Source organism: Artemia sp. Qi Xiang Cuo, chromosome 16 (assembly GCF_049724085.1).
Source record: "Artemia sp. Qi Xiang Cuo chromosome 16, ASM4972408v1, whole genome shotgun sequence".
NCBI classification, from domain to species: Eukaryota; Metazoa; Arthropoda; class Branchiopoda; order Anostraca; family Artemiidae; genus Artemia; species Artemia sp. Qi Xiang Cuo.
Genome location: NC_142809.1, coordinates 54,310,401 through 54,445,409, shown reverse-complemented (window position 1 = coordinate 54,445,409; position 135,009 = coordinate 54,310,401). Strand labels below are relative to the sequence as shown.

At 35.5% G+C, this 135,009-nt stretch overlaps 4 protein-coding genes across 5 annotated transcripts; 2 read left to right on the top strand and 2 right to left on the bottom strand.

Annotated features, from left to right (window-relative positions):
* Nucleotides 1-2,277: 2,277 nt before the first annotated feature.
* LOC148943104 (zinc finger MYM-type protein 1-like) lies at nt 2,278-3,731 on the bottom strand. Its single transcript, XM_089102437.1, has 3 exons — nt 3,464-3,731; nt 2,628-2,965; nt 2,278-2,580 (listed from the first exon to the last, which is right to left on the bottom strand). Exons 1-3 carry the CDS (start codon nt 3,729-3,731, stop codon nt 2,278-2,280), a joined length of 909 nt encoding a protein of 302 aa, XP_088958563.1.
* An 18,234-nt stretch (nt 3,732-21,965) lies between these two features.
* Pex13 (peroxisomal biogenesis factor 13) lies at nt 21,966-58,144 on the top strand. Of its 2 annotated transcripts, none has more exons than XM_089102107.1 (4): nt 21,966-22,035; nt 44,675-45,201; nt 52,087-52,287; nt 53,800-58,144. In XM_089102107.1, exons 1-4 carry the CDS (start codon nt 22,004-22,006, stop codon nt 54,201-54,203), a joined length of 1,164 nt encoding a protein of 387 aa, XP_088958233.1. In that variant the 5' UTR covers nt 21,966-22,003; the 3' UTR covers nt 54,204-58,144. The 2 variants fall into 2 exon arrangements, with proteins under 2 accessions (XP_088958233.1, XP_088958234.1); XM_089102108.1 differs by lacking the exon at nt 21,966-22,035 and adding an exon at nt 22,051-22,148.
* Nucleotides 58,145-63,916: 5,772 nt separating this feature from the next.
* Nucleotides 63,917-110,964, bottom strand: RpS7 (ribosomal protein S7). The gene is made up of 5 exons (XM_089102549.1): nt 110,894-110,964; nt 82,563-82,738; nt 74,882-75,060; nt 68,637-68,787; nt 63,917-64,025 (listed from the first exon to the last, which is right to left on the bottom strand). Exons 2-5 carry the CDS (start codon nt 82,731-82,733, stop codon nt 63,948-63,950), a joined length of 579 nt encoding a protein of 192 aa, XP_088958675.1. The 5' UTR covers nt 82,734-82,738; nt 110,894-110,964; the 3' UTR covers nt 63,917-63,947.
* On the top strand, nt 91,832-92,254 carry LOC148943102 (uncharacterized). The gene has a single exon (XM_089102436.1). The coding sequence runs from the start codon at nt 91,832-91,834 to the stop codon at nt 92,252-92,254; it is 423 nt and encodes a 140-aa protein (XP_088958562.1).
* Nucleotides 110,965-135,009: the final 24,045 nt, after the last annotated feature.

Sequence of the window (135,009 nt, the reverse complement as noted above, 5' to 3'; positions counted from 1 at the left end):
CAACCCCTGAGGGGGCACTAAAACCAGTGGCGTAAATTCAGAAAAATTCTGGGGGGGGGGCAAACTTCAAAGATTTTTGCCACCTTACGGAAGAAAATTTGCAAATTTTCACTTTTACTTTGTTAGGAAAGTACAAAACTATGCAGATTATATTATGTTAAAAACAAAGTAAAAAAAAGAAAAAAAAGTTTGAATTGGTGAAAGTTTCTAATTCAGAGCGAGTGGATGGCTTGGAAAGAGCATTTCCTGCCGCGAAGTAGCGGATATTTTTGAAATATTATTAAAAACTGTATTATCCCTTATATTGGACTTCTTAGACTCCTTTTTAGGGAAGCTACTACTACTACTAATAACTCACCGCAGCACCAAGCCGCCTGAGGCCAACACAGCTACACACTATTCTCCTCCACCCCAATCTATTCAAAGCCTCCCTTTTTACACCCACCCACGAAGTTCCCATTTCCTTTAAATCTTTCTTTATGACATCCTCCCACCTCAAACGGGGACGACCTGCTTTCCGTTTAGCCCTAGATGGTTGTTCGAAAAGAACAATCTTCGGCAATCTGTCATCCTTCACCCGCACAACGTGCCCTAACCACCTCAACCTTTCTTTCATTATATCCCTAGAGAGCGGTATTGAACCTCACCTTTCGTACGGCCTATTGTTTGAAATACGGTCAGTCAGCCGGGTACCCAGAACAATCCTTAAGCAATTTCTCTGGAAAACATCTAGTAAATCTTCATCCGCTTTTCGGAGTGCCCATCCTTCAGAGCCATATTTGACCACTGTCATAACTGTAGCTTCTAATATTCTAATCATGGTTCGCAGACTATCTTCCTATTCTTTCAAACTTTTTTCAACTGTGAAAAAACACCCTGAGCCTTGGCTATTCTACTCTTAACGTCTTCACTGCTCCCGCCATCTTTACTAATTATACTACCAAGGTAAGTGAAGCTGCCCACCTGATCAATCTTTTCGTTACGCAACGTCACCTTTTCATCTTTACTTATTCCTAGCCTTAGTGACTTAGTCTTCTTAACATTAAATTTCAAACCGATTCTAGCACCCTGAACTCGCAAAACCTCTAAAACTTTATTCATTTTTTTCACACCTACCATCTAGGATGCTTAAATCATCAGCATAATCCAAGTCCAAGAGACTTTTTCCTCCCCATTTGTTTTGTTAAGAATTGAATTGAGTGAAGGCCTAGAACAGGGTTTTCTGGCGCGAAGCGCAGTAGCTTGAAATGAAAAAAACCTGGGGAGGGGCAAATTCCATGTCTCAATAGACAGCCTCAAGTGGGTTGAATTAGCAAAAATCCAAGGGAGGGGGAAATCAAGCCAAATTAAGCGGTAGCCAACTTAAGATTCTTTGGATAACAAAGTCTAGAACACAATTACATATACAAAAATTCAAGTACATAAACACAATTAAGCAAACAAATCATAAATTTGTTTGCATCACGACTGAAGTATTCAGAGAGAGCTACTATTCTAATGGGAAACGTCGTTGCTTCAGGGAAGCAAACTTGTTGACGGCAATGTTATAATCTATCTTTTTCGCTTTTTCCGGCTGGGTTGCTATAACTAACAAATCCCTAAGTCTCTCAGCAGTCATGGTTGTTCTAAGATATGTCTTAACCCTCTTAGGCGTTGAAAAAAATCTCTCGTTAGAGGCAGTTGAAACGGGGAGCGTCAAAGCAATTTCAAAAGCTTCCGAGATGACAGCAAAGGCGTCTTTGTTCATGTAGAGGTAGGCAAGAGCTTTTGATGGGCATTCTGGTTTCATCCTTTGTAAATAAGATTTTGCCAAGGCTATCTCCGACTCAAACTTCAACTCGTTACTAATAATGTAGGAAAGTCACGTACAAAGTCTTGTATTAGACGTGCATCCAGGAGCTTCGGTGAACTTGGCTAAAACTCTTCTAAGCCTTGGATTACTGAGGAGTTTTCACCAAACCTTTGTCTCAGCTCCGAAGTTACTCGGTCGACTATGAAGTATAAAATGTCCGACCTATAAGTTTGAAAAATGTCACGATCCTCTTCTGTTCGATTTCTTGCTCTGGCACCGACAGTAGTTTCGACGTGAAAATCGAGAAGGCGTCTGCCTATAGCAACCGAGCGTCTAGGCTTTTCTATTTGGATTAAGTGCTGCTTGCATAAGATTTTCGTTGCTTCGACCATCTGAAACCAACGCTCTTCAGATCGGAGCTCTAGAGCCTGTTGTTGAACTGCTTGAAGCAGAGAATTTACGCCTGAAAGAACGAGGCTTTTGGACTAGAGTTGTCTGGATGCAATATCTATCGGACCAAGGATACGGCTCATTATTTCAAGAATGAGCAAGAATTTGGCATCAATTCTTGCCAGAAACCCAGAAGCTTCAGAACGGTCCTCTCTTGAATTGGCTTCATCCGAAATAACCCTTAGTGTTTCGAGAATAGCACCTAAACGTATCCGGATCCTCTGAATTGAGGAAAACCAATAGCACCATTGAGTGTCGGCTAGCCGCTCGAGCTCAGTCTTCTTTTCTCGCGTTCTTGTTGGATTCGAAGGAAAAGTTCGTGACGTGGCGCACTTCGGCTGAGAAAGACATATAATGCCTGAATGCAAGATAAGAAGCTTCTAACCTCCGGACAAGAGGCTATTGACTGCACAAGCACAAGATTTAGGCGATGGGCGTGACAATGAATATACCTAGCTTGTGGTGCAAATCCTTTAAGAATAGCCTGAACACCATTACATGCGCCACTCATGACGCTCGCACCATCATAGAATTGAGCCACAGAGGGGCTCCAATCCAGTCCGTGCTTTTCAACAAGATCCTTGATTGCATTAGCAAGAGATGCTGCATCTAATTGTTCAAGATGTGTACTTCCGAATGTCTCCTCGCGGATGATAGCATTACTATCAATAAACCGAATAATTAAATCAAGCTGCTCTTTTTTCGACAGATCTTTCGTTTCATCTGCGCATATTGCCTAATATTTCTTAATAGAGCATCTTGTTTGTTCTCGCAAGAGGTCAGCCAGTATGCTTATAAGACTATTTTGGTAGTTGGGACTCAAAAAGCTTCCATACCGATGTTTTAGTTTTTGCCACACTGGTGCTCCAATCCAGTTTGTGCTTTTCAACAAGATCCTTGATTGCATTAGCAAGGGATGCAACATCTAACTGTTCGATACGTGCACTTCCGAATGTCTCCTCTCCGATGATAGCATTACTATCACTAAACCAAATAATTAAACCAAGCTGCTCTTTTTCGACAGATCTTTCGTTTCATCTGCGCATATTGCCTAATATTTCTTAATAGAGCATCTTGTTTGTTCTCGCAAGAGGTCAGCCAGTATGCTTATAAGACTATTTTGGTAGTTGGGACTCAAAAAGCTTCCATACCGATGTTTTAGTTTTTGCTGAAGATCTGGGTTTCCCTCTGTCATCATTTCTAGTATTTCTATAAAATTACCTCGATTGTGTGAGTCGTCGTGCTCATCATGACTTCGAAATGGGAGCCCTTGGCGTGCTAGGGCACATTCCAGTTTCGCAAGTGTGACTATATGCAGGCTATTTTTCGCTATGGCTTCCTTCCGATTTGAATAGAGAGTTGTAGCTATTGACTCAGATGTACCACACTCAATTGCTTTATATTTGGTCCAGCTACGATTTGCTTCGATATGATCGTCTGAAGAATCGTGTTTTCCAATCATTTCAAATAGCTGTTTCCAGTTATTCATTCTTGTGTCAACAAACAGTGCGTTATCAGAAGTATTTCAATAATTTCTTGTTCAGTAAAAGTGCCGACAGCAAAAGAAGTAAATGTCGTTTTCTTTAAGAGATTATTCTACCCATGGTTTTTTCTCATAGGCTATATCAGAAAAACGGCGACCGTTTGTTTTGGGGTATTGGGCTGACTTTGGCTGGTTGGGTGCCTTCCCTTTTATGGTGGGAGATGTCAAGATTGCCCTTCAATATCGTATCCGATGCATCGGTTACACTTCCACCGTAGAAAAATATCCAGTGCTTTTGCTTTTAAACGTTTTAACTTTATTCAGAGGCCGATAGCTCTGAAAGAGTTGTTCCCTTAAATAGGTGTCTAGGAGACATAAGGAATAATAGACTTTCTTAGTATATATATATATATATATATATATATATATATATATATATATATATATATATATATATATATATATATATATATATATATATATATATATATATATATATATATATATATATATATATATATATATATATATATATATATATATATATATATATATATATATATATATATATATATATATATATATATATATATATATATATATATATATATATATATATATATATATATATATATATATATATATATATATATATATATATATAATATATATATATATATATATATATATAGAAGTGAAAATGACGAATTTAACGCTGATTATTGGGTAGTGACTGAATTTTTTCCAGCCTGTGAATTTTATTAAAGATATTATCATCAAAATCGAGTTAATAAGCCACTTTAGTATTTACCAATACATGCGCAGTGCGTTTTTGAGTTTTTCAGTTGACAATATTGCTGGATAAGGAATCGTCGGGTAAATCGGCATTTATTATTATTATGGTCCTTTTTTAGTCGAAGCTTGGGTTTTTCATACTACTAGTACTTCAACAATCAACTAGTTATTCTAACAAGTATGATTTAAAGGAGAGTACCTATTAAACAGTTAAATGTTTGTTTTTTTAGCACATAGCCTTATATAGCTGAAGAAATAAAATTAAGGACGTGGAAAAAGGATCAGCAACTGAGAGGAAGCCAAAGTCTTTCATAAAGGACATATCCGAGGAAAATATGTCATCCAAAAAGTACTGCATACCCAGTGAAAATAAAAAAAGAGAAAGAAGATTAGAGTACGGGTATGGACCGTATGGACGTTACTTTTCCCAGGGCTGATGATGAGAAAATAATATAACAATTAGTTTGTACCTTTATGTACTAAAATCTGTACTATTTCTTAAAAATAAAGAAACATTTTATTTTTAAACCAAAATACAAGAATTTTTTTTGAAAGGGTAAGTACTTTGCCGTATTTTTATTTTTGACAATTAGCTAGTTTTAGGAAAGAACTTCAATGCTGTTTCAGAACCCTCTCTAGTGCTTCCAACACACTATTTTGGTGTTACGTTAAAAATGTTTAAATGAAAAATGGGATATACTACAAGCTATGTAGTATCCATTCTACTTCGAATGATTTAGTTATGACATTCGTTCTTTGTGACTATCAGATTTCAGAACTCCTACGCATTAGAATGAAGGGATTGCGCATACCCGAATAATCCCTGGGAATATTGGTAATAAAACCAATTAATATGCAATGTACCTGCCTAATCATAGGCAGCACAATATCGCTGACAAAGTAAAGAGTGATGTGGGCACAATGTGTTGTTTATTTGTTTATTTTATTAATTTTTTTTAGACAAGGGTACTTTGTATAAAAGAAGTTGTCATAGAAACTTCTAAAAGGGCTCATTAAATTGGAAACTGAAAGGGCTGGTATCCTTTTAATTGTTAAAGGTGATTGGAGGCTAGGCAGACCCCCTTCCCCCCACACCCATCATTTCCCCAGAAACATCCAATCAAAGTTTGAAATTGGATGCATAGTAGGAAGGTCTGAAAATTATGTCTCTGAGGGTGACGACCCCTCCCCACAGCCCTCATGGCACGGGTTGTAAGCTATATCCTGGGGGCATATAAGGTTTTTAAATAAAAGGTGATCAAGTAAACTTCGGAGAGGGCTCAATACACTGGTAATCAGAAGTTCAAGTGCTCTTTCTAAGAGCCAAATTGATCGGAGGAAATTAACCTCCGGCCCCCTTCCTCACGGCGCATTATACCGAAATGTATCTGATAGAAATTTTGAGATAGATATTTGTTCAAAAAATAGTCGAAAAATCAGATAAAAAGACCTTTGGGGGTGAAAAAAACCCTAATGTCTGGGAACAGGGGTTTTAAGTTATGCCCCGGGGCATATAAAGGTATTTATAGAAAGGATGGTCGTGTTAAATTCAAAGGTGACTCATTTGATTTAAAATGTAAAGCTATAGTTCCCTTTTAAGAGTTAAAAGTGATGGAGCGCAACTAGCCCCCCCCCCCCTTTCTGACACCTTCTTATTACAAAAGGTATAATATCGAAATAGTGAGATAACTGTTTTGTTCACAATAGTCCAAAGAGTATATAGTATTGCCTCCAAGGTGGACATAACCTCCCGGAGCCCAAGGTTATAATTTATGTTTCGGGGCATATAAGGTTCTTATGGAACGGGTGGTCGCATAAACTTCAGATTGGGTAAATTTGATTGGAAGTCAAAAGTTCTAGGGCTCTTTTTAACAATCAAAAGTGAATGAAGGCCAACTAGCACCCCACCCCAAGCCTGTCATTTCAAGAAACAAATCCGATTAAAATTTTGAGAGAGCTTTGTCCTCAGGGGAAGGGCTGTAAGTTAGGCAAATCGTTTGTTGTCTACATATAGTATATTCATTGGGAAAGGTATGCATGTTTGAACTATACTTTCCAAAAAGACGAAGGAAATTCAGGTGAGTCTTTCAGTGAATATTGAGGGGAGTGTTGAACTAAATCAAAACACATTGTGTGTATACGGATTGTCAATTTACCTTAACTCAGGAATGGCTGAGTATGTTTGTTGGGAACTTTCAAGAAATGATAAGGGAGATGATCAGGAAGCAATATTTGCTTGCTACCACTACTACGACAACCACCATCACTACTGCTTCTACCATTACTTCTACTACTACCATACTACTCCATTTACAATGTTGAGGGAAAACTCGAATTAAATTAAAAGGCACTGTATGCATATATAATGTCTAAAGAGCGTAATTCAAGAATTGATTTGGGTATTAAGTTTGAACTTTCAGAGAATAGTTAAAGGGGAAGATAGTAGAGTAAAGTAAACGGTCTATAGCTCTATAACAGATTTCCCTATAAAGTAGTTGCAATTACTTTTTGGTGTACCTATATAGACTTTGTTTGGGGCGTAGATGGCACTGTTTTGAAGGTCCTTCTCGTAAGATGGTATACTTATTTTAGGAGCGCTACAACAGCTTTTCAGGGTGGTTACTCCCGTATTATGCAGCTAAAGCTTGTTTTATGGGACCCAAATAGAATTTTCAATCCTTAGTCGTGTGTTTTAACGGCAAATGCATTACATTGAGAATATAAGCAGATCATTATTTTATCCAATACACACATTTTGAAATACCTTTTTAGACAATCTTAAAGGGTGATATTTTACCCCTAATCCTTTTTTTCCAAGATATCATGTCAACAATCAATGATGTGCACGTGGATATTCCGTAACCTTGCAGTGTATGATATCAAAGGCGGCAAACTTGGCATGATTTAAAATTAAGGGGGTCGGAACCACCGGCCTATCTCATTACAAAATACACTTCAGAACCGAACTGTTTACACAATCTGTTGCTTCGGAATTGTAAGTTTGGTCTAGTCAAATTGGCTTATGATTATGTAGCCAGGGTGACATGCATTAGACATTCGGAGTGGGGGCATGGATAAACCTGGAGTAGGGTTTTAAATGTGAACTACGATTATTCTAAACATTCCAAGTTATCAATTTACACCAGACCTCCCTATTATTAGATTTTATGAGAATTTTTTACATTATGGCTGTACGTAAGCTCAAACACCAACCAATACTATTCAAAAGACTTTCTTTATTAAATCTAAACAAGTCCTTTTTATATATATTCCTCCTAAACTCGTATTTTTACATTGGCATACACTCCTCCACTTCCGGAGTGGAGTATACGCCTCCACTTCTAACCTTACTTTTTCCCCTTTAGGTATACCCCAAAACCAGCCAATACCATTCACAAGGCTTTCTGTTGTTAATTCCAAACAAGATCTATTTCCTTATATTCCTAGTAAACCCATTTTCTTACATTAGCGTGCGCTCCTTTTCCACTTTTAACCTTACGGTTTTGGCTTTACGTATACTCCAACACCAACAAATACTATTCAAAAGCCTTTCGTGTGTTAATGCCAAACAAGTTCTTTCTTTGTTAATTAAAAAAACTTTTTCCACAAAATAAGTTTTCAAAGAAAAGTAAAGAACTCCATTAAACCAAAAATAAGCAAAAATAAATATAATAATCTACTAAGCGTGAAACTACCACAAATCAGCATCTATAAATAAATGAAACCAAAAACGAACAGAAATTACAAAAAATAACCGAGTCAAATTCAAAACGAGCAGAAATTAACATGAAAAGGGCTCAAAACCCCTATGCCTTCCCAAGGCCAGAACATAATTTGTACTTCACTGAAAACATATAAATGTTTTTTACTGTTATAACTTTAATACATCAAATAACACTAACATTTTGATTACTAAATATCACTATATATATATTAAACTGACAATGCACACTCATTTATATTTTTCTAGTAAAGTGCAAATTATGCTCTGCCCTTGGGAAGGCAGGGGGGTTTTGAGCCCTACTCATGTTAATTTCTGCTCGCTTTGAATTTGACTCGGTTAGTTGTTTTAATTTTTGTTCGTTTTGGGTTTCATTAATTTATCGATGCTGATTTGAAGTAGTTTCACGCTTAGTAGATGATTTGATTTTATTTTTGCTAATTTTTGGTTTAATGGAGTTCTTTACTTTTCTTTGAAAAACTTATTTTGTGGAAAAAGTTTTTTAATTAATTTCTGTTCGTTTTGTATTGACAGTGTTTTAAGGGAAAAAGAAAATAATACTTTAAATCTTTTTGTTTTTTTAAGACTTTATACTTTGGCCTGCTATTTGTATGCTGGAGAAATAATTTCAGCAATTTTTAACAACATACACCCTTTAAAAATTTGGACACAAATAGTAGTGTTTAATTTAGTTTCATACCTCCTCTAGTTAACCTGAAATAGAAAACTTGATACCATTCGCAAAAAAAATCTGTTTTTCTTTCTTTGATAGTTTGGATGCACTTACGCTATTTTGTTTGGTTAAATTTTAAGAGCAGAAGTAGCCCCGAAAGTTTGAACATATTACGCTCAGTCTTTCTTGGGATACTGCTGAGATGCCTTATTGGGAATTAGCATTAACACAGTGCATTTTGATTTAATCTTAAGGCGACATTTAGTTTCTAAACATAATGGGCAAATAGGAGGGTGGGTGACGGAGGGGGACTAATTTCCCTCCAATCACTTTCGACTATTAAATAGGACACTAGCCCTTTCTATTTTCAATCGAATGAGCCCTTTCCGAAGTTCCTACGACAACTCCTTCGATACGAAGTGCCCTGGTCTAAACAAGAAAAAAAGTAAAAAATACATAATACCCACATCAATCTTTACTATAAAAATGTCAAGCCTTCCAATCACTTTTGACTATTAAAAAGGACACTAGCCCTTTCAATTTCCAATCAAATGAGCCCTTTTTGAGTTTCTACGACAACACTTTCTATAAAAACCTTATATACCCTCAGGGCATAACTTACAACCCTTGCTCTGAGGGTTTGAGGGCGTTGCCATCCTCAAAGACCTAATTTCGAGAACTTTCAACTACGTTAAACAAAAAGGATATCTCAAAATTTTGGTTGGATGTCTTTGGGGAAATGGTGGGCGTGAGAGGGGTGTTAATTCCTCTCCAATCACTTTCAACTATTGAAAAGGTACTAACCCTTTCAATTTCCAATCGAATGAGCCCTTTTAAAGTTTCTACGATAACGCTTTCAGTAAAAACCTTATATACTCCCAGGGCATAACTTAAAAACTTTGCCCTGAGGGCTGGAGCCCTGAAGAAAATTGTTATCTCAAAATTTTGATTGGATGTTTTTAGGGAAATGGTGGGCGTGAGAAGGGGGTTAGTTGCCCTCCATTCACTTCCGACTATTAAAAAGGGCACTAGCCCTTTCAATTTACAGTGGAATGAGCCCTTTTTGAAGTTTCTACGACAACACTTTCTATAAAAAAAACTTATATGCCCCAGGACATAACTTACAACCCTTGCCCTGAGGGCTGTGACGGGCATCCTCAAAGGCATAATTTTCGGACCTTTCAACTGCTTTGAACAAAATAGTTCTCTCAAAATTTTTATTGGACGTGTCTGGGGAAATGGTGGGCATGAAAGTGGATTACTTGGCCTCCAATCACTTTCAACTATCAAAAAAGAAGCTAGCCATTTTAATTTCCAATCGAATGATTCCTTTTTGAAGGTTATACGACATCGTTTTCTATAAGAAAAACCTTATATGCCCCCAGGGCATGATTTCCAACCCTTGCCTTGAGGGCTGTGGGGGGAGTGTCACCCTCAAAATCATAATTTCCGGACTTTTTAACTGCTTCGAACAAAAGGGCTATCTCAAAATTTTAATTGGATGTGTTTGGGGAAATGGTGGGTGTGAGAGAGGTTTTAGTTATCCTCCAATCACTTTCGACTATTTAAAAAGACACAAGCCCTTCTATTTTCCAATCGAATGATCCCTTTTTGGAGTTTCTACGACATCACTATCTATAAAAGCCTTATATGCCTCCAGGGTATAGCTTACAACCCTTGCCCAGAGGGCTCTGAGACGGTTATCATCCTCAAACACCTAATTTCTAAAACTACGTTGAATCAAATGGCTATTTAAAATTTTTGATTGGATGTGTTTGGATAAATGGTGGGCGTGGGAGGGGTGTTAGTTGCCTTCCAGTCACTTTCGACTATTAAAAAGGGTACTAGCCATTTCAATTTCCAATCTAATAAGCCCCTTTTAAATTTTCTACGACAATGCTTTCTATAAAAACCTTATATGCACCCTGGGCATAACTTACAACCCTTGCCCTGAGGGCTTGGGGGGGGATGGCATCCTCAAAGACCTAATTTCCAGAACTTTCAACTACGTTGAACAAATGGCTATAACACAATTTTGATTGAATGTGTTTGGTGAAAAGGTGGGCGTGAGAGGGGGGTTTGTTGCCCTCCAATCACTTTCAATTATTAAAAAGGGCATAACCCTTTGAATTTCCAATCGAACGAACTCTTTTGAAGTTTCTACGACAACACTTTCTATAAAAACCTTATATGTCCACAGGGCATAATTTACAACCCTTGCCTCTGTGGGGGAGTGTCCTCCTCAAAAACATGATTTTCATCTGGAAATCAACTACTTTGTAAAAAATGTCTATCTCAAAATTTTGATTTGATGTCTTTCACGAAATGGTCAGCGTGGAAGGGGTGTTAGTCGCATTCCAGTCACTGTCGACAACTGAAATGGGCACTAGCCTCTCCAATTTTCAATCGAATGAGTCGTTTTCGAAGTTTCTACGACAACTCCTTCGATAAGAAGTGCCCTGGTCTAAAGGAAAAAAAAAAAAAAATAAATAAATAATACATTTTGCCAACATCGTTCTTTACTTAGGCAGCATTATTGTGCGCTGCAATCGCGCAACAATTAATAGTAAAATATTACTCGTAATTGGTGTACACTTCTTTTCCACTTCTAACCTTACTTTTTTGGCTTTAGGTATGCTCCAAGACCTGCCAGTACTATTCAAAAGGCTTTCTTTGATTAACTCCAAACAAGTGCTTTTTCTTTATATTCCTCCTTAGCCCTTTCTTTTTACATTGGCGTACAACCCTTTTCTACTTCAAATTTTCTTTTTGGCTTTAATTGTACTTAAATACCGACCAATACTATTCAAAAGGCTTTCTTTTATTAATTCCAAACGAGACCTATTACCCGTTTTATAACATTGGCGTACACTCATTTTCAACTTCTAGCTTTACGTTTTTGGCTTTAAGTATGCTCCTACACCAATTAATACTATTCAACAGGCTCTCTTGTATTAATTCCAACCAAGGTATTTTTCTTTATATTCGTCCAAAACTTTTTTTTAAATTGGTGGACACTCCTTTTCTACTTCTAACCTTACTTTTCGGTTTTACGTATACTCCAAAACCAACAAATACTATTCAAAAGCCTTTCTTGCATTAATTCTAAACAAGTTATTTTTCTTTACTTTCCTCCAGAACCCTTTGTTTTACATTGGTGTAAACTTACTTTTTGTCTTTACATATACTTCAAAACCAATCAATAAGAGAAAGTAAGACATATAAAAAGAATTTTCTATAGGAATTCTGGCAAATCCCCCAGTGTAAAATTTTTCCTGAAAAGTTCACACCCTGAAAACTTCCCTCCCCATGTAAAATCATCCCCATGGAAAACCCTTCAGCAGAAAATTCATCCTCCCTCCAGCCGAAAAATGTAAGCAAACTATAAATTGTATGCAATACAATATATTAATTATGCAATTAATATATATATTATTTATGTATTATAATATATTATTTATGCAATTATAAATATTATAATTTAAAGACCTTTCCCCAGGGGATGTGAGGGTTATTTTATCCCCAAAGGCATAGTGTATGGGCCTTTCAGCTATGTTGAGCAAAATGGTTATCTCAAAATTTTGATCGGACAAATTTGGAAAAAAGGGGGCGTGGGAGGGGACCTAGTTGTCCTCAAATCTTTCTGATCACTTGAAAAGGGCACTAGAACTTTCAAATTTCCGTTCAAATGAATTCTTTCCCGACATTTTAGGACCACTTGGTCGATATGACGACCCTTGGAAAAAAAAACAACAACAAAGAAACACATATCAGTGGTTTTTCTTCTGGTAAAAAATACAAAATTCCACATTTTTGCAGATAAGAGCTTTTAATCTCTATATTAGTGTACTCTAATACACTGAACCTAATGGTGTGAATTCTATTAGGATTTTTTAGTTTTAGAGGGTGTTCCCCTTTTTTTAAAGATGAGGCAAATTTTCTCAGGTTTGTAACTTTTGGTAGGTAACTCTAAGATTAACAAAGCTTAAAATATTTGGAATCAGAATAATGAGCCAATTCCTTTGATAAATCTATTGGTGTCAAAGTTCCGTTTCTTAGAATTTAGGTTACTATTGAGCCGCGTCGCGTCTTAGCTGCAGTTCGTTATCACGAACTGTTTGGTTCGGGATCAAATTATCAATAAGGGAAGCAGAATCTTTCGTTATTCTTGTTAGACGCCACAAGCTGGCAAGAGACCACCGGACAGGTAAATAGATAACAAGTCATCCCCATCAGAAGATATTCCGGAGAAGTTACCACTTTACTTATTAGAATTATATAAATCAATTTTAAAATCACCCATGATAACAATTTTTGTGCATTTATCCGAAGCAATAATCATAAAATAATCGAGAAGTTATACATATTTCGAAGCAGGGGAGCTTGGAGGCTGGCAAAATACTCAACACAATATTTTCATGCCCTTCGCATCTATATTCATCACCAGAAACTCAAACACCATTTCAATATATAGATTATCAAATTTACTCGCCAGATCTGACTGAATTGTTGATTTAATGAAAAGATCAATCACACCTTGTTTTATATTAATCTGATTCTTATGAAAAAAAAAAAGTATTTATAGAATCATTCAAAAATATTTCGCAAGAGGCGAAAAAATCTTATCATTACAAGAAATAACCAGGGATATCTAATCAAAAGTATTTATTAGCTCGTTACAGTTCAAAATGTATTCGCGAATTTGCGAAGCACATCATCCATTATCTCGATCACGGGTGTATTTATTTATAAAAAGTGACTTACCAACCATACGGAAAGTCAAAAGAGATACAAATATAACCAGAGCTTCATCTGAAAGAAACAATTATAAACAAAAAGTGAAAACCTTAGATAAGAAAAATCAGGAATCGTTTGGCACAAAGAAAGAAAACAAAATATAATAACTAGGCCTATTGATAGCAAAGAAAACGGAGTATGAAAAAAAACTCAGGAGAATACTAATCCTGGTACTTTGCGAACAGGCATCTGAAAATAAATAATCAATCAATCATAAACTATCCACTAACTTAACACCCAAACCCACTAAGCTCCAAATAAACGAAATGCTTCACAATATCATATAAATATAGACTCAGATCACTACTATGCTAATTCAGTTATTAATTAACTATCTCCCATATATCCAGGCAGTTTTTTTTTTATCTCAAGCCATACTTCGGTTCCTTTATTTTTAACCAGAGGGGCAATAATCAATTCAGACTCCTTCATCTCTTTTGCTTTAGTGAGGAATCCTGAGCGCAAAGCGTTAAGTGCAGGAGGAAGGTCCGTGTATTTTTTATTCCAGAGCTCCTAAGCTCAGATATGCTTTTCATAACTAGATATGCTTCAGATTCATTCCTGAGCCTAATTAGCACTGGATTATCTGCTGGTTTACGTGACTGACTTTGATTACGGTGTTTATTCGTAATTTTATTAGATTTTTCTCCTAAGCAGTAATATTTTTTAATTGACACAGGTGACGCAAATTTTAGGGTATTCTTAAGCAGATCTTTCACACGAGCTTCAAGGGTTTGATTCTGATTAACATCAGTGGGTAAGCCGTGGATGATCAAGTTCGAGTTTCTCTCTTTACCTTCAATAATTAGCATTTGACACTCGAGCAACGAGTTCTTCTGATTTTGCTCTTCGAGTGACCGTTCTAATTTGGCTATTTTTCTGTTTCTTCCTAAGCGTTATTAGTACAGGCAAACTAGCCAAAAATATGGGTCGACCCCAAACAAATTCCAACAGAAAATATTTTTATACCGTATTGTAGAGAAAAAAAAAATCCTAACAGCATATCCAAAGTTGCACATTCTAGGTCGACGCTAAACTAGTTTTTTTTTGCTTTTCGTGTCAATTTTTTCATTTTTTTTTCTAAAAAAAATTAACTATCGGTAAATCTTCGTTTTTCTGTATATGAAGTACCGCCCTGATGGAAAATGAGGAGCTGAGCTCGAAAATGAAAGCAAATTTGATTTACAATGCACCAACAAAAAGTTTCATAATCATCAATATATGATTTTACCCTTCTCATCGTTGTGACCTCTCTTTTACCATACTATCAGAAGGTAACTATTCTGACGTAAAATGATGAGCTGAGCCCAAAAATCAAATTAACCTGACGTAATGTCTACTAGAAAACCTGTTTCATATTTATCACCATGCGTTTTTTTATTTCCATTTGGCATGTTTCTTTTAGCACCTATTGTCCAAGTGATTCCCCAGATAAAGCCGTAAGCTGAAAAGTCACAATGGAAAATTACCCTGTGTAATCATTTATTAAGTCACGTTAATACCCGAGTTTGATATCTTGCCATCTATAGATACAAAAGTAATTAGATGTATCTGCCACCTAACAAGCTAAAAAAATTTCACTGCGAATGTTCTCCTTTCCTATTGACTTGATATTTAAAGGTAAGAGATCCTTTTTGTTTGTGTCATCATTTTAACCAAAGATCTACAGTCTGAAATGGTAAAATAATTTACCCAACCATACGTAGAAAAACTCTTGGAAATTTATATGAAAGAACTGTTTTATCTTTTTTCTTTTCACATCTACTGAGAGGATAATTGCGCCTTGAAAATCATCTTGTGCTAACAGATGACCCTTAACATTAGGCTGTCCAAACTTCGTAAGAAAGTTTGGGTATTTTTTAATTAAGTTTTTATTTGTTGTAATTTACTGTTTCACTGCTTTATTAAAATTAAAACCCGTTTTTTCTTGCTTAATTTTTCGTAGTCTTCAAATTATTCAATGTATTTAGATGCAATAATTTATATGGTTGGTCAATGTCACAAAATTTATCTAAAAAAGACTTTATATTTACAAATATATGCGACTATTCAAAAGAAAATAATTCCTTAGATTCATACCAACAATTAAAATCAGAACTGAATCAACAATTAAAATCAGAACAATCAGAACTGAATAAGGATAATGTGGGAGCAATCTATGAAGTTGATTTAGAGTACCCAATGCAATTACATGCCCCACATAGAGACTTAACTCTAACTCCTGAACATTCTCAATATAAATTAAGTACAACTTTAAATAATAAAATAAATTATGTTTTGCATTATAAGAATTTAGAATCATAGGTAGCGCAATAGCGCTGCCTATGACAATGTATTATTTTTCCTTCAGACCAGGGCACTTCGTGTCAAAAGAGTTAACGTAGAAACTTTGAAAAGGGCTCATTCGACTGGCTAGTGCCCTTTTTAATAGTCGAAAGTGATTGGAAGGCAACTAACACCCCTTCCACGCCCACCGTTTTCCCAAACACATCCAATCAAAATTTTGAGATAGCCATTTTATTCAACGTAGTTGATTTCCACATAGAAATTATGTTTTTGAGGAGGACACTCCCCCCACAGCCCTCAGGGCAAAGGTTGTAAGTTATGCCCTGGGGGCATATAAGGGTTTTATAGAAAGTTATGTCGTAGAAACTTCAAAAAGGGCTCGTTTGATTGGAAATTCAAAGGGCTAGTGCCCTTTTTAATAGTAGAAAATGATAAGAGGGCAACTAACCCCTATTTCAAGTCCACCTTTTCTCTGAACACATCCAATCAAAATTTTGAGATAGCCATTTTGTTCAACGTAGTTCAAAGTTCTGGAAATTAGGTCTTTGAAGATAACAACCCCCTACAGCCCTCAGGGCACGGATTGTAAGTTATGCCCCGGGGGCATATACGGTTTTTTATAGAAAGCGCATTCGTAGAAACTTCAAAAAGGGCTCCTTCGATTGGAAATTGAAATGGCTAATGCAGTTTTTAATAATCGAGAGTAATTGGAGGGCAGCTAACACCCCGTCCAAGCCCACCATTTATCCAAACACATCCAATCAAAATTTTGAGACAGCCATTTTGTTCAACACAGTTGAAAGTTTTGAAAATTATATCTTTGAGCAAGACACTCCCTCCACAGTCTTCAGGACAAGGGTTATAAGTTATGCCCTGAGGGCATGTAAGGTTTTTATTGAAAGCTGTGTCGTAGAAACTTGAAAAAGGGCTCATTCGATCCGAAATTAAATAGGCTAGTGTCCTTTTTAATAGTCAAAAGTGATTGACCCCTTAGCCCTCAGGACAAGGGTCGTAAGTTATGCCCTAGGGGCACATAAGGTTTTTGTAGAATGTGTTGTCGTAGAAATTTCAAATAGGGTTCATTTGATCGGAAATGGAAAGGGCTAGTGCCCTTTTTAATAGTCGAAAGTGATTGGAGGGTAACTAACCCCCCTTTCACGCCCACCATTTCCCCAAACACATCCAAACAAAATTTTCTGGTAGCCATTCAACGTAGTTGGAAGTCTTGGAAATTATACTGTTGAGGAGGACACTCCCCCCACAGCCCTCAGGGCAAAGACTGTAAGTTATGCCCTGGGGGCATATAAAGTTTTTATAGAAAGAGTTTTCGTCAAAACTTCAAAAAGGGCTCATTCGATTGAAAATTGAAAGGGCTAGTGCCCTTTTAATAGTCGACAGTGAATGGAGAGGAACTAACCTCCCTCTCACGCCCGTGATTTCCCCAAGCACATTCAATTAAAATTTTGAGATAGCCATTTTGACAACGTAGTTGAAAATTCTGGAAATTATGTATTTGAGGATGACTAACCCCCTTCTAATAAGAATTTAGAATCATAGGTAGCGCAATAGCGCTGCCTATGACAATGTATTTTTTTTCCTTCAGACCAGGGCACTTCGTGTCAAAAGAGTTAACGTAGAAACTTTGAAAAGGGCTCATTCGACTGGCTAGTGCCCTTTTTAATAGTCGAAAGTGATTGGAAGGCAACTAACACCCCTTCCACGCTCACCATTTCCCCAAACACATCCAATCAAAATTTTGAGATAGCCATTTGGTTCAACGTAGTTGATTTCCAGATGGAAGTTATGTTTTTGAGGAGAACACTCCTCCCACAGCCCTAAGGGCAAGGGTTGTAAGTTATGCCCTGGGTGCACATAAGGTTTTTATTGAAATCTTTGTCGTAGAAACTTCAAAAAGGGCTCATTTGATTGGAAATTTAAATGGCTAGTGCCCTTTTTAATAGTAGAAAATGATAAGAGGGCAACTAACCCCTATTTCAAGTCCACTTTTTCTCTGAACACATCCAATCAAAATTTTGAGATAGCCATCTTTAAATAATAGCCAACTTTAAATAATAAAATAAATTATGTTTTGCATTATAAGAATTTAGAATCATAGGTAGCGCAATAGCGCTGCCTATGACAATGTATTTTTTTTCCTTCAGACCAGGGCACTTCGTGTCAAAAGAGTTAACGTAGAAACTTTGAAAAGGGCTCATTCGACTGGCTAGTGCCCTTTTTAAAAGTCGAATGTGATTGGAATACAACTAAGACCCTTTCCACGCCCATCATTTCACCAAACACATCCAATCAACATTTTGAGATAGCCATTTTATTCAGCGTAGTTGATTTCCAGATGGAAACTAGGTTTTTGAGGAGGAAACTCCCCCACAGTCCTCAGGGCAAGGGTTGTAAGTTATGCCCTGGGGGCACATAAGGTTTTTATAGAAATCTTTGTCGTAGAAACTTCAAAAAGGGCTCGTTTGATTGGAAATTCAAATGGCTAGTGCCCTTTTTAATAGTAGAAAATGATAAGAGGGCAACTAACCCCTATTTCAAGTCCACCTTTTCTCTGAACACATCCAATCAAGATTTTGAGATAGCCATTTTGTTCAACGTAGTTCAAAGTTCTGGAAATTAGGTCTTTGAAGATAACAACCCCCTACAGCCCTCAGGGCACGGATTGTAAGTTATGCCCCGGGGGCATATAAGGTTTTTTTTTATAGAAAGCGCATTCGTAGAAACTTAAAAAAGGGCTCCTTCGATTGGAAATTGAAATGGCTAATGCCCTTTTTAATAATCGAGAGTAATTGGAGGGCAGCTAACACCCCGTCCACGCCCACCATTTATCCAAACACATCCAATCAAAATTTTGAGACAGCCATTTTGTTCAACACAGTTGAGTTTTGGAAATTATGTCTTTGAGCAAGACACTCCCTCCAGAGCCTTCAGGGCAAGGGTTGTAGGTTATGCCCTGAGGGCATGTAAGGTTTTTATTGAAAGCTTTATCGTAAAAACTTGAAAAATGGCTCATTCGATCGGAAATTCAAAGGGCTAGTGGCCTTTTGAATAGTCAAAAGTGATTGACCCCTTAGCCCTCAGGACAAGGGTCGTAAGTTATGCCCTAGGGGCACATAAGGTTTTTATAGAATGTGTTGTCGTAGAAATTTCAAATAGGGTTCATTTGATCGGAAATGGAAAGGGCTAGTGCCCTTTTTAATAGTCGAAAGTGATTGGAGGGTAACTAACCCCCCTTTCACGCCCACCATTTCCCCAAACACATCCAAACAAAATTTTCTGGTAGCCATTCAACGTAGTTGGAAGTCTTGGAAATTATACTGTTGAGGAGGACACTCCCCCCACAGCCCTCAGGGCAAAGACTGTAAGTTATGCCCTGGGGGCATATAAAGTTTTTATAGAAAGAGTTTTCGTCAAAACTTCAAAAAGGGCTCATTCGATTGAAAATTGAAAGGGCTAGTGCCCTTTTAATAGTCGACAGTGAATGGAGAGGAACTAACCTCCCTCTCACGCCCGCGATTTCCCCAAGCACATTCAATTAAAATTTTGAGATAGCCATTTTGACAACGTAGTTGAAAATTCTGGAAATTATGTATTTGAGGATGACAAACCCCCTAGAGCCCCCAGGGCAAAGGTGGTAAGTTAAGCTCTGTGGGCATATAAGGTTATTATAGATAGCGTTGTTGTAGAAACTTCAAAAGGGGATCATTCGATTGAAAAGTGAGAGGGCTAGTGCCCTTTTTATAATCGAAAGTGATTTGAACAACTAGCCCCCCTCCCCCATGCCCTTCATTCCCCCAAACACATCCAATCCAAATTTTGAGATAGCCATTTTGTGCATTGTCAGTTTAATATACATATACTGATATTTAGTAATCAAAATGTTAATAATATTTGAGTTATTAAATTTATAAAAGTAAAAACATTTATATTTTTTTTCAGTAAAGTACAAATTTTGTTCTGGCCTTAGGAAGGCATAGGGGTTTTGCGCCCAACTTATGTTAATTTCTGCTCGTTTTGAGTTTGACTCGGTTATTTATTGTAATTTCTGTTTGTTTTGGGTTTCATTTATTTATCGATGCTGATTTGTGGCAGTTTCACGCTTGGTAGATTATTTGATTTTATTTTTGCTCATTTTGTGTTTAATGGAGTTCTTTACTTTTCTTTGAAAAACTTATTTTGTGGAAAAAGTTTTTGTAATTAATGAACTATTAAAAAGAGCACTAGCCATTTCAATTTCCAAACGAATAAGCCCTTTTTTAAGTTTCTACGAAAACGCTTTCTATATAAACCTTAGATACCCTCAGGGCATAACTTACAACCTTAGCCCTGAGGACTCTGCGGGGAGTGTCATCCTCAAAGACCTAATTTCCAGAACTTTCAACTACGTTGAACAAAATTACTATCTGAAAATTGTGATTGGATGTGTCTGGGGAAATGGTGGGCATGAGAGGGGGGATAGTTACCTTACCCTCCAATCACTTTCGACTATTAAAAAGGGCACTAGCCCTTTTGTTGTAACATATTATATATGCCTTTATATATTATGACGTCATGCATCAATATAAAAGGATTCAGAGTCGAGTGATCTCAGTATGACAAAATTACAAACAGGAAAAAGCCTATGGCTTTTTCTTAATTGGAATAGTAAGAGACGATCTAGCAACATCTTTTGATTATGACATTATTGATCAATCTTTAACATGAAATATGCACTTTTTCGTAAAAAAAATTGATTCTATTTTAAATTTGCTTTAATTATAAATTTTTTTAAACCCATTAATCTCCTTTAAAATAAGCCATTGAACAACTCTCTACGATCTATGATCTTCTAATGCCAAGCTATCTGTGGAAAAAAGAAAAAAAGATGCCGTTTAGGCAGAATGCTGTAGTAGCTGCCACTTTTCTTGATTTTCAAGCCGATATATTTCCCTTGCTGTCCAAGGAAAGGGACAGAAAGCTTCCTATATAGAGGCTTCGGACCAGGCGGTTCTAATGGTACACTTTTTGTTTTGATCTGACTCTTTTTAGGAGATATGGGTTCTTACGTTTCTTAGCATTGTACGTGATCGTCTCTTACTAGGTTGCTAAAGGCTTCGTTACTAAGGCTTCTATTCCTATTCATCCAGAATATTCCGAAAGTTATTAGGCGTAAAACACTGATACAGGTTTACCAGGAAAGAGTTGAATGAGTTGTTGGAAATGTAGATTCACCCGTTAACCTGAGTTGTTGTAAAGATAATATAGAGTTTTAGCTCAATTGTATATTAAATAAAAAAAATAAACTATTTAATCTGAGTGCAAGGAGCAACATTAAGACTTAAAAAATCCAAAAATTAAAGTGTATATAAGGGGGCCTGCTCCTTCTTCTACACCTTGATCTTTATGCTATAGTTTGACTTTTTCCGTTCTCTTTGAAAAAAGGGGCCGTTGAATTGGAACAAGAAACTTATTTTAAGCACTGAAAAAATTAGAGCAACGAGCAAGGGATTAAGGAGGACGCAGGCCCCCCCCCTAATATACGGAGTAATAGCAGTTTGGTTTAAGTTTTAATGCTATCTGTGGGTTAAAATAAATTTTGCGTTGCGTAAACAGTTTACAGTTTCATTATCCGGGGTTTTGTTGAAAAACAATTTTCTTGTCTTTTTTTTTTTTTTTTTTTTTTTTTTTGTTCGGGTAGGTAGCTTTCCTTCATGTTCATAAAACGCAAAATGAAAACTGTGTTTTAAAAAAATGAATAAATTACTCCTGTTATTTTCTTTGAGTCAAGTTACAAATTGTTTTGATAGAAAATACTATCCAGAAACTTAAATTTCAAAAGGGAATTTTAAAAAAATCCTTCTTCTAAACGCACACATGATGGTTCATATAATCTAAAATTTAGCTCATTTACAATATTTTCTGGCGAGAAAATTTGTTTACTTTTTAGACTTGATCAAACTCACCTTGTTCATATAGAATTTATCAGAGTAGGCCTATAATCTCTGGGAAATGCAAACGGAAAATAGAGCCTTAAATGCTGAGTATGTGCTTTTTAAATGAGCCTCTTTCTAATTTTCTTCAAATTAATACAGGTTGAGTTATGTTAGCTGCAAGGTAAATGTACCAGCTGTTGAGTGACAATAAGGTTTTATATGTAAGTAATACAGGCCTATGTCTTGTTTGGCTTGCCTATTTGTTTTCACCCAAAATGGTAAGCAATCAGTAGTTGTTGTAACACAAAAACAATACAATAAACACAACTAAAACATACAAAACACTAAAAATAAAGAAATCATTAGGCCTAGTGCTAAAGAAAATAACACAGAGAGAAAACATGAAAAATACTTTGACTCAAATAAACAGCATCTAAGAAAATATATCAAGGGTAAATTTTTAGGTGGTGCTTTAATTTAGCTAGGATGAAAGTGAAAACATCATTTGATGTCTTTTTTATGTTCTTTCATAATTCAATAATTGCTTCTGAGGCTAATTGCATCTTGAGCCCTTAAAGGGGCCCCAGTAAAATTCTACTTTAGTTACTTTTGGCTATCTTGGAAAGGAGTTGGGTTAGGAAAATGAAACTTTCAGGGATGGATGTACATGCTAAGGTTTGTCCCGGGAAGGTACTTTGAAGTACCTACCTCCACTCATCCCCCCTCTATATAATGGTAAATTACTGCACATTACTAGTTGTTTTTAACTCATATTTCATCCTATATTACTATCATAAATATAAATCACTGCTTACCTTACACAACTTCTGCTTTTAACCTTGTTCATTAAAATATATTCCAAAATCCTATTTAAATCCTAAGCCATTTAATTTTCAAACCATGCTGACTTTCTTTATGGTATATGAAACCTGGTTAGTTGTGATATCACACTTGCCTTATCAGACACCCTTACCCTTAAGGGTAGCAGGCACATGCCAAACAACTCTGTTGATAAGACCATTTAAACTGTATTAATTAGGGAAAGGATTTCACAAGAGAGATCAGTAAAAATAACCTAATCCTTTTTAGAGGACAAATTATGTCATAGGAAGATGTTTAGGAAGCATTAATAGATAGAGTGATAGAAACATCAGAATCAACTTCAGAGGACACGTTATATCACGGGAAGAGGTTTTTAAAATCCCCCTTCCCCCCAAACTCAAAATTTCCAAATTATTACTTTAGAAGCTTTTAAATATTTCTAAAGCACTAATAGATAGAGAGCTACAAGGTTCAGAATGGACTTCAGAGGACACGTTATATCACGGGAAGAGGTTTTTAAAATCCCCCTTCCCCCCTAACACAAAATTTTCCAAAATTATATTTTACAATCTATTTAAATATTTATAAATCACTAATAGATAGAGTGCTAAAAACATCAGAATAGACTTCAGAGGACACGTTATATCACGGGAAGAGGTTTTGAAAATCTCCCTTCCCCCCAGACTCAAAATTTTCCAAAATTCTATTTTGGAATCTTTTTAAATATTTCTAAAGCTCTAAGAGATTGAGTGCTAAAAACATCAGAATCGACTTCAGAGGAAACGTTACATCACGGGAAGATGATTTTTAAAACCCCCTTAACCCCCATCAAAAAATTGTCACAAAATTAACTTAATAATATTTTTTAAATTTTAATATATAAATCAACGAGACAGCGCTACAAGTTTCAGAATCGAATTCAGAGGACACGTTATATCACGGGAAGAGGGTTTTAAAATCCCCCTTCCCCCAAACTCAAAATTTCCAAAATTTTACTTTAGAAGCTTTTAAATATTTCTAAAGCACTAATAGATAGAGCGCTACAAGTTTCAGAATTGACTTCAGAGGACACGTTATATCACGGGAAGAGGGTTTTAAAATCCCCCTTCCCCCTAACTCAAAATTTTCCAAAATTTTATTTTAAAAGCTTTTTAAATATTTCTAAAGCACTAATAGATAGAGTGCTAAAAACATCAGAATCGACTTCAGAGGACACGTTATATCACGGGAAGTGGTTTTGAAAATCCCCCTTCCACCCAAACTAAAAATTTTCCAAAATTATACTTTAGAAGCTTTTTAAATATTTATAAATCTCAAATAAATAGAGTTCTAAAAACATCATAATATACTTCTGAGGACACGTTATATCACAGGAAGAGGTTTTTAAAATCCCCCTTCCCCCCAAACTCAAAAATTTCCAAAATTTTAATTTAGAAGCTTTTTTAAATATTTATAAAGCTCTAATACATAGAGCGCTACAAGTTTCAGAATCAACTTCAGAGGACACGTTATATCACGGGAAGAGGTTTTTAAAATCCCCCTTCCCCCCAAACTCAAAATTTCCAAAATTTTACTTTAGAAGCTTTTAAATATTTCTAAAGCACTAATAGATAGAGTGCTACAAGTTTCAGAATTGACTTCAGAGGACACGTTATATCACGGGAAGAGGATTTTAAAATCCCCCTTCCCCCCTAACTCAAAATTTTCCAAAATTTTATTTTAAAAGCTTTTTAAATATTTCTAAAGCACTAATAGATAGAGTGCTAAAAACATCAGAATCGACTTCAGAGGACACGTTATATCACGGGAAGTGGTTTTGAAAATCCCCCTTCCTCCCAAACTCAAAATTCTACTTTAGAAGCTTTTTAAATATTTCTAAAGCTCTAAGACATAGAGTGCTAAAAACATCAGAATAGACTTCAGAGGACACCTTATATCACCGGAAGAGGGTTTTAAAATCCCCCTTCCCCCCAAACTCAAAATTTTCCAAAATTTTACTTTAGAAGCTTTTTTAAATATTTCTAAAGCACTAATACATATAGCACTACAAATATCAGAATTGACTTCAGAGGACAAATTATTTTACGGGACGATGTTTTTGGAATCCCCCTTCCCCCCTATCTCAAAATTTTCCAAAATTCTTCTTTAGTAGCTTTCTAAATATTTCTAAAGCTATAATAGATTGAGTGCTAAAAACATCAGACTCTACTTCAGAGGACAAATTATATGACGGGAAGAGGTTTTTGGAATCCCCCTTCCCCCCTAACTCAAAATTTTCTAAAAAGCTACTTTAGAAGCTTTTAATATATTTCTAAAGCAGTAATAGATAGAGTGCTAAAAACATCAGAATCGAATTCAGAGGACACGTTATATCACGGGAAGAGGGTTTTCAAATCCCCCTTCCCCCCAAACTCAAAATTTTCAAAAATTTTATTTTAGTAGCTTTTTAAATATTTCTAAAGCTCTAATAGATAGAGTGCTAAAAACATCAGAATCGACTTCAGAGGACACCTTATATCACGGGAAGATGTTTTTTAAATCCCCCTTCCACCCAAACTCAAAATTTTCCAAAAAGATAATTTAGAAGCTTTTAAAATATTTCTAAAGCACTAATAGATAGAGTGCTAAAAACTTCAGAATCGAATTCAGAGGACACGTTATATCACGGGAAGAGGGTTTTAAAATCCCCCTTCCCCCCAAACTCAAAATTTACAAAAATTTAATTTAGAATATTTTAAATATTTCTAAAGCACTAATAGATAGAGCGCTAAAAGTTTCAGAATTGACTTCAGAGGACACGTTATATCACGGGAAGAGGTTTTTAAAATCCCCCTTCCCCCCTAACACAAAATTTTACAAAATTTTATTTTAGAAGCTTTTTAAATATTTCTAAAGCACTAATAGATAGAGTGCTAAAAACATCAGAATCGAATTCAGAGGACACGTTATATCACGGGAAGTGGTTTTGAAAATCCCCCTTCCCCCCAAACTCAAAATTTCCAAAATTTTACTTTAGAAGCTTTTAAATATTTCTAAAGCACTAATAGATAGAGCACTACAATTTTCAGAATTGACTTCAGAGGACACGTTATATCACGGGAAGAGGGTTTTAAAATCCCCCTTCCCCCCACACTCAAAATTTTCCAAAATTTTATTTTAAAAGCTTTTTAAATATTTCTAAATCACTAATAGATAGAGTGCTAAAAACCTCAGAATCGACTTCAGAGGACACGTTATATCACGGGAAGTGGTTTTGAAAATCCCCCTTCCTCCCAAACTCAAAATTTTCAAAAATTATACTTTAGAAGCTTTTTAAATATTTCTAAAGCGCTAAGACATAGAGTGCTAAAAACATCAGAATCGACTTCAGAGGACACGTTATATCACGGGAAGAGGTTTTTAAAATCCCCCTTCCCCCCAAACTCAAAAATTTCCAAAATTTTAATTTATAAGCTTTTTTAAATATTTATAAAGCTCTAATAGATAGAGAGCTACAATTTTCAGAATCGACTTCAGAGGACACGTTATATCACGGGAAGAGGGTTTTAAAATCCCCCTTCCCCCCAAACTCAAAATTTACAAAATTTTACTTTAGTATATTTTATATTTTTCTAAAGCACTAATAGATAGAGCGCTACAAGTTTCAGAATTGACTTCAGAGGACACGTTATATCACGGGAAGAGGGTTTTAAAATCCCCCTTCCCCCCTAACTCAAAAATTTCCAAAATTATATTTTAAAAGCTTTTTAAATATTTCTAAAGCACTAATAGATAGAGTGCTAAAAACATCAGAATCGACTTCAGAGGACAAGTTATATCAAGGGAAGTGGTTTTGAAAATCCCCCTTCCTCCCAAACTCAAAATTTTCCAAAATTCTACTTTAGAAGCTTTTTAAATATTTCTAAAGCGATAAGACATAGAGTGCTAAAAACATCAGAATCGACTTCAGAGGACACGTTATATCACAGGAAGAGGTTTTTACAATCCCCCTTCCCCCCAAACACAAAAATTTCCAAAATTTTACTTTAGAATCTTTTTTAAATATTTCTAAAGCACTAATAGATAGAGGGCTAAAAGTTTCAGAATCGACTTCAGAGGACACGTTATATCACGGGAAGAGGTTTTTAAAATCCCCCTTCCCCCCAAACTCAAAATTTCCCAAAATTTAATTTAGAATCATTTAAATATTTATATAGCACTATTAGATAGAGTGCTACAAGTTTCAGAATTGACTTCAGAGGACACGTTATATCACGGGAAGAGGATTTTAAAATCCCCCTTCCCCCCAAACTCAAAATTTTACAAAATTTTATTTTAAAAGCTTTTTAAATATTTCTAAAGCACTAATAGATAGAGCGCTAAAAACTTCTGAATCGACTTCAGAGTACACGTTATATCACGGGAAGTGGTTTTGAAAATCCCCCTTCCTCCCAAACTCAAAATTCTACTTTAGAAGCTTTTTAAATATTTCTAAAGCGCTAAGACATAGAGTGCTAAAAACATCAGAATCGACTTCAGAGGACACGTTATATCACGTGAAGAGGTTTTTAAAATCCCCCTTCCCCCAAACTCAATAATTTCCAAAATTTTACTTTAGAAGCTTTTTTAAATATTTCTAAAGCACTAATAGATAGAGCACTACAAATATCAGAATTGACTTCAGAGGACAAATTATGTTACGGGAAGATGTTTTTGGAATCTCCTTCCCCCTAACTCAAAATTTTCCAAAATTCTACTTTAGAAGCTTTCTAAATATTTCTAAAGCTTTAATAGATAGAGTGCTAAAAACATCAGAGTCCACTTCAGAGGACACCTTATATCACGGGAAGATGTTTTTTAAATCCCCCTACCCCCAAACTCAAAATTTTCCAAAAAGCTACTTTAGAAGCTTTTAAAATATTTCTAAAGCACTAATAGATAGAGTGCTAAAAACATCAGAATCTAATTCAGAGGACACGTTATATCACGGGAAGAGGTTTTGAAAATCCCCCTTCCACCCAAACTCAAAATTTTCAAAAATTATATTTTAGAAGCTTTTTAAATATTTCTAAAGCACTAAGACATAGAGTGCTAAAAACATCAGAATCGACTTCAGAGGACACGTTATATCACGGGAAGAGGTTTTGAAAATCCCCCTTCCCCCCAATCTCAAAATTTTCAAAAATGCTACTTTAGAAGCTTTGTAAATATTTATAAAGCTCTAAGAGATAGAGAGCTAAAAACATCAGAATCGACTTCAGAGGACACGTTATATCACGGGAAGAGGTTTTTAAAATCCCCCTTCCCCCCAAACTCAAAATTTACAAAATTTTAATTTAGAATCTTTTAAATATTTCTAAATCACTAAAAGATAGAGAGCTACAAGTTTCAGAATTGACTTCAGAGGACACGTTATATCACGGGAAGAGGGTTTTAAAATCCCCCTTCCACCCAAACTCAAAATTTTCCAAAATTATAATTTATAAGCTTTTTAAATATTTCTAAAGCACTAATAGATAGAGTGCTAAAAACATCAGAATCGACTTCAGAGGACACGTTATATCACGGGAAGAGGTTTTGAAAATCCCCCTTCCTCCCAAACTCAAAATTTCCAAAATTTTACTTTAGAAGCTTTTAAATATTTCTAAAGCACTAATAGATAGAGCGCTACAAGTTTCAGAATTGACTTCAGAGGACACGTTATATCACGGGAAGAGGGTTTTAAAATCCCCCTTCCCCCTAACTCAAAATTTTCCAAAATTTTATTTTAAAAGCTTTTTAAATATTTCTAAAGCACTAATAGATAGAGTGCTAAAAACATCAGAATCGACTTCAGAGGACACGTTATATCACGGGAAGTGGTTTTGAAAATCCCCCTTCCACCCAAACTCAAAATTTTCCAAAATTATACTTTAGAAGCTTTTTAAATAGTTCTAAAGTGCTAAGACATAGAGAGCTAAACCCATCATAATCAACTCTAGAGGACACTCTATATCGAGGGAAGATGAATTGAAAATCCCCATTCCACACAAACTAAATAATTGCCAAAATTCTAATTTAGAAGCTTTTTTAAATATTTCTAAAGAGCTATTAGATAGATCAATACAAGTTTCAGAATAGACTTTAGAGGACACATTATATCACAGGAAGAGAGTTTTTAAATCCGTCTACCACCCAAACTCAAAATTTCCAAAAATTTACTTTAGAATCTTTTAAATATTTCTAAAGCAATAATAGATAGAGCGCTAAAATTTTCAGAAGTGACTTCAGAGGACACGTTATATCACGGGAAGAGGTTTTTAAAATCCCCCTTCCCCCCTAACTCAAAATTTTCCAAAATTTTATTTTAGTTGATTTTTATATATTTCTTAAGCAAGAATAGATAGAGTGCTAAAAACATCAGAATCGACTTCAGAGGACACGTTATATCACGGGAAGTGGTTTTGAAAATCCCCCTTCATCCCAAACTAAAAATTTTCCAAAATTCTACTTTTGTATCTTTTTAAATATTTCTAAATCGCTAACACATAGAGTGCTAAAAACATCAGAATCAACGCCAGAGGACATGTTATATCGCAGGAAGAGGTTTTTAAAATCCCCCTTCCCCCCAATCTCAAAAATTTCTCAAAATTAACTTTATAAGCTTATTTATTTATTTATAAAGAAATAATAGATAGAGTGCTAAAATTATCAGAATCGACTTCAGAGGACACGTTATATCACGGGAAGAGGTTTTTAAAATCCCCCTTCCCCCCAAACTCAAAATTTCCAAAATTTTACTTTAGAAGCTTTTAAATATTTCTAAATCACTAATAGATAGAGCGCTACAAGTTTCAGAATTGACTTCAGAGGACACGTTATATCACGGGAAGAGGGTTTTAAAATCCCCCTTCCCCCTAACTCAAAATTTTCCAAAATTTTATTTTAAAAGCTTTTTAAATATTTCTAAAGCACTAATAGATAGAGTGCTAAAAACATCAGAATCGACTTCAGAGGACACGTTATATCACGGGAAGAGGTTTTGAAAATCCCCCTTCCACCCAAACTCAAAATTTTCCAAAATTATAATTTAGAAGCTTTTTAAATATTTATAAAGCGCTAAGACATAGAGTGCTAAAAACATCAGAATCGACTTCAGAGGACACGTTATATCACGGGAAGAGGTTTTTAAAAGCCCCCTTCACCCCAAACTCAAAAATGTCCCAAATTTTACTTTAGAAGCTTTTTTAAATATTTCTAAAGCACTAATAGATAGAGAGCTACAATTTTCAGAATCGACTTCAGAGGACAAGTAATATCACGGGAAGAGGTTTTTAAAATCCCCCTTCCCCCCAAACTCAAAATTTTCCAAAATTCTACTTTAGAAGCTTTTTTAAATATTTCTAAAGCGCTAAGACATAGAGTACTAAAAACATCAGAATCGACTTCAGAGGACACGTTATATCACGGGAAGAGGTTTTTAAAACCCCTCTTCTTCCCAAACTCAAAATGTTCTAAAATTCTACTTTAGGAGCTTTTTAAATATTTCTACAGCGCTAAAACATAGAGTGCTACGGGAAGAGGTTTTGAAAATCCTCCTTCAAGGAGGATTTTCAAAGCACTCTACGGGACGAGGTTTTGAAAATCCCCCTTCCCCCTACACTCAACACTGTCCAAAATTCTACTTTAGAAGGTTTTTTAAATATTTCTAAAGCGCTAAGACATAGAGCACTACAAATATCGGAATCGACTTCAGACGAAAAATTATGTTATGGGAAGATGTTTTTGAAATCCCCCTTCCCTCAAACACAAAATTTTCCAAAACTTTACTTTCAAAGCTTTTTTCAATAGTTCTAAAGCGCTCAGACATAGAGTGCTAAAAACATCAGAATCGACTTCAGATGACACTTTATATCACGGAAAGAGGTTTTTAAAATCCCCCTTCCACCCAAACTCAAAATTTACAACATTTTACTTTAGAAGCATTTAAATATTTATAAAGCACTAAGAGATAGAGCACTACAAGTTTCAGACTGGACTTCAGAGGACACGTTATATCACTGGAAGAGGTTTTTAAAATCCCCCTTCCCCCCAAACTCAAAATTTTCCAAAATTTTATTTTATAAGCTTTTTAAATATTTCTAAAGCACTAATAGATAGAGTGCTAAAAACATCAGAATCGACGAGGATATTTACAACTGTTAAGAAGCGACTATTTCAAATGCAGGAAAAACCCATACTAAGTTGACCTATCTTTCCAATATATTCATAACCCAATTCACTGTTATCTTTGTTCAACTATTCCCGCCGTTTAACAATGAAACAATTAATTAAAGCCGCAATAGATATTATGAGTTACAGCTTCAGTCTGTAAATGACAATTACTGAGATATGTCTTGCAATTTTTGTGAAATAAATTTCTGTGGTGGTATCGTTCAATTTTCTACTGTTGAGGCAGTCTTAGAGTTGTATTAAAGCCATGGCATGTTATTGAGAAGCAGGAATTGCGATATTTGTGGCCAGATTTGTGTAAAATATAGAAATTCGTTCCATTGCCAGAAGTCTAGGCTTATACCTATCCGAGGTGGCCGTGAATATTCTCAGGTTAAGTGTAATTTTTCAAAATCGATCTATGACAAAACATGGATGGCTCGTTCACACCTTTCTGAGCTAGAAAATTTCTGTTTTTTGAGGATTTGGCTTCAAATACCGCCTCCAAGGGAGGATTTCATGATCAACAATGTTACTTGTTGTAAACAAACCTTTGTGGATTGGAGCCAGTTCTGCAGAGAGGTTTGTTTGTACATATGTCATTCAAACTTCGCTCCTTTGGGAGGAGAAGGAGTCATTGTTGAGATAGATGAAGCCCAATTTGGGAAGCGTAAATATAATAGTGGTCGGATTGTCAAGGGTAAATGGGTATTTGGTGGAATAGAGCAAGGACCTGGTACTTCATTCATGGTTTCTGTGCCAGATAGAAGTAGTGCCGCGTTGTTGGGACTTATCCAAAAGCGAATCCTGCCAGGGACAACAATTATCAGCGACTGTTGGAGGGTCTAAGATTGCCTGGCTAGCCAGGGCTATCAGCATTTACGCGTCAACCACAGCATAAATTTTGTTGACCCTGCAACATGTGCTCAAAGACAAAACATTGACAGAGACTGGCGTAACATTCGAGACAATATAACCCAGATATGGCAGAAGAGAAGAACATATGGAACGATATATGGCAGAGCACTATTTCAAAAAAAAAAATTCAATCTCCTTGAGAATGCACCATTTCATGAAACATATATTAGAGCTTTATAACCCCAACTAATTTGTTTTTTATGGTTATTGTTTACTAATTAATGTTTAAAACGTTGTAACAGGAAATTTGGCAATTTACAGTATCTAACCCCATTTGTTCTTAAAGTAATTCAAATGTTTTTGTCCAAATAGTTTAGTGTAGCAATCTTCATTCTTGAAGCTACGAGACGTTATTAAAGCGTAAATAGGGAGAGGGAGAGAGGGGGCAGAAGTAAATATTTAACTATAGATTATTCGGTACTTGTGCATTATAAATAATCCACCACTATACAAGAAAGAAGTTAAGTTTTTTTACTTTTAATGAAATAAAATAAAATATTATTAAAATATAATTTTTTATAAACAATTTTGGTATATATTTTTGCACAGTCGGGGGGGGGCGGAAAATCAGAGCATATATTAAATACGTAACCTAACCCAGGTACCTTTTTCCCTCCCTAAACCCAAAAACACCACAGTTTAAATATTGTAAACGCAATAAGAAATCACGCTTTGCGATCCATTTGTCTAACAAATACCCGTTTGTCTGGTTTCCTTGTACAGTCTATAGTGGTGGGCTATTTATAATGCACAAGTACCGAATAATCTATATTCGTTTTTATTATTTTTTTGGAAACCCCTTAACATTTTGAGATGGGTAACCACATAAAACATATTCAAATAGCTTAATCCTATAATGTTGAAAAATTTTGCTTTTCTTTTTTACATCCGCGATTTAAAATATGTAAAAAATGTTGGAACTTATATAAAAATTTTCTTTCGAGGGTGCGAAGGTTAGTTGAAAGGAGATTTGATAGCGGGGGGGGGGGGGGGGGGCGGGCGGGGGTCAGCGACCTGCTCGCGGTGCCCCTGCTTATACTAATCTAAGCTGACCATTTCGTTGCAACGTGTTGCACCGGAATAATACTCTAAAATCTGGTTGATAAATTGCCTGTGTAACAAATTTGTCTGAGTTTCGTAAAAGGGGAAACAACCCCTAAAAGTAAAAGATTTTAATAAAACTCATACCATCAAATTTGTGGTTCTTGGCGAATACCCGCCGGAAAATCCCCCCCGGAAAATACCTCCCCGCAGAAAATACCCCCCTCCCCACGAGAAATACCCTCACGGAAAATCCCCCCTCCCCCCAAAAAAATACCCCCGTGGAAAATAAGGCTTTTCAAATTTCAAATTATCAACCAGATTTTAGAGTATGAAGGGGGACTGGGATGAATGGTAAGGGGGATTTATAAAACTTTGAGTAACCTTTAAAAATTTGTGAGTTATAGCAACGGAACCTTGAAAAATAGATCTTCTGTTTAAATGAAGTACAACAAAATTGTTTTCAGCTTCAAAATTTTTCTCAATCCCAATTTATAAGGTTTTAAATATATGCAAATACATTTCCTAAATTTTGGAAATAAAACATTGATATGGCTTAAGATTCTACTCAAATAACTGAAATTGCATTTTCAGAACTATAGCCAGAGAAAAAGAAACTGATAACTGAAAATTAAGGTAAAATGTTGTTTTGTCAAAATTTCAATGGGTAATGGGTATTTCAAAAACATCTTCCAATGACATAAAAAACATCTTCCCGTAACATAAATTGTCATCTAAAGTTGATTCTGATGTTTGTAGCGCTCTATGTCTTAGCGCTTTAGAAATATTTAAAAAGCTCCTAAAGTAGAATTTTAGAAAATTTTGAGTTTGGGGGGAAGGGGGATTTTCAAAACCTCTTCCCGTGATATAACGTGTCCTCTGAATTAGAGTCTGATGTTTTTATCACTCTATCTATTAGAGCTTTAGAAATATTTAAAAAGCTACTAAATTATAATTTTGGAAAATTTTGAGTTTGGGTGGAAGGGGGATTTTAAAAACCTCTTCCCGTGATATAACGTGTCCTCTGAATTCGATTCTGATGTTTTTAGCACTCTATCTATTAGTGCTTTAGAAATATTTTAAAATCTTCTAAAGTATCTTTTTGGAAAATTTTGAGTTTGGGGGGAAGGGGGATTTTAAAAACCTCTTCCCGTGATATAACGTGTCCTCTGAAGTCGATTCTGATGTTTTTAGCACTCTATCTATTAGTGCTTTAGAAATATTTTAAAAGCTTCTAAATTAAAATTTTGGAAAATTTTGAGTTTGGGGGGAAGGGGGATTTTCAAAACCTCTTCCCGTGATATAACGTGTCCTCTGAATTCGATTCTGATGTTTTTAGCACTCTATCTATTAGTGCTTTAGAAATATTTTAAAAGCTTCTAAAGTAGCTTTTTGGAAAATTTTGAGTTTGGGGGAAGGGGGATTTAAAAAACATCGTCCCGTGATATAAGGTGTCCTCTGAAGTAGATTCTGATTTATTTAGAACTCAATCTTTTAAAGCTTTAGAAATATTTAGAAAGCTTCTAAAGTAGAATTTTGGAAAATTTTGAGTTAGGGGGGAAGGGAGATTCCAAAAACATCTTCCCGTAACATAATTTGTCCTCTGAAGTCAATTCTGATATTTGTAGAGCTCTATCTCTTAGTGCTTTAGAAATATTTATAAAAGCTTCCAAAGTACAATTTTGGAAATTTTTGTGTTTGGGGGGAAGGGGGATTTTAAAAACCTCTTCCCGTGATATAACGTGTCCTCTGAAGTTGATTCTCATGTTTTTAGCACTAAATGTCTTAGTGCTTTAGAAATATTTAAAAAGCTACTAAAGAAGAATTTTAGAAAATTTTGAGATTGGGGGGTAGGGGGATTTTAAAAACATCTTCCCGTGATATAACGTGTCCTCTGAAGTCGATTCTGATGTTTTTAGCACTCTATGTCTTAGCGCTTTAGAAATATTTAAAAAGCTTATAAAATAAAATTTTGGAAAATTTTGAGTTTGGGAGGAAGGGGATTTTCAAAACCTCTTCCCGTGATATAACGTGTCCTCTGAAGTCGATTCTGATGTTTTTAGCACTCTATCTGTTAGTGATTTATAAATATTTTTAAAGCTTCTAAAGTAGAATTTTGGAAAATTTTTAGTTAGGGGGGCAGGGGGATTTTCAAAAACTCTTCATGTTAGATAACTTGTCCTCTGAAGTCGATTCTGATGTTTTTAGCACTCTATCTATTAGTGCTTTAGAAATATTTAAAAAGCTTCTAAAATAAAATTTTGGAAAATTTTGAGTTTGGGAGGAAGGGGGATTTTCAAAACCTCTTCCCGTGATATAACGTGTCCTCTGAATTCGATTCTGATGTTTTTAGCACTCTATCTATTATTGCTTTAGAAATATTTTAAAAGCTGCTAAAGTAGCTTTTTGGAAAATTTTTGAGTTTGGGGGAAGGGGGATTTAAAAAACATCTTCCCGTGATATAAGGTGTCCTCTGAAGTTGATTCTGATGTTTTTAGCACTCTATCTATTAAAGCTTTAGAAATATTTAGAAAGCTTCTAAAATAGAATTTTGGAAAATTTTGAGTTAGGGGGGAGGAGATTCCAAAAACATCTTCCCGTAACATAATTTGTCCTCTGAAGTCAATTCTGATATTTGTAGTGCTCTATCTATTAGTGCTTTAGAAATATTTAAAAAAGCTTCTAAAGTAGAATTTTGTAAAATTTTGAGTTTGGGGGGAAGGGGGATTTTCAAAACCACTTAACGTGATATAACGTGTCCTCTGAAGTCGATTCTGATGTTTTTAGCACTCACTGTCTTAGAGCTTTAGAAATATTTAAAAATCTACTAAAGTAGAATTTTTGAAAATTTTGAGTTTGGGGGGAAGGGGGATTTTAAAACCCTCTTCCCGTGATATAACGTGTCCTCTGAAGTTAATTCTGATGTTTTTAGCACTATTTGTCTTATCGCATTAGAAATAAATAAAAATCTTAAAAAGTATTTTTTTTTAAAAAATTTTTTGTTTTGGTACGAGGGATTTTAAAAAAATCTTCCCGTGATATAACGTGTCCTCTGATGTTAATTCTGAAGTTTTTAGCACTCTATCTATTTGTGCTTTAGAAATATTTAAAAAGATATTAAAATAAAATATTTGAAAATTTTGAGTTAGGGGGGAAGGGGGATTTTAAAACCCTCTTCCCGTGATATAACGTGTCCTCTGAAGTCAATTCTGAAAATTGTAGCGCTCTATCTATTAGTGCTTTAGAAATATTTAAAAGCTTATAAATTAAAATTTGGGAAATTTTGAGTTTGGGGGGAAGGGGGATTTTAAAACCCTCTTCCCGTGATATAACGTGTCCTCTGAAGTCGATTCTGAAACTTGTAGCGCTCTATCTATTAGTGCTTTAGAAATATTTAAAAAAGCTTCTAAAGTATAATTTTGGAAATTTTTGAGTTTGGGGGGAAGGGGGATTTTAAAAACCTCTTCCCGTGATATAACGTGTCCTCTGAAGTCGATTCTGATGTTTTTAGCACTCTATGTCTTAGAGCTTTAGAAATATTTAAATAGCTTATAAAGTAGAATTTTGGATAATTTTGTGTTTGGGAGGGGGATTGTCAAAACCACTTCCCGTGATATAACGTGTCCTCTGAAGTCGATTCTGATGGTTTTAGCACTCTATCTATTAGTGCTTTAGAAATATTTAAAAATCTTGTAAAATAAAATTTTGGAAAATTTTGAGTTAGGGTGGAAGGGGGATTTTAAAACCCTCTTCCCGTGATATAACGTGTCCTCTGAAGTCAATTCTGAAAATTGTAGCTCTCTATCTATTAGTGCTTTAGAAATATGTAAAAGCTTCTAAAGTAAAATTTTGGAAATTTTGAGTTTGGGGGAAGGGGGATTTTAAAACCCTCTTCCCGTGATATAACGTGTCCTCTGAAGTCGATTCTGAAACTTGTAGCGCTCTATCTATTAGTGCTTTAGAAATATTGAAAAAAGCTTCGAAATTATAATTTTTTCAATTTTTGAGATTGGGTGGAAGGGAGATATTCAAAACCACTTCCCATGATATAACGTGTCCTCTGAAGTCTATTCTCATGTTTGTAGCTCTATATCTCTTAGAGCTTTATAAATATTTAAAAAGATTATGAATTAGAATTTTGGAAAATTTTGAGTTTGGGTGGAAGGGGGATTTTAAAAACCTCTTCCCCTGATATAACGTGTCCTCTGAAGTCAATTCTGAAGCTTTTAGCGCTCTATATATTAGTGCTTTATAAAAATATAAAAGCTTCTAAAGTAAAATTTTGGAAATTTTGAGTTTGGGGGGAAGGGGGATTTTAAAACCCTCTTCCCGTGATATAACGTGTCCTCTGAAGTCGATTCTGAAACTTGTAGCGCACTATATAATAGTGCTTTAGTAATAATTAAAAAAGATAAAAAATTAAAATATGTTAAAATTTTGAGTTTGGGTGGAAGGGGGATGTTAAAAACCTATTCCCGTGATATAACGTGTCCTCTGAAGTCGATTCTGATGTTTTTAGCACTCAATGTCTTAGCGCTTTAGAAATATTTAGAAAGCTTCTAAAGTAGAATTTTGGAAAATTTTGAGTTAGGGGGGAAGGGAGATTCCAAAAACATCTTCCCGTAACATAATTTGTCCTCTGAAGTCAATTCTGATATTTGTAGTGCTCTATCTATTAGTGCTTTAGAAATATTTAAAAAAGCTTCTAAAGTAAAATTTTGGAAATTTTTGAGTTGGGGGGAAGGGGATTTTCAAAAACACGTCCCGAGATCTCAATGTTCCAATTACTTCTATTCGGTTTTATTTATCAATCTAGGTATTAGTTATATTTACTTAAATAAAAAGATCATACAGCATTATTTTAGTCAATTTGTTTTGTGGGGGGAAGGGGGATTAACTTGACCTCGTCACTTGATCTAACTAGAAAACTTTATATAAGTCAGATGTTTGAATCTATCTATGTCTTAGCGCATTGGTCCATAATTATTTTCTCCACAATTATAATTTTTGAAAATTTTGAGTTTGGGTGGAAGGGGGATTTTAAAAACAACTTCCGGTGATATAACGTGTCATCTGAAGACTATTCTGATGTTTTTATAACTATATGTATTAGAGCTTTAGAAATATTGAAAAATCTTATAAATTAGAATTTGGAAAAATTTGATTTTGGGAGGAAGGGGGATTTTCCAAACCACTTCCCGAGATATAACGTGTCATCTGCCGTCTATTATTTAGGTTATAGCACTCTATATTATTTTGATTTATAATTTTTTAAAAAGCTTTTTAAATATATTTTTTGAAATTTTTGAGTTTGGGGGGTCGGGGGATTTTAAAAACCTCTTCCCCTGATATTACGTGTCCTCTGAAGTCAATTCTGAAAGTTGTAGCGCTCTATCTATTAGTGCTTTATAAATATTTAAATGCTTCTAAAGTAAATTTTTGTAAATTTTGAGTTTGGGGGGAAGGGGGATTTTAAAACCCTTTTCCCGTGATATAATTTGTCCTCTGAAGTGAATTCTGAAACTTGTAGCGCTCTATCTATTAGTGCTTTAGAAATATTTAAAAAAGCTTATAATAGTATAATTTTGGAAATTTTTGAGTTTGTGGGGACGGGGGATTTTAAAAACCTCTTCCCGTGATATAACGTGTCCTCTGAAGTCGATTCTGATGTTTTTAGCACTCTATGTCTTAGCGCTTTAGAAATATTTAAAAAGCTTCTCAAGTAGACTTTTGGAAAATTTTGAGTTTGGGGGGAAGGGAGATTTTCAAAACCACTTCCCGTGATATAACTTGTCCTCTGAAGTTGAGTCTGATGTTTTTAGCACTCTATCTATTAGTGCTTTAGAAATATTTAAAAAGATTTTAAAATAAAATTTTGGAAAATTTTGAGTTAGGGGGAAGGGGGATTTTAAAACCCTCTTCCCGTGATATAACGTGTCCTCTGAAGTCAATTCTGAAACTTGTAGCGCTCTATCTAATAGTGATTTAGATATATTAAAAAGCTTCTAAATTAAATTTTTGGAAATTTTGAGTTTGGGGGGAAGGGGGATTTTAAAACCCTCTTCCCGTGATATAACGTGTCCTCTGAAGTCGATTCTGAAACTTGTAGCGCTCTATCTATTAGTGCTTTAGAAATATTTAAAAAGCTTCTAAAGTAGAATTTTGGAAAATTTTGAGTTTGGGGGGAAGGGGGATTTTAAAACCCTCTTCCCTTGATATAACGTGTCCTCTTAAGTCGATTCTGATGTTGTTAGCAATCTCTGTCTTAGCGATTTAGAAATATATAAAAAGCTTCTAATGTAGAATTTTGGAAAATTTTGAGTTTGGGAGGACGGGGGATTTTCAAAAACACTTCCCGTGATATAACGTGTCCTCTGAAGTCGATTCTGATGTTTTTAGCTCTCTATCTATTAGTGCTTTAGAAATATTTAAAATGCTTTTAAAATATAATTTTGGAAAATTTTGAGTTTGGGGGGAAGGGGGATTTTAAAACCCTCTTCCCCTGATATAACGTGTCCTCTGAAGTCCATTCTGAAAATTGTAGCTCTCTATCTCTTAGTGCTTTATAAATATTTAAAAGATTCTAAAGAAAAATTTTGTAAATTTTGAGTTTGGGAGGAAGGGGGATTTTAAAAACCTCTTTCCGTGATATAACGTGTCCTCTGAAGTCGATTCCCGATGTTTTTAGCACTTTATCTATTAATGCTTCCTAAACATCTTCCTATGACATAATTTGTCCTCTAAAAAGGATTAGGTTATTTTTACTGTTCTCTCTTGTGAAATCCTTTCCCTAATTAATACATTTTAAATGGTCTTATCAACAGAGTCGTTTGGCATGTGCCTGCTACCCTTAAGGGTAAGGGTGTCTGATAAGGCAAGTGTGACATCACAACTAACTGGGTTTCATATACCATAAAGAAAGTCAGCATGGTTTGAAAATTAAATGGCTTAGGATTTAAATAGGATTTTGGAATATATTTTAATGAACAAGGTTAAAAGCAGAAGTTGTGTAAGGTAAGCAGTGATTTATATTTATGATAGTAATATAGGATGAAATATGAGTTAAAAACAACTAGTAATGTGCAGTAATTTACCATTATATAGAGGGTGGGGGATGAGTGGAGGTAGGTACTTCAAAGTACCTTCCCGGGACAAACCTTAGCATGTACATCCATCCCTGAAAGTTTCATTTTCCTAACCCAACTCCTTTCCAAGATAGCCAAAAGTAACTAAAGTAGAATTTTACCGGGGCCCCAAAGGCAGGGGCATCCCAAGGGGGGCAAGGGAGGGGTGTGCTGCCCCTCCAATGGTTTTGGCATTTGGTAAAATTTTCACTGAAGGCAAAAATTTCAGCTGAAAATTTGCAAAATTGCCTGAAATTTAACAAAATTATTGATTTATGTTGAAAGTTTGGCATAAATCAGGTAGCAATTTGGTAAAATTTACAAAGATTGAACCCCCCCCCCCCCCCATGAAATGAGTCTTGGGATGCCCCTGCCTAAAGGCATTTTACATGAATTATTAAAGAGCATAAAAAAGCATCAAATAATGTTTTCACTTTCATCCTAGCTAAATTAAATGACCCACTGCAAATTCACCATGAACTTTATCCCCCACCCCCCTAATGTGCATATATATACCCTGAATTGTTGACAGCAAAGTTTCAAATTGCAAAATTCAGCTCTATTTTTATTGACAGCATTTTAAAAACTTGAAGCAGTAGGAAAACAGTTTATATTTGAGTTGCCTAATGAATAAGGTTTGAATTTTTATAAATAAGTATTTTTGGAATATATTACTCTTGAACAACCTATATATAAATTAACACTGTTTTTAACCACTTATCAATAACTTAACTAGTGTTGATAACTTCTTTGTGTGGTTACAAAAATGAAATACCTTTGTAACCCCTTTAAGGGCTCAAGATGCAACTAGCCTCAGAAGCAATTATTGAATTATGAAAGAGCATAAAAAAAGGCATCAAATGATATTTTCACTTTAATCCTAGGTAAATTGTAGCACCACCTAGAAATTGAGCTAAAAAATCAAAATCAAGTATTTTATAGTAGGGATCAAGACATGGCTAATTGTAGAAAAAGCCAAGACAGATAGTCCAAGTGAGTGAGAGGCAAATCTGGGATAAGCCCTTTTTAGGATTGTATAAAAATGATGTTATTTCATTTGTTGATACCTCAATATACTGCATTGAGTAAAATGGTGTACCTACAATATCTTCCTTAAACAACAACAAACTTTCATTGCATCAAGTCATCTGGTAAGGAGTACTAGTGGACTCTATTAGCCAAATTAAAAGCCACTATGCACTGTCTTTGGTTGGGTTGGTAAATTTATAGTCTATTAAAATTTAAGGAGCTTAGACTATTTGGATGCTAGGTTATTTCCAAAATAGATTTCAGTCAGTTTCTTTGGGTTTGGCTACCTCCTTGAAAGTTGAAGGCTGCTAATAGTATCTAGTTGGGTAGTTGTCTTTGTCCTATCTCCTTCTGTTTGTTTATGAAGGATTTGTCCTTTCTTTTGCTTTTATTTCTGGTATTTCTTCTACAGTAACTGGCTCACCTACTGTTTCTACCTTGTCATTTCACAGCATGGTATCCAACAATATGCCTAGTTCTTTGGTTCTTGCATCCTCTTGGATTCCTACCTCTCAAGGAATGAAGTTCCTTAGTTCTAATTTTAATAGCCTCCTTAATAAACTTTCCTTTTGTATGTTAATGGCAGAAGTGGATGTTGCAGCAATTAGAGAAGTTGAACCTAAAACTCCTTGTCAGCCTTATCACCTGATAAAATCCAAATTAATGGTTACAAACTCTTTTCTTACCTGAATTCCCCACTTTGTCCCAGAGGAGTGTGTTTATATGTAAGAGATAGACTAAAGGTTAGGCTCATTCATTTTAATTCTCTTATGACTAATGGAATTGAGTCTGTTTGGATAAAAATAAACAATCAAACAATCTCAATTGTAGTGGGTGTTGTTTATAGAAGCCCCAGTGCCCCCTGTGTTTTAGACTCTGAATCTAATTTGGCTACTTTGTTATCACATGTGATGCATGGGTGTAGGGAGGGGGGCAGCTGCCCCCCCCCCTAGAACTTCAAATTTACGTTAGATATGGCTGAAAAAGCAGATGGTTTGGAAAAAGCAGTTGATAAAATTCCATCACACTATGGACTGCCCCCCCCCCCCCCTAGACAATATGCTGCCTACGCCCATGATGTTATTTCCAATTTTGCAAGTTATGATCTTGTCCTTCTGGGGGACTTAACCTTCCTGAAATCCAATGGATTGATGGATCTGGTTTTTGCACTAGATATTCTCCTTTTTGTAAGAGAAGTCCCTGCTCTGGATCCGGGATTTTCTTTATATTCATTCTCAATGTGTTTTGTTATGTGATGACTCCAGTTGCTGTATTCTTTCTTTGTCAAAGCATGTTTTGAGTGAAGTTCCTCAGGGTTGTGTTTTGGGTCCTACATGTTTTAATATCTACATCAATGATGTTCCTTCCACTATCAGCAGTAAACTAATGCTCCATGCTGATGAACTGAAGCTCATTGGATGAGCCTTGTCCTGTGAAGATCATACCCTTTTTTTAAAATAATCTTGGACTGCTTGATCAATGGGCTGAGGCTTGGCTACTAAATTTAATGTTGTCAAGTGCCATGTCATTCACCTTGGCAAAATGAACCATTGTCAATCTTATTGTCTCTCAGGTCATCCACTTTCCTGTGTAAATACTGAGCAAGATATTGGAATCACTATTGATAATGAATTAAAATTCAGCACTCATGCTAAGAAGTCTGATGCTTGTGCTAATTTAACCATGGAGCTGAATAAGCATACTCTTTCCACTTGTTCCCCTAAGTCATCAGTCTTCTGGATAAGGGACTTGTGTGTCCTAAGCTTGAAGTTGGAATGTCTTGCCTCCTCTTGTTTAAAAAGACATAAAAGTGCTTGAAGATGTTCAGAGACATGCCACCAAAGTGATTTGTATTCAGGATTCTTTAGTGACCAGGTGCACTGTGCACCTAGGATTATTTTGACAAAGTCTTTCCTAGTTTCTTATACTGTCCATATATTGAGCAATTTTCGTTTGTGGTTCTTTCAAAGTTGTACCCTCCCACCCACATGCTGTAAGCCCTCCCCAAACAAACTCTTGAGTACCAGTCTAACAAGCTTTATTTATCAAAATAAGAAGATCTAGAAACCTATAGCTACTACTAAATGGGCTTCCACAGTGCTTAATGAGTGGCTAGATTATCTGGGGTGATGCAAAGTTTGTACATGTAATTTGTCTAAGCTTCAAAATACTTTTTAGCCCAATTTAATACCAAATAAGACTGAGTATATTAACATAACAAAAAAACTGCTTTATGAAACAGATATGCATAGCTGGTGGTATTAGTGCATTCTGGTTCTCATAAATATTGTTATATCAATGACTTGCCATGTGGTGTTAGGAATTTGACCTTAAAAATGTTTGCAGATGATGTGAAAGTTTACAGGTCAGTCATGAATGAACTTGAGATTTCTTTACTTCAAGAGGATTTGGAAGTTAAATTGGGCTAAAAAGTGTTTTGAAGCATAGACAAATTACATGTACAAACTTTGCATCACCCAAGATAATCTAGCCACTCATTAAGCACTGTGGAAGCCCATTTAGAAGTAGCTATAGGTTTCTAGGTTTTCTTATTTTGATAAATAAAGCTTGTTAGACAGGTACTCAAGAGTTTGTTTGGGGAGGGCAGACAATGTCTTGGTGGGAGGGTACAACTTTGAAAGAACCACACACGAAAATTGCTCAATATATGGACATTAGAAGAAACTAGGAAAGACTGTCAAGATAATCCTGGCGAGTGAACTGGATAACCTTTATTTCCTAATACATTAGGGTTGTCAAAACTTAGCAGAGAGATTAAGAAACTAAAATTCAGAGTCAGATATTTTGCTCCTAAAATGCTTTTTGCCACAATTAAGAACTGTTAGCACCATCAGCCAGTAAGGTAATGCTATCAACTGCTGCTTGTATATGCAGCAGTATCCACTTGTAGGCACTGTTGCTTGTATGCTACCAACATTCCTGATGTTTAAAGACATGTAATAATAATAATGATTCATTATTGTATTTATTTTTTATTTAACACATTATGTTAATTGCCCAAATATCCCATTTCTATGTAGGCTATAGTGTTTTTCTACATGTCAAGCAATACCAATAATTAGATCCAATTTTCAGTTGTATTTTGTAGTCAGGGGTGCCATTGGGGAAGAGCCATAGTCCCCCTAAAGTTAAAACTAGGCCCAGGTCACAGAAAGGAGAAGTGTGATAAAAATGGAGAGATAAAACTAATGGAGAGAAGTTTGATAAAAATTAAGATAGCATCAAAGTATTTATTTTTGTTGTCTTAACACTTGGTTTAAGATTTTCTCCTTTCCCTCTAAAAGTAAACTCAAATTTTACATATGTTAGGATGATCAGAGTTCTTTAAAACAGGAGAGCTAAATGCCTAAAAAAAAAGAATGCTTAAGCCACAATCTTCCTTTCCTTGTTACAAACCTTAGGGAGAAATTCCCTGTGTGTGAAGGTATGCTGTTAAGTATCCTCAGGACATCAGTAATTAGTGCCCAATTCGGGCAAAGATTCTCCTTAAAGTTAATGCAAATAATTAATCTCTTAAGGCTGTGAATGAATTGAGTATATTGGCTTAAAAATACAAAGTTTTAATGTTTTTTTTATCCTGTCTTTTTTTCCAAATTCTTTGCTTCTTAAATTATATATTTCAGGTTAAGCCCTGGATTTCAATATAATCTACCACCTGGTAATTTTGAAATCAATGGCGGAGGAAGAGCTGCCCCTCCTGTTCCTCCAAGGGTTTACCAGCCTTCTGTAACAAACCAATATAGCTCAGTCTCGAATTATGGATACCCTTCAAATCAGTATGGAAGCTATTCAAGTCCATATTCTTCTGGAATGTATGGCTATGACTACAGACCTCAATATGGGAGCTATGGAGGGTATGGTGCCTATGGGGGGTATGGTCTTCAACAAGACCAGGGGAATCGATTTATCATGTCAGCTGAGGAGAGCTCAAGAGCTGCCTTCCAATCCATTGAATCAATTGTTAGAGCATTTTCATCAGTTAGTATGATGCTTGATTCTACTCTTGGAGCTGTTTATAGCACTTTCAGAGCAGTTCTTGGTGTTGCTGAAAATTTTCAGAGGATGAAAAATAATTTCACAGCTGTTCTGTCAGCTTTGGCAATTATGAAGACATTCAAGTGGTTCTTAAGAAAGATGCTTTACTACATTGGTAAGTTTATTTCTGTTGAGTATTACTGAGTAACTTACTGAGTGTACTCATACAGCTTAAATATGATAGTGGATATTAGGTTATTTCCCAGGGAGGGGTATGAAATGCAGAAAAAGTGCATTTTTAGGTCACTGGTTTTCGTTCTAATACCTTGCTCCAGTATTATCCTAGGTGTGGTTATTACTATAGGTGTACATAGTCAAAACATAAGAAAGCCATTATTAACTTTTCTCTGGGGAGATGGGGACATACACATTATGAATAAATATTATTAGGAGATGAAATATGTTGATTTTGTCATTCTCTTTCTGAAACAAGACTAGGAGAATCGATTTATCATATCAGCTGAAGAGAGCTCAAGAACTGCCTTCCATGCATTGAATCAATTGTTAGTGCATTATCATCAGTTAGTATCATGCTTGATTCTACTCTAGAAGCTGTTTATAGCACTTTCAGAGCAGTTCTTGGTGTTGCTGTAAATTTTCAGAGGACGAAAAATAGTTTCACAGCTGTTGATTTTGTCATTCTTTCTGGATCTTTCTGAATATTAATTAGAAAATGTTTTCCACAAAATAAGTTTTTCAAAGAAAAGTAAAGAACTCCATTAAGCAACAAATGAGCAAAAATAAAATCAAATAATCTACCAAGCGTCAAAATACCACAATCAGCATCAATAAATAAATGAAACCCAAAACGAACAGAAATTACAATAAATAACCCAGTCAAACTAAAAAAGAGCAGAAATAAGCATAAGTTGGGCTCAAAACCCCTATGCCTTCCCAAGGCCAGAACAAAATCTGCACTTTACTGAAAAAATATAAATGAATGTGCATTGTCAGTTTAATATACATATACTGATATTTAGTAATCAAAATATTAATACTATTTGATTTATTAAAGTTATAAAAGTAAAAACATTTGTATTTTTTTCAGTAAAGTGCAAATTATGTTCTGGCCTTGGGAGGGCATAGGGTTTTTGAGCACAACTTATGTTAATTTCTGCTCGTTTTGAGTTTGACTCGGTTATTTTTTGTAATTTCTGTTCGTTTTGTGTTTCATTTATTTATCGATGCTGATTTGTGGTAGTTTCGAGCTTGGTAGATTATTTGAGTTGATTTTTGCCCAGTGTTGGTTTAATGGAGTTATTTACTTTTCTTTGAAAAACTTATTTTGTGGAAAAGTTTTTTTTAATTAATTTCTGTTCGTTGTATATTGACATAGTCTTTTCAAGGAAAAAAAAATAATAATACTTTAAATCCTTTCGTTTTTTAAGACTGTATAGTTTAGCCTGCTATTTGTATGCTGGAGAAAAATTTTCAGCAATTTTTAAAAACATACACCCTTTTAAAAATCTTTTTAAGAAAAATTTAGTTGACCATGGAAAACTTGATACCATTCACAAAAAAATCTGTTTACTTTCTTTGATAGCTTGGATACACTTATGCTATTTTGATTTGGTTAAATTTTAAGAGCAGAAGTAGCCCTGGAAGTTTGAACATAATACCCTCAGTCACTATTGGGATACTGCTGAGATGCCTTATTGGGAATTAGCATTATCACAGTGCATTTTAATTTAATCGTAAGGCAACATTTAGTTTTTAAACATAATGGGCGAATGGGAGGGTGGGAGTGGAAGGGGGACTAGTTGCCCTCCAATCACTTTTGACTATTAAAAAGGGCATCAGCCCTTTCTATTTTCAATCAAATGAGCCCTTTTCGAAGTTCCTACGACAACTCCTTCGATACGAAGTGCCCTGGTCTAAACAACAAGAACAAATATGCATCATACTCCAATAGATCTTTGCTTTAAAAATGCCAAGCCTTACAATCGCTTTCGTCTATTAAAAAGGGCATTCGGTCTTCGACTATCCGTTAAATAAGTCTTTTTTGAAGTGACAACGCTTTCTATAAACAGCTTATAGTCCCCCAGATCATAAATTACAGCTCTTACCATAAGAGCCATTAGGGTGGTTGTCATTCTCTAAGACTGAATTTCCAGGACTTTCAACTACTTTGGACAACAAGCCTATCTCAAAATTTTGATTGGATGTGTTTGGAAAAATTGTGGGCTTGAGAGGGGTGGTAATCACTCTCCAATCACTTTCAACTATTAAAAATGGCCCTAGCTCTTTCAATTTCCAATCAAATGAGCCCTTTTGAAGTTTCTATGACAATACTTTTAATAAAAATCTTATATGCCCCCAGGGCATAACTTAAAACCCTTTCTCTGAGTGCTGGGGGGGGGATGTCATTCTTAAAGACCTAATTTCCAGAGCTTTCTACTACAATGAACAAAATGCCTATCTGAAAGTCTTGATTGGATGTGTTTGGAGGAATGGTGGGTGTGAGAGGGGGCTCCACTCACTTTAGACAATTACAAAGGGCACTAGCCCTCTCAATTTCCAATTGAATGAGCCCCTTTTGAAGTTTTACAACTACTCTATTTATAAAAACCTTATATGTCCGCAGGGTAAAACTTACAACCTTTGCCCTGGGGGCTCTGGAGGGTTTGTCATCCTTAAATACATATTTCCAGAACTTTCAACTACGTTGAACAAATTGGATATCTCTAAACTTACAACCCTTGCACTGAGGGCTCTGAGGGGGGTTATCATCCTAAAAGACCTAATTTCAAGAGCTTTCAACTATGTTGAACAAAATGGATGTCTCAAAATTTTGATTGGATGTGTTTGGGAAAATGGTGGGCGTGAGAGGGGCGTTAGTCGTTCTCCAAGCACTTTAACTATTAAAAAAGGCACTATCCCTTTCAATTTCCAATCGAATGAGCTTTTTTTGAAGTTTCTACGGCAACGCCTTCTATAAAAACCTTATATGCCCTTAGGGCATAACTTAAAACACTTGCCCCGAGGGTTGTTGGGGAGTGTCCTCCTCAAAAAGATATTTTCTATCTGTAAATCAACTACGCTGAACAAAATGGCTATCTCAAAATTTTGCTTGGTTGTTTGTGGGGCAATGATGGGCGGGGGGGGGGGGCTAGTTGCCCTCCAATCCCTTTCGACTATTAAAAAGGGCACTAGCCACTCCAATTTCCAATCGAATGAGCCCTTTTTAAAGTTTCTACGACAACTCCTCCGATACGAAGTGCCAGGGTATGGACAAGAAAAAAGAAAACTAAATAATACATTGTGCCCACATCGTTCTTTACTTAGGCAGCGCTATTGTGCCGCCTATGATTTTTTGGTATTACTATAAGATGTGTAATACTATAAGAATTTATTGGTAATAAGATACATTAAAAAATAGAATGTGTATTGACTGTAACATTGAAAGGCTTTTTACAAGTATTTAGAAGATTAAAAGTACTGTTATGACCAAGTTAAAACATGTTCCAGAAAATTTTTCTGGAAGTTTTTTTTTAGAATAGAATAGAATAAGGCTTTATTTTTAAAGTTTTCACAAGCGTTAAATTGCCAAATATAAGTTCGTGTCACAAAAAAAGAACGTAAAGTAACCAACAACTATCACAATCAAATCAATGAAATTATAATCAGGGACACCAAAATATTAAGAAATATAAACAAATTAAAAATATAAAAAAATAAAAAAATACTAAAGTAGCTAAAATAATGTCATTTTTTACTGCATTCCTTTGCTTTTTCAGAACCTATGATAGGTGGCTGCATTGGGATGCAGCCATCTATCAGATTCTTTGGGATGATTAAAAATACGTATGTTAGAATATCACGCAATATTGAGAAATTATGTCACTTACAAATTCTCCTCTACATCCATGCTCCCTCTGCACGTCTGCTTTTAAAGCTTTATAAAAAAAATCCCATTTATTTTATTTTTTAAACAGATCTTTTGGATTTTAATTTTAACAATTTGCTTGATAATTTTTATGCTTCATTGGGTAAAAAAAAAATTCTTCAGAAATAAAAGCGTTCTGATGTTTTTAAGTTGTAACAATAAAATAAGGCCTGTTGTAACAAAATAACTAGAATATAATTTTGATTACTGTTTATGGTTAGTTCTCAGAGCTGAAAAGGGAAAGGAAGAAAAACACTGAAAACTTCAAAATGTCAACATTGAAACAAGGGATGAATAAAAGGTAAAAAAAAGGAAGACCGAAAACCAAGAAAGGTTCAATTTCCTGTAACTAAAATTGAAGCCAGTAATATCTGGTAAACCAAAAGGTCCAAAAACTGAAACCAAAAGGAAACTTTATTTTCCTATTATTGGTTTTCTCCAATGCTGGGATATCACTGATGAAATGGGTAGAATAAAAGGCTACACTAGCTATTTCAACACTCGCCGTGATAGGGGTTTGAGTAGAAAAGGTGGTGGCGTTGGTATCTATATTCGTAATGACATTTCATCTGAGCTGTTAAATATACCAACCGATTCGTGTCATGAAGTTGTCTGGGTAGAGTGCAAGCCATCCAAACTATCAAAAAAGTTCTCATGTTTGATAATTGCATCTGTGTATTACCCAGAGAGTGCAAAAAATAGGAAAGAGCTTATCAGCTACTTACAGACCTACATCGATAAACTTCGTCGTACCCATGCCTATCCTGGCTTCATAATAGCTGGCGATTTTAACCAGACGAACAGACAATGGGTATCTAGTGTCCTTGATCTGAAGCAGGTAGTTACCATTGCTACGCACCAGAGTGGCAGTACTCTAGACCTAATTTTTACAAACATGAGAGACAATTATTACTCCCCTCGGTCGTTAGGTCCTCTCCACAGCTCAGATCATTATGTAATTCTCTGGCAAGCCAAAAATAACCAACCGAAGCCAAAGAGAACCAAAGTGACTATTCGTCCGCTTAACTCTCAATCAATCTGTGATTTCGGTCGGTGGATCGGGACTTACTGCTTCGACGACCTGTGTTCTATAGTAAACCTGAATAGCAAAGTTCAGCAGTTTAACTCTCTTCTGTTAGAGATGTTTCACAAGTTTTTTCCCACTAGAGTTGTAGTGGTAAGTGAGTCCGATAAGCCATGGATCACAAGCGACCTCAAACAAATGATCAAGATGAGGTGCAAGCTGCACAGTTCCGGACAAATAGCCGCGGCGGCGAAACTTAGAAATCGTTTCAAGCGAAGAAATTATGTTCGGGAAAAGGTAGTACCCCTTCTCCAAAGTAGCAGTCGGAAGTGGCATTCCACAGTGAAACAAATGACTGGCAAGTCAGTTAACAGTGAGCTAAATACCCAAGCCTGACGGATCTCAAATGAGCGCTTCAGACGTAAACGAGTTCTTTGCTGGCATTTGTACCACCTACCCCTCAATTACAGAGGCCTAATTGGTTGATCTCTTAGTTTGTGAAACTGACGAAATAAAACAGTTTACCGAATTTGCTGTTTTTAAAGAACTTAAAAAACTAAAACCGAATTGCTCTTCCTACCCTGGTGAGTTGCCGGTCAAACTTATTCGCGAATATGCCTTGTTTTTAGCAAAACCATTGGCATCGATCATCAATCAGGGCTTCAGTGAACAAACCTTTCCCGATGCTTGGAAGCGAGCATATGTTCGCGTAATACCCAAAGTTAAAGGACCTAAGACATGTGATCAGTTAAGACCTATTTCGATCACACCGAACTTTGCTAAAGTTGCAGAATCTTTCATATATCGTGAACTTCTCACGGACATTTCATCGTCACTTGACTCTTTCCAGTATGGTTGCTTGAAGGGATGCAGCACGTCTGTTTATTTAGTACGGCTTTATCACCTAGTAGTTGAATGGTTGTAGTTTGGAAGCTCGTTTGTAGATTTCCTTCTGGTTGACTACCGAAAGGCATTTGATTTGATTAAGCACCCTCTTGCCGCCCAGAATCTCAAGTCAATGGGTGCCCGTAAGCACATCCTCCAATTAGTAATCGATTTCTTACGTCACAGGTATCAAAAAGTGTACGTCCTTTTTCCCGGTGATATTGAATCGGAATGGGTTGAAATTACATGTGGCGCCCCGCAAGGTACCAAATTAGCAGCTCTTCGTTTTCTGGCTGTTATCAACTATGTACTTTCTGACTTTGACGATCGTTTTAAATTCGACGATGATTTGTCTGCGCTTCTTAAACACCACATAAAGGATTCGCAAGCTGTAGCCCAGTTTGATCCAAATTTTTTCGATCAGTTTAAATCACAGTGTACTGCGAACAGTCTTCAAATTAATGAGAATAAATCAAAGGTTTTGAGGTTCAACCCACTTAAACACGATTTTACCTGCCCCGCGACTTTGTTCCCTTCTGCTTCGTGTGCGACTATCTTGGGCGTCACCTTTAGTGTGGACTGCTCGTTCTCTATTCATGTACAAGAGCTGGTTAAGAAGGGACATTATGCTATGCGGACACTGGTGGCGATGCGCCGCCTAGGTTTTCCAGTGTATCAGCTGAAAACAGCGTACCTCACTTTTATTCGACCCATCTTTGAATATGCGTGTCCCGTCTGGGGCCCACAAGTTCATCACATAGATTACTTAAGTGATGATTTGGAGGGGATCCAGAAACGAGCTGTAAAGATCATTCTTTGCGACAAATATGTAGATTACAGCTCCGCTCTGAAGTCGCTTGAAATACCAAGCCTTCGCGATCGCCATTTTCAGCTGATGATTCGTTTTGGCCAGTTTTTATTGTCTAGTCCTGTACATAGGACAATATTACCACCTAAAATGCCTGTCCGCGCAAATACCAGAAGCAAAAGCAAACTTATGCCCGTCTCGTGCCGCACAAACAGACTTAGTAACTCCTTTGTTCCATTTTTTACAAGTGCATTTAATAAAATGTAGAGAAGTGTTTTTATGTAAAAAAGTTTTCATGTAAAAAACAGAGCCTTTTAGTGCATTTTTTTAATGTGTCTATGACAGCTGTTTTTAATTAAAATGATTCTATGATTCTTCTATAAATATTTTGTTGTAGGCTTAGCAAAGGAGAACCCGACAAGGGAGGCATGGACTTCAGCCATGGAACAAATTGGAGGTCGATCAGTGTTGACAGAAAGTGATATCAAGAAAACAAAGTCATCTTGGCCTATATTGATGTACCTTGCAATCGTTTCCTCTGCTCCATATGTAATGTGGAAAATATTATCAAGTTTAACCCATTCAGACCCTCTAGAAGGTTAGTTCCGTTTCTAAATTATTTCTTACTTTATTTTCTTAAAAGTTTTTTAAGGTATGTTCAATGTCATCTATCACTGATGATTCCCTTTTTAAAGTTGGCCTACTGTCGATTGGTTTACTCCAAAGGCCTACTTGTGGTAATATAGAAAATTAAAACTATTGTTTTATCTAGAGGATTAAACACTTGATTTTGACAAGAATATTGTTTAGACAAAGACCAAATCTAAGAATAAAAACAATAGAAGAGAAACGGATCCTTTGATGATTGTTTTTGAAATATAATGACTTCCACGAATTTAAAGCTGAACATTTGTGAAAATTTAACTTAATTTTTTTAGCCTATTTTTGTCAATATAGAAAACTAAAAATAACCGTTATAACCCGTTTACGGCGGGGTTGCTATGGGGCTGTTTCTATTTTTTATAGACCCTAATTTTTTCCATAAAGGCATTGTTGAGACAAAGTATAAAAACGTTTCTAGGGAGAAAAAATGATCCTCTGACAATTTTTTGGGAAGGTTCATGGTTTTCACAAATTATAACGCTGAAGTTTGTCAAAATGTAAATAATAAGTTTGCACAAGCATTAGAAAGGCAAACGTTTCCAACGGTCTGACTTTAGAATACAAGAAGTTGAAAATCGTTTCATCTAGAATTTTTGTGTCGGAGAAGGAGGAAAGATATATGGTATATGACCGCTTTGAGAACGACGTTGTTTAGGACGAAGGCAAAATATAAAGAACATTCTTAGGAAAGGGAAGAATCCTCTGATGTTTGGAAAATTTTTAAAGTTGCTCGTAAGATGTAAAAAAAATTGCTAATCTTAAACTAAATTAAACAAATTTTGCCAAAATTTAAAGGTTAAATTTTGCCATAAAGCAATTCTGAGGGCCGACTTATAAAGCTGAAAACTGTTACGGTTTTACGGTTCGATTGGGATGGCGTTGGCTAGGCTTTAAATTTTGTCTAATCTAATTCCAAAGGTCTAATTTTTGCAGTATAGAAAGTTGAAAACCATTGCTGTATCTAGACTACTTCGAGGCTTAGTGAGATGGAGTAAGCGGTATAGGATCCCTTTTCACAAGGAGATTTTTTAGACAAGGGAAAACTAAAGAACTTCCCCTGGAGAGAGAAAGATCCTTTGACTGATTTTTAGGAAAATTTCCAAAAGTACGATATTATTTTGTTGAAGTTAAAAAAAAAACTTTCTGAATTTGAAGTGAGTTAAAATTTAAACGTTAAGTTTTGCAAAAATCTAATCCCCAGGGCTCACTTTTGGATATATAGAAGTCTGAAAAGTATTGGTGTATCTAGACACTTCTAAGGCTATGTGGGAGGGAGTGCAGGCTCTATTTCACAAGAACATTGTGTATCTAGACACTTCGACGGCTATGTAAGAGGGAGTGCAGGCTCTATTTCACAAGAACATAGAAAAAACGAGATGTAAGCAACACTCTTTGAAAATATGAGTACTGGCAATTTTGAAAATTTAAACTTCTCAATAAATTTTAGGTGACAAATCTTGGGCAACTGGTGAGACAGAAACCTACCTCGCAGTTGCTGAATTCAGCTTCACGCCTGCTTCAGACAAAGAAATCAGCTTTTCTGCAGGACAGCAGTTAACTCTTGCACCAAAAGAGCTGCAACCTCGTGTACGTGGCTGGATTTTGGCTTCAGCCGATGGGGTAAAAACTGGTTTAGTTCCAGCTAATTACATCCGCATCTTAGGCAAGCAACCACCCCGGAGGAAAAACCAGGGCGTTTTGATTACAAAACCACAGACAATCTGTGCCACTAAACTTCCTGATGGAGGTAATAAAAAACGTGTCACCTTTTCTGACACCGTGAAACAACACATTGATGAAATCAATTCTTGCGATTCCGTGATAGACAGTAAGGAAGAGGAAGTTTGTTAATGGGAAAGTCAATCGTCTTTTTTGTTTAATGAAAATAGTACATCTATATGAGAAATACGCTGCCTTTGTGTACTTTGCTGATTGGAATACGTGATGATTTCTAAGTGAAAATAATGACATTGTTGCCAGAGGTTATATATAATAATATGATAAAATAAGAAAAGATTACCTGCCACCCATTGTCGATGTTCTGTACTACATTGGCATTTTAGCAAACTAGGGATATTAGTGGAGACCAAAGTGAAAAGGAACCACAGCTCGGGAAATTTCTTTTTAAGAATGTTTTTATACATTTTGTGCGGTCCGTAGATATTATAGCTTTATAGTCTATATAGCTTACAGACTTACAGGGAAATAATTTCCATTTTTGGATTCTTTGTATTTTAATAAAACTTATTTTCGCCACCTGATGTGCATCTCCGAGCGCCACGTGTGGCACAGTCCGTGCAACGCTTTGCACAATTCCTTCAACTCTTTGCACAGTTCTGCCACGCTTGGAACACTTTCGCTACGTTTGTTACGCATCACCTGGTGTACGTGATTTCTGAGAATTGGTGCCCCCTCAGCTTATGCGTTTCTCATCATCACCAAACGGAGATTTTCTCAAGACAAACCAATATTTAAGAGTATCTGGCTAAATAAGCAATATCTATTCTCAGTGAAATGGAAGAAATACTCAACAAAAACAATAAAAAATAGCTCACAATAAAAAAAATCCTTAATAAGAATACAATTCAAACTAAAAACCAAAATTAGGATTGCATTAGTCATTGTTTCACAGAAGTTCACTTAATACTGATAAAAAAGGACAATAATCACTTTTATTAGGCTATGCTGACCTCACATAAAGTGCTGAGAATAATATTTTACGCCCCGATATTATGTATATCAACGCTTATAGAATTTTGGTCTGTAAGAATTAAAACCAGTGCTTTTAGTATCCTTGAATTTTTCTGGTTTTTTCAAATCCCCCTCCCCCTCCCAAAAAAAATGATCTCTGAAATGCCCTCGATAATTAACATTAGCAAAAATTAACGACCTGAATTTCGTGTTACCGTTCGTGTATTTACCAGCCATAATTTTCGAAGAGATTTCGGAGGACCAAATTTTTTTTAGGGAAATTTGAGAAGTCCCAAAATCTCAGGGATAGTAGAAACACTGATTCAAACTCAAATTCGTTCAGGGAGAGGATTTTAGAAATTTTGTTAAGGAGCATGAATAGATAAATCGAGAAAAATCAAATTTCTGAAAATGTGACATAAGTAGGTTTGGCATACATTACCCAAACAGTTTTGCTTTCATTGATAAGTAACTTGTATCAAGCAAATAGCTCAAAATATATGTGATGTACAAGAATTAAAACCATATTAATCAAACAAACTGCCAAAACTAATTTCATCCTACCATTGATATGACAGGTCGAAATGAACTGACAGAATGACATATCAGTGGTAATGATGTGACTGATGAGCGGTAATTATTTTTATTAGGTTATGAAGACCTCATGTAAAGTAATGACAATAATATTTTAAGCCCCTTAATATGTATATGGGCGTTCATAGAACTTTGATCTGGAAAAATTAAAACCAGTGCTTTCAGCATCCTTGAAGTGTTTCCCAAAATTACACCCGCCAAAAAAAAGTATGCAAAACATCCCCGATAATTAACGTTAGCAATAATTAACGACGTGTATTTCGTGTTAACGTTCGTGTATTTACGAACCATAATTTTCCGAGAGATTTTGGAGGAATTAATTTTCTTCAAGGGAAATTTGGGAAAGTCTCAAAACAGGAAGGGTAGTAGAAACACTAATTTAAACGTAACTTCCTTCTGAGAGGGGCTTTTATAAACTATTTTTGTAATTTTGTTAAAGAGCATGAATAGATAAAATCGTTAAAAATCAAAGTTTTGAAAATGTAACATAAGTAGATTAGGCACACATTACCCAAGCAGTTTTTGCTTTCATGAATAAGTAACTTGTATCTAGCAAATGGCCTAAAAATATGTGTAATGTACAAGAATAAAACTAAACCATATAAATCAAACAAACTGCCAAAACTAATTTCATCCTACCATTGATGTGACAGGTCGAAATGAAATGACAAAATGGCAGGTTAGTGGTATAATATGACAGGAACTGATACAATTCTTCAGTGTATTTTTCTTGTAGAAACGAAATGTGCTATGAAACGGTGGGGTTCATTTATCTTTAGAAACTTTTCTGCTATGGAATTTATGCTACAGAAAGAGAGAGAAGGGGGGGGGGGATAAAGAGGTGAATACATTAATATACAAGACACAAGTTTACATAATTCTACCTAAACACAATTTATATCAATAAAATTTTCTATGTTAAAAAATTTATGCTGTACTAATACAATTTGTATAATTCTCAAATAGAATTTATATATAGATTTATAGAAACAAAATCAAAAATATGTTTTAGAACCGAAAATATTATTTTTTTAAACAAAAGATAACAAGGAAATTTGTGAAGACAAGGAATACAGCCTAACCGATGTTTTGGCTATATATGCAACAGTCGTTAGTGAAATACATATAAAACAAATAGAAAGAAGGCAAATTTATTGAAAAAATTTCATGGATAAAATAAAATTTTTAAACTAAAATCATATAATAAATATTGCAAAAGTTCTCAGTGTCCTCAGCTCACATAGATTCAGCAAAAACTGGCAAAAAGAATGAATTATTGATCCATGCTGTTTTAATCGACTAAAACTTGTAACAATTCCTTATTGCAATAAGTAATTATCGCTGAGACGCTTTTAACAAAATTTTTTGATTTAAGTCTAAAAATTTTTATTTTATCGATATTTTTTTAGTAATTTTTTTTTTTTTATATGGTATTTCTCCGATGACGGCTGTTGCATATATAGCCGAAATATCCGCTTAGTTTGTTTTCACTGTCTTGAAAAATTTCCTCATTATCTTCTCTTTTTTTATGATGGGAACGTAGTGTTGTTACTGAGGGTCGAAAAATAAATCAACTTATTTTCAAACTTAGAAACTCTAAAAGTATTATCTATCCAATCAGGTGTTTTCTTTCCTTTTTATTTTCTGGCTTTCAGTCAGAAAATTTCAAACCTTCAGGCCGGGTATTGCTAGGGGAGATCCTGTACCCCTAGTTTTTAGAATAGTTGAAAAGCCTGGAATTGAGGGAATTTCACTTGAAATGGGTCAGTTTGACGCCTTTTATCGACTAGAATTTCTTGAAGTAGCGTTCCAGCTAGAACAACACATAAGTTGAGTGAATATGTTGGAGCTTTTCTGTAATGCTACTTGTGTGTATTTCTCAGTATGTGCATCATTTATTTTACTAAATTTTGTTATTATTGCTAAATTAATTGCTAAAATTGTTTTCAAAAGTGAGGTTCTTCATAAAGTTCTGTAAGTTTAAAAACAAGTGAAATGATTGGGTACATTTATAGGATTACAATTTATTGGATGATATAGGATTACAGTTCAGGTTGACCATTTGGTTCTATTTATGTTACTATCAACTTCTATTATTTTTATATTGACATTTGGTAGCTTTATACGGCATTTGGTGGCTTTCGTCAGGGGTATAACATGTAGGGTTGGTGGTTCGTCATACGGTTCTATTTGTATCACTATTAATTTCTGTATATATATTAGCATTTGGTAACTGTATAAAATGGCTGCATTTATTCTTTTGTTGTTTCTGGGTACAGTTTAATTGATCGACTTTCTTTATTAATTTGAATTTGGGGATTTCGCTTATAGGTATATTTTGCCAACCGTTTTAGTGTTATGCGTAAGAACGTGTATGTATATGGTTTAATAGCTTTGAAATACAATATTATTATTATGCTGTTGGTATTAATTTGATTTTTTCTCGTGAATACCTAGCCTAATTGTCTTCCTTTTATGGGAGTTATTATTAATCTGAAATAAAATAAACTACGTAGTTAACTTTTCTTCGTGTCTGTTTTGAGAATATTTTTCAAGTATTCAAAAATACGAGAAACAAAAGAAAAGAAGCAGTTATATCATGCTTAAGACCTGGGAACAAGGATGCGACTAAAAGAATGCCTATCCCACCCCTTTGGAAACTAAAAAAGGAACATACCCGGATGAAATTTTTTCCGTCTCCCCCCCCCCTGGGAAAACGTGTAAGGACACCATTGCTCTGTGAGTAAAGGCTATGCTGGATTAGCGGTCCCGACCCTAGTTACCCTCGCATACTCGTGGTGATTCGTTAAAAAATTCAGCATATAGCTGCATTATTTTATTTGACAAATCCACAATGTTTTTTTCATGATCTAAAAGAGGTGAAAAGATCAAAGAAAGAAGTGAATTGTACATGGTGGCTGGGGCCATTCTGAGAGGGGGGGGGTAGTATTGCTCCTCACTTTAAAATATGCAAGTTAGTGTTAGGGTAAGGTATACATGTTAGTTAGAAGTTCCACCTATTTTTGATATATTATTTTTACAAAGAAGAAATTTTCAAAACATATTCCATAAGCTCAGTGATGCTCTGATCTTTTAGACGACTTAGGAGGAGGGGGGGGAGGTAGCCCTACTCCTGTTTGTTAAAATTTAAATTTGTTTTAAGTTTGATTTATTGTATGACTTTATTTCTGCTCGACTTTGATTTCTATATAGCTCTTTACTTTTCTCTGAAGAACCTTATTTTGAGAAAATGTTTTTCATAAATTACTTCATGTGAGTTTCTAATTAATATACTTTCTTTTATTGGTTGATAATAATGATAATATTTGCAGTTTTTTTTACAGTTGATCGGCTTAAGATTTTTTCGACTTTGGCTTGCTTTTTAAATTTAGGACATAATTAGAATATTTAATCCAAAACTTGAATAACAAATATCCTGTGTAACAAATTTTAATAACAGTTTTCCTAAAAAAAAATGGGTGGATGTGGGAGAGGGGAGTGTTGATCCAATGTATTGAAAATCTGATTTTAGCCTCTTGCAAGGCTGAAGTCATCCTGACATTCACCCTGTTACAACCTTAAATATAGTCAAGTATAGTCAACCTTAAATATAGTCAAATCCATCGTTTTATTACAACAATCTTATTGTGTTGTTTGTTGCAACTACTTGTTTGTTTAAATAAACATATTTCGAGGTCATTTTTTAAAGAAGGCAATAAATAGCCTCTACTAAAAAGAGTACCCGTAAACTTTGAGGTCAAACACCAAATCTTTCTCGAAATATTGCGCATATGCTATTTCGATTACCTGGATACACACTGTCTTTTGATCTACTTCTGCCTATCTTCCTATGTCAGAACTTCGGGTCGACTTGACCCCCTCCCTGTCTCTCCCCCAAAAGCCCCCTAGAAGTTCTAACTGGATCTCCAAAGCCATTCTCAAAAGAAATCTTATGTATAAACCATTGCCAAGTTGCAAAATTTATGGCCCTTACTCTGGGGCTATGGGATTCATATCTTTCAAGAAGGAAAATTTATTGAACCTTTCTGCTATTTTCAACAAAACAGTAATCTCAAAATTTCGGTCCGATGTCATGGTGGCTACAGTGGGAAGGTGGGCTGCCCTCCAGTCACTTGACTCTAAAAAGGGCAATAGAATTTCCAATTTCAAAGGCCCCTCCCCGTCCACATGTCGTCCTTTGATTTAACTTAAATTTCCCTTGTCCTCCCTTTTTCCTTTCTCCAACAGTAGTGCTAACAACTCACCGCAGCACCAAACCGCCTGAGGCCAACATAGCTACACAGGCTCCTCCTCCATCCCAATCCGTTCAAATACTCCCTCTTTACACTCTCCCAGAAAGTTCCCATTTCCCTTAAATCTTTCTTTACGACATCCTCTAACCTCAACAGTGAACGACCTGCTTTCTGTTTCGCCTAGACGGCTGACTGTAAAGTCAAACTTTGGAAATCTGTCATCCTTCATCCGTAGAACGTGCCCCAGCCAACTGAACTTTTCTCTCATTATAGCCCTAGAAAGCAGGACTGAACTACTTTTCGTACAGCCTACTGTTTGAGATTATGGTCAGTCAGTCGGGCACCCAAAGAAATACGTAGCCTAGGCAATTTCTCTGGAAAACATCTAGCAAATCTTTCTCCGTTTTTCGGAGTGCCCATACTTCAGAATCATATTTGACCACTGCCATTATGGTAGCTTCTAATATACTAATCTTGATTCGCAGACTTATCTTCCTATTCTTCCAAACTTTTTTCAACTGTGAAAAAACACCCTGAGTCTGGGCTATTCTACTTTTAACATCTTCAAGGCACTCACCGTCTTTACTAACAATACTACCAAGGTAAGTGAAGTTATCCACTTGATCGATCTTTTCGTTACCCACCATCACCTTTTCATCTTCACTTATTCCTAGCTTTACGGCTTAGTCTTCTTAACATAATTTTTAAACCTATCCTGGCAACCTGAACTTACAAAACCTCTGAAAGTTAATTCATTTTGCTCACGGTTTCATCTAAAATGATTAAATCATCAGCATAATTTAAGTCCAGGGAAAATTTTTCTTCTCCATTTGATTCCGTGTTTCTCCCATTGCCTTTCCTGTGCTCTTTAAGACAACGTCCATCAAAATGATCCATACAAATCGGGATAGAACACAACCCTGCTTAATTCCTGATTTAATACAAAACCAGCTACTAACCTCATTTTCTACCCTAACCGCAGCAGTGTTATTCTCGTACATAGCACTAATCACTTTAATGTATTTGCTTGGTATACCATACAAGGGTAGGACTTTCGCTAAGGCTCTTCTATCAGCTGGATCGAACGCTTGCTCATAATCAATAAAACTGGGGACTAAAGGTCTTTGACAACTCAGGCACTTCTCAATTACTAACCAAAGAGTGAAAATTCGGTCTACACATTACCCTTTCTATAACCACACTTTTCTTCTCTTAAAACTTTGTCTACAGTATCTCTATGTCTAAAAAATATCATCGTACTAAGTAATTTGCTAATTATAGAAACTAGGCCAATGCCTCTATAATTATCACATTCACTCCTATCACCTCTATTATACAGGGTTTTCCTTAAATCGCTAGCTACTTCCCCTTTGCAAAAATCTTATTCATTATCTTTAGTAACTTATTTCCAACCTCATGGCCACCATATTTAAGAAACTCATTTACCACAGTATCTGCATCTGGAGTCTTGTTATTTTTAATCCTTTTAGTACAGTCACAACCACTAATTCTTCCTCACAAAATAAATCTTCATTCACATCCAAGGTGTCACAAACTATATCGTTTTCCTCTAGATGTTTTCTTGTAACTCTACCCTGGCTTAACACATTCTCAGAATATTCTATCCATCTCTCTTTAATTCTTTCCTTATCACTTATTGTGGCCCCGTTCCTATCTTTAACTGGGACAAGTCCGGATTGACTACTCCCTCTGAATTTATTAACATGCCAGTACAGTATTTTACTATTATGCCATTTAGCTGCATCTTTTTAAGCCGTCTAGCTGCATCTCTTTTTGCTGTCTAGCTGCAAGTTTTGAGCCAATCGGACACCCATGATCGAACTCCCCCTCCTCAATTCCTTTATACAATCTATAAACAATGAGCAAATTGAGGGTCATGCCATCCCCAGAAGCCTATTTGTTGAGCTTTCTGACCATTTTGAACAACATGGCTATCTCAAAAATTAATCGAATATTTTGTTATACCTTGCTGCTTAATCATGCATAGATTATAAATCTCATAGGATCTTATTGTGTAAAAGATAATTTTTATCTAAAGCCAAGAAACAATATTCTTAGTCCGTTTGCCATCTCTTCAGGACTAAGTTTGAACTTCCCTCGCCCTATCTTTTTCCAAAAGTTTCTAGCCATTCCCCTAGCTGTTCCAGACATGGTATGTGGATGAACTAAGTACACATGTTTTGTTTCGATTTATCTCTGCTCCACTCTCCACCCAAAGTCAAGAGTTAAAGTTTGCTTGACCATCTCCCCTCTTGAACCCCCCCAAACATCACCCTTTTTTAAACATTACGAAGTACCAACGAAAGAGGTACCGATTGGGGGAAGGAGGGAGGGAAGAGGGGTTTCTGAGGCATCGCCTGCCTTGTCTCCTGGACTCTAAAAATGAGCTCCAAAAGCGGGCATGAATGCTATAAAAATGAAAAAACTGAATTAATATTACTTGGTAATTGGGAAAATTTTTCATTCATGTACTCATGATGTAAAAGGATTGACCCTAGACGGTCAATCAGTGATCAAAAGCTTCCATCAATTGATTGACTCAAGCATGATTGACCGTCTAGGAACCTGTTTGGCGCTTGAGTCAAGCGCTGACGGTGATTGATAGAAACTTGGAATGACTCAATCATTTTGATCAAAAGCAGTGTTACATTAGCTGTGGTCGAGATTGTAGGGTTGATTGAAGCACACGTCAATCGATTGACAAAAGCTTTTGATCAAAATGATTAACTGTCTCAGGTCTCCTTAATAAACTACGTTCGGTCAAAAATGATTCAGCTTTCTTATCAAACGGTCTGACTATTCTACGGTGCAGGCATAACCATCGTTACATCATAGAAGTCTTACCTAATTTATCTTTTTATTATGTTCACGACTCCTTGCTTCCAATAAGCATTTTTCAGTTCATTAGACTTTGGTCAAAAGAAAAAAATTTTCTCGAATCGATTGTCATAAACTTTTTGACTTTTGTAACTCACTAGCTTACCCGGTCACGCGTTGATACGATCTGAAAAAAAAAACCCTACCCAATGTGAAATTCCTCCATAGAATATACCTTCCGTTGGAAAATTTTCTACATTTGTAAAATAAAGTTCCTGTTTTTAAAATATTTGAGAAATCGCCCCCTCAAATTGCGGAAAATTCCTTTGCCGAAAATTTTCCCGGCAAGCAAAATAACGACCGTATTGCTAATTTAGAAGTGCTTGAAAAGATCCTTTGCAGACAGTTTACCCACCGGAAAATTCCAATACCCCTTCCTCACGCGGAGAATTTCCCCAATATGTAAGATAGCGGTCGTATTTTTCAGTTCATGTATTTGAAATTCCCCCCCCCCCCCCCCATGGACAGTCCTTCTCCCGGTAAACCCACCTGCAGAAAACTCCGCAGAAAATTCCCCCTCTCGATAATGTTTCCTCGAGGAGAATTTCCCCAAGTGTAAGAAAGCGATCGTATTTTTAAATTTAAAACTATTTGAACAATCCCCCATGGACAATCTTCCCCCTGAAAATCCCTCTCCTCCCCCGCGTAACATTCCCTCTCGACAGTTCCCCCTTGAAGATTTTCCCATGTTAAATAAGGATCGTGTTTCTAAGTTTAGGAGTCTTTGAAAATCCCCATCGACTATTCCGCACAAATAAAATAACAACCATATTTTTCGATTTCGAGGTATCCGAAAAATAAGTTAAGGATTGTTAACTTACCCGCCAGGCATTGTTGAATACTTAATATCCAGAGAATGAGACATTTCAACAAGAGGAAATGTCAAGTATTTGTTCAAGGGTTTTTGATTTCAAAAAGTATTAAGGACCTTGGAGGAGGGGGGGGGGTATTATACATAAAAACCTTCGCAAGATTATACATTTTGCTCCACTGTATAACTTTGATTTGTATTTGTCACCGAACTGTACCGTCCCTAGCCTAGCTGTCCCCAAGGTGAGTCTCGTACACATGAAGCACAAATATAGAAACAAATCCGTGTTCCTACACAAACAAAACATTTTTAGATAATTCCTGGAAGGTTTTTTTATTTCATCCAGAATTACAAGTATGGCTCAGGGAACTCGAATGTAACCTCCTTACCAGTCAATTTCTTGTAAACAGCCCCAAACGTATCCACCTGAAATTAGAAAACGAAAAATATTAGAGTAAATAAAAATTTGAAATAAGAAACAAATTTCAGAGAAAGAAATATAACTACCTCTTCTCGAATGGTTGTGTGATTCAGATAAGATTTTTTTTTTACTACTTTCAAGTTGTTTTCCGGAATTGTTGGAAGCTTTTTCTTTATCAAAATTTGGAGGCTTTGAAATATAAACAAAAAGAAGATTTAATGTTATAGAACTGATTTTAATGTTTTTGTAAATACTTCAAGCTAAGTAAAATAATTAGTAAATCGTCCTTGATTAAAATGAACAAAACTGGGCATTTGCTAAATAATTCAAAATGTGATTCTATTGCAAAGTTTGAAGCCGAAATCAAATTTTCACACCACCCATAGATTGTTATGACCTCCTGTATCCAGGTAAAACTGCAACCGTTCTTACATTGAGATGTCTTGTACTTTTCAAAAAACAAAAGACCATGGAATTAAACTAGCGAAAATGTATCGCAAACGTAATTAATATACCTAATTAAGTATAGTTTCTGTATTGTATTTAAGTTCATGTTGGGTTCTGGACAACCTCGTCCTGGAGACTTCTATCTGTCAACCACTTGATATTTAAGCCACCAACCAACTATATCCACGGATTAAGTTGCAGGAATGAGAGGCAATCCTCCCCGGCCAAGTCGTGCCTAGTATGTTCTCACCATTCGGCTCGGACCCGGTGGGAAGGGGGGGGGGAATTATGCAAAAAGCACCGTGTTGTGTCATTCGTCAGTACTTAAAATTACACTTCAAAGTAAAAATTATGCTACCGGTAGTTCACCAATGAGTTGAGCTGTCTGCCATCTATACCAATCGAGTAAATTGTAGAAAGACGAGTCCACCCCCAATGAGTTATATACTGTGTAAAAGCACCTTTCAACCCATAATTCCAGCGGGGATATATCGATATTTCCGCTGGCCAAATTTTAAGAAGAACATTTTTGCGCCATTGTTCAAACATAAAAATTGTGCTTAAATTTGAACATAGCCCAACTCACCAAATAATGTAAGGGATATATTATTAGCGCCATAGTCCTCTGAGACGTTATATATATATATATATATATATATATATATATATATATATATATATATATATATATATATATATATATGTATATATATATATATATATATATATGTATATATCAATTCTTAATTAAGACGTATTACATCCGTTGGTATCTATCCCAACTTGTTTCACTCTTGTGATCCATTAGACTCATGTTAGTTGCATCAGCTATAATCAATTGGATCTGTTCACTATTGTTCTGAAAGAATGTAAAACACAGTCAAAGCCGTGCTGTCACGCAGGTCACGCAATACTTTGGAAAACACGAGTTGTGACTAAATTCAAAAATTGGCAAAAACAACATACCGCCACAAAAAACAACTTTTCCACACACCCCTTGTGTAACGACAAGCATTACTATCTATACTCATCTTAAATCCGACAACAAAAAATTAAAATAAAAAAGAAACTAAAAATTCAAGCGTGACTCAAAACTAATTTGACTTAAGACTTAACAAGATCTGAGCTGGATTTAAACCCGATCTAAAGATTTGTTTGTTTTTAAGTTGAGTACCATTGCAATAGAATCTTTCAAGCCTTAGAAGTAGGAAAGAAGCTAAGATAAAAACTTGATTTTTTTTTCTAACTTTATCAGCCATGCGCGAGTTCATAAAAATTCAGTGACCTGGACGGGAAAAGAGATAAAAGGATTTCGAATTCAACAAAAACCTTCTTCTCTACTTTTAACCATAAGACATGTCTCATGTCAACATAAGCTTTAGAAGTAGATAACCCAAGAGATTAATCATACTCATTTCATTTGAATCAATCTGACTCAAGTTGAGATACATTTTGCCAATCCCCCGAAAAATCCTTGGCCTATAAAAGAGGGGGAACACATGTTTCAATCAAACAGTTCGTGGTAACAAACTCTAAGTAAGGAGCGACCCGACTCAATAGTAACCAAAACTCTAAAAAACGGAGTTTTGATACCAACTCCGACATATCAAAAGAATCTGCTTATTATGCTGGTTTGAAATATATAAGTTTAAATAAGTTTATTCTTACCCATTAACGGATAGGAGCCTAAAAAAAATTGCCTGATTTTCGATAAAGGTGGGAGAGGATCACCCCCTCAAGTCATAGAATCTTAATGAAAATCATACCATCCGATTCAGCGATTCAGAAAAACCCTACTGTAGAGGTTTCAACCTCCTATCTGCAAAAATTTGGAATTTTGTATTTTTTGCTAGAAGAAAGATCACGGGTGCATGTTTATTTGTTGTTTTTCCCCAGAGGTGATCGTATCGACCCAGTGGTCCTAGAATATCGTAAAAGGGCTCATTCGAAGGGAAATTAAAAGTTCTAGTGCCCCTTTTAAGTGAATAAAAAGATTGGAGGGCAAATAGACCCCCTCCCCGCCCCTTTCCCCAAAAACGTCCGATCAAAATTTTGAGATAGTCATTTTGCTCATCATAGTTGAAAGGGCCAGTAACTATACTTTTGGATGTAACATGAAGATCCCCCCCCACAGCGTTAGGGGAGACGCCTTTAAGTTATAGAATGTGTCCATTGTTTCCGCATAGTATTTGTTATTGGGAAGCATGCGTATATTTTAGGGTGGGGGGGGGGAGATAAATTTTTTGCTGGGGGGTTTTCCACAGGGAGGGAAGTTTCCAGGGGATAAACTTGTCAGGGGAAATTATACGCCGGGGGAATTTGCAAGGATTCCTATGCAAAATTCTTTTTATATGTCGTGCTTTCTCTTTTCATTCTCAATTTTACGCGTGGAGTTGTTAAGGGTAATTGCCCTGGGTAAATTTTCACCGGGATTGAATTTTACAGAGGATATTTCCGTTTGGAGGGTATTTATCCGTGGAGGGGGGCAGATTTCCTGGGAATTTTTAAAAACGATCAGAAATTAAAAAAAGTTTTTTCTACTGAAAGTAAGGAGCAACATTAAAAATTGAGACGCACAGAAATTATTACGTATACGAAGGGGGTTGTCTCCTCAACACCTCGTTCTTAACGCTAGAGTTGGAATTTTGTCCCAATTCTTTAAGAACGACACCGACAACACAAGGGTCGTTTAATTAGAACAATAAGAAAGTTTTCTAAAAAGTACTAAAAACTATAGTGTAAAGAGTGAGGTCTTGAGCAAGAGGCAACCCCCTTCATATACGTAATAATTTCTGTTCGTTTTATGTTTTGATATTGCTCCTTACTTTCAGTTGCAAAAACTTGTTTTTTTATTTAATTAAGTACTAAATCAAATGAAAAAAAAGTTAAACACATTAAATAAATTAAATAGACTCCAATTAATGCTACAGAAAAAAAAAATTAATAATAATAATCACATGGAAACCAAGTCTTTTGAAGGTGCCAAACGAGTGACACTCTCGAATAAAAGAAAAACTTACGAGGTTTGATCTGGATTTAAACAATATCTGAGGATACACTCAAAACCATTTTCACAGAATCCCTGAAGCCTTCTAAGTAGGAAAGGAGAAGAGATAAGAACTTGATTTTTTTAAACCTTTGTCAACCCAAGAGAAGCACTTACCGAGTTCATGAAAATTCAGTGACCTGAACAGCAAAAGAAGTGAAAGCGTGTACTTGGTTAAGCCTCCATTGACTTTAGGGCTATTGACATAGGTCACATAGATCTAAACCTATTGCACCCTTATCCAGTACTTTACCAGGCCAAATTTTAAATTTTCATTGAAATTTATATTTTCCTATCTGCATTCATTTGTCAATGTTGTGGATTTATTTGGCTACTGCATAGTCTAGAGGACGCTGTAGCTCTCTTAAAAGTAAGATTATTGGACATTGTGAAAAGCACGTCCAGAAAGGAAGTTCCGATGTAGGAAATGTCCCGGGAAATGCTAGATGGCATTGGTTGCATTCCCCCCCCCCCAAGACAAACTGTTTCTATTTCTCAATATATTTACATCATGGTTTGTATGACTGGTGATTAATATATGGCAAGCAGGCTAAGGACAGAGAGCAATACCCCCCCCCCCCCCAGAACAAACCATTAAAAAAAGTTTCAAATTACAAGCATCGCTGATAAAGCACCCTTATCCAGCTAAACAAAATAAATTCAAAACAAATTTAATTTGAATTTTGTTTAGTAATATAAGCTGACGTCCCCCTCTAAGACACAATAGTGTTCCCAGCGTTCTTATCTATTACTCAGTCTTTTTACATCAAGGTTCTTAGGTTACATCAAATTAAAGGATTAAAGGAATCGAAATAAGTGAATTTACTGGCAAAGATGAGTTTCCCATGTCATTTGGATCACGGTGTTTTAAGACCAGTGATAGTAGCAATCAAGACATACAAAGCAGGCAAAGAGCGGAGAGCAGTAACCCCCCCACCCTCTAAAACAAAATCAGATTAAATAATTACAATAACTTAAATTATAAGTACCACTGCCATTGCATTGTTATCAGCGAAACAAACTTCACTTAAATTTTTCTTGGAATAACAGATAACGTTGCCCTCCTCCCAGGTATAATGGCGTTCCCAATGTTAGTTTCATAATAGTTTGTTTTAAAGCTTACTTTGTGTTCAATTTCTGTTTGTTTTGCTTTGTCTAGATGGACTTTCATGATTCTAGACCCATCTAGCTTGATACGAATTCTCTTCCCTACAATTTCTGCTGGATTGACAAGGTCTTCTAAGATAGCATCATGAACGGCCATCAACGTGCGGCTGAAAAGAAACAATACATTATTTAGAGTCCATGATACAAGAAGTCTAACAGTTACAAATAGTTTTTGGACCAAAAGATGTACTGTTTGTGGGGTTTATGCAGCTGGGAACATTGCTGCTGCAGATTCTTACTCTGAAACACACACAAAAAACCCCAATGCAACCCGAATTTAAATGAATTTTAAAATTCACTGCTCCCAAGACCCCAAGAATGCTATATGGGGGCTTCTTCCATTCTTAGTGATAAACTAGGATTTTTATTATAACTAATATCACCTTTCCCAAAAACCCCAACATGGAAGCGCTTTTCAACTCTTTCGAGCAAATACAGGGAGCCTGACAAGAGACAGTCAGCACATATATACGAAAACACCAGATGCACCCCAACTTATCACACCACAAAGTAATTGGGGTGTTTCAAGTAATTTCTTTTTCTGGCGTCTTGTCAAAGGAATTTTACTTAGCGTTAAAGTATTTCAATAAGCAAAAATGACCTATAAAAATACAGCTATCGAGACCTATTCAAAAAAGAACTGACTTCAAGAACTGTTTTGATTCATGGCATCACCCACTCCAAGAGAGCCTGTATAAAGCAACAGCTTCTTTGGCAATTGAGCAAAAGGGTGTAAACAGATTGACACTTAGATAGACCTATAGAGAGCTATTCAGAACAGAACAGGAGACATGCTGAATTCAAAAACATGTGCTGAGCTTGTGTAACCCAACACATCCTTAAGCAGTTGAACAACAAGCTAAAAAGAAACAATATATTGTTGCTGAAATCCATGGTACAAGAATTGTGACATTTTCAAAGGGTTTTGGAACCAAAAGGATGTATTGCTTGTGCAGTTTTTGTAGCCTTGCTGGATATTCAAAGGAATTCATGTTGGTTAGGTAGCAGCTGATAAAAAGGATTTAAAGGAGGGTGTTAGATTGAATTTTATACCTCAAACGCAAGAGGTTGAGAGATCTACATCTCAAACCAAAGAAGCTTAGCACATTTATGGAGCTTAATCCTGGAGGCAATGTTTATAGCAGATTAAATATATCCATTCCCTTGTCGCCGATTTTCGTAACTACCAAGATATTTTCAAACGTAGATTTAGATGAGCATCATCTCTATAGGAGACATTACCAGGAATTTGCCGACAGTCAAAGAGGATCCATTCCAAGCTAAACCGAATGAAAATGTCTGTCAGAACTGATAATTAAGAAATTAAAAGATAGATGGCATTGAAGAAGCTGGTGAAGAATATTTTAAGGAAAGTGTTAGATCAGAAGGATTAATTTTGACATTGTCCCTACTTATAATCTGTTAACAAAATATAACCTAGTGATAGCTCATAATGAAAAGAGCCAATATTGCGACAAAGTAGTAACCTAACACTAATAAGTTCATCACTTTATTTGATATAAAGTGTGTTTTATATTGTGCATCAAAAATATGGTTCCTATTTATTTCCAATGCCCAACAATATTGAAAATATTTTGTCTGGAAAATCCCCCCCCCCCCCCCCCCAAAAAAAAAAAAAAAACTACACATGAAATGCAATAGAATGTGGCTCAAAAATTCAACTGAATTATTTTAGTATTTTAAATCGAATCAATTAAATATATTTAAAAACTTTCTGAAGGGTAAAGAAAAAAACTTCATTGCCCCTATTTCTGGCCCTTGGTTTAACAAGTTTAGTGAGTATCCTCCTCAATACAATAAAAATGTATGTTCAGGTGTTTCAAGTTCCCCCCCCCCCGCCTACCCCAAAAAAAAACACGTTCGTACCGAAATTTAGACTTTTTTTTAACACATACTCTTTTCAAAGAAAATAAAAAAGCTTATTAAAAATTCATTTAAATCTAAAAAGTATTTTATTAAAAATAAATCTCCTACTTTGTTAGATACACAAAATCTCCAAGTGCAGCATTAATGTTTCTCTCTGAAGTAAAGAACGATGTGGGCACAATGTGTCGTTTTATTTTTCTCCATACCCGGGCACTTCGTATCGAAGGAGTCGTCGTAGAAACTTTGAAAAGGGCTCATTCGATTGGATATTGGAGTAGCTAGTGCCCCTTTTAATAGTCGAAAGTGATTGGAGGGTACCTAGCCCCCCCCCCCACCATTCCCCCAAATACGCCTCCCCAAATTCTTTAAATAGCCTTTTTTCTAGTCATAGTTGATTTCCGGGTAGCAAATGTCTTTTTGAGGTGAGCCCTCCCCCACAACCCACAAGCCAAGGTCTGACATTTATATACTAAGCGCATATGAAGTTTTTATAGACGACGTTGTCATAGTACCTACAAAAAAGGCCCATTCGATTGGAAATTAAAAGGGCTAGTGCCCTTTTTAATAGTCTAATGTGATTGGAGGGCAACTCGCCCCCCCCCCCGCCCATCATTCCCCCAAATACATCCAATCAAAATTTTGAGATAGTCATTTTGTTCAGCGTAATTGATTTCCAGATAGTAAATATCTTTTTGTGGAGGACACTCCCCCACAACCCTCGGGGCAAGGGTTTTAAGTTATGCCCTGGGGGCATATAAGGTTTTTTTTAGAGAAGGCGTTGTCGTATAAGCTTCAAAAAAGGCTCATTCGATTGGAAATTCAAAGGGCTAGTGCACTTTTTAATAGTCGAAAGTGATTGGAGGGCAACCCCCCCCCCACGCCCATCCTTCCCCCAAACATATCCAATCAAAATTTTGATATAGCCATTTTGTTCAGCGTAGTTGATTTTCAGATAGAAAATTTCTTTTTGAGGAGGACACTCCCTCACAACCCTCGGGGCAAGGGTTTTAAGTCATGCCCTGGGGGCACATAAGGTTTTTTTTATAGATGTTGTCGTAGAAACTTCAAAAAACGCTCATTCGATTGGAAATACAAAGGGCTAGTGCCCGTTTTAATAGTCAAAAGTGATTGGAGGGAAACTAGCCCCCCCCCCTGCCCATCATTCCCCCAAACACATCCAATCAAAATTTTGAGACAGCCATTTTCTCCAGCGTAGTTGATTTCCAGATAGAAAATATGTTTTTGAGGAGGACACTCCCCCACAACCCTCGGGGCAAGGGTTTTAAGTTATGCCCTGGGGGTCTATAAGGTTCTTATAGAAGGCGTTGTCGTAGAAACTTCAAGAAAGGCTCATTCGATTGGAAATTCAAAAAGCTAGTACCCTTTTCTAACAGTCGAAAGTGATTGGAGGGCAACTGCCCCCCCCCCCCGCCCATCATTCCCGGAAACACATCCAATGAAAATTTTGAGATAGCCATTTTGTTCGGCGTAGTTGATTTCCAGATAGAAAATATGTTTTCGAGGAGGACACTCCCCCACAACCCTCAGGGCAAGGGTTTTAAGTTATTCCCTGGGGGCACATAAGGTTTTTTATAGAAGGCGTTGTCGTAGAAACTTCAAAACAGGCTCATTCGATTGGAAATACAAAGGACTAGTACCCTTTTTAATAGTCGAAAGTGATTGGAGGGAAACTATCCCCCCCCCACCCATCATTCCCCCAAACACATCCAATCAAAATTTTTAGATAGCCATTTTGGTCAGCGTAGGCTAGTTGATTTCTAGATAAAAAATATGTTTTTGAGGAGGACACTCCCCCACAACCCTCAGGGCAAGGGTTTTAAGTTATGCGCGGGGGGCATATGAGGTTTTTATAGAAGGCGTTGTCGTAGAAACTTCAAAACAGGCTCATTTGATTGGAAATTCAAGGCACTAGTACCCTTTTTAATAGTCGAAAGTAATTGGAGGGCAATTAGCCCCCTCTCCACGCCCATCATTCCCCCAAACACATCCAATCAAAATTTTGAGATGGCCATTTTGTTCAGCGTAGTTGATTTCCAGATAGAAAATTTGTTTTTGAGGAGGACGCTCCCCCACAAACCTCAGGGCAAGAGTTTTAAGTTATGCCCTGGAGGCATATAAGGTTTTTATAGAAGTCGTTGTCGTAGAAACTTCAAAACAGGCTCATTCGATTGGAAATTCAAAGGGCTAGTACCCTTTTCTTTCAGTCGAAAATGATTGGAGGGCAACTAGGCCCCCCCCCCACCCATCAGTCCCCCAAACCCATCCAATAAAAATTTTGAGATAGCCATTTTGTTCAGGGTAGTTGATTTCCAGATAGAAAACATATTTTTAAGGAGGACATTCACCCACAACCCTCAGGGTAAGGATTATAAGTTATGCCCTGGGGGCATATAAGGTTTTTATTGAAATCTTTGCCGTACAAACTTGAAAAAGGGCTCATTCGATTTGAACTTCAAAGGACTAGTACCATTTTTAATAGTCAAAAGTGATTTGAGGGCAACTAACCCCCCTCTCTCGCCCACCTTTTCCCAAAACACATCCAATCAAAATGTAGCCATTTTATTCAACGTAGTTAAGTTTTGGAAATTAGGTCTTGAAGGATGACAACCCCTCCCCCCACAGCCCTCAGGGCAGGGGTTGTAAGTTATGCCCTGGGGGATTAAAGTTTTTTTTATTGAAAGCATTGTCATAGAAAGTTCAAAAGGGCTCATTCAATTAGAAATTGAAAGGGCTAGTACCTTTTTTAATAGTTGAAAGTGATCGGAGAGCGAATAACAATCCCCTCACACCCTCCACTGCCCCAAAAATATTCGATAAAAGTTTTTATATATCAATGGTGTTAAATGTAGTTGAAAGTTCTTAAAATTAGATCTTTTAGGAAGATTGCCCCCTCAGAGCCGTCAGTGCAAGGGTTGTAAGTTATGCCCTGGGGGGCATATATGGTTTATATAGAAAGTTGTTGTATATGATTTATAGAATAGATTTAGTCTTCGTCAAATCCAATTTTTATATGTTTAAAAACTAAATGTTGACTTAAGATTAAATCAAAATGCACTGTGATAATGCTAATTCCCAATAAGGCATCTCAGCAGTATCCCAAGAACGACTGAGGGTATTATATTCAAACATTCGGGGCTACTTCTGCTCTTAAAATTTAACCAAATCCAAATAGCGTAAGTGCATCCAAGCTATTAAAGAAAGTAAACAGATTCTTTTGCGAATGGTATCAAGTTTTCAATTACAGGTCAACTAGAGGAGTTATAAAACTAAAATTAAACAGTACCATTTGTGTCCAGATTTTTAGAAGGGTGTTAAAAATTGCTGAAAATTTTTCTCCGGCATACAAATAGCAGGCCAAACTATAAAGTCTTAAAAAACGAAAAACTTTAAAACTTTTTTCACAAAACAAATTTATCAAGGAAAAGTAAAGAACTCCATTAAACTAAAAATGACCAAAACTAGAATCAAATAATCTACCGAGCGTAAACTACCACAAAACAGCATCAATAAATAAATGAAACCCAAAACGAACAGAAATTACAATAATTAACCGAGTTAAATTCAAAATGAGCAGAAATTAACATAAGTTAGGCGCAATACCCCTATGCCTTCCCAAGGCCAGAACAAAATTTGCACTTTACTGAAAAATTACAACTGAATGTGCATTGTCAGTTTAATATACATATACCTATAATATATTAATAAAAATGTAAATATTATTTAATTGATTATAGTTATAAGAGTAAAAACATTCATATATTTTTTTCAGTAAAATGCAAATTATGTTGTGGCCTTGGGAAGGCATAAGGGTTTTGGGCCCAACTTATGTTAATTTCTGCTCGTTTTGATTTGGACTCGGTTAATTATTGTAATTTCTGTTCGTTTTGGGTTTCATTTATTTATTAATGCTGTTTTGTGGTAGTTTACGCTTGGTAGATTATTTGATTCTAGTTTTGGTCATTTTTAGTTTAATGGAGTTCTTTACTTTTCCTTGAAAAATTTGTTTTGTGGAAAAAGTTTTTTTAATTAATGAATAAAAAGAATAAGAATAAAATTAAATGAGGTGAGAATTGGATTGGAAATGTCCGTACACAGCTTTGACATGGGGAAGTTCATTTTCAAGGCAGAATTTGAGTAGCGGCAGAGGGGGAGAGGATTGTATGTCTTTTTGGATACGTATACCCGAGATACAAGAGAGCAAAATTATTAGCACTTAAAAATGTAAAAACTAAAAGCAATTTTTTTTTACACTTAAACATCCTAGAGAAAACAAATTATGAGGAAAAGGAATACCTTCTTGGCCTTTTCTGTTTCTGAGCCTTGGTTCTACGAGTTGGTTTAGGGAGTATCCTCCTCTGAGCAATAAAAACAACATGTTTCCCACTGAATTTCTTCTCAAGCTCTCTAACAAGGCGAGTCTGGATCTTTTGGAAGGCTTTCAATTGAGGCACAGGTACAAAAACAATGATTGCCTATAAAGTAGACATAATCAAAATTTTAGAAGATATTAAGTTAAATACCTGACAATTGAAGACTTTATGGAGATATAGAACCCCAATCCTGCTTTATCAAACCCACAGCCCCAGCATCCACCATTTATCGAGTTTTAGCCTGCCTTTTCCAACCCCAAACCAACCATGCGGGACCTTTTATTGAGTTTTAGTCTACTTTTTTTCCAATCCCAAGCCAACCAAGCAGGACTTTTTATTGAGTTTTAGGCTACCCTTTCAAATCCCCAGTCAACCAATCAGGACCTTCTACTGAATTTTAGTTGTCTTCATTTTATAGCCCCAAATCAACAAAGCAGGACCTTTTATTGAGATTTAGTCTGGCTTTCCAATCCCAAACCAACGAAGCAGGACCTTTTATTGAGTTTCAGTCTATCTTTTCCAATCCAAAACCAACAAAGCAGGACATTTTATTGAGTTTTAGTCTACTTTTTTCCAATCCAATGCCAACCAAGCAGGACCATTTATTGAGTTTTAGTCTACCTTAACTAACGCCAAACCAACCAAGCAGGACTTTTATTGAGTTTTAGTCAACCTTTTCCAATCTGGAACCAACCAAGCAGGACCTTTTATTGAGTTTTAGTCTTCATTTTTCAACCCCAAACCAACCAAGCAGGACCTTTTATTAAGTTTTAGTCTGCCTTTTCCAAGGCAAAACCAACCACGCAGGACCATTTATTGAGTTTTAGTCTACTTTTTTCCAACCCCAAACCAACAAAGCAGGACCTTTTATTGAGTTTTAGTCTGCCTTAACTAACCCCAAACCAACGAAGCAGAACTTGTATTGAGTTTTAGTATTCATTTTCCAACCCCAAACCAACCAAGCAGGACCTTTAATTAAGTTTTAGCCTGCCTTTTCCAACGCAAAACTAACTAAGCAGGACCTTTTATTGAGTATTAGACTTCATTTTCCAATCCCAAACAAACCAAACAGGACCTTTTATTGAGTTTTAGTCTTCATTTTCCAAATCCCAAACCAACCAAGCAGGATCTTTTATTGAGTTTGTCTTCATTTTTCAACCCTAAACCAACGAAGCAGGATCTTTTATTGAGTTTTAGTCTTCATTTTGCAATCCAAAACCCACGAAGCAGGACCTTTTATTAAGTTTTAGTCTGCCTTTTCCAACGCAAAACTAACTAAGCAGGACCTTCATTTTGCAATCCCAAACCAACCAAGCAGGATCTTTTATTGAGTTTTAGTCTTCATTTTGCAATCCTAAACCCACGAAGCAGGACCTTTTATTAAGTTTTAGTCTGCCTTTTCCAATGCAAAACTAACTAAACAGGACCTTCATTTTCCAATCTCAAACCAACCAAGCAAGATCTTTTATTGAGTTTTAGTCTTCATTTTGCAATCCTAAACCCACGTAGCAGGACCTTTTATTAAGTTTTAGTCTGCCATTTCAAACGCAAAACTAACTAAGCAGGACCTTCATTTTCCAATCCCAAACCAACCAAGCAGGATCTTTTATTGAGTTTTAGTCTTCATTTTGCAATCCAAAACCCACGAAGCAGGACCTTCTATTAAGTTTTAGTCTGCCTTTTCCAACGCAAAACTAACTAAGCAGGACCTTCATTTTGCAATCTCAAACCAACCAAGCAGGATCTTTTATTGAGTTTTAGTCTTCATTTTGCAATCCTAAACCCACGAAGCAGGACCTTTTATTAAGTTTTAGTCTGCCTTTTCCAACGCAAAACTAAACAAGCAGGACCTTCGTTTTCCAATCCCAAACCAACCAACAAGGACCTTTTATTAAGTTTTAGTCTGCCTTTTCCAACGCAAAACTAACTAAGCAGGACCTTCATTTTCCAATCCCAAACCAACCAAGCAGGATCTTTTATTGAGTTTTAGTCTTCATTTTGCAATCCAAAACCCACGAAGCGGGTCCTTTTATTAAGTTTTAGTCTGCCTTTTCCAACGCAAAACTAACTAATCAGGACCTTCATTTTCCAATCCCAAACCAACCAAGCAGGATCTTTTATTGAGTTTTAGTCTTCATTTTGCAATCCAAAACCCACGAAGCGGGACCTTTTATTAAGTTTTAGTCTGCCTTTTCCAACGCAAAACTAACTAAGCAGGAGATTCATTTTCCAATCCCTAACCAACCAAGCAGGATCTTTTATTGAGTTTTAGTCTTAATTTTGCAATCCAAAACACACGAAGCAGGACCTTTTATTAAGTTTTAGTCTGCCTTTTCCAACGCAAAACTAACTAAGCAGGACCTTCATTTTCCAATCCCAAATCAACCAAGCAGGACCAGTTACTGAGTTTTAGTCTTCATTTTTCAATCCCAAACCAACCAAGCAGGATCTTATATTGAGTTTGACCTTCATTTTCCAATCCCTAACCAACCAAGCAGGATCTTTCATTGAGTTTTAGTCTTCATTTTGCAATCCAAAACCCACAAAGCAGGAGCTTTTATTAAGTTTTAGTCTGCCTTTTCCAACGCAAAACTAACTAAGCAGGACCTTCATTTTCCAATCCCAAACCAACCAAGCAGGATCTTTTATTGATTTTTAGTCTTCATTTTGCAATCCAAAACACACGAAGCAGGACCTTTTATTAAGTTTTAGTCTGCCTTTTCCAACACAAAACTAACTAAGCAGGACCTTCATTTTCCAATCCCAAACCAACCAAGCAGGATCTTTTATTGAGTTTTGACCTTCATTTTCCAATCCCTAACCAACCAAGCATGATCTTTTATTGAGTTTTAGTCTTCATTTTGCAATCCAAAACTCACGAAGCAGGACCTTTTATTAAGTTTTAGTCTGCCTTTTCCAACGCAAAACTAACTAAACGGGACCTTCATTTTCCAATCCCTAACCAACCAAGCAGGATTTTTTATTGAGTTTTAGTCTTCATTTTGCAATCCAAAACCCACGAAGCAGGAGCTTTTATTAAGTTTTGGTCTGCCCTTTCCAACGCAAAACTAACTAAGCAAGACCTTCATTTTCCAATCCCAAACCAACCAAGCAGGATCTTCTATTGAGTTTTGACCTTCATTTTCCAATCCCTAACCAACCAAGTAGGATCTTTTATTGAGTTTTAGTCTTCATTTTGCAATCCAAAACCCACAAAGCAGGAGCTTTTATTAAGTTTTAGTCTGCCCTTTTCAACGCAAAACTAACTAATCAGGGCCTTCATTTTCCAATCCCTAACCAACCAAGCAGGATCTTTTATTGAGTTTTAGTCTTCATTTTGCAATCCAAAACTCACGAAGCAGGACCTTTTATTAAGTGTTAGTCTGACTTTTCCAACGCAAAACTAACTAAGCGGGACCTTCATTTTCCAATCCCTAACCAACCAAGCAGGATCTTTTATTGAGTTTTAGTCTTCATTTTGCAATCCAAAACCCACGAAGCAGGAGCTTTTATTAAGTTTTAGTCTGCCTTTTCCAACGCAAAACTAACTAAGCAAGACCTTCATTTTCCAATCCCTAACCAACCAAGCAGGATCTTTTATTGAGTTTTAGTCTTCATTTTGCAATCCAAAACACACGAAGCAGGACCTTTTATTAAGTTTTAGTCTGCCTTTTCCAATGCAAAACTAACTAAGCAGGACCTTCATTTTCCAATCCCAAACCAACCAAGCAGGACCAGTTACTGAGTTTTAGTCTTCATTTTCCAATCCCAAACCAACCAAGCAGGATCTTCTATTGAGTTTTGAGCTTCATTTTCCAATCCCTAACCAACCAAGAAGGATCTTTTATTTAGTTTTAGTCTTCATTTTGCAATCCAAAACCCACAAAGCAGGAGCTTTTATTAAGTTTTAGTCTGCCCTTTTCAACGCAAAACTAACTAAACAGGACCTTCATTTTCCAATCCCTAACCAACCAAGCAGGATCTTTTATTGAGTTTTAGTCTTCATTTTGCAATCCAAAACTCACGAAGCAGGACCTTTTATTAAGTGTTAGTCTGCCTTTTCCAACGCAAAACTAACTAAGCGGGACCTTCATTTTCCAATCCCTAACCAACCAAGCGGGATCTTTTATTGAGTTTTAGTCTTCATTTTGCAATCCAAAACACACGAAGCAGGACCTTCTATTAAGTTTTAGTCTGCCTTTTCCAACGCAAAACTAACTAAGCAGGACCTTCATTTTCCAATCTCAAACCAACCAAGCAGGATCTTTTATTGAGTTTTAGTCTTCATTTTGCAATCCTAAACCCACGAAGCAGGACCTTTTATTAAGTTTTAGTCTGCCTTTTCCAACGCAAAACTAAACAAGCAGGACCTTCGTTTTCCAATCCCAAACCAACCAAGCAGGACCTTTTATTAAGTTTTAGTCTGCCTTTTCCAACGCAAAACTAATTAAGCAGGACCTTCATTTTCCAATCCCAAACCAACCAAGCAGGATCTTTTATTGAGTTTTAGTCTTCATTTTGCAATCCAAAACCCACGAAGCGGGTCCTTTTATTAAGTTTTAGTCTGCCTTTTCCAACGCAAAACTAACTAAGCAGGACCTTCATTTTCCAATCCCAAACCAACCAAGCAGGATCTTTTATTGAGTTTTAGTCTTCATTTTGCAATCCAAAACACACGAAGCAGGACCTTTTATTGAGTTTTAGTCTTCATTTTGCAATCCAAAACCTACGAAGCAGGAGCTTTTATTAAGTTTTAGTCTGCCTTTTCCAACGCAAAACTAACTAAGCAGGACCTTCATTTTCCAATCCCAAACCAACCAAGCAGGATCTTTTATTGATTTTTAGACTTCATTTTGCAATCCAAAACACACGAAGCAGGACCTTTTATTAAGTTTTAGTCTGCCTTTTCCAACACAAAACTAACTAAGCAGGACCTTCATTTTCCAATCCCAAACCAACCAAGCAGGATCTTTTATTGAGTTTTAGTCTTCATTTTGCAATCCAAAACTCACGAAGCAGGAACTTTTATTAAGTTTTAGTCTGCCTTTTCCAACGCAAAACTAACTAAGCGGGACCTTCATTTTCCAATCCCTAACCAACCAAGCAGGATTTTTTTATTGAGTTTTAGTCTTCATTTTGCAATCCAAAACCCACGAAGCAGGAGCTTTTATTAAGTTCTAGTCTGCCTTTTCCAACGCAAAACTAACTAAGCAAGACCTTCATTTTCCAATCCCTAACCAACCAAGCAGGATCTTTTATTGAGTTTTAGTCTTCATTTTGCAATCCAAAACACACGAAGCAGGACCTTTTATTAAGTTTTAGTCTGCCTTTTCCAACGCAAAACTAACTAAGCAGGACCTTCATTTTCCAATCCCAAACCAACCAAGCAGGACCAGTTACTGAGTTTTAGTCTTCATTTTCCAATCCCAAACCAACCAAGCAGGATCTTCTATTGAGTTTTGACCTTCATTTTCCAATCCCTAACCAACCAAGTAGGATCTTTTATTGAGTTTTAGTCTTCATTTTGCAATCCAAAACCCACAAAGCAGGAGCTTTTATTAAGTTTTAGTCTGCCCTTTTCAACGCAAAACTAACTAAACAGGACCTTCATTTTCCAATCCCTAACCAACCAACCAGGATCTTTTATTGAGTTTTAGTCTTCATTTTGCAATCCAAAACTCACGAAGCAGGACCTTTTATTAAGTGTTAGTCTGCCTTTTCCAACGCAAAACTAACTAAGCGGGACCTTCATTTTCCAATCCCTAACCAACCAAGCAGGATCTTTATTGAGTTTTAGTCTTCATTTTGCAATCCAAAACACACGAAGCAGGACCTTTTATTAAGTTTTAGTCTGCCTTTCCAACGCAAAACTAACTAAGCAGGACCTTCATTTTCCAATCTCAAACCAACCAAGCAGGATCTTTTATTGAGTTTTGACCTTCATTTTCCAATCCCTAACCAACCAAGCAGGATTTTTTATTGAGTTTTAGTCTCCATTTTGCAATCCAAAACCCACGTAGCAGGAGCTTTTATTAAGTTTTAGTCTGCCTTTTCCAACGCAAAACTAACTAAGCAGGACCTTCATTTTCCAATCCCTAACCAACCAAGCAGGATCTTTTATTGAGTTTTAGTCTTCATTTTGCAATCCAAAACACACGAAGCAGGACCTTTTATTAAGTTTTAGTCTGCCTTTTCCAATGCAAAACTAACTAATCAGGACCTTCATTTTCCAATCCCAAACCAACCAAGCAGGACCAGTTAATGAGTTTTAGTCTTCATTTTCCAATCCCAAACCAACCAAGCAGGATCTTGTATTGAGTTTTGACCTTCATTTTCCAATCCCTAACCAACCAAGCAGGATCTTTTATTGAGTTTTAGTCTTCATTTTGCAATCCAAAACCCACAAAGCAGGAGCTTTTATTAAGTTTTAGTCTGCCCTTTCCAACGCAAAACTAACTAAACAGGACCTTCATTTTCCAAACCCAAACCAACCAAGCAGGATCTTTTATTAAGTTTTAGTATGCCTTTTCCAACGCTTTGCAGTTTTTATTTCCGGTTTTTTATTTTTCATTTATTTAATAATAGAATTTATTACCAAAAAAACTTAACACAAACTTAAGTCTGGACGCTTGGAACTTTTGGGTGCATTTTTGGCATTTTTTATCCCCCTTCCTATACATGAAGGTATGCAAATATGTTTTGCAAAATATAGTTTACTGCATGAGGAACAAAAGAGATACAGAAGGATCATGTTGACTTAAAAAGAAACCCAGCAGATTAAATGACAAGATACAGGAAAACATAGTATTAAGGCCTATTCTTAGTCAGATGACTAATAGTTAATTTTTGGATTTTTTGCTAATCATCTAGATGGTTGAATATTACTTAAGCATATTTTTAATCTGCAAAAATGGTCCAGAAATTTATTTTCCAAACTATCATCAAACAAATGACCTGTATTTTTGCTGGGTATGTTTTTAAAGTGCCTAGGACATCAAAATAAAAATATTTTTTCCTCCTGGCTCTATCTTTGGTATATTCATACCTGAAAACAGGACTTTCTATGATTTTTTTTTTAATATTAAACAGCTATAAAAACTTTTTTTGGTGTAAATCCTCTCCTTTCTTGCCAAAATAATCATAAATGGATACAAATTAAAACTTTTCTTGTTTACAAACAAGCCCAACCAAATGGTTCACCCAATTTATTGACATCTGATCATCAAGCAAAACCCAAAGCAATAGGATTGTACAACTGTTATGGTCAATAGTGCTACTGAACATATATAGGCTAGTGGGAAAATGTAAAAATTAAAAAATAAAAGTGACTTCTTTCAATCACAAAAAAATCTATTGACATGTCATTAGTCAACAAAAGGGTTAAAATAAAGAAAAGGATTTGTTAAACCTACATAAACAAAGGAGGATGGGGAAAATATTCTTGCATTATAACTGATTGAAGAGCCAAAAAAGTTCAGAGGCACTCCCCCCTTTCCCAAAAAAAAAACCTGTGTACTTTGATACAAGTTACAAACTTTGCCTTCTTAACTCCTATCGAAATTTCTTTTTAAACCCTTAAAGGCTTTTTTTTAACCTTTTATCACCTTTTTTCCACCACCAACATCCACTTCTCTTGCAGCAGTAATATGCAAGTCACGGAGCTGAGCTTTCAGGTCAGAATTCAACTCCAACTCAAGAAGAGCCTGTGCAATGGCAGTTTCAAACTCATCTGGCTTCTCACCCAGAGGCTTTACTATTTTAGAACCAGCTACCATCCTCACTATAAAAAGAAAAGACATATGACAACTCAAAATTAAAACAGACATAGAAATAAAAGAATAACTGTTGCAACATGATAAAAGATCATTTATTTACAGGACATCATTCACATTTCTCAGTCTTACACCAACACAAATTGTATTTGTAACAAAGATTAGCAAATACTAAAACATACAAGGCACAGTAAAAAAGTAATAAGACTGGCAACACTGCAAACAATCTGGATACCCTTCACTGTTGTCCGTGAGATAGCTTGTGCATTAGGACCCATCAATAGCTCAGTTTGAATTTGTACTCTGTCCATTAACTATGTAATTTATGAGACTGCAATTAGTGAAGTTGAAATACCTCAATGGTAACCAAAACTCTATAAAACACAGTTTTGATATCAATAGGTAAATCAAAAGAATTGACTTTTTATGCTGATTGCAAATATACAACATTCAACAAGTTTAGTGTTACCCATCAAAAGCTATGAGCTAGAAAAAAATTGCCTGATTTTTGAAAAAGGGGGAAACACCCCTAAGAAGTCAAGGAATCTGAATGAAAATTGCACCATAAGATTTTGCATATCGGAAAACCCCGCCATTTATTTATCCCAGGGTGAATGTATCAAAACAATAGTCTTAAAATATTGGGATTGGGCTAATTTAAATGAAAATTAAAATTCTAGGGCCCTTTTGATGTGACCAAAATTATTGGCCATCATTTAGGGACTTTAGAAACCACCCAAAAGCCTTTAACAGACATTCTGAAGACCACAACAGTTGCAGACTAACAGCACTACTATGAAGATTGGGAACAATATCACGATTGGTATGTAGCTGATCAAGGGAACTACTTTGAAGGGGATAACATTGATGATACAAAGGTGTGGTGGACTGGATTGTTTCTTCCCTTTGTAAAGGGAAGAAAACAGAGGGTTAGTTTCTGGTGAAGGTGGTACAGCTTTCTATTCTGAAATAGCAGATGTCTTAAGTGGGGTGCATCAAGGAACTGTTTTGGGACCTACACTTTTCAATTCCTACATTAAAGATGCTCCAAAAAACGTGACTAATAAACTTAGCCTATATACCGATGACTTGAAACTTATTTGTCCTGTTGACACACAGTAGGGTTTAGCCTCAATAATGTCAGACCTAGATTACTTTTGCAAATGGGTCAATATATGGAGGCTCAAGTTTAATGTTGAAAAGAGCAAGGTTATCCATTTTGAAAGAAATTACCCACAGTGGCAATATTCAATATTACCAAATTCCAAAGAGACAACTGATTTCCAAGAATATCTTAGATAGATTGTGGGGTTGTTGTGATGAAGATCTCAAATTCAACTGCCACATCCATGCTGCAGCAGTAGGGGCTAACCAGACTCTTGGTATCAACAAGCACACAATAACTAGTAGATCCCCAGTAATAGTGACTAAACTCTAGAAAAGCCTGGTGAGATCTAAATTGGAGTATGGAATGTGCATTGCAATGCCAATTAATAAAACAGACCAGATGGCTCTTGAATCTGCTCAAAGACAGGTGACAAAATGCATAAAGGGTCTCAAAGATAAAGAGTATGGATGTACTGCAGAGCCTGAAGCTACCAACTCTGACATACTATTGCTGCAGAGGCATTATGATCATGAGTTATAAGTTGCCTAAGTTTGACAACAAAGTTATGTTCATACCTGCCCAGTTTTCAAGTACCAGAGGTCATTCAGGAAAGCTGTTTTGCAAACATGCCAAAACAAGAAAAGGGAACAATTTCTTCTACAACCAAATCATAAGTTGGTGGAACAGCCTAAGCAAGACAACAGTGGGATCTACATCAATTAATAGCTTCAAATCAAATCTCAACAAGGACTGGGCAACAAAACCATGGCTCACTCAATGGGATGCAGAAGATGTCCCATGACCCCATCATCACTAACTGGCCTACACTGGATTCATCCATATTGCTAGTAAGTTCAATTTAAGGTAATGTTTGAATTTACTAAAAACTTTGTTAAGAAAAAAATCAGTCTCATTACTTTTCTACCACACCTTGTATGTACTAGATTATATGCTAAGCCTGGGTTAAACAAATGTATTTCTATCATTATTTTAGGTTGCACTTTATGTGACCTTTTTCCTGATCAGTATTACTTGCTCAACTATTACCAAAGATATTAATTTTTGGCCATCCGTCTGAGGGCAAACAAAACACAGGTCATCCCCAAATAGGTTGGGAACAGGTCATAAGCAACAATTTAGGGAAATTGGAACTTTATGAGAGCAAATAGAGAATGCACAGCTGTTGGTCTCAGCCAGCTTGGAAATGCAGTGAATTGCTGTTAGTAGTAGTTGGTTGGTCTCTTTTTCAGATAAGCAACATTTTGGATTAAGTAAAAATTTATATGATAAAATAAAACTATAACTATCAGACACAGAGAAGTTACATGTTTTGGAAAAATTCTGGGCCCCATCTTCTAACTATAGGTTTCCAGCAACAACTCACGGAAATCAGGAGAGGAAGTTTTTGTGTTTCTGGTTTCAAAACTATAAGTGGTTGTCATACTCTGAAATAGAAATTAGGCTTACTGCACTTATTGTGTACTCTTTGCTCCAATGAAGTGGGTATGAGATCATCCTGTAAAACAGGCCAGCTTTTCAAAGGATTCCAAAATTGGAAAAAGGCTATTAAAAAAGTTGAGTCAAATTCTCATTTACAATACCATAACCATGCCATGATTGATCTCAACAATCTGGACAACTGGGGAACAGCTCTTTGAGGCCACAGAGACTATGGACACAGAGACTTCAGCTTGGATGCAATGCCAGATGATAATGAGGGGAATTTCAGAGCCCTATTGCATGTGTATTGAAACAGGTGATGAAAATTAAGAGACCATTTCGTCATGTGGTAAAAATGCCAATTATATTAGCTGGAACATCCAAAACCGAATCATTGATGCTTGTGACAAAGTAATAAAGTCACATAGTCAAAGATGTTACAGATGCTACTTTTTTCAATGTTAGCTGATGAGACTACAGACATGTCAACTCAAGAATAGGTTTCATTGTCTGTAAGGTATGTCTCTTTTAACATGAAGGATGGTTATAAGATAAATGAAAAGTTTGTGCCTCTAGAGTCAACAACCAGCAAGGAACTTGGAAAAAAAACTACTGAAAGTGCTGAAAGAGTGCAATCCTGAAATATAAGATCTGAAAGGACAAAAATATGATGGCACATCAACAATTAGTAGAAAGATCAAAGGTGCCCAGGCTGCTGTGCAGAAACAATGCCCTAAGGCAGTACATGTACACTGCATGTCACACAGCCTTAACTCAGCCATTACAAATGCTGCAGAGGTTAGATCTATCAGAAATTGTTTTGGCACTACTGAAAAAGTTTGGTCTTTTTTAACACACCCAAGAGGCAAAAAGGCTCTCAAGAGAAAAATTGGAACCCTAGTACCAAAAATTAAGAAACAAACACTCAAAAAGCAATGTCCAACCAGATGGGTTCAAAGGGATGATGCTGTCCTCATTATGACGGAGCTGTACAACCCCATCAATTCATTGTTAGAAGAAATCAAGTGTTGGGATGATAAAGAACACATCTTCAGGTTTCAATGTTCTTTTGACAGCTATATGTCAGTCAAAGTATATTTTAGCTCCAGTATCAGCTGAAAAGCTACTCAGCTACACTTTGATATTGTGTCAAAAGCTACAGTCAAGTGATGCAGACTCTTTACTGCTTTGAACTATGCTAACTGTGTACTTCAGAGTCTGAGGTCACTAAGAGAAACTTTGATGAGGAGCTTTCAGTCTTGTTTCAAGAGGCACAAAAATGGCTGAATTGAATGAAACTACAATTAGTATTCCAAGGATTGTTGGGAGACAGACACACAGAAGCAATGTCTCAGCCAAAAGAACAGAACAATTTAATAGAATTAACATGTTCATCCCCTGGATTAAAGTTTTATTTCCTGCATTAATGAAGATCTCTTAAAGCACAAGAACATTTTGAAAGGGTTTCACTGCTTGCTTACTACTTATCCAGAGAATAGCAAAGAAAGTAAAGAGATAAAAGAGGCGTTTTTGAAGTTTATGACAAAGATTTGGAAAACAACAATTTAAATGTGTTGATGGCAGAAATGGAAGTTTGGCAAGCTTTTCTTCAACAAACAAGGCATGCCACATCAATGCAGTTGATTTTCTAAATATTTGTGAAAAAAAAACAATCTTTCCAAACATCCACTGTTCCCGTAATGACCAGCACAACAGAGTGCTTTTTTTCACTCTTCAGAAAATCAAGACATACCTAAGAAACACAATAACTGAGAGTATGCTAAATGGCTTAGCCAATCTCAATATGCACAGGGAAATTCCAGTTGATAGACAGTGTATTATCCATACTGACAAAGACCCAATTTTATTTTGTAAGACAGCTAATATAAAAAGATTTTGTCAAAATAAAACCTGAAATCTTATTTAACCTGCTGGGTTTTATCATTCATCCTATAGTCCCTACTCAAAACTTGCATTCAAAACGTAAACCTGAAGTAACACCTTATAATATCAGTTTTTCTAAGGAATTTTTAAAGTTTTTCATTGATTAACACCAGGGCCCATGGTCAGCCCCCACCCCCGTATTTATTTTCTGAGTGTGCCACTGACCTTGAATACTTGCAACTGAAAACTTTTGAAAAAAGCAGCAACAGATTGAAGAAATTGTGGAAAAATACAAAGAAAAGAAGAAATTGGATATTTGGTAAAATTATTTTATTGATATCCTTTTTCCTCCTCAGTGATTGGAATTAAGCCTTTATTACCATTTTTTGGGGAAATATATTATGGCTTTTTCCTTTATGTTTATTTTGGGTAGGATTTGTTTTGGATTTTTACTTTCCTTAACTGTATGTATCCTAGCTCTTCTAGTCCCCTCAGAGAAGGGGGTCAACTATCAAATTGTTATTCAAAAGCTGACATCCCCATAGCTACTAATGCCATTGCTGTATCTCCAATCTCTAGTGATGACAGTAAGAATAACACCATGATAACAGTCTCAGAGTCCCCAAACTCAATAACTGATTCCCAGCTCAATGATGATTTTCGGACAGTTATTAGAAAGCAGAAATGCAAAAAGCCCTCCTAATATAAAAAAAAAAATCTAACTCAGTTTCAGCAATGGAATCGAAAAAAAACCTATCATCCTTTTCATCTCAACAGCAAAAGACCAAGTGTTTACTACCAAAAATATCTCTAGCATTAGAATAAATCTATTCAAATCTTTAAGATGTAGTTTCAGTGTATGCTAAATGTTAATAGAGACGGTTCTCTTACAGTTATGTTCCAAGACAGAAAGGATGCCTGCAAAGCTCTTAACCACAATAGAATTGGTAATATACCAGTTACCTCTGAATGGTGGACTCCACCTATAAAAAACACACAGAAAATAGTGATGTATAATGTCCCAGTTAAACTATTAACTGAAGACATGAAAGATGGTCTCATGAATAATAAGGGAGAAATACTGGAGGTTCTGAAAGTCCATAGGATGGGCAAGCCAGATGCTAACAGGTTACTAAACAGTAAGAGTGTCCTTTTTGGTCAAACTAAAGCTTTTACATCATACCAAGAAAAGCCTATTCAATGCTCAAAATGTTTTAAGCTTGGTCACTCATCTAAGTACTGCTCTTCCTCTGCCACAATTTGCCCCAATTGCCTTTGTAATCACCCTGTTTCTAGTGAAATTAGATGTTCTACAGCTCCTAAATGCATCAACTGTGGAGGTGACCACCAGTCTACAAATTGTAAACTTTTGTCATAAATATATCCAACAGGCTTAAGTTTTAAGGATAGCCTATCAAGAACACGTCCCATTTCCTATAGCTTCTATGGAGATTGCTATGCTTTCCAATGGATCATCATCTCCAAGAATTAATGAGACAAAGAAAGCAACTTCAATCCTTTTTCCCAAACCTTGGCAATGCACTCCCAAAAGTAACCAAAATCAGGCCAATTGAGATATCCATCCCTCAGCAGGGTATTGAGCTCCCCAATGTAAGCAAAGCTAGCCCAGCCTTCAAAAATCCTAATTTAGTCAGAAGTCATGGGCCAAAAGAGGGGCAGCATCACCTAATATTTCCACTCAAGCAAACTGCACAAAATAAAGATGGTCCTTATATGACAAAACTAATTTAATATATAGCTTCAGAGGATCAAATCATCCAATCAAATTTGCCTAAAGCCCTAAAAGCTACTTTAACAAAAGATATTGCCAAATTCTACTTTTCTAATTATATCTTTAATGAGATAGGAAAGGACGTATCTTCATTTCTCACCAAATATAGAGCATGTCACCTATTCAACTCAACCCATGCTAATTAAATTACAGATCCTATAATGAACCTGTGTCTCTCTTAATTCAAATAAAATTGGTGATCTCATTCATTAAGCATCTAATAATAAAATTAATATTATCTGTCTACAAGAGACTGATGTTCATCAGTTTATTTCCCTATTTCCCTTAAAAGCCTCTACTACATGGCTAATATTCCAAATACCTATACTGCAATCCTGAAGTCAAACCTGCCTTGGCACATGGTTAGAAAGATTTTTAAGGCATCTACTGATATTTTAAAAAAGAGGCAAATTGATTTGTGATTATCAACACACAATGAAGTCATTTAAAAGAAGGAGATTATTCATCATTTTTTGGAACTGGAACTTGTAACATCTGACGTTTTTTTAATTTCAATTTTCATTCCTTTTTTTAATTCCAAGCAAATTAATGGTTCCGAGTCAATTCTAAATTCTTGGTCAACATTCCTAAGACCATAGACAGATGTGCCATGTTTGCCTCCATTCCAGGCAATCTAATGGTCCTATGTCAATTTTAAATTCTTGGTCAAACTTCCTGAGACTCTAGGCAGGTGTGCCTTTCCAAAAACTAACACACACGTACCTGTCCAATAAGTCATACTTACTCCCACGATTTACCTGTGCCATTTAAACATTTTTGCCTCTCAATTACTTGGACTATCTGTTTTGGCTTTTTTCTAAAATTAGCCATGTCTTGATGCCTACTGTAAAATACTTGATTTTCAATTCAAAATCACTTGCTAGAAATTAGAACTTAGCAGGTTGGTAACATATATTTTTTTTTTAATTGAAACAGCCTTAATTCTTTATTTTTGCAGATGTGTAGGCTTCTATTTGTATTCTCTATGGAGTGATTCATATGTTAATTGGCTAACCAGCTAGACCACAGTCACCATTTAATTTTCTTATTGTCCATCTGGAGCAATTCTGAACAATTTGGGCTGGAATTTTTGTAGTAGGAGACAGGAGGGGGGTACCAGTCAATATTTTGCCCTGGGCATATAAGAGCACAAGAGAGGCCTGCACCAAAATAAGTGGAGTCAGAACTCTCCTCCAAAACCTCCAAAAACTCATTAGTTTTGTTCTCATTTTATATAGGATTCAAATATTCAAAATTATGAGGTTTGTAGGGCACTACCACATTTATGTCAGTACTTATAACCTGGGGAACATCAAAAAATCAAGCAAAATAATTTCTTAAACTGGACAAAGCCTTTTGTTGGTAAAATTTAACAACTAAGAATCTATTTATTAGAGGCAACACTATAGCATTACCTATAGTCAATCATGTAAAGCTTCAATGTGTTATGTTTGTTTTTTCCCAGAGACATGAAATTAAAAAGACAATTTTTTTTTTTTAGATTTGGAAGCCTTAGACTTATTCAGACATAAACTCTCCCCACATGGCTAATTTATGTAGTCTAGGGGCTATTCTTAACAAATTTCAAGCATCCAATTTTGCCCCTCATTGACCAAATGCATTTTAATTATGCATGTTGTTTATTCTATCTGTTACTGTTTAAGGTTAGTGCCTGATACTAGGTTGCTTTTTTTCATCATTTATGCCAACTGTCCATACTTACTGTTATAATATTAAGTTATTAACTGAAATAAGTGCTTAAATTACCAAGAACCATGACAATGAAATCTGATATTTTGAGTTGGTTACCTGGAAACTTATAGGATCCTATACACTCTGTGAGATTAGGGAAAACCACTATTTAAATTTTGGAAATGACCTGTTTGAAAACTGTACATAATAAGCAAAATAAGCTAATTGCATGTGGTGCAAAATCAGTTAAGAAAGCCTTAGCCTTTCCTTTGAAGGATGTAGTTGTATTTGACACACAACAGATTGCTAATGTTTGAAGTTTAATTTCAAAAAGTGCAATTCTATGAAGGCAAACATGGTGCACATGTAAAAATTCCATAGTTTTAAAAATAAGCAAAAAAATATTACAAAATTGCAATTTCCAGGTATGAATGCCATATCTGTTGGAAAAGCAAAAACATATGCTTATTAATCAGGTTCTTGGTACTTAGTCTTGTTTTAGCATGAGTAACATATCCCCTCTTTTTAGTTAGTCCAAATGTATTTAAGAACTGGTTGTGGATGTCCTGACCAGGAAACACTTAAAAAAAAGGCTGTGGAGTCTGTGTTGGCAGAGAGACAAACCTTTGGCAAAGCTGCTAAAGAGTTTAGCTTAAGAAAACAACAGTATTAGATGCTGTAAAGCATGAAAAGAAATGTCTTTATGGAATCAAAAGTGAAGGGGTTGAGAAACAGTCTGTGCACAAGAACTAGCAGTCTCCAAGCCAATTGGAAATCCTCTGCAAACAGTATTTACAGAAAACAAGAGAAAGAGCTCAACAACTACCTTCAGAAACCACAGTCTGTTCAAAAGTTTGCTTATGATTGGGCATTGCAACTGTCTACTGCAATCCCAAAAATTGGAATAAAGACGAGATTGCTGGCTTAGACTAGAATTTGTAACTCTGATGAAACTGGACTTTCATCTGTTGTTCAAGCCCCACGTGTTGTTGCCAAGAAAGGAACAAAACAGGTTAAACAAACTGTGTCAGCTGAAAGAAAGAAGAATGCCATCTTGCTATGTTTTGTAAGTGCAAGTGGACAGACAATTATTCCAGTGTATGTCTTTCCTTGTGTTAAAGCCCCTGAAAGGATGTTTTGAAACAGCCTCCTGGATGTGTTGATCTTGCCCATCAAAGTGGTAGGATGACAGCAGACAATTTTTACTTATCTATTCAACATTCTCAGAGGCAAGTCAATGCAACTTTAGAAAATCCTCTCTTATTGGTGCTGGACAATCATGAAAGCCATGTTTCAATTAAAAACATCTATTTTTGCAAGAAAAAGGAGAAACACCTTCTCATATTTCCACCCCATTGTTTGCATCACATCCAACCACTGGATGTGTCAATTTATAGTCCTTTGAAACGAGCTCTCAAAGAGTCTTACAACTTATGGCTTCAGCAAAATCCTGGTCAAAGAATATCTATGCATGAAGCTGCACAACTGTCGAAAGTACTATTTATTCAAAAGATAAGTCCTCAGAACATAACCACAGGGTTTGTTAAGACAGTCATGTGGTCATTTAATCCAGACATTCTGAGTCCAATTTCCTTCAAGCATCTGTGACTGACAGAACTGAGCCACAAGAGGAGCCAAAGGCAGAAGACCAGCATACAAGGAAGTAGCTACAATTCAGTCATCTGAAATGGTGAGACCTTACCCAAAATCTACTGTTGTATGTCAGTTGGGGGGTTCTAGAAAACATGACAGGACCAGAATCCTTACAGATACTCCCCAAAAAAATGAGCTTGAAGCACAAACCCAAAGGAAAGTTTTTAAGAAGCCAAAGCTCCCATCAAATAAAAGAAAGCAAAGACACATCATAAACAAGAAGAGAGGACTAGCAGCAAAGGCAAAGGAATTTCTAGGGGAAATTGAAGATATTAATGAGTCATTTAACATTGATAGTGAGCCACAAGATGATCTAATCAAATATGGTTCTGGAGATTTAGTTTTGGTAAAGTTTTCTGTTGGAAAAAAGAGAAGTTCTGCTATTTTTTATGTAGGAGAAATTGAACAGACTGAAAATGAATGTGTTGTACTGAATTTTCTATGCAGAAACAATGAAAAATTTATTTTTCCAGAGCAAGTAGATAAAGCTGAGGTAGATCTGACAGATATTGAATTCAGATTTCCAGCCCCTCACTTAACAGGTAGAATGGAAAGATCAGTGAAAGGCCTGGTACTTGGATGGGACCTTTCCATCTATTATGTCAAGTGAATGAGGTGTTTGTATGCATTGTATTTAGTTGAATTCTGTTTAGTTTTTTGTACTTTAAACATTGTTGCTTGAATAAATAGCTGAACTATATTGCCTATTCAGATTGGCAGCTACATCCATCTGCTTTGACCCCATGACGGGGGCTATTCTGGACAAATCAGAGCCTACTGATATTTGTGATGACACATTTCATCTTGCTTCCAACAAATGCCATAAATTCATGCTAGAATGACAAGTGTTTATTCTACCCTGTGTAGTGTTGTGTGATATTTGATATCAATATTGATCTATTAGACCAAATATTGATAATGAATATCAGAACGTATTATCAAAATTGATATATTTTAACAGTCTCTAACCCTCTATATTTCCTGCAGAAAATCCACCACATGAAAATTCTGCAAATTTTCAGCATACATCTTTGAGATTCTAAGCAGGTTTATTGTAGATTGGGAAAGGGCTCCTTTGACCAAAAATGAAAAGTTCTAGAGCCCCTTTTCATTGACCAAAAATACTGGAGGGCAGTTTGCCCCCCTACAACACTCATCTTTTCCCAAAGGTGCCCAATCAAAATTTTGAGAGTCGTTTTTTCTGCATAATCAAAAAACCAAAAAACAGTTTTTGAGGTTGACTTGACCCCCCACAGTCCCCAGGGGAAGGGCTGCAAGGTATGAACTTAGCCCACTGTTATACATATATTATTGGTTATTGGGAAGTATGCAGACATTTTTCAGGATGGAGAGAGAGGAGGGTTTTGTGGTAGGATCTTTCCATGGAAGAATTTCTTGTGGAGGAAGGAACTTTCCATCAAGTGGGAGCCAGATTTCCCAGCATTATTTAAAAAACAAAGAGAAATTTAAAAAAAACAAGTTTTTTCAAGTAAAAGTAAGGAGCAACATTACAACTTCAAACAAACAGAAATTGTAACATATGAAGGGGTTTGCTTTCTCCTCAATACCTTGCCCTTTACACTAAAGTTTTTTTTTAGAACTTTTAAAAGAGCTTATTATCCTAATTAAACACCCTTTGTGAATCAGGAGTAATTTTTCAATAACTGGACTCAAAAATCAAACTTTAGCATAAAGAGCAAGGTACAGAGGAAAGGACAACCCCCTCATGTTTGTAATAATTTTTGTTTGTTTTAAGTTTTAATCTTGCTTCTTACTTTCAGTTGAAAAAACTTGTTGTTTTTTATTTAATCTTATTTAAGAGCTGCCTTATAGAGCATGCAGTGAGTCCAGAGGACATCAAGTGTTTTCATTTTAATTAGTGCTAGAAGGTGAGTTTTGTGTCCTGACATTGACTTTGCACTGTATGTATTATTCCACAGTATGCCTATCTCAAAAAAAAAAAAAAAAAAAAGTCAATTATATTAAAATTTCACTGGATGTGACTTTGCAAGGAATGAGTTTCAAAAAAGATATTATCTTCAGCTATATTATTCTCTTCAACCAATTGAAAATATCCGATTAAAAATGCAGTTTTAGCTACATCAGTTCCTTCTGTAACTTGTAAGGGGAATTTTGAATTTGAAGTGTGGATTCAAGAAACATTGATTGCCAAGATTGTCTCTGATGATCATCTATTGATTGTCCCCTGAAGGAGCTATCCAGCAGCATCTACAAAATCTCAGTAATTTCACTGTAAGACACTCATCTAGCTTTTGTTTAGCCTGGGCCAGTAAACTCTGCTAGTTTCAAAAAGGTTAGCATATCTTGCATGACTGTAAAGTTTTGATTTCATTTAATATGATTTTCAATCCTGTCTAATATTTGATTCTCCCCATAGACTAGTCCATGCCTCCCTAGGGAGGCGCACCTCCCAGTTTGGAAAACAGTGGCTAAAAGGGAAGCACTCTTCAACTAACATCAAGGATCATTTGTATTTATTGGCAGCAACATTCTTATAAGAGGGGATTTAAAAGCTAGTCCACATACATGAAAAATGTCCTATTCTTTTAGTGAAAATTATTTGAAAAAAACTACGTTTTCTAAAGAGTTAAAGAGGCTGAGTTACAAGGTCGAACCTTAAAACGTACAGGGATTAGGAGGCACAGTTGGGGGGCTGCCGCCCCCAAACCCCCGCTTTCGCAGCCTTTAAATAAAAAAAAGTTTTTTAAACTGAAAGTAAGGAGCGACATTAAATCTTAAAACGAACAGAAATTATTCCGTATATGAAAGAGGCTGTGCCCTCCTCAACGCCTCGCTCTTTACGCTTAAGTTTTTATTGTTTAAAAAAAGAGTTGTGAGAAAGTCAAACTTTAGCGTAAAGAGCGAGGCGTTGAGGAGGGCACAGCCTCTTTCATATACGGAATAATTTCTGTTCGTTTTAAGATTTAATGTCGCTCCTTACTTTCAGTTTAAAAAACTTTTTTTATTTAAAGGCTGCGAAAGCGGGGGTTTGGGGGCGGCAGCCCCCAACTGTGCCTCCTAATCCCTGTACGTTTTAAGGTTCGACCTTGTAACTCAGCCTCTTTAACTCTTTAGAAAACGTAGTTTTTTTCAAATAATTTCTGCACGTTTTTGTACAGTTTATTACTTATTATTGCTTGACTAACTGTTAGATGATTGTGTATTATTCTTTTCTTTCTCGACAGGGTGTTTTAAGGGTCGACCTTGTAACTCATTTTTTTTAACTCTTTAGAAAACATAATTTTTTTCAAATAATTTAAAAAAGAAACTGAATTTTTTTTTTTAATTTAAATTCAGTATATAAAAAATTTGATCTATCGGTGAATCGAACTCGGGTTTTCCGCCTGACACCCAGAAGTATCACCGCTACACTACAGAGACATAATTCAAATTGTTTTTTAGTGAGGTGATGAATCTTTTTGCCGCAAGCAAAACTTGATATGTGGTTTTTGGAAAACAGGGAAGAAACAATCAGATTGAGATGAAATTTCGAAGATAATTTCCCCAGCCCCAGGAAAGCTTGTTTTCTAAATTTCAGCCTGATCAGACAACGTACGAGGGGGGTTGTGGTGGGAAAAATTAACATGGGCTATTATAGGAAAACAAAGTTTTTCGTAAATATAAATTCGGTGGATAATTTTTTCGGTCTGAAAATATCAAAAGGCCCTAACAGGTCGAATTCTGCTTCAAATGAGTCCTCATTCAACCGGATCCGTTGCCAACTGTGGCCTGTAGGCGTGGCTAAGAAAAAAAAAGAAATGAATTGTAAGTGGCTATATTTGGTTTTTTGAAAACAGAAGGAGTGATCGGATTAAGCTGAAATTTCGAGGATAAGCTCCCGGGCCATAGGAAAGCTCAGCTTCTAAATTTCAGCCCAATCAGACAACGTTAAAGGGGGGCTGTGGTGGGAGAGTCCAAAATTCCGTCCCAGTTTACCCCATGAAGATAAAGTCAGAGGAGGATGAAATTTTGCAAGTTTCTTAGTTTGAGCTTGGGCTACAAAATGCGATTGCCGCCGTCTCTTTGCGACCTCTAGGACCTGAAATCGCTTAACATTGTGGTGGGTCGCCTCTTTATAGAGGCACAAGTGTGCCTCCTTGATAAAATTGTTTTATATGAACTTATCTTTTATTCATAGCCTGTCAGAGGTAAAAAAAATTACCATTGTATTAAAATCTATGGATTTATGGTACTTTTACACTTTCGAAATTATATGACCTTATTTCTACCCACCTTTGGTTTAATGTAACTCATTACTTTTCTTTGAAAAAAACTTTATGGTAAAAGTTTTCTAAAATCAATAAAAATTGTTAAATTTCTTTTGTATAATATACAGCATGCTTCTTTTAATTAAATTATCTTGTTTCCTTCCATTGCTATTCACATTTTGAATCATGCTCAATTTTGTAACTTAAATTACTCTAAGCTGAAATTTAAGGTAGGCTACTTTTAAGGATAATATTTTTATACAAAACTTTGTTGAATTCATTGGATGAAATGTTTTTCACCAGGTCAAGATTGTAGTGAAACCTATTATGAAAGGAGACATGATGAATCACCATATACAAAACAATAGAGATACTGTGTTGCCAGGTTTGGGTATTAAATTTTCAGTTTCAAAGGACAAGTGACTAAAACTTGCAGGGCAGGTTTTTGGGCTATGATTCTTCAAAATGCCACTACTTTTGGACTTGAATTTTTTTGAAATGAAAAAAAAAAACATCCTGTTTATTATATTTATTGGGCTATTTACCTTCTTTGGATTCTTGGACCACAATATAATTATAATGTGTTTTTTTTTGGACTGTGGGTACCCCCTTCTCATTTGTGGGTAACCCACCCCATATCTTCATCACCATCCCTTGAAAAAAAAGTATGTAGACTGTAGACCATGACAATAAAAATAATAAATAAGCACAAAAGTTTGATGCCTTTTTATGTTACTTCTGGCTTTTAAAAAGTAGACATATATCCTTATTACTGACTCAGAATGAAAACTTAAAAAATAACAAAAATAACAACTTCACATTCTGAATGCTATCACAACAAAATTAGCCAAGGAGACAGGCTTAATTTTGTTAGTTGTAAAAATTCAATCTAGGAGAAGGATCTTGCAGTAAGAGAGAAACTAAGATAAGGTAATCTAGCTTAATCAAACAGTTCATGGTAATGAACTGTAAGTAAGGAGCAACCCAGATCAATGGTAACCAAAACTCTAGAAAATGGGATTTTGATACCAACTGATACATCAAAAGAATCAGATTTTAATGCTGATTTCAAATATGTAAGTTTTATCAAGTTTAGTCCTACCCATCAAAAGTTATGCACCTGAGAAAATTTGGCTGATTTTTTAAAAAAAGGGTGAAAGACCCCATAAAAGTTATAGGACCTTAATGAAAATCACACCATCATATTCAGCGTATCAGAGAACCCTACTGTAGAGGTTTCAAGCTCCTATCAACAAAAATGTGGAATTTTTGATTTTTTGCCAGAAGAAAGATCACAGATGTGTGTTTATTTTTTTGTTTTTTTTCCAGGGGTGATTACAACGACCCAGTGGTCCTAGTATATCGTAGGAGGGCTCATTGGAACAGAAATCAAAAGTTCTAGTGCCCTTTATAAGTGACCAAAAAAAATTGAGGGCAACTAGGCCCCCTCCCATACTCTTTTTTACCCAAAATTGCCCAATCAAAATTTTGAGAGAGCCATTTTATTCAGCATGGTCAAAAATGTGTTAACTGTGTCTTTTAGGATGACTTAATCCCCTGAAGCCCCCAGGGGGAGGGCTGAAAGTTATGAACTTTACCCAATGTTTACATATAGTATTGGTTATTGGGAAGCATACAGACATTTTCAAGGGGGATTTTTCTGGTAGGGGTAGGGGAGGGGGTTGGAGGTTATGTGGGAGGATCTTTCCATAAAGGAAGTTTTCATGGGGGAAGGGACATTGCTATGAAGGGGATGCCAGATTTCCCAGCATTATTTAAAAAAAGATCAAAAATTAAATTACAAAAAAAACAAGTTTTTCAACTGAAAGTAAGGAGCATTATCAAAACTTAAAACAAACAGAAAATATTGCGCATATGATTGGGTACACCCCCTAGTTTGATACCTTGCTCTTTAAGCCAAAGATTTTTTAGTACTTTCATAAGAGCTATTTATTCTAATTAACAGCCTTTGTGATTAAGCAGTCATTTTTAAAGAATTGGAACAAAATTTGAACTTTAGCTTAAAGAGCAAGGTATTGACTAGGGGGCAAACCCCCTAATATACATATTAAAAATATATGAATATAGAAGTTTGTTACAGAAGTTAATTTGTAAATTACATATATTTATTACTAATAAAAACGTTTGTAAACCAAATTAAACAACTTTCAAGGAGGCCATTTAACCAAATAAAAGTAAAATTAATATGCAATTTTTTTTTAATTATTCACATACAGTAAGCCAAAATCAAAAACTGCATTAATTCAAAAACATTCAAAAATTAAATAAATAAAAACAAGTTTTTTTTAACTGAAAGTAAGGAACAACATTAAAACTTAAAACGAACAGAAAGTATTCCATATATGAAAGGGGCTGTCCTCTCCTCAACACCTCAATCTTTACGCTAAAGTTTGACTTTCTCACAACTCTATTTCTTTTAAACAAGAGTTGATCCTAGGGTTGGTGGCGTCTGGGGAAAAACTATTTACAGCAGTTCTCTGAATTCAAATATAAGCAAAAAATCCAAATGAAATGTAAAAATTTTAATCAGAGAAGGTAATCCCCAAACCCCCCCCCCCCTCCAAAGCTGCAGTGTCCAGACATCAGGTTTTGTTGTTTGGCCAAAAAGGATGCTGACCACTGTTAGGTGAATAGAGTGAATTTTGGTATCTCTCCTTTTCAGGAAAAGGTGATATATGGTTTCAGACTGCATCTGATTTCTCCAACCCTGTAACAGGGAAGGTATCTTATTTCAGGAAGGTTGCAAGCTCCAGTAAGTGTTGGCCTGTATCTGTAATACCAAGAATGTAATGAAGAAAAAAGTTTTGTCTTTCAATTAGTGAAGTTCTTCTTTGGAAGTTATCTTTTAGAAATTTTTGAATTTTGACATGACCAGCATTGATGATAAAAGACAATTTAATATTGTTGTGGAAGCCTGTAGATCATTAAAAAGTCATATCTACAAAACAGAGAAGCAAAGGCATTCTATGACAGATAAATCCCTTTCAAGAAGATGGAAAAACCTACACAATTTTAATAGCTAAAATGTGTATCAAACAGTTTGCATTATTTAACTTTGGGTAATGAGCAACTTGGCCCAATATGACTCAAACTCAAAAACCAGAATTCAGATAACAATAAATTCATCAAATAAATTAAATTTTTATGGTGATTCCAAACATGTAAGATTCAGTAAGGTTAATGTAACCCATCAAACACTATGAGCCAGAGAAAATTTTTGTGATTTTTGAAAAGAGAGGAAAAAAACAGAGAAAGAACAGGAAAAACAAAATCTCTACCATCAGATTTAATGTATAAGAGAAGCTTACTGTAGAGGTTTCAAGCTCCCTACTGCAGAAATGTGGATTGCATTTTATGCCAGAAGAAGGATCATGGTGCCAGTTTATTTGTTTTCCCTAATGGCAATTGTGGTCCTAGGAAATTGTTTTGTGGGAAATGTTTGATTTTTCCTGAGCCATTTTGACATTTCTTAAGTTTACACCTAATTTAACCTAGAGCAACAATAAACATTTTTAAATTTGTGGTTTTAGTATGATTTTCTATTACTCAAGGTTTTGAACATAATGGATAAAGATTTAATGCCTAATTATGCATAATAATTAAGTACATAGGTTTCATGGATTAAATGGGCTAATAAAGCAAGGTTTAAACCTAAAGCAAACACAATTATCAATTATCCCCATTCTGTGGAGTTTTGGCTACTATTGGGCCAAGTTACTCTTTACTTATATTTTGGTACTAGGAAATAAGATCATGGTATGCATGCAATAAACAAAGTATATAGAGAATAATTTAACTTTTATATATATATTTTTTTTTAATTTCAGTTAAAGACTAGTCAAATTTACAATGGCACACATGGATTGGTGGTAATTTTTGTTTGTTCATTGGGATCTTATTTTGCTTTTGACCTATATTTATATGTAGGTTATCTGATGTCAATTGTATTTTTTCCTTGTTTTTCCAACAAAAGCAATATAATAGCATTTGTATTTTAGGGCTAACAATTGCAACAGTTTGGGTTATTTGTTCTGCCAAAAACCTGGCAACTGTTTGGAGATAGGCTATGCTATCAGTAAATTTTTATGAACAGAATACTGAGAGAGCCAAGGAAACAGAATACTGAGAGAGCCAAGGAAACAGAATATTGGGATAGCTAAGGAACAGACATAACCTAGCTTTAGAATCAGAATTTCATCCTGAACACAAGTAATATTCAGTTGTGTCAGGAATGAACTTCACTCTCCCTATTAATGTCCAAATATATTATTAATACCAAGATACAGTAAGCTTTAACAAGCTTGTTGCACAAAACAATTATAAAAAAGTCTATAACAATGTCAATGACATAACAAAAACATACAGTAACTGAAAAACATTGGGAAAACAATATTACTGAAACATACAATAACATACCAACTTAACTGAAACATATCTGTTAGTAATTGAAACCTACCAAAAAGTAAGCTTGCAAAATAACTGTCACACTGTCGCAAATCAGGTTATACAAAAGTAAAAATAATTTCAAAATGGATTGTGATAGGACCTAGTATAGAAATCTGTAGAGGCTAAACTACTTTTGAAAGACTGGACTGTGGTACTAGCAACTATTTCTGATGGAAGTGAATTCCAAGTCTTCCACACTCGGCTAGACAAAGAGTTTTGGCCTAATCTTTTCTGTGAACATGGTGGGTAAATTTTGTGTTGGTGTTTACGGGTACTACTGTATTCTGTAAAAGTGAAAAAATGAGATGGGGTGATATTATCAATATTCCTAACAATGCAAAATGTATTTATTACATTGGCTCTATCACGTCTGAACTGGAGAGAAGGCAACTGTAGTCTATGCATTCTCTGGTGGAAAGGTAGATGACTCAGGTATGGTATGAGTTTGGTGGCCCTACGTTGCACTCTCTCAACCCTCTCTCTATCTCTCTTATTAAGGGGATACCATACTGATGAGCAATACTCAAGTACTGGATGTATAGTGGATACATAAAGTGAAATCAGTGAATGAAGATTAAACTTAGAAAAAAGTACGCCTTAGATGTAATAATTGGTAATTAGCCTTATGGGTGATATCTGATACATGTTTATTAAATTTGAGACTTGAATCAAAACAAATCCCAAGGTCACGGACATATTCTACACTTGAAATTAATTTACCAAAAACAAAGTAATGGTAATGCTGAGGGAGTCTACGCAAATAGTGCACAGCATTGCAGTTGGTTTCATTAATGAACATAGAGTTTGCAGTACACCACTGGCCAAGAGCAACCAAATCCTCTTGAAGTAAAGAAATCTCATGTTCACTCATGACTGGCCAGTAGATTTTTACATCATCTGCAAACATTTTTATGGTCAAATTCCTAACAACGCCTGGTAAATCATTGATAAAAAGGCAGAAGAGTACTGGCCCAAGACAACTGCCTTGTGGAACTCCACTTATGACAGACATAGGTGATGACAAAGCACCACTTACTGCAACCTCTTGGTTTCTATTTGTACGATAATCTGTTATCCCTGCTTTAGTTTGTGGGCCTATACCATATAGTTGACATTTGTTTATCAGAAGTGTGAATGGAAATTTTCTCAAATGCTTTGGAAAAGTCAATATAAATACAATCAAACAAAATACCATTATCAGCCATCGATTGAAAATCACAAATCACCTCAAGAAGTTGCGTGTTACAAGATCATCGTTTACAGAAACCATGCTGAGCAGAATGCCATAAGTTGTTTTCCTCAAAATGTGCTTGGATTCTACTCACCACAATTTTCTCCAGTATACAGGAAAAGATTGATGTATTTGAAATTGGTCTGTAATTATTGAAATGGGACTTTGAACCATTCTTGTACAATGGCCTAATGATAGTTCTTTTCCAAGCTGAAGGACATTTACCAGATGAGAGACAAAGATTAAAAAGATATGTGAGTGGCCCAGCAAGCACTGATGCAAGTTCACGTAACATCACATTGGAAAATCCATCAATATCTGGTGCCTTTCCTGGATCAAGATTTTGGAGTGTCAAATAAACCTGTTGGACTGTAAACTCTGAATCAACAAATTCTTTTGTTAAATCTGGAGGAATAAACTGAGTGTGTTTTGGTGTGTGTTTGATTAAAAACTGAACCAAATACCTTATTGAAAAGTTGTGATTTTGCAAAATCATCATATATATGTAAAAAAGTTTTGGGATTTATAAAGGAAGTGGATGATGAGGGTTTTGAAACTTGATTCCTTCTCACATATTTCCAAAATCTTTTTGGGTAACTTTGGACTGATGCTATAACATTTGTCTCCACCTCTTGATGATTTAAACAAAGGAATTTAGTTGCTCTATTATAATTTGACCAAGAATCTAAGGTTTTAAATCTTAAATGATCATGCCACCTATCACCTTCTTCTTTTAGCATTTGTACAATATACCAAGGAAGGATCTGTCTATTTTTGAAAAACTGTCTACTAGTATATATTGGTACATATTGATCCTTACCTTCTATAAGGGCCTGCTTAATAAAATCAAAAAGATGCATCAACAGTAGCATCACATTGCTGTAACTCCTATTGTATAGAAAGAGATGAAATATAATCTGAAAATGCAATGTAATTTCCTCTATCATAATCATATTTGGGAGAACGATTTAGAATATCATAACGACCTATCACACAATTTAGTGATATCACCAATACCAAGTGATCACTTTTTTCTAGTGGTGGCAAAAATTCAACACTGGTAACATCATTTGGTGATATTGTAATTACAAGGTCTAAAACTGAAGGGGTTGAATTAGCGCACAAACGAGTAGGGTTTTGAATGTGCTGATACAAATTGTGTTCTTGTAAAGTTTCTGGGAAATGATTTTCAATTGACTCATCAGAAAGTTGTGTTGTACCTGATGTCCAATCAATAGAAGGTAGGTTAAAGTCACCAACTACTAGAAACATAGAACTAGATAAAGAGACAGTGGATAAATACTGCAATATTTTTCTATTATTAAATGAAGACAATTCACAAACACTAGGACTACAATAAATGGCTACAACTCTAAAAGCAATTGAGGACCCAGGTAATTTTGCAGCAACTACGAAGGATTCACTTATAATTGAAGAAATTGGGTCATTAACTTCAATATACTTAAATGAGGTATGAACATAAATGAAAATTCCATGCTTATAATTATTATTTATAATGAGATTATAATCAGGCACTTGCTGGAAAAATATAGCTAGGTGCTGACAATTCTTGGGTAGTGCTTCTGTAATAACAATAACATGGGGTTTGTGGGGTGATATTAGGGCATGAAATTCATCAATTTCTGTAGATAAACAGTCTACATTTATATAAAGAACAGATAAATTACTTTGCTTGTTAATACTATGTAGAGGCAGGGAAAAGGTTTTTAAAGGGCCATTCTGTTGTTTGGGGTAATGTCAACCCATTTTAGCACGTTTTTTGTCACTATACAGCCATTTTTAATTCCTAAATTTTGCTCACCAGCAGCAGCTCTTTTCTTGATTTCTTCTACTAATTCTTTTCTGTGTACCCGGTCTTCTTTTGAGCTATCAGCATAGAAACGAATGTCTCCTTTTTTTAATGCGGGACTATGTTAGGATGTCAATTTTAGTTTTAAAGGAACTGACTGAGAACGGTAAGGGATCTGGTTAATTGGATGAGTTGGGAGCATTTGAGTTGGGGTTATTCCTTGTCATCCTTTGCAAATTGGTCACTGCATCTACATCAATTTGAAACATATTTTTAAGAAAATTTTGTAAGAACTGTAAGTCATTGGTTTAGGGTGGAACACCATATGTAACTAAATTCATACGTCTTTTCAGTCTGTCATTTTCTTGTAGCACCATCTTTTGAACTTCAGTTTTCAGCTTAATGTCAATGGTATGATTGACTATTTCCTCAACATTGGCCATGGACACCTTAGATGAGATAATATTTTGTAGACTCTGAACTCTAGCATTAATACCTTCAAGAGAGGTGTGAATTTCACCCATTTTGAAAACCAACATACATAGCTTTCATTTCACTACAGTGCTCATTAAGAGCTGACTTCAGCAGCTGGGGAAGATCTTACTGGGCTGAACCTCTAGATTTACACATGGGGCATACCCAGGTGCTACCAAGTCAGTCATTCATTTTTACAAAGATATCATATTCAGAGGAGGACATTGATAGGCATTGTGCACACAACCATTGGTTACATTTATCGCACTGTATAGCACAAGAACTGTTGTCAAGTAAACACCCAGCAACAGCACATTTATCAATACTTTTTTCAGGAGTAATTAGTTTCTGACGTTTGTTACTTTGTGGAGGGGCATCACACTGGTAAATAGGCTACTAAACTGGCTATAATTCCAAAACTTCCAATAGGTGTGCAGATTCTATAATCAATAATCAAGTATACTGAGGCTACCAAAACTACTAAGGTGAGAGGTAACACAACAAAGCAGAACATACACTTGTATAGTTAGTAGTACTCCACTGTCACAACTGTAGGCTACTAGTAAACATAGCCAGCAATAAATGAGGAATAAAAATCCAAATAAGCTCACTCTATGGAACTAATCAAAATGTAGGAGAAGAAAACAAACCTTGGCCAATTATCATGTGGTAGGCTGTTATTTTTATGTATAGACTATTTCTGTTTTTAACAGCTTTTCTTATTTATACAATATGATGATTGTGGTGGCACTATTGATCATATTGGTATTAGTCATATCATATTGTATTGGTGGCATATTGATCACACGCTGAAGAAAAGAAAGTAGTTGATAGATGGTAGGACTGTATACTAAATAAAGTACCCTGAAAAACTTGAGCAGCTATAATTCTTCTCTAACTTCCAATTTCAATTGAAAATATTTACTTTAAGCTTCAAACTGTCCAAATTTAAGCTATAATCCTTAAGCCTGTCACTGGGAACTAACACAATGTATTTCAGACTTTTCTATAATCCCTTGTTGCTGTTGAGTTGTATAGTTGACCGTCCAATATGGTCTAAATTGTGCATGTGACACACTTTAGTTTGTAGACCCATCACTGAAAGTTTCATTTTCCTAATCAAACCCCTTTCCAAGACAACAAAGAGTTGCTAAACTAGAATTTTACCATATTTTCTTCAAATTCAGTATCTGATTCAATTGATGTCAGTATCAAATTCAGTATCAAATTCAGTACTGATTTCAGTATCAGTGTTTAACTGGGTCATTTGAGAGAAAGGAAACATGGTAAAAAGATAATCCTTAGGCCTACTCTATGATACACAAAAACATTGTAGTTAATCATTCCTAAGAGCACTACTCCCTTAATGTGCAAATATAGAGCCCAAATTAGCCTATATATTTCCCATGCATTTTTATTTTATTTATTTCATTGATGTTGCTTTAATTGTGGATACAAACTTGAAACAAAGAGTGGCATATTACAAAGTGTACACAAAATGTATAATTTGGACTAAATATTTGCACAATAGGAGAATTGGGGCAAAAGTAAAGTGAAGTGCATCTATGAATGATTAGCTACAATAGTTCTGCATATTATGAAGTAAGAATTCTTATCTTCTCAAAATGCCTAAGTATAAACAGATAGGCTATATTTATTTTCAATGCTAATGATAGTTATATTTGAAATCAGGATGAAATTCTAATTACAAAGTTTATGTCTATGTTTTGTAAAATTCTAGGCAAGCTACTTTTTGATATACTAGAAAGTGGTAAAGTTGGGAAAATGAAACTCACTAATCAATCCAGGGCCAAAAACATACTCTGGGAAGGCCTTGCCAAGCTACTATGTTAACCCTCTTCTGCTTTCTAAGTCTAAGGAATTTGCCTAATTGTCAGGTCTAGGCTATACCTATTAGAATCTTGACAAAACAACATTATACCTTAATTTTCAGTTTCTTTTTCTCTGATTTCCATTTTGAAATTGCAAATTCTGTCATTTAAGTAAAATTTTAAGTTTTTCAAAATTTAGGAAATGCTTTTGCAGATCTTTAAAACCTCATAAATTGGGAATGAGCAAAGTTGCAAAGCTTGAAATATTTTTCTTGTGGGCCTGCATGATTTAAACATAAGATCTATTTTGCAAGGTTTCACTTCATAAGACAAGTATATCAGTTCAGTACCTGGTAGTTTTCATTAATCATATTATTGACTTATAAATAAAGTAAACATACCACTCAATGGTAAATTTTTACCAAATCATATTATTGACTTACAAATAAAGTGAATATACCACTTGATGCCTTCTTTTATGCTTCTTCCAAATATAATAATCATTTTTGTTGAAAATGAATTTTATCACCACTCCTATATATACCAATTCAGGGTATATATTTGCACATTAGAGGGGGGGGGGCAATTTTATTTATAATGTAAATGTGAGGTAAGTTTAAACTTTACACTACCCCCCTAATGTTCAAATGTATACCCTGAATTGGTATATAGGGGTGGGGGTAAATTCATATCTGACAAGGGTAAATGTATACCAAATCATATTATTGAGTTAGGAATAAAGTGAATACACTATTTGATGCCTTTTTTATCAAGGAGGCACACTTGTGCCTCTATAAAGAGGCGACCCACCACAATGTTAAGCGATTTCAGGTCCTAGAGGTCGCAGAGAGACGGCGGTAATTGCATTTTGTAGCCCAAGCTCAAACTAAGAAACTTGCAAAATTTCATCCTCCTCCGACTTTATCTTCATGGGGTAAACTGGGCCGGAAGTTTGGACCCTCCTACCACAGCCCCCCTTTAACGTTGTCCGATTGGGCTGAAATTTAGAGGTTAAGCTTTCCTAGGGCCCGGGAGCTTATCCTCGAAATTTCAGCTCAATCCGATCACTCCTTCCCTGTTTTCAAAAAACCAAATATAGCCACTTAAACTTCATCTCTTTTTTTTTTTCTTAGCCACGCCTACAGGCCACAGTTGGCAACGGATCCGGTTGAATGAGGACTCATTCGAAGCAGAATTCGACCTGTTAGGGCCTTTTGATATTTTCAGACCGAAAAAATTATCCCCCGAATTTACATTTACGAAAAACCTCGTTTTCCTATATTAGCCCATGTTAATTTTTCCCTCCACAGCCCCCCTTTAACGTTGTCTGATCGGGCTGAAATTTAGAGGATAAGCTTTCCTTGGGCCTGGGAGCTTATCCTCGAAATTTCAGCTCAATCAGATCACTCCTTCCCTGTTTTCCAAAAACCACATATCAAGATTTTTGGGAATTTGCTTGCGTCGAAAATACCTTCTATTTGCTAAACAACAATTACTATTGTGTTTGTATAGTCCAGCGGCTGAGACTTTAGACTTTCAGGCGGAAAACTCGGGTTCGATTCACCATCAGAGCAACTTTTTTATATACTTTGAAAAGAAACTCAGTTTCTTTTTTAAATTATTTGAAAAAAATTACGTTTTCTAAAGAGTTAAAGAGGCTGAGTTACAAGGTCGACCCTTAAAACGTACAGGGATTAGGAGGCACAGTTGGGGGGCTGTTAAAGAGGCTGAGTCACAAGTTCGAACCTTAAAACGTACAGGGATTAGGAGGCACCCTGTACGACGTGATTTGAGTATTCAGGAATTAAAAGCCTTAACACAAGAATGTTCAAGAGCGGGGGGTTTGGGGGGCGGCAGCCCCCAACTTTAACTCCTGACACGATCAGCTAACAGTTAGTCAAGCAATAATAAGTAATAAACTGTACAAAAACGTGCAGAAATTATTTGAAAAAAACTACGTTTTCTAAAGAGTTAAAGAGGCTGAGTTACAAGGTCGAACCTTAAAACGTACAGGGATTAGGAGGCACAGTTGGGGGGCTGCCGCCCCCAAACCCCCGCTTTCGCAGCCTTTAAATAAAAAAAAAAATTTAAACTGAAAGTAAGGAGCGACATTAAATCTTAAAACGAACAGAAATTATTCCGTATATGAAAGAGGCTGTGCCCTCCTCAACGCCTCGCTCTTTACGCTAAAGTTTGACTTTCTCACAACTCTTTTTTTAAACAATAAAAACTTTAGCGTAAAGAGCGAGGCGTTGAGGAGGGCACAGCCTCTTTCATATACGGAATAATTTCTGTTCGTTTTAAGATTTAATGTCGCTCCTTACTTTCAGTTTAAATTTTTTTTTTATTTAAAGGCTGCGAAAGCGGGGGTTTGGGGCGGCAGCCCCCCAACTGTGCCTCCTAATCCCTGTACGTTTTAAGGTTCGACCTTGTAACTCAGCCTCTTTAACTCTTTAGAAAACGTAGTTTTTTTCAAATAATGCTGATTATGAATATAATAATCATTTCTATTGGAAATGAATTTCAGCCCCCCCCCCTCTATATATGCCAATTCAGGGTATATATTTTGGTCAATATCTACCAAATCATATTATTGAGTTAGGAATAAAGTGAATACACCATTTGATGCCTTTTTTTATGCTGATTACTAATATAATAAGCATTTATAGCGGAAATGAATTTCAGCCCCCCCCCCTATATAGGCTATACCTAACCTAACCTAACCCGGAATTGCCATATATAGGGGGGGGGCTGAAAGTCATTTCCGATATAAATGCTTATTATATTTGTAATCAGCTTTAAAAAGGCATTAAATGGTTTATTCACTTTATTCCTAACTCAATAAAATGTTTTGTAGATATTGACCATATATTCCTACATTAGAGGGGGTGGGGGTAAAGTTTAAGCTTACCTTCCATTTACATCAGAAACAAAATTTGCCTCCACCCTGATGTAAAAATATATGGTAAAATTCTACTTTAGCTACTTTTGGCTATCTTGGGAAGGGGTTAGGTTAGGAAAATGAGACTTTCAGGGATGGGTCTACAGGCTAAAGTATGTCCCGGGAAGGTATTTTGAAGTACCTACCTCCACTCCTTCTCCCTCTAGAGGGTCATGAAATTTGCCTACATGACAGGTCTATACCCATTGAAATTTTGACAAAACAACATTTTACAATTAATTTTCAGTTATCAGTTTCTTTTTCTCTGGCTTTAGCTCTGAAAATGCAATTTCAGTTATTTGAGCAGAATTTTAAGACATATAAATAGTTTATTTCCAAAATTTAGGAAATGTATTTGGATTTTTTTAAAACCTTATAAATTGGGATTGAGCAAAGTTGTGAAGCTGAAAACAATTTTGTTTTACTTTATTTAAGCTGAAGATCTATTTTGCAAGGTTTCACTTTTATAGCTCACATATTTTTAAAGGTCATCAAAGGTCAGGACCCTCTAGAGGGAGAAGGAGTGGAGGTAGATACTTCAAAATATCTTCCCAGGACACACTATAGCCTGTATACCCATCCCTGAAAGTTTCATTTTCTTAACCTAACCCCTTTCCAAGATGGTCAAAAGTAGCTAAAGTAGAATTTTACCAAATATATATCTTAAGTGGCATACATAGAGAGGGGGGGGGGGACTGAAATTCATTTCCAATAGAAATGATTATTATATTCATAATCAGCATAAAAAAAGGCATCAAATGGTGTATTCACTTTATTCCTAACTCAATAATAATTTTGTATATATTTACCCTGACAAAAATGATTATTAGCCTATATATGGAAAGAGCATAAAAAAGGCATTGAGTGGTATATTCACTTTATTTGTAGCCTAAGTCAATAATATTTACTCACTTAATAATATTAAAAAAGGTATTGAGTGGGTAAAAATTTACCCACTCAATACCTTTTTTAATAATCTTTCAAAATATAATAATCATTTTAGTCAGAAATGAATTTCACCCCTATATAGCCTATACCAATTCAGGGTATGTATGTGCACATTAGGGAGGTGGGGGAAAGTTCAAAACTTACCTCTCACTTACATCAGAAATAAAATTTACCCCCACCCCCCTGATGTCCAAATAGCCTATATACCCTGAATTGGTATATATCTAGGTAGGGGTAAAATTCATTTCAAAAAAAAAATGATTATTACATTTAGAAAGAGCATAAAAAAAAGGCATCGAGTGCTATGTTTACTTTATTGATAAAGTCAAAAATATGACTAGCCAAAAATTTACCCAGTGCCCTCTAAAGAGAGGAGTGTAGGTAGTTACTTCAGAATAACTTCCAAGGACATACTTTAGTCTGTAGATCCATCTCTGAAATTTCATAACCTAAAACCTTCAAAAGATAGCAAAATGTAACTCGTCTAAAATTTTAATATTAGTTGTGAAGAGAACTCCGGAGTTACCGCTAATTTGTTAACAGCCAGTCAGCAAAATTCCGTGCAACTAATCCTACCATAGTTCAAGATTATACTTTACTATCTATTCAGAGTACAACGAAAGGACTATTGAATATCGTAGGAATTCGATCGAAAAGGATACCTTTTTCTTTATTTTATTTTGTTTCTTAGTTTCAGTAATCTTTTCTTGGCTAAGTGATGAAAAGGGTGAAAGTATGACAGTGTTATCATTTTATTAGCGCTGGCGAAAAATTCACTGCTTGCGTTACATTGCGACGCTTGCTGGCAGTTACATTTAATTGATTTTTCTGAGAGCTAAGAAACCTGTCTTTGGCAAAGGCAGAAAAATAAGAGATAGATGATTGCAAGCGTTAAATTTTCATTTGAAATTCTGGGCATAAAGGTAAATAATAGACAAAGTTTTCTACCTGGGTTCTACACTTTTCCTCAAATGGATCGCTTCTTCTTGAGCTGCAAGTAAACATCCAAAGCGTCTTTTATGGACAGGGTGAATCGTCATCTTGGCCAAAGCCAAATATCATTAGTTTAACTAAACTACAGATTTTAAACTCCCTCGTTGGTTCTGCAACAATTTACGGAGCTTAGACATGACATGCATCAACTGCAACACTAAAGGTCATCGATTTATTTCAAACGAAGAGCCAGAGAAGGATCAAAGGTATAAGATGGTTTGATTTCATAAGCAATGAGAAGCTTCTACGGCTCATCAAGCAGTCTCAGTTTTCTATCCAAGTAGCTGAGCGTAACTTACAATGGTTTGGGCACCTACTTCAAATGCCCCTGCACTTACCCGCAAAGGCGATTTTCGAATTTGATCCTACGAAATCCGATTGGAAGTGACCCCGCGGCTGACCGAAGAGACCTTGGTCCTATAGCCTGTCCAAGTTTTTGGACATGCCAAACATCAGACCGATCGAAGCACAAACGCTTGCACTGGACCTAAGCAGAAGGAACAGGCAGACATCATTTTCTACACCGAGCAGCGCCCGGCAGGCGACCTAAATCAATAAATCAAAATCTTCTGAGGCACACAGGGTATCAAGAAGGAGCGGTCAATCATTTTGATGGTTTGCTACTGTCAGAATGTCTTCGCGCTTAGGCTAAATCTAGCTATACAACTCATGCATATCGGTCTTACATGTTCGTCATAGGCTGCTTCTGAGTCTATCTCTGTAGCGTTGATCTGTTAGTTACCAGTGGAGCACTTCATTGAATAGTCGGAGGAAGTTCATGCGTAGCATACAGCCAAGGTATCTCCATCTACCATTTCAAATGGCGCAAGTTGCCCTTAAAGGTTTTTGCTCTTTCAGGAAAGAGCTTTGATAACTTCTCTGGTGGAGGGGATAACATGCTTTTGTAAAAGACTTACGCTGCTGCCCCATTCAAATCTTGGATCTATTGCAGAGGATAATTATCGCGGTCTTTAAAAGTTGCAAAGTGGGCTGCACGAGCTAGACAGTTTTGAGTACATCAGAAAGGAGCAATATGGCTTTTTAGAACACTGAAAGAAAGAGCAACCATATTTCATCGTTGATCTGATGCACGACGTGGTAAGGGACAAAAAATCATCAGTTTTGAAGAAAAATGGACTCTAAGAAAGCGTAGTGACCTAATTTTTTTGTGACCTTTCTTTGCAGAAAAATCAAGACGAGCCTTTACATTTTCCGCTTTCGAAATAAGAAACTCATTTGGTTTTGATGCATTGAAGCTGATAAGCCAAGCATCTGCCCACATCTCAACCTTTTCCAAGTCAATTTGAAGTTTTTATGTGTTTTAGTGGGACTTTCTTCTTTTTCTGTGGAGATCATTGTCATTTAGTTATCAGCAAAGTGGTCATATTTTATCGCAAAGTTATTTTCTTGGTCGTTTATGAAGAGAATAGAAAGAGCTCGCTCCAGAAGATAGCTTTGGGGGTACTTTTAATAAAACTGGATGTTCTTTTCAAATGAGACACTTAAGAACAACTCATAGAAAATATTGACAGAAAAAAATTCAGCAAGCACCCCAAACATCAGACCGAAGAAAACTTAGGCTTTTATTTTACATATAAGACCCTGGTGGCATACATGACTAAAAGCCTTTGCTGTATTACAACAAAGAAGATCAATGCTTGCCTCTGGGACTGGAGCTCAACCCACACTTGATACTGCGTATAGAGACCGATTTCACTTAAGGTACCGATGAAAAGACTTATTTATAGCATTCTCATATATTTTACCTAAGCAGAATAGGAGGCAAATTGGGTGATAAGTTCCTGCACTAGTAAGATTGAAACCATCCATTGGGACAGGGGCTATATAAGCAATTTTGACTTCAGGAATTACGTCTCTGAAATGAAGCGATGGAAATGAAGAAGGCTTAGATGACGGCATAGCTTCTTTGACTAACCCCTACGACCACCTTGTAGGAGTACCTTTTAGTTTTGTTTAAAAATTGCGCTTGTAGTCAGCTCTAGCTAAGGGTATGATTTTTACTGACTCGCTCCAAGATTTAATGAAAGCATTCTATTCCCTGTCGGAAAATGTTGAACACCGTTTCTTCTCAAATTTTTGTTTTTTTAACTTTAGTTAACTTTGTACAATCGGTATCAAACCATAGTTTTTGTTTCATGAAGAGACTCGTGTTGTCTTTGATGGAATTAATAAAAAAAACAACAACTTTTTCTACAAAATTAGTTTTTCAAAAAAAAGCAAAGAACTCCTTTAACTCAATGAATGTGCATTGTCAGTTTAATAAACATATGCTGATATTTGTTCCTTAAAATCTCAACTAATTTTTGATTTCTGAAAGTTATTAAATTGAAAAAATTTAAAAGAATTTTTTCAGTAAAGTACAAATTATATTTTTGCTTTTAGAAAGCATAAGGGTTTGAACCCCACTCGTATTAATTTCTGCTCGTTTTGAGTTTGACTCTGTTATCTATTTTAATTTCTGTTCGCTTTGGAATGCATTTATTTATTGATACTGGTTTGTGGTAGTTGTATGCTTGGTAGATTATTTGATTCTATTTTTGTCCATTTTTGGTTGAATGGAGTTCTTTACTTTTTTTGAAAAACTTATTTTGTAGAAAAAGTTTTTTTTAATTAATTTCTCTTCGTTTTATATTGACATAGTCTTTTTCAGGGAAAAAGAAAATGATTGTTTGAATCTTTCCAGTTTCCCTTTAAGAATTTATGGTTTGTCCTGCTATTTATATGCTGGAAAAACATTTTCAGAAATTTTTAGCAACATAAAGTCTTGAAAATCATGACACAAATAGTAGTGTTTAATTTAGTCATATATATCCTCTAGTTAACTTATAAATAATAGTTAATATCATTCCAAGAACTTATATCTATGAATTATATCTATGAATGTATAGATGAAGGAATAAACTTTATAATTTGCATAGTTCAGATTCCACTTACGCTTTTAAGTGAAAATCCCAGCAAAACCACTGCTGATAGGTGCCCAGTAAATTAAAGGTACTTCCTACTTTCTTAATTTGAATTTTCTAGTTCTACAGGTGAGAAATTTGCAGAAAATATTCTGCAGCAGAAAACATATACCCAATACATTTTAAAAGAATTACAACATAGTAAACAAATCATAGACAGCGCAATAGTGCTGCCTAAATAAAGAGCTTTCATTTCCTATATACAATTACGCTCTTTTTATTTAGTAAACTTTTAAGAGCAGAAGTAGTAAAAGAAGTGGCCCAAAAATTTCAACTTAATGCACTCAGTTATACTTGGTATATTGCTGAGATATCTTATTGGCAACTAGCATACAAACAGTGTGTTTTGATTTAATTTTATAGCAACATTTACTTTTTAAGCATAATGGGAAAATTACATAACTGTGCGGGGTTGACCTACCCAACAACCTGAGAGATATAGTTACTAGACCATTCAGCTATGCTGAACGAAATGACAGTCTTAAAATTATGATTGGAAGCGTCTGGAAAATTATGAGCTAAAGAAGAGGGCCGATTGCCCTCCAATCATTTTTGACTCTTAAGAGGGCACTAGAACTTTAAATGTTCAATCAAATTAGCTCCTTTAGAATATCAATGATATTACTAGCTATGATTGAACATCCCTGACTGTGTCCTTATATGCCCTTTAGTGCTTATATGCCCTTTTAATACCTGCATGCATATAGGTTTTTCGTTTAATTGAAACTCCTCCTAAATGTTCCCTAAAAGTTTCAACTTAATGCCGTTAGTGTTGTTAGTTACGGTAACCGCAGAAGCAACATTAAATGAATACAAACAGTGTCTTCTGTCTAGCTCAAAATCCACAACCTATGAAGGGGAAATTTTCAGAAAGTATCCTGTTGTACGGATGACAACCTGCCATCCGTATGCAGGTTTTCAAAAGGGCATATCAGCAATATCTTAGGAACAGTTGTGACATTAAAACTTACAACGCTTGTTGTGGGGGATGTTGAACTAACCAAAAGACTTAATACTAATTAAGAATATTAATGCTTAATACTAATGCTTCTACTCCTGCATCTACTGCTACTATTACTATTACTGCTACTATTACTACTGTTACTAAAGCTAAGACTACTATTATTAACTGTACTCCTACTGCTACTACAATATTTACTGATGTTGCTGTTACTACTACAACTAATAAACCTAAGGGTATTAAGGGTTAAGGCGAAAATTTTGGGTAATATTGTAACTGTGTCGAAATAAATCGAAACACACTATGCCCATATAGGTTGTCAAGAGGACGTATCAGCAATACTTCAGGACCAGTTGATGGTCTTAAGCTAAAAATTTCATCGGGCGTTGAAGAGGATGTTGAAAAAAAGATGCTATTTGCATCTTACACTGTAATTAAGACAAAGCGAAATCTACCCTCCATAATCTGTGAATAAGCTTCATAAGTCACAAAATCCTTAACACCCTTGTTACACCAATCAAGACGGGGCTAAATGCTACTATTGCTACTACAAGTACTACAACTATGGCTACGCATAACTACTGAAACTTTCAACAATGCTGGAAAATTGATGTCTCAAAACTCTGTTTAGATATTTGTTATGGGAAATGGTGGGGATGGGGCGGGGGGAGGTTTTTCTAAAATAACTTTAACTCTTAAAAAGGGCACTATAACTCCCAATCTAAAATCAAATGAGACTCATCTGAATTTAATACGATCACCCATTCCATAAAAACCATATATGGCCCCAGGGTATAACTTAAAACCCTTGCCTCAGGGCTGTGGAGGGTTGTGCCAACCCTGGAATCATTGTTATATGTTCTTTGGACTATTTTAAACAAAATTACCATCGCACGATTTTAATCAGATGCATTTGTTGAAAAGAGGGGTAGTTGGGTCGGTGGGTGCTACTTGACCTTCATCAGTATTGACTCTTAAAAGGGAACTAGAACTCGAACTTTCAAACAAATGAGCCACCTCTAAAGCTTATACAACCATCCCTTCCATAAGAACCTTAAATGCCCCAAGGGCATAATTTGCAATCCCTGTCCTCAAGCTCTGGTGGTTTTTATCAACCTCAAAAGCCTTGTTTTATGATTTTCAGACTATTTTGAATAAAAGGAGTGTCTCTGTCCTTTTATTCAAATGCACGACATGTGTGTGTGTTTGTGTGTGTGTGTGTGGGGGGGGGGGGTAGCTGCGCTCTGATCACTTTGAATCTTAATGGGCAGTAGAACTTCTGATTACCAATCCAAGGAGTCCCGTCCAAAGCATATACGACCACCCTTTTAAAAAAAAAATTATATGCCCCTAGGGTATTACTTAGACCCTTTCCCTGAGAGCTGTAGGGGGGGGTGTCTTCCTCACAGACATAATTTCCAAAGCCTTCAACTACAATGAATAAAATTGTTATCTCCAGCTTTTGATTGGAGGTGTTAAAGCAAACTCTGAGGGTGGAGGGGGGGGGACTGTTTTCTCTCAAATCACTTTGACTCTTAAAAAGGGCACTATAACTTCCAATTTAAAATCAAGTAAGCACCATCTGAGTGACCTCCCATTCAATAAAAACCTTATATGCCCTCATAAAATAACTTACAACCCTATCCCCAGGGCGCTGGGGGGATGTATCATCCCTAGAGACATCATTATATGTTCTTTGGACTATTTTGGAAAAAATCGCTATCTCATAATTTCAATCAGATGTGTCTGGTGAAAGGAGGGGTGGTAAAAAGGGATGGGGGGAAAATGCCGTCCATAACTTTCGACGCTTAAAAAGGAACTAGAACTTCTAATTTTTGAACCAAATGAGCCTGTTCTAAAGTCAAACAACCATCCCTTCCATAAAAAGCTTGAATATCCCCTGGGCATAACTTACAACCATTGATCCTAATCTCCGGGGTTTGTTTCAAGCCCCAAAAGCCTTGTTATATGATATTTAGACTATTTTGAATAGAAAGGCTATCTAAAAATTTCTATTAGATACATTTCGGGACAATACGACGTGTGTGTGGGGGAGGGGGGGGGGTAGTTGTCTTCTGCTCACCTTGACTTAAAAAGAGCACTAGAGCGTCTGATTACCAATACAATGAGCCCTCTTCAAAGTTTATATGACCATGCCTTCTATAAAAACCTTATATGCCCCCAGGGGGAAAACTTACAACCCTTGACCTTATGGCTGGGGGGGGGGGGGGATTTGTTATCCTAAAAGACATAATTTCCAGACCTTTTAAAAACGTTGAAAAAAATCGCTATCTCAAATTTTTGATTTAAAGTGTTTGGGGAAAAGATGGGTTGGGGGGGGGGGGCATTTGCCCTCTGATCACTCAACTAATAAAAAAGGCACTAGCCCTCTCATTTTCCAATCGAATGAGCCCTTTTTGAAACTTCTACGACACAACTTTTTGTGAAAATTAAATAAAAAAAACAAGTTTTTTTAACTGAAAGTAAGGAACGACGTTAAAACTTAAAACGAACAGAAATTATTCCGTATATGAAGGGGACTGTCCCCTCCTCAACGCCTCGCTCTTTACGCTAAAGTTTTTTATTGTTTCAAAAAATAAAGTTGTGAGACACAGTCAAACTTTAGCGTAAAGAGCGAGGCGTTGAGGAGGGGGCAGTCCCCTTCATATACGGAATAATTTCTGTTCGTTTTAAGTTTTAACGTCGTTCCTTACTTTCAGTTAAAAAAACTTGTTTTTTTTATTTAATTTTTGAACGTTTTTGAATTAATGCAGGTTTTGATTTTGGCTCACCGTACATGAATAATTAAAACAAAATTTGTATATTATATTTGGTTAAATGGCTTTCTTGAAACTTGTTTAATTTTATTTACGAACGTTTTTATTAGTAATAAATATACGTAACTTAGAATTAACTTACGTAACGAACTTCTATATTCATAAATTTTTAACACATATATTAGGGGGTTCGCCCCCTAGTCAATACCCTGCTCTTTAAACTATAGTTCGAATTTTTTTTTCCAGTTCTTTAAAAACGACCTCTTAATCACAATCAGTTGATCAGTTGAAAAACTTGTTTTTTTTTATTTAATTCCTGATCTTTTTCTTTAATAATGCTGGGAAATCCGGCGCCCCCTTCAGGGCAATTTCCCTTCCCCCCGGTCCACTTCCTTCATGGCCAGATCCTTCCAGATCGCCCCCGGCCCTCGCCGTCCCCCCCCTCCCAGCCACAATCACCGCTGAAAAAGGATGTCTAATTCCCAAAAAACAAAACTAGATGTTAACATTGAGTAAAGTTCATAACTTTAAGCCCTCCCCCTGGGGACTTTGGGGGATCAAGTCATCCTAAAAGACATTTTTATCATATTTTCGACCATGCTGAACAAAATGGCTATCTCAAAATTTTGATCGGGTGACTTTGGGAAAAAAATGAGCGAGGGAGGGGGCCTAGTTGCCCTCCATTTTTTTTGGTCACTTAAAAAGGGGACTAGAACTTTCAATGTCAGGTCGAATGAGCCCTCATATAATAATCTAGGACTACTGGATCAATACGATCATCCCTGGGGAAAAAAACAAAACAAAAAACAAACAAATAAACACGCATCCGTGATCTTTCTTCTGGCAAAAAATGCAAAATTCCACATTTTTGTAGATAGGAGCTTGAAACCTCTACAGTAGGGTTCTCTGATACGCTGAATATGATGGTGTGATTTTCATTAAGGTTCTATAACTTTTAGGGGGTCTTTCCCCCTTTTTTTGAAAATCAGCCAAATTTTCTCAGGCGCGTAACTTTTGATGGGTAGCTCTAAACTTGATGGGTAGCTTATATATTTGAAATCAGCATTGAAATCTGATTCTTTTGATATATCTATTGGTATCAAAAACCCGTTTTCTAGAGTTTCGGTTACCATTGAGCCGGGTCGCTCCTTACTTACAGTTCGTTACCACGAACTGTTTGACTTTATATGCCTCAAGGGCAAGGCCTCATAACTTAAGACCCTTGTCCTGGAGGCTTTAGGGAGGGGGTTGTCATACTCAAAGACATAATTTTCTGACTTTTCAAATACGTTGAACAAAATGGCTATCTCAAAATTATGATTGAATGTGTTTGGGGAAATGATGGGCGTGGGGAGGCGGGAGCAATTGCCTTCTGATCAGTCGACTAATAAAAAAAACCATAGCCCTCTCAATTTCCAATCGAATGAGCCCTTCATGAAACTTCTACGACAAAACTTTCTATGAAAACCTTATATGCTTTAAGGGCATAACTTACGACCCTTGTCCTGGGGGCTACGGGGAGGGGGACGTCATCCTCAAAGACATAATTTCCAGACCTTTCAACTACATTGTACAAAATTACCATATCAAAATCTTGATTAGAAATGTTTGGGGAAATGATGGGCATAGGGGGGGGGGTTGTGATTCTACCTCCGATTACTTTCGACTATTAAAAAGGGCAAATGTCCTCTCAATTTCCAATTGAATGAGCTCTGTTTGAATTTTTTAAGACAATGCTTTGTATAAGAACCTTATAGGTCCCCAGGCCAAAGGGCATAGCTTACAACCTTAGCCCTGAGGGCTGTGGGGCGGTTGTCATACTCCAAGACATAAATAATTTCGGAGACCACACTGCCTTTCCATGACGATAAAATAAAAGTTCAAAATAGGGATTAAAATCATTTTAATAGACAGTGTATGATACATTTCACAAATATTGATGTAGAAGCAGCCGAAATTCTTCTAGAAGGAAACCTGATAAGAAATTTGGATTTGATTAGTGGCAAAACAGATTTGGAAGTTTCTGTAATTATGTATTTAGTAAGGTTGTGCAATAAGTTCTCTTATTTTTTTCAATTTACAGGGGAGTATTTCGAACAAATAAATGGTTTACCTATGGGGGTCCCTTTATCCCCTTTGCTAATATTTTTGTGGAGAATATTGAAACAATTGCGTTAGATTCATATTTAAAAAAAAATATTTTCTGGGGCCGGTGTATGGATGACATTATTTCAGTATGGGATTATGAGGAGGAGGAATTAAAAGGATTTTTGGAACATCTTAATTGTTTGGGGGGGGGGGATTTGAAGTTTACTGTCAATTGGAAAGAGACAGGAAAACTTTCTTTTCTTGATGTTCTTCTTTTAAAAAATCAAAATGGTCTGGATTTTAAAATTTACAGAAAACCGACAAATAACAATAGACTTTTGTCTTATAGTTCCGGTCACGCTATCCAAGTAAAAATTGGTTTGATCATTTCTTTAACTGATCGGATCTTTAGTATTTGCTCTCCAAAATTTGTTGAGGAGGAGTTGTCTTTTCTAAGGAAAATACTAATAAGCAACATGTATCCAGAATGGTTAATTAACCAGACTTTTTCAAAAAAAAGAAAAAGGTTTCTAGAGATTTCTAAGGAAGTCTTGGAGACAACTCGGGGGAAGGATGTTATCTGTTCCTTACCATATGTACCCGGGCTAAGTGAAAAACTTAAAAGAATTTTTCAAAGCAATGGTCTAAGGGTAGCTTTAAAGAGTAATAACATTTTGGGTAGTTTTCTAAATTCTGGGAAGGATCTAACTTCATTGGGGCAACAAAGTGGGGTTTATCAGATCTAATGTACTTGCGGAAGCTCATATGTGGGACCTACTAACCAGAGTTTGGAAATGAGATTATTACAACATAAATATTCTATTTCTTCGGCTTTAAAGCAAGATTCTAAGTCTGAAGATTTTACTTCAGCCCTTTCAGAACATATTTTTAATTTTCCAGACCATTTTATATTGTTCGAGAAAGTCTCTTTGATTTCTAGGGATCTGGGTCTAAAGCAAAATTTTCGTGAAACTCTTGAAATAGAAGAAAATCTTATTCAAGAATATTGCTTTGAATCGGTATTCAGGTGAATATGGGCTGAACTCTATCTATGATAATTTATCAAAATCTGACAGAGTAAAGTTCAATTCACCCAATGTAGTTGACCTTTCTCGAAGTGTTATATTATTAAACGCTAATGAACCGAATCCAAGAAGGTCAAAGAGGCTAGCTTCCGCCTTTGCTTTGAAAAGAATTAGAGATTTAAACAATATGTAGTTTTATTTGATTTAGTATATAAACTTTTGTTTTAAATTGTTTTTGCTTAGTTTTACTACTGATAACGGCCACTGTATATGTGACCGAAATATCTGGTATTTTTGTGAATTTCTGTACACTGTCTATTAAAAAGGATTTTATCCCTATTTTGAACTTTTATTTTATCGTCATGGAAAGGCAGTGTGGTCTCCGAAAATATCTACTTTATATTTATGGGGATAATTTGACCAAAAATGTTTATAAATATATAAACACTCAGAAAAAACATGCAAATGTTATCAACCAACAGGATTTTCTTCTACGATGTAAGAAGATGAGAATTGTGCCACCTTCACTAAAATTCAATTTACATTTGGCATATTCAAGGATGAAAAGTTTGAACGAAGCTTACATTTCAAGTCTTTTAATCACGTTATTAAGTATAAATGTCAAAAAAGACCTTAAACAGTTAGACATAAACTTTCACTGGAAAATCTTATGTAAAAAAAGGTTGGTGTAAGTGACTTCTGTTTTTTTCAACAAACAGGAAAAAATCACTTCAATCATGACTTTTGCCTTTCCAGAGAAAGATTGCTAAAAACGTTTTCGAAATTTCAACAAATAATGCGGTAATACCTTCGTCAATTCTTGGACCAGGTGTGGTTAATTTTTCCTCAAGAACTTTTACGATGCAAGAACAATCAGTGCTTGAAAAGCGTCCGAAATTTTGTTTTAAACCAGATAAAGTCCCCGTGGAAGACATTATCTCTTCAATAGAAACATCTTTGCATAAAAACGCAAATCTAATAAAAGATATTAGCTTAGTAAGAGCTTCTACCTTACAAACCCTGTCTAATTTTGTATTGAAACCGGAATTTCCTAGTACGATCATCCAGAGTTCATTCAATGAACCCGGAGTAGTAACATCCCTGTGTGAGCGCTGTGTAAAATTTGCTGTGAAATATCTTGGGCGTTCGTTTATCGATCTATTTGAAAATTATAAACATTATTGGGTAGAAAACAATACAAAAAATTATTTGATAAGTTGACAAGTGAAGTGTCTAGTGAATTATCTTAGGCGTTCGTTTATCGAGCTATTTGAAAATTATAAACATTATTGGATACCAATATGGTTAAGAAAAGCGGAAAGCGATCAAGACATAGCGAATTAGACGAGTCTAGAGGGTCCACGGAATCGACTGATAATGTTTCAAAGTTGGATAAAATCCTTGCAATCGTTGAAGAAACTAAGAATGATATTTCGGAAATAAAAAGGGAAATCAGTGACATTAAGTCTGGTTTAGCGTCCCTAACGTCTCGTGTTGAAGATTTGGAATTAGCAAAAGTGACCCATGAAAATGAGTTATCCAGTATCAAGCAGGAAATATTGGCACTACTTGAACAAATTGCAAAGGAACCTGGTTTTCGGTGAGTTGGCTAAGAGAGTCCATGTGGTAAAAAACATGGATAAAAGAAGGAATATTATTCTCTGGAACATTAAAGGTGAATCTAACACAAAAGCTAAGGAGCATGTTAACGCCTTACTTTCCCAACATCTTGGGATTAATACCCAATTTGAACTACTTGAGTTTACGGATAGATTCATCAAAATCCAGCTCAAGGATGATAAGGACAAATTCTGTATCCTTCAGGGAAACAAGAAATTGCGTGAAAACCTGTTCAGAAGAGTAGCCGGAAGTGAATCTCCCTATGTCTATGTAACAGATGATGTAACAAAAGGTGTTCGTGACATTCGTAACTCCCTGAAAATCAAACAGAAAGAATTGAGAGAAAAGGGAGTCAGTGCTGGGATCCCCCCAGTCGTCCCACCTGTATTATGCTTGATTGAGAATGAGCAAAAAGTGAAGCTTAAATGGTATAATGTCGTATAAGTCAAATGCATAAAAAATGTATCGGAAGTGGATTAAAGTGTTTTTTTAGTATGTTTGAGTGAATTTATGATTGTAGTTAGTTGTGATTTAGCTCAGGTATCCGTGATTACATTGCGCTCGCCTTCGGGTGATGATAAGGATAATGGTTAGAGTGAGTATGATGTCAAATATTGTTTATGTATTACTTTTTTGTTCTTATTTTTATTTTCGAAATTTTTTGTTGCCTTTTATTTTTTTTTCTTTATTTTTTTTTATTTTATTTATATCGGCTCAAGGAGATGGGATGAGAAATTTTTGTTTAGTTTTGATTATGGATGAGTTAAGTTTTGTAGAAATTCCTGATGGTAGGTTGGAGGAACTTGAAAAAAATCCTTAAAAAAATCCTTAATAAATTTTTTCATAGGTTTTCGTCACAAGATCAAGATTTGCCAGATTATTGTAATGCACCTAAAAATAAATATTTATTTGTCATGATCTTCCACCTTTAAATAATCAATTTACACGACTGCCATTTTGGAATTGTAGAGGATTAAATAGCAGCTTAAATTTTTTGCATGATTTTTTTTTAAAAGGTTGTCAACAAATGTGTTAGGAATTTGTGAAACATTTCTTGATAAAAATAATACATTTCAACATTAATAAAATTATAATTTTTTTAATGCTAGTCGAAAACAGAATAAGAGAGGAGGAGTTGGTATTTTTATACGAGATGTTTTTGCATCTTCTTTACGTAATGAATTTATGGTTTGGAATGTTGAGATGCTATTTGAGAGTTGTGTAGTACAAGTAAATGATGGAATAAATACTTTTTGGGTAATTGTAGTATACCGGCTACCATCGTCTAGTCTTCACGAGTTTTTAAGACAATATGAATCATTGTTAGATGCCCTCACCCAGCAACACCATCCATTTTATGTAATGGGGGATTTTAATATTGATTTAATGCGACATAATGTTTCGACATCGAATAAGGGATTAGAATTTTTGAATATTTCATTTTTACATGGTTTGTCACCCACTTGTTTACTACCATCAAGAATCTGTGATAACCATGCAACTCTTATTGATAACATTTTTACATCAGAAAATTGCCTTGATACCCATATTATTTTGAATGACGCATATGATGATTGTTTTATTGTTTCTGACTTCTCTGGATCGGAGTGGAACTTAAAAAAGGACCAAAAAGAAGTTATAAAAGGATATTTAACCAAAAAAAGATCGATGAGATGTAAGTCAAAATAGGATGTATATATTGGAATTATGTCCTAAATGTTGAAGACCTGAATCAGTCAATTGTTTTATTTTATAGTAAATTTAACCAAATATTCGACCAAGTATGTCCTATGGTATTAAGAAAGAGTAAATATTTACCTCGTAAACCATGGGTTACTGAAAGCCTGTTAAAGAGTATAAAAGAAAAAAAATAGATTGCGTAAGGAGAAGATGCAGTACCCAAATGAAATTAATATTGAAAAATTTAAAAAATATAAAAATCGGTTAACTCTTGTTGTCAGAGAAGCGGAAGCAAATTATTATCAAAATGAATTTCGCAAATGTGCTTCACCTCGGGAAACATGGAAATTAATAAATGAAAAAATGAATAATGTTAAAACAAGAAATATTCCATCTCACATTACAAGTCATGAAGGAGTCGAGATAACTGATGAGAGAGGGATGGCGGAAGCATTTGCTGACCATTTTAGAAAAGTTGGACATGGTCTGGTGGATAAAATCTCTGCTGGAACAAATAATCATAGAAAATTTTTACCAAATAAATTAGATGATACTATATTTATGTACCCTATCAGGTTCTCGGAATACAAAACAGCCGTTACTAGTTTGAAAAAGGGGTTTTCGGCAGGGAGTGATGTTATATCGACTTCTCGGTTTAAAGAATTAGCTGGTGGACTTTTTCAGCCGCTTTTATATATTTTTAATTCTTGTATAAAAAATGAATTTTTCCCAGTTTGTCTTAAAGTAGCTAAAATTTTACCTTTGTTTAAAAAAGGTGATAAAGATAAGCCAAACAATTATAGGCATATTAATATTTTGTCACCTGTTTATATAGTTTTCGAAAAGATACTAAAAAGTAGATATATTTCATTTCTGGTAAAGCACAAGTTTTTTTCTCCTCATCCGTTTGTTTTTGTGAATGGTAGATCAACAGAGAAAGCAGTAGCTACTTCGCAACATTTCTTATCAGAGGCTCTGGATAATTGTTATATGGAGGGAAGCATATTTTTTTACATAAAAAAAAGCTTTCGATACAATAGATCATGCAATTATTTTTAATATATTGGAAAATATAGGAATCCGTGGAATAGCTCTGGATTCAATGATATCGCATTTATCTGACAGAAGTTTTAAAGTCCAAGTGTGTGAAGGATCATCTCATATTTTCCCGTTAGAAAATATAAGGGTACCGCAGGGATCTGTATTGGGGCTGATACTTTTTTTGATTTATATAAACGATCTTCCAAATTTCATTCCCTCAGCTGATGAGCTACCAATATTGTGTGCGGAGGACAAAGCACGTAGTGTGAGGGCGGACAACGAGGAGGACCTACGATTGTCCTTGGAGACTGTTGCTTTGAATATAAATTCTTGGTTTCATGATAACCGATTAATACCTAATTTGGAGAAGTCGTAATTTATTTTTTTTGGGAGACGTTCGAGGTCAGTGAAGCATGTGTCATTTCAAATTATTAATATTGGAGCTTCCTACATAAAAAGAGTGGATTTACTTAGATATTTAGGTTTTTATATTGATTCAACTCTATCGTTTAAGACGCATATTAGTAAACTTAAAGCAACAGTGTCCAGGAATCTCGGTTGTTTGCATAGATTAAAGTTTGTGTTTCCATACCAAATCATTAGAACTTTATATTTTTCATTAATTGATTGTTATTTCCAGTATTGTCCGACTGTTTGGATGCTGACTTTCCCTTCACATTTACGAGGACTTCAAATTGTTCAAAATAAATCAATAAGAATTCTGGACCATTTTTTAGCACACCCTAGGAAGACAGAGGAATTATCTGAAATTAAAACATCTTTTTTATTTCTTGATATTCTGGATTTACAACAAATTTTTCACCTTAATTTGGGCATATGGTTTTTGAAAATCCAACATAAAGATCATTTTTTCAATAGTATGAAACTTTTGGTTGAAAATAAACATAGCCTTTTATCAAGAGCTAGGATTAAGTTTCTTTTCCCGTTTGTTAAAAATGAGAGATCTAGACTAAGTTTAAGATATCAAATTACTCAGATTGCGAATAAATACAAGTTATTTAAAATAGTAAGTGAATCGCCAATATATACGTACAAAAATAAATTGAAAAAAATGGTCCTTTCTGCCTACAGTAGCAGGGATAGTTTGTACTACTAATTTATTTATAAATTGTTAAGAAACTCCCATTCCTATCTCCGTGAGTCGATAGTTAAGTTTTGTATGTTTTTTTTTCTCATTTCTTCTTTAAGTTTAATTTAAATCATGTTATGTTCTTATCAAATTTTCTTTTCTTTTTGAAGTTATGTTAGCAAGAAGTGTATTTTTTTTCCCTATTGTTTGATAAAGGAGACATTACGAGATTCCTCTCTTCTCCTTTGTACAAATTTTATGTATATGTTTTTGTTAAATAAAGTCAAGTCAAGTCAAGTCAAGACATAAGAATTCTTAAAAACTTGAAAAAGAATGATTCAATTACCATTACAAAAGCAGATAAGAGTAACACTTTAGTTGTGATGAATACTGAGGACTAAGGTTTAAAACTAAGAAGTTCGCTAAATGATGAAAAAACATACACGACGATATCGTATAATCCAACAGACTCTTTTACAGAAACGCTTAAGAGCTAATTGACGTGTTTAAAGAATGAAGGAAAAATTACACCTCAACTTTATTACAAATGCCTGCCACGCAGTTCCTTGTGCCCTAAATTATATGGACTTCCCAAAATTCATAAGCCTAACCTAAGTAGAGATGGGGGTGTTACTCGTGACAGGACCACGTGGTTTATGGTTTTCTCAGTGAGAATGAAAAAACAGGAATTTTCTCACTTGGAAAAACATGAATTTTGTCACATTTATGGATGTTTTCATGGATGGATATGTGTGTTGTTCGATTTATTTGATGTTTTTCTCGGATGTCAACATCAAATTATGGATGTTTTATGGTTTTTATCAGTGAGAATTTGAAAAACATGAATTTTCTCACATTTATGTCTGTTTTCATGGTTTTTGTCAGTGAGAATTTGAAAAACAGGAACTTTATCACATTTAAGGATGACAACAGCAATTCATGTCTGTTTTATGGTTTTCTCAGTGAGAATGGACATGCTTGACGCGAATGCTATGGGATTGTTTGGCTAGCCTGACCTGAGAACATGATTTACATAATCGCTAGGGGAAATTATTGATCCACTAAGGGGGAATTAAGAAACAAACATGGCTTCATTGTTGTTTGGCTAGCCTGGCCTGAGAAATTGATTTACATAATCACTAGGGGAAATTGTTGATTCACGAAGGGGGGAATTAAGAAACAAACATGGCTTCATTGTTGTTTGGCTAACCTAACCTGTGAACTTGATTTACATAATCGGCGGGGAAATTATTGATTCACGAAGAGGGAATTAAGAAACATTAAGGCTTCTTTAATCTGTGATTTACATAATCGATAGGGGAAATTAGTGATTCACGATGGGGGAATTATGAAACAAACGTGGCTTCATTGTTGTTTGGTTAGCTTAACCTGAGAAATTGATTTACATAATCGGCGGGGAAATTGTTGATTCACGATGAGGGAATTAAGAAACATTAAGGCTTCTTTAATCTTTAGGCCTGAGGGATTTATTTATTATTGTTGTTTTTGGACAAGTGCATGCTAGGGGTGAATGTCAAGGTGTCCTGGAATAGGAAACAGTTAGATCACATGTTTCCTTCTCAGCCAATCAGAGAGTCGGATACATCCTCCTTCTCAGCCAATCAGAGGCCTGCTTACATATGGTTGTTTTCATGGATGGTTATGTGTGTTGTTCAATTTATTTGATGTTTTTCTCGGATGTCAACATCAAATTATGGATGTTTTATGGTTTTTGTCAGTGAGAATTTGAAAAACAGGGTGACAGGACCACGTGGTGTATTTTTTTATCCCTTATAAGTTGAAAAAAATTAAATTTATAACTTGTAAAAAAAGTAACTTTCTCACTTGCAAAACCAAAACCCCCGTGGTCCTGTCATGAGTAGCGCCTGAGAACTTGATTTACATAATCGCTAGGGGAAATTATTGATTCACGAAGGGGAGAATTAAGAAACATTAAGGCTTCTTTAATCTTAGGTCTGAGGGATAAACGTTCTTTAGGTCAGAGAGAAAAATTAATATTGTATTTTTAAATAGGGCTTCATTGATCTTTAGTGTCAGGAATTATAATTGACATCACTTGTTATCTTGGAATTATGCGGGAGTCTAAGGAGATAGAAATTCTATTTTTAAATATGGCTTCACGGAGCTTTAAGTCGGAGAGATAAATTGATATTCTAACGAAACCATAATAGTTTAGCTAGGAAAATTTATGAGATGAAGAGATTAACGTAGGAAAGGGTTTCCTAGAAATTTGAAATGTATTAGCGCAGAGATGCCAAACAAAAGGAACACACTGAATTACGTTTAGGGATTATTTGGGCGAAACGGTTTTAGACAGGTTATGGGATTATTTCGGCGAAACAGTTAGAGACATTTTGAAAGAAGATTTTAGGAAAGGTTTTAGAAGAGAATTTGAGGGTGAAACTCTGTGGTCGTTATAATACACAAGTTCCATTTGAACAGTGTTGTGAGGTCCTCTACCCCAACCCCAAAGGGTTCCGATCCCCCACCCCAACCCCGAAGGAAGCCCCCGGTACTCAAAGGTCCCCCAAGCTCCCATAGAGCCCCAACCCCCCAAACGCCCTCCTCAGACCCCCAAAGACCATCCCCGGGCCCCCCAAAGGCCCATCGAGCTCCCAAAGGACCAACGGGGTCCCAAAGGCCCTCCACCGGCCCCCAAATGACCCCCAGGCCCCCAACTGTCCCCCCGGACCCCCAAAGGCCCTACCTGTGCTCCAAATACCCTCCACCGGTCCCCAAATGTCCCCCAGGCCCCCAACTGCCCCCCGGACACTCAAAGGTCCCCCAAGCTCCCAAAGGGCCACCGGCACCCCCAAAGGCCAACCCCAGACCCTCAACGGCCATCCCCGGGCCCCCCAAAGGCCCATCGAGCTCCCAAAGGACCAACGGGGATCCCAAAGGCCATCCACCGGTCCCCAAATGTCACCCAGACACCCAAAGGCCCTCCCTGTGCCCCACAGGCCCGCCCTGTGCCCCAAAGGCCCTCCCCCGGCCCCCCTCCTCCTCCTCCCACCTCCTCCTCCTCCTCCTCCTCATCCCTCCTCCTCCTCCTCCTCCTCCTCCTCCTCCCACCTCCTTCCTCCTCCTCCTCCCTCCTCCTCCCACCTTCTCCTTCCTCCTCCTCCTCCCCTCCCCTCCCCTCCCCCCCCCCATTCCCTCATCATTTTTTTTTACTTTTTTGTGCATTGAGACACAGAACGACCCCCATGCCCCCGGCCCCCCCCCTCCAAAGGTCTGATTTTTTCAAAGTTTATTTTGAATTTCTTTCATTGAAATGCAAGAGTTGGAATATTTCAGTAGTGTTTGGTTGTGGTTTACCTTGTCATAGCTACATTTTCATGATTTTTCAAAGTTCATTTTGAATTTCTTTCGTTGAAATGCAAGAGTTGTAATATTTCAGTAGTGTTTGGTTGTGGTTTACCCTGTCACAGTTACATTTTCTTGATTCTTCAAAGTTCATTTTGAATTTCTTTCGTAGAAATTCAAGAGATGTAATATTTCAGTAGCGTTTGGTTGTGGTTTACCTTACCAAAGTTACATTTTCTTGATTTTTCAAAGTTCATTTTGAATTTCTTTCGTTGAAATGCAAGAGTTGGAATATTTCAGTAGTGTTTGGTTGTGGTTTACCTTGTCACAGTTACATTTTCTTGATTTTTCAAATTTCATTTTTAATTTATTTGGTTTAAAATCAATTTTTGGAATATATAAGTAGTGTTTGGTGGTGGTTTAACTTGTCACTGTTACATTTTCTTGATTTTTCATAGTTCAATTTGAATTTCTTTAGTTGAAAAGCAAGAGCTGGAATATTTAAGTTGTTTTTGATTGTGGTTTACATTGTCATAGCTACATTTTCTTGATTTTTCAAAGTTCATTTGGATTTTTTTCGTTGAAGTACAAGAGTTGGAATATTTCAGTAGTGTTTGATTGTGGTTTACCTTGTCAAAGTTACATTTTCTTTATTTTTCAAATTTAATTTTTAATTTCTTTCATTGAAATGCAAGAGTTGGAATATTTCAGAAGTGTTTGGGTGTGGTTTCCATTGTCACAGTTACATTTTCTTGATTTTTCAAAGTTCATTTTGAATTTCTTTCGTTGAAATGCAAGAGTTGGAATATTTCAGTAGTGTGATATTGTAGTTTACTCTGTCACAGTTACATTTTCTTGATTTTTCAAAGTTCATTTTGAATTTCTTTCTTTGAAATGCAAGAGTTGGAATATTTCAGTAGTGTTTGGTCGTGGTTTACCTTGTCACAGTTACATTTTCGTGATTTTTCAAAGTTCATTTTGAATTTCTTTCGTTGAAATGCAAGAGTTGGAATATTTTAGTTGTGTTTGGTCGTGGTTTAACTTGTCACAGTTACATTTTCTTGATTTTTTCAAAGTTCATTTAGAATTTCTTTCTTTGAAATGCAAGAGTTGGAATATTTCAGTAGTGTTTGGTCGTGGTTTACCTTGTCACAGTTACATTTTCGTGATTTTTTAAAGTTCATTTTAAATTAATTAGTTTAAATGCAAGAGTTTGAATATTTAAGTAGTGTTTTGTTTTTGTTTACCTTGTCACACTTACATTTTATTGATTTTTCAAAGTTCATTTTGAATTTCTTTCATTGAAATGCAAGAGTTGGAATATTTCAGTAGTGTTTGATTGTGATTTACCTTGTCACAGTTACATTTTCTTGATTTTTCAAAGTTCATTTTGAATTTCTTTCATTGAAATGCAAGAGTTGGAATATTTCAGTAGTGTTTGGTTGTGGTTTACCTTGTCACAGTTACATTTTCTTGATTTTTCAAAGTTCATTTTGAATTTCTTTCGTTGAAATGCAAGAGTTGGAATATTTCAGTAGTGTATGGTTATGGTATACCTTGTCACAGTTACATTTTCTTGATTTTTCAATGTTCATTTTGAATTTCTTTCGTTGAAATGCAAGAGTTGGAATATTTCAGTAGTGTTTGGTTGTGGTTTACATTGTCACAGTTACATTTTCTTGATTTTTCAAAGTTAATTTGAATTTCTTACATTGAAATGCAAGAGTTGTAATATTTCAGTAGTGTTTGGTTGTGGTTTACCCTGTCACAGTTACATTTTCTTGATTTTTCAATGTTCATTTTGAATTTCTTTCATTGAAATGCAAGAGTTGGAATATTTCAGTAATGTTTGGTTGTGGTTTACCTTGTCACAGTTACATTTTCTTGATTTTTCAAAGTTCATTTTGAATTTCTTTCATTGAAATGCAAGAGTTGGAATATTTCAGTAGTGTTTGGTCGTGGTTTACCTTGTCACAGTTACATTTTCGTGATTTTTCAAAGTTCATTTTGAATTTCTTTCGTTGAAATGCAAGAGTTGGACTATTTTAGTAGTGTTTGGTCGTGGTTTACCTTGTCACAGTTACATTTTCTTGATTTTTTCAAAGCTCATTTCGAATTTCTTTCGTTGAAATGCAAGAGTTGGAATATATCAGTAGTGATTGGTCATGTTTTCCCAGTTCCCATTGCAAATTTCGTTATTTTTAATTTTACATGTGAATTTCTGTTACGGAAATTCAATAGTGTGACTTTTTCACGTGTAGTTTTTTTGTGGGTAACTTTGTCAAATATAAAGGTTCAGGTCTTTTATTTTTTCATTTTTTATTTCTTTATTTTTATTGCTAGAGTTGGAATCTTTCATTAGTGTTTGATTGTGGTTTACCTTGTCAAAGTTACATTTTCTTGATTTTTAATAGTTCATTTTTATTTTCTTTCTTTTAAAATCATGAGTTTTAAGATTTCTTTATTTTATGGTCGTTTTTTAACTTGTAAAAGTTAAATTTTATTGATTATTCAATGTTAATTTTGAATATCTTTCATTGAAACGCAAGAGTTGGAATATTTCAGTAGTGTATGGTTATGATATACCTTGTCACAGTTACATTTTCTTGATTTTTCAATGTTCATTTTGAATTTCTTTCGTTGAAATGAAAGAGTTGGAATATTTCAGTAGTCTTTCGTTTTGGTTTACCTTGTCACAGTTACATCTTCATGATTTTTCAAAGTTAATTTGAATTACTTAAATTTAAATTCAATAGTTGGAATTTTTAACTAGTGTTTGGTTGTGGTTTACCATGTCACAGTTACATTTTCTTGATTTTTCAAAGTTAATTTTGAATTTCTTTCGTTGAAATGCAAGAGATGGAATATTTCAGTAGTGTTTGGTTGTGGTTTAACTTGTCACAGTTACATTTTCTTGAGTCTACAAAGTCCATCTTGAATTTCTTTCGTTCAAATGTAAGAGTTGGAATATTTCAGTGGTGTTTGGTTCTGCTACTCCGAGTCACAGTTACATTTTCTCGATTCTCAAAAGTTCATTTTGAATTTATTTCTTTTTTATGAAAGAGTTGGAATCTTTCAGTAGTGTTTGGTAGTGTTTTACATTGTCAAATATACATTTTATTGATTTTTCAAATTTCATTTTTAATTTCTTTCGTTGAAATGCAATAGTTGGAATATTTCAGTAGAGTTTGGTTGTGGTTTAACTGGTCACAGTTACATTTTCTTGATTTTTCAAAGTTCATTTTGAATTTCTTTCGTTGAAATGCAAGAGTTGGAATATTTCAGTAGTGTTTGGTTGTGGTTTAACCTGTCAAAGTTACATTTTCTTGATTTTTCAAATTTCATTTTGAATTTCTGTAGTTGAAATACAAGAGTTGGAATATTTCAGTAGTGTTTGGTTGTGGTTTAACTTGTCAAAGTTACATTTTCTTGATTTTTCAAAGTTCATTTTGAATTTCTTTCGTTGAAAAGCAAGAGTTGGAATATTTCAGGAGTGTGTACTTGTGGAGTACCTTGTCACAGTTACATTTTCTTGATTTTTAAAAAGTTAATTTGAATTTCTTTCGTTGAAATGAAAGAGTTGGAATATTTCAGTAGTGTATGGTTATGGTTTACCTTGTCACAGTTAAATTTTATTGATTTTTTCAAATTTCATTTTGAATTTCTTTCGTTGAAATGCAAGAATTGGATTATTTCAGAAGTGTTTGGTTATGGTTTACCTTGTCACAGTTACATTCTCTTGATTTTTCAAAGTTCATTTTGAATTTCTTTCGTTGAAATGCAAGAGTTGGATTATTTCAGAAGTGTTTGGTCGTGATTGACCATGTCACAGTTACATTTTCTTGTTTTTTCAAAGTTCATTTTGAATTTTTTTCATTGAAATGCAAGAGTTGTACTATTTCAGTAGTGTTTGGTCGTGGTTTACCTTGTCAGAGTTACATTTTCATGATTTTTCAAAGCTCATTTTGAATTTCTTTCATTGAAAAGCAAGAGTTGGAATATTTCAGTAGTGTTTGGTTATGGTTTACCTTGTCACAGTTACATTTTCTTGATTTTTCAAAGCTCATTTGAATTTATTTCGTTGAAAAGAAGGAGATGGAATATTTCAGTAGTGTTTGGTTGTGGTTTACCTTGTCACAGTTACAATATATCGATTTTTCAAACTTCATTTTTAATTTCTATCGATGAAATTCAAGAGGTGGAATATTTCAGAAGTGTTAGGTTATGTTAAAACTTGTCAAAGTTAAATTTTCATGATTTTCCAAAGTTAATTTTGAATTTCTTTAATTGAAATGCAAGAGTTGGAATATTTCAGTAGTGTTTGGTCGTGGTTTACCTTGTCACAGATACATTTTCTTGATTTTTCAAAGTTCATTTTGAATTTCTTTCGTTGAAATGCAAGAGTTGGAATATTTAAGTAGTGTTTGTTTGTGTTTTAACTTTTCACAGTTACATCTTCTTGATTTTTCAAAGTTCATTTTTAATTTATTTCTTTGAAATTCAAAATTTTGAATATTTCTGTAGTTTTTTGTTTTGGTTTAAACTGTCAATTTTAAATTTTCATGATTTTTCAATGTTCATTGTGAATGTCGTTAGTTGACATACTAGAGATGGTCTAGTTCAGTAGTGTGTGGTTGTGGTTTAACTTGTCAAAGTTACATTTTCTTGATTTTCCGAAGTTAATTTTGAATTTCTTTCGTTGTAATGCAAGAGTTTGTATATTTAAGTAGTGTTTAGTTGTTGTTTACATTGTCAAAGTTACATTTTCTTGATTTTTAAAATTTTAATTTGAATTTCTTTCGTTGAAATGCAAGAGTTGGAATATTTCAGAAATGTCTGGTTATGTTTTAACTTGTAACAGTTACAATTAGTTGATTTTTTAAAATTAATATTGTATTTTATTACTTTTAATTGAAATAGTTTGATTATATAAGAAGTGTCTGGTTTTGGTTTACCTTTTCACAGTTACATTCTCTTGATTTTTCAAAGTTCATTTTGAATTTCTTTCGTTGAAATGCAAGAGTTGGATTATTTCAGAAGTGTTTGGTCGTGATTGACCATGTCACAGTTACATTTTCTTGATTTTTCAAAGTTCATTTTGAATTTCTTTCATTGAAATGCAAGAGTTGAACTATTTCAGTAGTGTTTGGTCGTGGTTTACCTTGTCACAGTTACATTTTCTTGATTTTTCA

Bases quoted from the DNA above. Each gene is read 5' to 3' on its own strand.
- RpS7 (XM_089102549.1), bottom strand. From the start codon at position 82,733: ATGGTAGCTGGTTCTAAAATAGTAAAGCCTCTGGGTGAGAAGCCAGAT. The intron at 68,788-74,881 runs GTATTCCTTTTC...GTTTCTTTTCAG, and splicing joins AAACAGAAAAGGCCAAGAAG to CCGCACGTTGATGGCCGTTC. The intron at 64,026-68,636 runs GTAAGCTTTAAA...TTCTAATTTCAG, and splicing joins AAACAGAAATTGAACACAAA to GTGGATACGTTTGGGGCTGT.
- Pex13 (XM_089102107.1), top strand. From the start codon at position 22,004: ATGCAAACGGAAAATAGAGCCTTAAATGCTGA. The intron at 45,202-52,086 runs GTAAGTTTATTT...ATTTTGTTGTAG, and splicing joins AAAGATGCTTTACTACATTG to GCTTAGCAAAGGAGAACCCG. The intron at 52,288-53,799 runs GTTAGTTCCGTT...AATAAATTTTAG, and splicing joins CCATTCAGACCCTCTAGAAG to GTGACAAATCTTGGGCAACT.
- LOC148943102 (XM_089102436.1), top strand. From the start codon at position 91,832: ATGACAGCAGACAATTTTTACTTATCTATTCAACATTCTCAGAGGCAA.
- LOC148943104 (XM_089102437.1), bottom strand. From the start codon at position 3,731: ATGAATAACTGGAAACAGCTATTTGAAATGATTGGAAAACACGATTCT. The intron at 2,966-3,463 runs GTAATTTTATAG...CAATATGCGCAG, and splicing joins CGACGACTCACACAATCGAG to ATGAAACGAAAGATCTGTCG. The intron at 2,581-2,627 runs GTTAGAAGCTTC...TGTCTTTCTCAG, and splicing joins CAATAGCCTCTTGTCCGGAG to CCGAAGTGCGCCACGTCACG.